The sequence below is a fragment of the Melozone crissalis genome, unplaced genomic scaffold, assembly GCF_028551555.1.
Source record: "Melozone crissalis strain CALT ecotype California unplaced genomic scaffold, PUWL_Pcris_2 ptg000023l_1, whole genome shotgun sequence".
Classification (NCBI taxonomy): domain Eukaryota; kingdom Metazoa; phylum Chordata; class Aves; order Passeriformes; family Passerellidae; genus Melozone; species Melozone crissalis.
In genome coordinates this window covers 32,416,017-32,557,387 of record NW_026535801.1, presented here as the reverse complement: position 1 = coordinate 32,557,387, position 141,371 = coordinate 32,416,017, and the positions used below count along the sequence as shown (strand labels likewise).

General features: G+C 45.0%; 6 protein-coding genes across 8 annotated transcripts; 4 read left to right on the top strand and 2 right to left on the bottom strand.

Moving 5' to 3' along the window:
- Positions 1 to 35,998: 35,998 nt before the first annotated feature.
- On the top strand, positions 35,999 to 47,533 carry STEAP3 (STEAP3 metalloreductase). Its single transcript, XM_054277861.1, has 4 exons — positions 35,999 to 36,484; positions 36,949 to 37,476; positions 38,996 to 39,160; positions 44,924 to 47,533. The coding sequence occupies exons 1-4, from the start codon at positions 35,999 to 36,001 to the stop codon at positions 45,212 to 45,214; spliced, it is 1,470 nt and encodes a 489-aa protein (XP_054133836.1). The 3' UTR covers positions 45,215 to 47,533.
- An 8,701-nt stretch (positions 47,534 to 56,234) lies between these two features.
- On the bottom strand, positions 56,235 to 69,107 carry CUNH2orf76 (chromosome unknown C2orf76 homolog). 2 transcript variants are annotated; one of them, XM_054278132.1, is made up of 7 exons: positions 69,081 to 69,107; positions 68,688 to 68,824; positions 66,314 to 66,466; positions 63,563 to 63,613; positions 60,012 to 60,049; positions 59,804 to 59,885; positions 56,237 to 56,799 (listed from the first exon to the last, which is right to left on the bottom strand). In XM_054278132.1, exons 3-7 carry the CDS (start codon positions 66,444 to 66,446, stop codon positions 56,723 to 56,725), a joined length of 381 nt encoding a protein of 126 aa, XP_054134107.1. In that variant the 5' UTR covers positions 66,447 to 66,466; positions 68,688 to 68,824; positions 69,081 to 69,107; the 3' UTR covers positions 56,237 to 56,722. The 2 variants fall into 2 exon arrangements, with proteins under 2 accessions (XP_054134108.1, XP_054134107.1); XM_054278133.1 differs by lacking the exon at positions 69,081 to 69,107 and having other exon boundaries at positions 56,235 to 56,799; positions 68,799 to 68,824.
- Positions 69,108 to 69,288: 181 nt separating this feature from the next.
- Positions 69,289 to 72,411, top strand: DBI (diazepam binding inhibitor, acyl-CoA binding protein). Of its 2 annotated transcripts, none has more exons than XM_054278045.1 (4): positions 69,289 to 69,340; positions 69,511 to 69,628; positions 71,334 to 71,396; positions 72,119 to 72,411. In XM_054278045.1, the coding sequence occupies exons 2-4, from the start codon at positions 69,574 to 69,576 to the stop codon at positions 72,190 to 72,192; spliced, it is 192 nt and encodes a 63-aa protein (XP_054134020.1). In that variant the 5' UTR covers positions 69,289 to 69,340; positions 69,511 to 69,573; the 3' UTR covers positions 72,193 to 72,411. The 2 variants fall into 2 exon arrangements, with proteins under 2 accessions (XP_054134020.1, XP_054134019.1); XM_054278044.1 differs by lacking the exon at positions 69,289 to 69,340 and adding an exon at positions 69,374 to 69,418.
- Positions 72,412 to 81,060: 8,649 nt separating this feature from the next.
- TMEM37 (transmembrane protein 37) lies at positions 81,061 to 83,049 on the top strand. Its single transcript, XM_054278285.1, has 2 exons — positions 81,061 to 81,081; positions 81,914 to 83,049. The coding sequence occupies exons 1-2, from the start codon at positions 81,061 to 81,063 to the stop codon at positions 82,484 to 82,486; spliced, it is 594 nt and encodes a 197-aa protein (XP_054134260.1). The 3' UTR covers positions 82,487 to 83,049.
- Positions 83,050 to 89,615: 6,566 nt separating this feature from the next.
- On the bottom strand, positions 89,616 to 109,407 carry SCTR (secretin receptor). The gene is given in 15 exon segments (XM_054277967.1): positions 89,616 to 89,792; positions 90,806 to 90,847; positions 91,025 to 91,163; positions 91,257 to 91,348; positions 94,063 to 94,132; positions 94,670 to 94,730; positions 94,820 to 94,973; positions 95,799 to 95,931; positions 96,911 to 97,008; positions 97,304 to 97,407; positions 101,293 to 101,403; positions 105,567 to 105,693; positions 109,183 to 109,281; positions 109,284 to 109,340; positions 109,342 to 109,407. Coding segments are annotated over 15 exon segments (1,530 nt in total).
- A 5,705-nt stretch (positions 109,408 to 115,112) lies between these two features.
- Positions 115,113 to 132,759, top strand: CFAP221 (cilia and flagella associated protein 221). Its single transcript, XM_054278221.1, has 24 exons — positions 115,113 to 115,248; positions 115,669 to 115,769; positions 116,765 to 116,851; positions 116,957 to 117,052; positions 117,921 to 118,021; positions 118,941 to 119,044; positions 119,921 to 120,080; positions 120,536 to 120,656; positions 120,743 to 120,854; positions 121,074 to 121,182; positions 121,916 to 122,003; positions 122,502 to 122,591; positions 123,451 to 123,546; positions 124,737 to 124,827; positions 126,392 to 126,519; positions 126,973 to 127,053; positions 127,469 to 127,576; positions 127,690 to 127,845; positions 129,293 to 129,451; positions 129,837 to 129,931; positions 130,531 to 130,620; positions 130,823 to 130,942; positions 131,732 to 131,761; positions 132,351 to 132,759. The coding sequence occupies exons 1-24, from the start codon at positions 115,113 to 115,115 to the stop codon at positions 132,472 to 132,474; spliced, it is 2,583 nt and encodes an 860-aa protein (XP_054134196.1). The 3' UTR covers positions 132,475 to 132,759.
- The last annotated feature ends 8,612 nt before the right edge of the window (positions 132,760 to 141,371 follow it).

Below are 141,371 nucleotides of genomic sequence, written 5' to 3'. Positions count from 1 at the left end.
AACAGGTTGGCCCTAGATTTGTCTTGTTCAATTTGTCTCCTTAGATAACTAATGCTTTTCCAGTGTGACTGCTGCAATAACTCTGCACTATCTATACAAATAAGCATCTGCTTTTTTCATTGAGCTAGGGCCTTCCACACAAAATACAAATAATTAAGTCACAGTTAAGCATATATTTTTAACTTGACTTGGGAGGTCTAGTAGAAGAAAGAGATCCTCCCCTTGCCTTCTGAGTACAAGGTGTGCGCTTGGCTAAGATGCTCAGCAAAGTGTGTGTGCATAAAACCAAACCCATGGCAGGTTCTCCAGCTGAAAATCACCCATCTCTGCTCCAAGCTCTCTGAAATTCCCAGCAGGACTCAGATCTCAAGCCTTCATAACTTCCTCCAGAAGAGTTGAGAGGGAGGCTGGAGAGTCAGAGTACTAAATACAGTCCATTTAAACAGACCCTTTGTCTCAAATCAGCAAAATTTCCATACCCAACCATGAGGCTGAATATTTCCATTCCATGAAAGGAAAAATTGCTGCAGGGAATTGATGTGCATGGACAGCTGGTTTCACCAGGATGAAAGACACACATTAAAAATGCTTTTGAAATGCATTTGGGCTTCCCTCGGGGAGTTTGCTAAACCTGCAGTCAGGTACCAGAAAGAATTTGTCCCCTTAAGGCGAAGACAAGATTAAAATTAGTAAGAAATAATAGCCAAAGCCACAGGTGGGACAGATGGCATTGAATGGACATCTGTTGGAATAACATTGAGTTACCATGATAGACTTTTACCCTGCATCCCCCAAAATTAAATGTGCTCCTCTGCTAATCGAGTAGCGTGAAGAGGAAGATGTGTGGGTTGGAAAGCCAAAGCTCAGGATGGCAGGAATTGGCTTTACACCTCCATCAGCTGTAGGAAACACACAGTGAGGGGGGTGTAAAAGCTGGAGAGGGCATATGGAGGAGGTGGGGCAGGTGCTTTGGCTCTGTGATGCTCTGCTCTGGTTTATTGGTGCCCAGGAGAGGAGTCACTGCTGCTCTGAGGAGCTGTGAGGTCTGTGCAGAGAGAAGGTGCTTTGTTGCACTCAGGTGAAGAGGTTTGACTGCCACGTCTGGAGTAAGGGCAATGTGGGGCGTTCCAGAGAGGAGGCAGAGAGCTGCAGACAAAGGTCAAGGAGAAGCAGTCCAGGGGCATGGATCAGCCAGGAAACCTCCTGTACCTCTGAGACACCCAGGGAATTAATAACCAGGCTAACTGTGACAAGTTGGCCAAGCTGAAAGAGTAACTGTGAGAGGAAAACATAAATTTCTATTAAAAAATGAAGCTTTAAATAAGCACCAAACCAAAGTAGGCAAGATGACTTCCTGAGATTAAAAAAGTTTGATTAAAACACAGTGAAATTTTCTCAAAACTATGTAGCCATGTATAATGTCTTCAATATAAACCGAATTAAAAGCACGACAATAGGATTTATTTAGAAACATCCTGACCTTTCTCGTATGACTCTTGTCCTGCCTTCTCGTTACTTGTCATTCTCAGTCACTGTATCTTGTTTAAATGAAAAGTGTAAGCTCTTCAGGGCATAGGGCTGCATCTCTGGGCTTTCTCATCCGCTGTGTACAACAATGCATGCAGCAGTGACATCCTTAAAACTGTTAAACAGAGCACAAATAAAACATTTCATCTCCGATTTTGCAACTTTACTGAATTTCTTCACAAGAAAACAAAAATACCCTCCAGTGTGGACATCAGTAAGAAGCTATTTGCTCACATTAGGAATACTTAGGGTATGTAATGAAAATGGAAAAGCAGTGCTCTCCTTGGTAATGATGTTTATTGAATCACAGAGCAGCTCCTGGGGAAGGGCAGCGGAATCCCATGGCTTGGGATTTTGAGAGCGAGGTTGGGCAAAGCCAGAGACTGCACTGCAGGGCTCGGTGCCCCGCTGGCAGGAAGACGAATGAGGAGCCCTAAGAGTCTTCTCTATTTGTTCTTCTATGATCCTTATAAGAGAGATTGATGCTGACAGCATCCAGGTGGTGTGTCCGTGACTCAGCTGTCACGTCACTGCTTACGGCTGAGAGCCAGTGAGTCAAGGAATGAAAAACAGGTGGGAGGAGGAGGAGAGCCCTCCCCAAGTGCTCACCTCCACCATCTCTTCCCGAGCAAGCAGGGCCAACTGCAGGCCACAGGGACACAGGAGAAGGAGAGGCAGCGACAGAAGGAGCGGCTGGTCACCTCCCAACAAGGGCAGCAGGGTTGCAAACCCTTCTGCACATCTCACATCGTGTGGAATAAAAGCCTGGGGTGAGGTAATGGACTTCTGCAAGCCAGAAGTGCCCACCCTGTGTGGTAGGTCTGAAGCCCACTGACCCTTGTAACTGTGTTCTGTAGACAAAGCTGTAGATGTAGAAAATATTCAATCCATCTGTTTTAGTTCCTGCTAGACGGAAAAGGGAATATCACAGATGTCTGGCCATGTACTGTCATCAATACGAAGTTGACTGTTGTGGATCTGATTCCACGTGACACCCAAAATTCTGCTGTGAGAATGGGTCCTCAATGGTGATGTCAAACAGTGACAGCAGACACTAATTTCTCTGCAAATCTAAGAATTCCTAGAATACTGAAACAAGCCACCTTGGAAGCAGACTCCTAGGTTCAGGAAGCTCCTGAGACACTATTGTCTCTCTGGGTAGGTTCACAAAAGCAACCTGCCACATCTGAGATCTAAACCTGAATTTTTATTTCTTTTTTTTTTTCTTGCATTGCCTTGATTACAAGGTCAGCTTCTTGCAATTCCCGTAGCAGAAGGTCAATGGCATCTCCAGAAGGTGGGTTGGGTACTCCACCACTTTCTCTGCCTTTGGGTATGATCAATGTTTAACACATGGAAATCTCTCCAGGGATAGAAACATCTAAACCTCCTCAAGAAATCTGTTGCAATTCTTCATTATCTCTCCTATACACAAAAAAAAAATTCATAAGGATCTGACCTTAATTTCTCTGCTGCAGTTTAAGCCTTCAATTCCTTGTCTTATCCACCATGGACAGAGAAAGCAGGTGATTCCTTCCCTTTCTATATTTCATACACTTGACATGGTTGCCACCTTGCTTCCCTGGTCAGTCCACACTCCAGATGCTCAGTCTATTCCACATTTCTTCATCACTTTCTATTCCTAGAGTTCTGTCCATTCCCACTTCTCCCCCTGGACTTTTTCTGATGGTTCACATCTTTTCTGATCTGAAAGACATTCTGGTCTACTCATGCCATTCATGATTTGCCACTATTTGGACTTCTCAGCCTCTCCTCCATCCTGCCAGCTGTCACCATGTGCTTGTAAGTTTAATAAGTGTTCCCTATCCCATCATCAGTGCCTTTACTAGTGGTCTAAGTAGTACCAGACCCAAATGCATGTGCTGGCTGTCACTTGCCCCTGTATCACATGAGTGTTGCATGGTTTGGTAGCTGCCAGGAAGCTTGTGATGCATGGGCACCCTTTTGTGCAGAGTGCTGGGCAAAATCAGAAATGAAAGATGGATCCTGTCCCAAGAAATTAACAATTTAATTTTTTTTTTTTATCCCAAAAGAATATGCCAACTCCTTCCTTATCACACTTTCCTTCAGAGGAAATGAGACCATTCAAAATGAGATGACCACTTCTTTCTAGAAGTCCCAAAAAGGTAGTTATTACCAGCATTATCAAGAGCCACATCTAAGGCTTGGTTTTAACTGCATTAAGCCTTGCTTAAGTCTAAAAGACTTTGTCTGCATCCCTCTTGCTGTCTGCTCACTCACTGCCTGCTCCAGCTCGGATGCGAGTCAGGCAGCTCGTGGGCTTTCAAACCTGACTGCTCCCAGTCTGAGTGACACATCTTATGGTGACACAACTGCTGCAGGGTCTGCAGGAACTGTCTGAAAACCAGGAGCTCTGGCCAAAGGAAGGGAAAATGGCAAGGACATAGTTATGTGAAATGAATGAGTAAAATGCATCAACTCCAAGGCTGCAAGGCAAAGTAACTGAGAACGTGGCATTTTGCACCGCTCTGGTTGTGCAGAGTAAAACAACTTTCAGAAGTGCTAAATCATGGCACTGGTTGTGGCAAGCAATGAAACTTCATCTTATTTGATGGAGTTTTGATCTGCACAAGCCATTACCAAGGTAAAGCATTCCAGCCAGAAAATCTGAATTTGCAAAGCACCTGTGACAGCAAAATGGGGGCTCTGCTGTTGCTTGTGGAGCTAAAGAGTTAGTAAGAACTCCTGTTGTTTGTACGTGCAAAACATTTGGAATTAAGCACAGATCTGTGCTCTATTTAAGTGTACTTTTAATTGCTTTTGATTAGGATAAAGAGGATAATTTTCTTTTACAAATTCTCAGGATATTCAGGACGTCTAGAAATTAAAGAAATTCTTTGCATCCCAGGTTATTAGTGTCAACTTCAACAGAGAAAAGAGAAGAAGGAGAAGGAGAAGAAGGAGAAGGAGAAGAAGGAGAAGAAGGAGAATAAGAGGGGAGGGGAGGGGAGGGGAGGGGAGGGGAGGGGAGAGGAGAGGAGAGGAGAGAAAAGAGAAGAGAAGAGAAGAGAAGAGAAGAGAAGAGAAGAGAAGAGAAGAGAAGAGAAGAGAAGAGAAGAGAAGAGAAGAGAAGAGAAGAGAAGAGAAGAGAAGAGAGAATGGGCTTATCCTCTTTATCATGGGATCACAGCAAGGATCTCATCTTTTATCATGGGAGAGCCTCACTACAGCCAGGGATGTAGCTCCATACAGGATCTCTCCTCACCACGCTGCCCAAGAAGATCCATGCTGATGGAATTGGGAAGCAGGCATGGATGCTAGTGATTTACTGGGAGTACAGGAGGCTGCTTGTTTTAATATATGGCACATATGGTATGAATGTGTTAATGGAATTTATACTGTAAAAAAATTATGTCCACACAAAGTATGGAATTACTTGGGTAGGATTTATGCAACAGGCATAAAATCCAATGGAAACAGTCTAACCTTTCTGAGGCTTATTAAGTTTCCTTATTTATGGAAATGTCTTAATATATGCAAGGTGAATGCCAGAAAAAAAAATACTATAGATTTAGTCAAAACCCAGCTCTTGTTATTTATAAACTTTCACAGCTCTATTCTACTCTTGTTTACATCAGGAGTAAAATTATTTCAAGTCACTGGACCCAATCCCAAATCATCTGCATGACCCTGTTGAATGGGCACCAGCTCTGTGGTGGTGTCAGCTGACCCCAAAATGAAGCTAAAAATGTAATTAAGGGCATTAAAAAATTTGCAATTTTCCTGCTTACCCTTGTTGTATATGTTACATTAAATATACATCAAAGTAACACTCTTTGCAGGCCTCCCTGAGGCCTCCCTGAGCCCCCAGGACAAGGATGGTTTTGGTTTTAACTCCTTGGTGGTGAGGAGGATATTTATCCAGGTTACTAAAAAATAAATGACACTTGAGTAACCACACTTTCCATCAGTGGGTAAGGCCCATGGCACAGCTTGAACCAAACTGTGACAATGCCTTTCAAAAATTACCTTCCTACAAGCGTATGAAAATCAGAGAGGCACGAATCAGTGCTCTGGTGAGAGGAGACAGAATGTCCCCTGTCACAGACATTTTTTCATAAAAATTTTTTCTTTAAGATTTTTCTCCTTTCTGAGAAGCTGTGGCCTCAGCAACAAAATGTAAACAATGGTTATCTGCTGCTGTGGAATGCAACAGGTGGATCTGTGATTGGTCTCCTGTGGATGTTTGGATTTACTGACCACTCACAGCAGAGCTGTTCTCGCTTTCTGCTGAGACACAGACCTTTGTAATTCATTCTTTTCTATTCTTAGCTTAGCTAGCCTTCTGAGAACTTTTCTTTCTATTTCTTTTAGTATAGTCATAATGTAATATATGTATCATAAAATAATAAATCAAGGCATCTGAACATGAAGTCAACATTCTCGTCTCTCTCTTCACCCTGAAGACCCTTGCTAGCCCTGTAACAGTCCCCAAGGGTTACACCACCTCTGGCAGGACAGGCCAACCAAGGAGGCCACTTCCAGCCACCAGGAGTGTCACACACAGGGGAGGAGGTGGATGGGGGGAGAAAAGTGTGCAAATCCACCGGAAAACAGGCTTCTGTTCTTCATCAGTCTACACGTCTTACTCGCTGCATCTAAATCCTGCACAAATTTCATCCTGTACTTTTCCACAGCTGTAGCACTGAAGCATCTTAATTTCTTACAGACACTAATGAATGCAACCTCAAAACACCCCCTGAGGTCAGCTGGGGCTATGAACTGGAGGTGACAATAAATGAGCTCCAGCAAACCTTGCTCTGGTGTTTCCAGCACCACCTCAATCTGCTTCAACCTCTCCCCAAAGTCACTGCTGCAAGGCTGGCAGAGAAGAGCTGGGGCTGGCTGAACTGCCCCTGGCATCCCAGCCTGCATCCCAAAACCAGGCAAAACAGCACCAAGCAAGGCTGGCATCTTGGAAAAGAAACTTGTGCATCAGCCCAAATCCCAGTGTGTAATGCTAATGCAGGAGGAAACCAAATGGCACCAGGCAGAAAGTCTCTGGCCTTTGGAGACCTTGCCCCTGGAAATGAGTTTGAAGTGAAGCACTGCGTCTTTTCCTCTGGTTTTTAAAAGCCAAGGGTTTTTAAATCATCCTGATGAGGAACTGTCCTAGTTCCATGGGTCAGGGAGAGTTCAGGATGGGGGCAGGGGAATTGGAGTTCTTGAGCCCAGAATTTGCCACTCTGGATGAGGATGAGATAAAGGCAGTGCATCCTGCTGGGGAACCAGCCCTGGAGGAGCCTGGTTCAGGCTTTGTCAGTGCTTCTGCCTCTCTCTGAGGTCTGTCACCTACACCAATCCAACCCCCATCTCTGATTTAACACCTTAAAATTGTCACCTACACCAATCTAACCCCCATCTGTGATTTAACACCTTAAAATTGTCACCTACACCAATCTAACCCCCATCTCTCATTTAACACCTTAAAATTGTCACCTACACCAATCTAACCCCCATCTCTCATTTATTCTCAAGAATAACTATATTCTCTGAGCTGAAAATTTGCATTGACACCTATAAGCAAATATAAAATCACCATGTTTGTACCAACTCCCAGCTGAAAACTTCCATTAAAAGACCTAATGTTTAGTAAAGTTATAAACCTTAATCTTATAGTGTTTAAACATTTTAACTAGACATCACAGTCTGTATTACTTACAACAGGGTAAAGTTAATTTCTACATCACTCTGTATCACAGAAAAATCTGAAAACAATGTTCAGTTTCATTTATTCTTCACTCCACTGAAACTCCCTTTCAAATCAAATCAATGTTAGCTGAAAATAGTGCTTTGCCACAAAAAAGGCACATTCAGATTTGTTCTGCTTCCACCATTTCAGTTCTACTTTTCACAATTATTTTGAATGACGCCTTGCAAATCCTACCTTGTCCTACAAAACTGCATCAGCATCTCCCGTCTCTCTGAACTCGCCTCTTCTCCCTTTGCCATTATCCCATCAAACTCTGCAACATGGTCCTCTCTGCCTCTTCTGTAATGCACACTGACCCAGAATAAACAGAGGGAAAATATTAGCAAATGTGATTCTTTTAACTGGGATCATACATGTGCTCTCTAAATGGTGTCTGATGCAGTGCATATGCAGATCTGACTTTGAAAGTGTCATTTAGGGAAAATCCCTGGAGGATTCTCATCCTCTCTGTCTGCCAGCACTGGCAGAATCTCACTACAAACACATTTAAACAAATGAGAGGGCAGGATGGCTTTTAAAATTCCCTTTCAGGACTTCTGCAAAAGCTGTGTTTGCCTGCTCAACAGATATAAAAATGGAAAAGAAGAAGGTGGAAAATGCAATAAGTGATTTGTCTGCTTACTAAGCAGTTTTAATTGCTTGTGGATTGCAGCTGGCACGGTGGTACAGCCCCACATGGGGATGGAAGGGGCTTTTTGCTGCAGGTGCAGCATTGCTGAGCCTGCAGAGCCACCACGAAATCCCCCCTCAATTCCTCTCCCCATTAGCAGCAAAATATGTAGAACAAAGGTGCTGAAAGGATATAGTGGGCTTTTCTTGTTGATCTGACAGAGCAGTTGTGTACAACACAGTGTAAAATTGAAGTGCAGCTGTTACAAGGATGTGAGATCAGGTCCTCACATCAAGTCCATCTTGTCCCTGCTGCTCTGCTCCCAGACCCATTTGAATCTTGCTCACTTGCTGACACCCAGGTGGAGTGTGGAGACCTCTTGGGTGGTTTCAGTGCCATCCTTGTTATTCACCACACAGAGTTTGAGACCTAGGCAGTGTTTGGCAGGACACAAAGCCAAGGCAGGGACCTGCCTCAGTTAAGGCAGGGACTGTGACACTGTGACAGTGTTCACAGGGGTTTTCAGGTGAGGGAAGAGACGAGAATGTTGACTCCATGTTCAGAAGGCATGATTTATTATTTTATGATATATATTACATTAAAACTATACTAAAAAGAATAGAAGGCAAAGTTTCATCTCAGAAGGTTAGCTAAGCTAAGAATAGAAAAGAATGAAAACAAAGGTCTGTGGCTCGGACAGAGAGAGAGCCAGCTCTGCCTTGACTGGTCATTAATTCCAAACATCCACACAAGACTAATCAGGATCCACCTGTTGCATTCCACAGCAGCAGATAACCATTGTTTACTTTTTGCTTCTGAGGCCTCTCAGCTTCTCAGAAGGAAAAATCCTAAGAAAGGATTTTTCATAAAAAGATGTCTGCGACAGTGACACTTCATTGGCCACTTTAGTTCCATGAGGTCAGGCTCAGCCCCACAGTCAGGCAGACACAAGACAGAGCTGGGACAAAACTGACAGGAGGACCCTCAGGAGGAAAGGTCCAAAAGTTTTATGGTCCAAATTTATGATATTTTTGCCTCCTGGCACACTGGCTGTCAGTGAGGGGACAGAGGGGCAAGGAGCACACAAAACGCTGCCGCAGGTGGGAGGGAGCTGGGCACAGGTAAACACAATCCACCAGCAGCGCTTGCAAGATGCCACAGAAAGACAGAATCCTGCTGTGGAGCCAGCACTGGAGAAGCTCTGCTGGACTTGAACAGGGTTTTAAGCAAGCCACAGCCTGTATGGCTGCTCAGGAGAGCGTGACGTGTCCGAAGGCTGGCAGCAGCACCGGCCGCGCGTCACTCCCAACACGGAGCCGCTCCAGGCTCCCTCTGAGCGACAGCTCTGCACGGAGAGCTGGGCTGCACAGCCCTGCTCAACACGGACACAGAAACAGAAACAAAGTGCTTCACATTTGTCATTGCCTTTTCTTCTTCTCTGCCTTGCACTTTGCTGTAGCACAGCAATATCCTCCGGGGTCTCCTGATAAACCTCCCTGGGAAGCTGTGCCTCCCGTTCCCGCCCATGTCCCCACTGCAGGGATCCTGGCCCCAAATCCTCCTCTCCTTCTCCCTAGTGCCCATAAGAGTTGTCAGCCTTAAATAAATGCTGACTTAAGAACTCCTTAGGGAGTTCCTGCTCCTAGTTTTATTAATTGATGACAATTTGGGACTCTTTGCATATTAGCATCAGCGCTGCCTTACGCAGTGGCCATCGGAGGTTGAACTTGTCACAGATGCATCCCAGTGGCATACCAGTAATCCTTTTCCAAGTTAATTGGCCTGAGTGTGCTGCACACACCATTGCATAAAGCTCTGGTTTTACCTCTCTGGCAGGGTCAGCCAGAAGCTGGCTTTGCTCCCGGGCTGACATCCCCCTCCACAGCACAGAGCCCCCCCAGCCCGTGTCAGACACCCCATCACAGTGCCACCAACCCAGCCAGCACAGCAGGCAGCCTGCAGGGCTGGGTATCAGCATGAGTGCACACAACTAAAAATAGTCCAGAAACAGTGAAACCAGGGCATCCACCTGGATACCAAGGAAGCGACCTTCCTCCCTCCAGGGATCACATGCAACCAGTGTCTCTGCAGAGTGAGAGAGAAAAGGAGGATCATTCAGAGCACCCACAACACTGTGCTCTGGGGGAACAGCTTTCTCAGTCACTTGTAGAGAGACTCAGACACCAAGCCTTTAAATCAGGTGCTTAGCATCACACAGCATGAATATTCTGCATGGTTTTATTTCCTGTGTCCTCTGCTTTGTTATCCAGTAAATAATTTTACTATGTAGCTCATACTAAAGAAAAAAAGTTTTACACAAAAATAGAGCCAGAACACATCTTTACACATCTCAGGCTATACTACATGATAAATTTGGTTGGCTGAGCCTTCACCTCCACCTACAGAGACCCCAAACTTACTGCTGGGTCTCCTGGGGTTTGACCAGAGGAACTGCATCCCAGCTGGGGTGGGCTGACAGGGTTGTTACTCCCCAGTGAGACTCTCCTGGAATTGCACATGGTGAATATTGTCCTTTTACATCACACCTCCAGCATCCCCAAACCCATATAGTGCCAGGCAAGCTGATTTAAGCTTTTAAGTGTCTGACTGAAATGGTTTCTCTTCCCTCCCTGGAGGAGGCAGCTTTGCTCTCCATATAAAGGCACAAAGTGGTATATTTGAAACACACTAAAGCACATCTATAGGTGAACTGCATATCACCCTATAAACTGGGAATTAAAGATTCTTAAATTCTAACCCAATAGCAAAAAGACAGCAAATCCATGAAGAGATGCATCCTCTTTTCTGTTTCTGAATATATTATGGAAATCACCCCAGCTGTGTTTCCAGTGGTATCAGCATGTACAGTGCTCATGCAAACACACAGAGCTGGGCTCCCCAGAGCTCCAGGTGTCTGCAGAAGGACTGACCAACTCCCCTGCCACTTGTCCAAGCAGCAGCATGGCCTGGTGAGTTTGCCACAGCCATGAAGGGAAGGAAAGAGCTGCACAACAGCCCTGGATAGGGCTGCATTGCATCCCTTCCATTCCAAGCCCACGAGACCTCGAGTGAATTCCCTGCTCCCTGTCCGTGCTGTGAGACTCAGTGCAGGTAGCAGAGAGCTGTAAGGGCTGTTTCAGTCACTCCCTGCTCCTGATGCTCAGCCATGGGGATCCTGAGTGGCACAGGTTAATGGGCTGCCCACATTTCCCAATCCTCATGAGCAAACACTGCCAGGAATGATTACTAGCCCCTGACAAAGGTCATGCTCTATCCGGGCTCTACGCTCATTGCATCAGGGTGTGTTTTCTTTATACTTGCATGGAGCTGCTGAAGCTCCATTATTTTCATGCATTTTATTTCTGACACAGCTTTTTTTGTTGGTAATACCCAGTACTGGGTGCTGGAGAGGAGAGGAGAGGAGAGGAGAGGAGAGGAGAGGCACACTAGAAATGAGAATTAGGGTACTGAGTAGTTTCAGTTCACAACAGGCAAGGCTTAATACAATCAGGAGGAAAAACAATCCTTCAAAATGGAAAGCAAAATTGAAGGAATGAGTGCTTTTAAGTTACAGCCTGTAAACCCCAATGCTGAGGTGCCAGCATATCCCAGGGACCAGGACTCATGCACCTCCACCTAACCTGCTGCTGACCTCACCTTTCCTATGATTATTTTTCCAGGAATCTCCATTTTGTCCCTTATCACTTTCCTCTAAGTTTCTTCCCTGTCCTTTTGTGCTATTTTTCCCTCCCCTGGCTGCAGGATGTGATGTTTTCCCTCTGCCTGCTCTCCAGCAGCAGCAGAGCTGTTTGTGTGGAGTGCTGGTGACATATTGTGGCTGGGCTGGTTAATCACACATATTCCCAAGAGCTATCAAAGCTGGTTGAATCGGAGCTCTGAGCTAACACAAAATACTCATACTGCCCCCCAAAATCTACTCAAGCCAGGGGGTTTGTGGTTATCCACGTGCTCTGGGCTCAGCCCTTCTGCCTGCTGTGGTTTGGGGTTGAAATCTGAAGGGTTTTACATCACTGATATGTAATTACATACATGCATGGAGTATTATTTAACACACAATCTTGACTTCAAAAATATTGTGATTTAAGCCTGAACTTGATGATATTTGCATATAAATATAGATCCTGGCTTTGTGTTTAAACTGTGTGTCACTGAACAGAGTGGTGGAGCCAGGCTCTTAGGCACTACAAGTAAGATAATTGTTTAGCTGACATCGTTACACTGATTTAAGGCAAGAGGAATTCCTGTATGCTAAAGCATATGCAAAAATTGCAAGCTACTTATTTATTAATTGTTATAAATTGCTCAAGCCTGCATTTATAAATTTTACAAACCCAGAGCCTAAATATACCTCATGTCAGCAGGTGGAGGGCAGTGACAGCACCTGCAAGTGCTTCCAGCAGATCATATTCAGGTTACAGAATGGTGGTAGCCAGAAAATATTCAAGTCCTTCCTTGTGCCCTCATGCCAAATGACGTTTCAGAACTGAGACATTGAGTAATTTAAATACTGTCAGTTTATGCAGCATCTCAGTTATCCTTTAATAGTATAGTACTCTTTTCTCAGAAGAGAGTGGTGTCTAATCACGTCAGGATTTTCTTAAGTAATTCTGCCTCAGGGGAAAGAATATTTTTTATACAGCAGCAGTGGATCTATATGGCTTTAAGAGGCAGATTCTTCTAACACTCAAGGCCTGGCTTAGAGGAGGCTCCTGAACTGATTCTGTCAAGAAGTGTTTGCATTTTCTTCAGGGCAAGTTAGAAAAGGGAAAAAACCTAAATGCGTTTTGACATTTGTATTTGGAGTGTTATCTGTCAAATATGCCAGGACCAGATCACAGATTTCCTCAAGATTGTCGTGGCTCTCCCACCTATCAATAGCAATCTGGAGCTCACACAGGATGCAGGCAGAAAGGCACCCTGATAGAGTGCAGTGACAGATTTCACATTAGGATGGAGGAGGAACAGGGAGCAGCCAACAGCATCTTAAAAACTGCACATGGGGCTTCTCAGTAAGTGAGGTCTGACAGGGCAGTTTGCAAAAACCAGAGAGGAAACAGAAACCAGAAGGCTGCCCAGGGCCAGGGCTGTGCTACCTGGAGCTGATCAGTGGCTGATCACCACATGAGTCCTCATCCCTTCTCATCCCTTGTGTTTTCTGATGCTCTGAGCAGAATTACTCTGTGGGAAGTCTTGACCTCTCACTTCCTATTTGTATGTTATTTTGGAGCAACTCTTCCAGTCCCCTCTGCTCTGAAAGCAGCTCGGGGCATAGGGGCTATGCAGAGAAAGCCAAGCAATGCCACCAGGGCTGAGGGATGCTGAGGGATGCTGAGGGATGCTGAGGGATGCTGAGGGATGCTGAGGAGCAGAGAGGCCCCAGGATGGGCATCCCCACCTCCTTCAGAGCCAGTCCTGGGCAGGGCTGCAGCACTGGCCTGGGTTTCTACTCCAGCAGGACAAAGAGCACTCATGCAGGACATCCAAGAGCAGCCTTGCATGCACCTGTTCAACATCAGGGGCAGCAGAGGACAGACAGAGGCTGCTTAGATTTTACACTGCTTCACCTGTTTAGTCCTGCAGGTTATATTTGGCAGTGGAGTGCATTTTTCCAGGGTTTGAGATGTTGCAATGCAGCATTGCAGGAGGCACCACTTCCTTCTCTCAAGGTTTCTGGGGAAGGTGCTCTACAAAGCACCAGTTCTTAGAAGCAGTTGATGCTGAGCACCAGCCTTTCCCTTCCCCCCATTTTCATTCCAACCTGGTCCCGGCTGCCCCTGTCCCCACAGCTTCCAACTGCGCACAAACACTAAGTTTTTGTAACTCCTCCCCTCCAATGGGCAAATATATTAATCACTGACACTGTGAACAGGGATCATTGGCCATCTCAAGATTGATGGAGTCCACAGAGGCCAGGTGGGACAGCGGGTGGCACACAGAATGACTCCTAACATAGCTGCCATCTATTTCACAGCTTTTGTAAATTACAATATGCTACATACCTGAATAATTTACTAAATTTAAGGGAGTTTAATACCCATGTTTTAGCTGTAATTCCACTATCCTATCAAAACTTAATGTCTTCTGAATCTAATGAACAGTTCCTGTTTCTCCATTCAAAAGAGGAAAAAGTAATAGCTAATTATATAGCAAATATAATAATAGCCAATAATAACAAATATAAAAGGTAAATTTATTTTTTAGCATGACCGGGATTTCAGAGCCAGGATATAGAAATTGATGCAAGTGCTCTGGCATGGCCCCATCACCTGTGCTTTTGGGGAAGCATCACTGGAGAGCAGAATAGAAACACTTCCTTATTTTATTTATTTTGGAATCAGAGGGGTTTACAGGCACATTAAAGCCCAGGAATAAAATACACATGGCAGTAAGTAAGTAAGTTTAGCAGGAGCAGCTCTGGAGAGGAGCAGGGACACTCACTGAAGCAATAAGCCAGCCTGCCCTGGGCAGGAGCAGCCCAAGCTCTGGAACTCACACAAAGCCACTGAAATAAGCTGAACTGCTCCACAAAGGCTCTCAGCTCAGCCCAGCACAGCCAGAAGCCGCCAGCCAGCCCTGCACCTCCCAGCACTGCCCCAACACCAGCCCAGCACTGGCCCCCCACTCACCCAAACAGACCTGGGAGATGTGTGCTGGCCTCCAGAGATGTGTCAGTGATGGGGAGTGCACTACAGCCTAAAAGAAAAATCAGGGCCAGGGCTGCACATTTTAGGGCTCCTCACTGTCACTGAACCCAAATACCATCTTCTCCCAGCCCCATGCCCAAGATCCCAGGAGCACAACTGATCCTATAACTTCAGGAACTCCTTTCCACAGAGCATCAGCCAGGCTGAAAATGATGCTGACCACCATGAATGCTCCACATGTCCTTCTGTCCACCTGCAAATAAACACAGTGCAAGTTTAAATATGAAATAATGCAAATAAGACAACTCCAAAAAACCTCAGCAAGATCATCCCAGGACATGCCATAACTACATCTGGTGCCTTACTAATGGGTCAGAAAAATATTTAAATCATGTGTTAGCTTTCTCACTAGCTATTTGCAAAGCATCCAGATCAGTGGGAAAGCTGTGGTCTGCAGCCATCAGGGAGATACCAAGAAGCAGAGAGCTTTTTCCTGATAATGAAGAGGAGGAAGAGACACCATAGGGGATGTCACCACTGAGCTGAGCTGGGGGCTCACAGAGGTATGTCAGCATCTGCTTGAAAATACATGAAAGCCCTTCCTCTTGATGGACACATTTGCAGTATAAATAGTTGTGTCCTCTTTATTTCACTCTGAGGTTTAATTAATATATAAATCAAACACTTATAAAACTCACAAATGCTTGGGAAGATGTAAAATTTAATTAGTTTGCCCACACAACTCCATATGTCAACTGTTAGCTCAATTACTCTTTGCCATGAAATACTGACTGTACTTTCCCATATTACTAATTTCCCTCTATCTCAAGTCATGCTTAATCAACACCCTGAACTCAACACGCACACACTTGTGCTAAATTAAATATTCAGCACAAGGAGCAGGAGCCTCTCTAATGAAACCACAGCTGGATTTTGTTCAGAAATGAGATCCTCACACAATATTAGGGCAGAGGATATCTGGGGTAATCCCTGGGGTGTGGGGCAGGTTATCACCTGCTCTGGGATGTGCTACCAGACCAGCCTGCAGGATGTGCACTACCCTGCTCATGTTCTTCCATGGAGCACTGGAGGAATTAAATCCCTGTCAGTGTTTCCTTGGCATGGAGCAGATGCTGTGGGGCAGGACTGGGGGAGGTGAGGGAGGCTGGGAATGAGGCACACGGCAGGGATGGGTGAGGAAGGGCAGGCAGTGGGCGCACTCTGATGGGCTCAGGTGTGTGGTGTCAAAGTGCAGGTGTGCAGCAGCCAAAGATGGGGCCAAGAGACCACTGTACACATTAAATATGCATTAAAAGCACGCTCAGGTCAGCCCCCCAGTCTGGCAGTGACAGTCAGTACAAATGAGCACTGACGCTGCATTTATTCCTACTTCAATATCCTCAAGAGACAACAAAATGTCAAAATTATCATCTGGAAAGAGTCCAACAAATTCTCCATCCTCCTGAATCCCCTCCCTGTCCCCCATCCCCATGCCCACCCCCAGGATGAGGGCTCTGATAACCCCCAGGATGGGCTCTGTGCCAGCCAGTGTGCCCGCAGCTCTGTCCTGGCCAGCCATGCCACAGGGTGACAGGGGAGTGACCTTTGCTGGCTCATCCACAGCGCCCAGCACGCCCAGCTGCTCCCAGCACAGAGCCAGGCAGGAGGCAGGGGCCTCCCATGGGCTCCCAGATGCCCCATCCCACAGAGGACAGACCCTGCCTGCCTGTGGGCACAAGGGGGACACGGCCATAGCGGTGTCACCATGGCCAGTGGCACTGCTCAGCGAGGAGGAGGATGCTGGTGGCTGGAAATGCTGTGGCAGAGGGTGCAGCAGCCAAGTGGAAATTAAAAAAGCTGCAGGGGGATGCACTAAACCATTTTGCTGCTTTGAGGAGAACTCCCTTGGAATGAAGATGCTTATAACTCCACAAAATTACTGTAAATTAAGCTCTTATTTTTCCCATTTGTGCTACTTGCTGGTATATAATTTTCCTGTTTGTGCTGTGAATACAGACTATTTATTTTCCCTAAAACTATTTTCTTGCTGATTTTGCTTCCAGGAGTTGGTGTGGGAGCAGAGCCTGGACATGAGCAGTGAGAATGAGCTGCCAGCACTGCCTGCCCCTGGGCTTCTGCTCAGAGCCACTTGCACCAGGCTTTGACAGTCCTGGAAATGTTCCTCCCACTGCCCTTCCTGAGGAAAGGGTGCACCTGTCACTGGCCCCTGGTTTGCTCCCAGGGTTTGTGTTTTGTTCCCCTCCCTGTAAGGAGGGAGCTGTAAGCCTTGCTACCAGACCTGAGATGATGCTGGCAAGCTCTAAGTCTTGGATCAAAATTTACCATCCATAGCTCAAATCTCCCCTAAGCCCATGAGATCAAGTAAGAGCCCCATTTCCCTGTGACCATCTCAAAAAAAACCCTGTAATTTTGATGGTAAAACCACTTTGAGGGTGGAGTTGGGGATTTTTTTATGAGCTATCCTATATAAGCAGTGCTGAAACCCATTATACTGGAACCCATATTATACAAAATAATTTTAATCCTCCAACTTTTTTCTTCAGGCAATCAGCTTGTTTCTTTAATTCAAATTAGATCTTCATATTCAAGTCTCATTCTAGTTAATCATATTTTTCAATTAAATTCAATTGTCTGTGATCTCCCTAACTTCCAATGCTTCCCTGCATCTCTAATACAGGCAAATTTTGCATTTGTTCCTTTTACTTCCCTTTTTTATTTTTTTTCCCCAAGCTGGTAACATTTTGCTTAACAAAACCAATTTCCAGCCATGGGATCAGAACAGAGCCATGGTTTGGTCAGATCATATTTTCACTGCCCATACACGAGTGATGGCTACTGAAACAACACTGCTGGGAGGGAAAACATGTTTTTTACAGGCCACCTGCCTCTGCTTGATGTCAGGATTTTTCTGCTCCCTATGGTCAGGGAGGAAACTCAGAGTAACAGGGTGGCAAGCCTGGGACAGGCTCCTGCATCAGCAGGTGGAGGTGGAAAACCTTGTGGTTAGAGATCCAGGAACATCCCTCTGCTTTTTTAAGTATCCCTTCAAACACAGCCTTTATGCATTGACCCCTTCCAAAGGGAGAAGTTCCATGGAAAGCACGGTGTTAAACACAGGTTACAAGTACCTGGGAGAGCTCAGAGCAAGCCAGACTGCTGATTTCGTGTCTGATATTCAGGGCATTGCAGCTCAGCACCCCAGACACCCAGCACAGCTCACTGCCCTGATGCTGGAGCCAAACCCACCCCTCCTGCAAGCCATGCAGCAGCTCTGCAGTCCCATGCGGATTCTGCAGTCAGACAGCACATCCTAGACAGGATGGGGAGACCTGGGCAAAACCAGGGCCATTCAACAGACAGGAGAAGGAAGGAGAATTTTTAGGACAGTTTCATGCACATCTGTGAAACACCCAGGGAGCAGGAGAACCACCCTGGTGGTGAAGCTGACACTCATCGAGAAAACTGTTGGCAGTAGGCAGAGTTCTGACAACACTTAGTGAAGAGGTGATAGAAGAGAAAATCACAGAATGGTTTGGGTTGGATGGGACTTTAAAAATGATATTGTTCTAACCCATCTGCCATGGGCAGGGGCACTTTCCACTAGACCAGCTGGCTCAGAGCCCCATCCAGCCTGCCTTGAACACCTCCAGTGTTGGAACATCTACAGCTTCTCCAGGCAATCTGTTCCAGTGCCTCAAAACCCTCACAGAAAAGAATTTCTTCCTAATGTCTAATCCAAACCTATCTCATTTCAGGATAAAGACAGGAAAGCAGCAGCAGCCCAAGGATAAACCTGTGCACATGGAGGTGATGTGTATTATCAGCTACATCTTTACCTGGCCAGTTCTCTGGCACAAGAAGGCAAAAGGCACTCCTGACCTGCCCAGCAGCATGAGACCTGGCATTTGCAGGGAAAATGCTCCTGTGGGATTTACTCAGTTATTGCTTTAGGGGTGTTTTGCTGCTTTCATGCTATAGCAAAGTCTGGCTGTTTCACCATCAGTGTCATCATGATGCTTTCAGTGCTTCTGGAAAGGTTACAGGAACCAGAGGACCAGAGATCAGGTGAGAAATTCCGTTTCCACTGCCTTTTTTAAATATTAATAAAATACTAATAAATGCTGGTTATGGTAAAAAAGCCAGAAACAACACCCAAGTGTATTTTGAAGACAGAAAGACAGCAGGCAAAGAAAAAAAGGCCCCCAGTTTTATTATTTAGTATAATCAGACTATAATTGGAGAGCAGACGCTGTCTGTAACACACTGCCTTTGGGGACTCTGGTTTTCTAATAAGAAATCCATGAGGGAATTAGATGCTGTTTCAGTGGTGTTCTGGCTGATTTAAGGGATGCACCTGGAGCCAGAATTCATGCCTTCAGTTGCTGTACTTCACCAAAAGCAAAAAAAAATGTAGGTGCCACTTGTAAATCCCTGCAAAAACTGGGTCTGCAGTGGCAACAGCGAGAGCCCCTTAATTATAGCAGTGCTTTTGGGAGCCATGATAATTAGGAGTTTCCGGTGTTCTGGAAATCAAAGTGCTTTCTATTCTCTTCTTTAATTAATCCAGGCTTTTATCTGTGGAAGTGGAGATGAATTAAGGTTGTGCTCTAGGCAAAGGTGCTTGATGTGCTCTAGGGCAATGATGCTTGTGCAGTCCTTGGCAGGGTGAACCCCCAGGACCTGGGTGACACTGCAGCATCCCTGGCCTCTGGTTCTTGATATTTTGGGGGATGAAGGGGAAAGACCAGAGGGTGATATCCCTCAAGCAGGACTCACCACATCATGCACATATCAGGAGAGAGCTGCTGCACGGGGGTGTGCAGCTTGTATCCCTGGCAGGGAACACACTGCCTGCCTGCAGGAATTCAGCAGATAACAGACACCAGCATTTATCACCTCCCCACATGGGACAGGGGTCAAAAATCGCAGGATTGGTACAAAATCATGATTTTTTTTTTTCCCTCTACAAAGGAAAATATTATTATAGGTCCCTTTTATTCCACCCTGGGATGGGTTGATTTTAGGAGGTTTTCTAGGGCTGGGAAATCACACTGAAAATCCACGTGACTCTTAGAAGATGACAGCAGCAGAATGGGATTTGTAGTAAAACCATGAATGCCTCCATGAATGTGAACTGTACATGCAGGGATGGCAGAGAGAGGTTTCCAGCTGCAAGTAAAGCCTCCAGCTGATGGGATGACCTCAGTGCTCAAAACAGGAGCATCTGTCACCCACCAGAGCAGAAGGCAGCATAATGCAATTAACCCATACAGCTAATTAATCAAATCCAGCCCCAACAATGTTATCAAGGAGCTGCCTGGAAATTATTCTATATGTCAAAGTCTATTTTTAGATCAAATAAATCCAGACCCATGCTGGACAAGCTGTGCTCCAGTTTGGGGCATTTCCACACTTCATCATTTCCTGGCAGAGAATTCTGGTGCAAGTACCCAAACCACAGGCTCAGCCCTAGAGCCGAGCCCCAGAGCATCTTTGTGTTGGATGAAACAGTTTTCCCAGAGAGAAACTGAATTTCTAAATCCAACTTCCTCGAGTTTCGGTCCGTTTTCTCCTTTTCCTACTAGGTGGCGCCTGCATGACAGGCGGAGACGAGCCCCAGCGGGGAGCATCTCTAACAGGTTTCCTCCGTGAAGGGCCGATAAATGACACTTTTCCCCGAAAAGCCAGGCAGTTGAGAAGGCGAGAACCTGCCGGGAGCTGATTAGTAGCAGGAAGCTGTTTTCTGGTAGCGCCACGTTAACTGTGCTCCCCCAGGGGCGCTGCCAGACCCCAGGAGGGAGGGGGATAACGGGGCCATCCAGGAGCTGCATCCAGCGTAGCCCAGGGGTGCACCAGCCCTGGATGGGCATTCCCAGCCCGGACATCCCGCTGAGCACCGGGGCAGGGAGGATGCTGGGCTGAAGTGTGTGCCACGGCTCTGCAGTCACCCACACTCGGCCACAGCTCATCTCAAAAGCCCAGTCCAAAAAACCCAGGCATTTCATTGACATTTCTGGATATCCAGCAGGAGACATGCAACTGATGGTGTTACTGGTGTGCTACAGACCAGACTCTGCGCCACACAGCCACTACTGCTCCCACACAGCTCTCAGCTGGGAGACTGGGCTGTGGGGGTCCAGCCCATCACTCCTCACCTGGGATAGTCTGGGAGGGACACAGCAGTGCTTTGTCATGCCCCCAGGCTGCTTCCCTCTGCCTGCTCCCTCCTGGCACTTCCATGAGGATTCAGCCAGAGCTGTCAGGTGTCAGCATCACTCCCAGTCCTTCTGGGTAACCCCACAGAAGTCGAGTGACAGCATGAGCTACCACTTCTTCACCCAACAAAGACACTGTGTGCCCAGCTCTGACTTCGCAGAGCCATCACAGCTGCCCACATGCCACCTTTGCAGCCCCCAGATCATTCCCCTACACGAGCTCTCTGTTTCACAACCGTGCCAAACTCACTCTCTGGCAATAATTAACCATGTTATCTCCACACTGCACCTCTGCTGTACATGTACACTGCACGTGTTCCAGCCTCTCAGCTCTCCTTTCTGAGCTTGGCATTTTGGGCACCCCGGGCCATGTGCCAGTCCAGAGCAGACAGAACCCTGTTGTGCCGATAACCCAATTTCCCAACCCAAACGGTACCAGGACAGCAGATTCCAGCCCAAACCACAGCTTTGGGACCGCAGAGGAGGAGCCACGTGTACTGACTGCCCCACCAAATAGGTCTGGTTTTCCAGTGGTAAGTTTGCCTTTTTTGCCCCTGGATTTCAGGGGGAAGCTGAGCCATTCCCTGGCTATGACATTGCGAGTGGCAGGTGAGGCAGTGTCCCCAAACTCTGCTTTTGTCACAGCACCTGCTCAGGTGCAGCCACTGCTGCCCAGCACTGCTGCATCCCTGTGGCCTCTGGGTGCACAGCAGCCCTTGGGCTGGCACATGATGAACCCAAGGGAGCTGGCAGGGGACAGGGGGCACAGGAGGGAGGCTCAGGGACCACTGCCTTTGTGTCCTACTGCAGTAAAGCCTTGGGTCACCCCATTATTGACTGGGTGTGGGCAGGAGCTGAGCTGGCCTGGTGCACCCCTCCACACTGTCCCCCAAAACAGTGTGGGAGGTGGGGACTCCCCATGGATCCCTGGCTGGGCAGCCGGGAGCTGTCGAGGTTCATCTGCTCACCGGTGCCATGCTGTGCCAGCACACGGGCACTGGGGCAGCCTGGCAGCCCCAGCCTTGAGCAGATCCAAGGCAGCTCTCTGTCCCCATGGAGGGGAAGGACAGGGAGGAGGGGGTGCAGGTGGCATCAGGGCTAAGGGGACAGCAGGACACAGGCAGCTGGGCACAGGGACACAGATGGTGCTGCCAGAGAGCTGCAGCTCTGACCAGCAAGTGATGGGCCAGGAAAGAGGACTGCTGGGAGAAGAACAGTCCAGGTGACAGAGAAAAGTCCTTGCTCAGGACCAGCAAGGAAAAAGAGGAAAAAACCCAGAAGTACACCCAGAAACACTGGCCAAGTTCAGCACAATCCTGACACATTAGGTCTCTCTGGGTAGAAGAGAAATTAAGCCAGCTTGCAAGCCCACATCAGATCTCTCATGATACCATGATACCAAGGAAATCTTTTGAGCAACCAACAAAGCCAGTCAGGGTCTGGGAGCTGGGGAGGCCCTAGCTGCCTACTGAGATGGCTGCAGAAAAAATGGGGCTGCAGGACTCAAACTGTCCAGCAAACAGGTGGAGGCTTGAGAAGATGAAAACAGGTATAAAATTGGTATTCGTTCTTCTCTGTGACATAAAGGTGGGAAAGCAGAGGGTGTTACGGTGAAAAGTTTGCTAATTTACAAAAAAGGAAGTGCAATCTAAAAAAAGGAGAAGCAGATTTCAGCACTTCCAGAGGGTTGGTCAGTTGGTCATTACTCAGGGAAATGATCACACTGCCCTGGCAGCAGCCTTGCCCCATGTAGGGACACAGAAACAGGGGGAGACCCACATAGTGCAGAGATCTGAGAGAGCAAAGAGGAATCAGTAAGATGAATTGTAATGACCAAGGCAAACAAGGCAATGACTATGGATTCTGCAAATAAATTTAAAGGCAAAATATGCCCTTTACATAATGTGGGAGAGCAGGTAACAAGATATAGCAGGTGCAGGAGAATTCAATGATTTCTGTCCTTCAGTCTCCACAAAGAGCTGATCGTGGCATATAAATTATCACCATGATGGGCATGAGGAGGCAGGGGCCATACAGGCAGGAAGGGGCTAGGGAGTAATCTCATTCTACCAGATGCATTTTGTCACAGATGGCCTTTGCAGAGGGGTGATGAAGTACAGCTATCCCAATGATCCTCCTTCTCCTAACCATGCCAATAGGTTTTCACACCTCTCCAGTATTGTCCAGCACCCAGGGAACTCACAGCACCTCAAAGTTTGCTGCTTGAGCATCCGAGCCTCTGGAGCTCTGTCTTATCCAGCATCCAGCCACTGGGAGTCACTAACGGGAACTTTCCCCAGCAATCCCAAATCTTTGCTGAAGCCTCCCCATATCTGCAGGTTTCTGTATCTCCCATCCCATGAATGTGAGAGGTGGTGAGTACCCTTGCAAGCTGGGGCAGTCCTGGCTGGCATCTGGACCCATTTGCAGGCAGCACAGAGACTGGAGAGGGGGAACATCTGCACAGGACAGCAGTGAGAATGGGCTGAGATAGTTGAAATCACAGCCTGCCCGGGAGAGGGGAAAAATGGGGCTTGTTTCATCCCAGGAAGAATATCCGAGGTGCAAGGAGGACACAGAGGGGATGGCCGTCGGCAAAGATTAAACCCTCCTGACTGCAAGGGCGGTGAAACACTTCAGGCTGGGTTCAGAGGGGCTGCACATCCTGCTTCAAACACAGACTGCACCCGCCTCCCCACGGCTGGGGTGGATGAGACAACCCCTTCGGGTCCCTTCTCTCCGTGCTGCTCTCCTCTATACTGAGTGAGCAAACCAAAGCTCCACAGTGATTTGTTTTCAAGTCCCCGTGGGTTTACCCCAGTGCTTTTGCCTGCAGACTCTCCATGGGAGCGGGGCCGTGCGGCAGTGTTGGGGTGTTCGCAGCAGGACAGCTTTTTGGGTGCAGAACCTTTCATTATCTGCTCCACGCCCGCCGGCACGGCTTTCCAGAACAAGTGCGCGGCCCCTGATAGCAGGGGCAGAGGCGCAACAAGCCGCACCCGCCCATTAAAATGAGACAGCGGCCGGCTCTGAAATGCGTTTATAAATAGAGAATTCAGGTCTGCCTTCGACTCCTGCCTGTAATGGACACCGCGGGCCGGCTGCCCCGGCAGCGATGCCCTCCTGCCCGCGTGTGTTTAACCGGGGCACGGCAGTGACGGCCGGGCAGCCGTGCGGGGACGGGGCTGGGGGTCCCTCACCCTGAGCGGGCTGAGCCGGGCTGGGCGCTGACCCGGGCTGTGCCGAGCCGAGCCGGGCCGGGCCGTGCCCAGCCGTGCTGGGCCGTGCCGAGCCGAACGGAGCCGAGCGGTGCCCGCGGCCCCGGCGGGCACATGGGCAGAGGGCGGAGCCCGCGGCCTGACATCACGGCTCGGCTCCGCGCTGCCGGACGGCGCCGCTCGCCCTCCCGCCGCCGCGCTGAGGTGAGGAGCGCGGGGGGACGGGCACGGCGGGGCTCGGGCACCGCCAGCGCGGCGAGCAGCCGGAGCGGGGCTCGAACCGCCCGCTCCGGGCGGGCAGGGCGGGGGAGGCTCGGCTCGGCTCGGCTCGGCGCCGCCGGGGTTGCTCTACCCGGGGGGAATGTCCCGGGCCAGCGGGGGCTCCCCCGCCGCGGAGCGCTGGTGCCGGCCCCGTTGCGCCGCACTCCGGCCCGGGATCCCAGCGGCGGGGCTGGGAGCGGGGCTGCCCGCGGCCCGCTCCGCCTCGGGCAGGGTCCCAGGGCGCTCTCGGACCTCTCGGTGCGAGGGCTGGTGTTGGGGCTGGGGCCGGTGCCGGGCAGAGATGTCTGCGGGGGCCGCGGTGTCTCGGTCCGGGCGGTCACCCAGAGCTCGGTGGGGTGCAGGTCCGGCGGGCTGCGGTGCGGGCTGCCCGCGGGAAGCGCTGTCCTTCCCGGGCTGCTGGACACATCCGTGCGGCTGCGGGAAACTCGCTGTCCCTGGCACAAACCGGGCACAGAGCCCCCGGAACGGGTCGGGTTCCCGGTTCTGAGTGGTGCGGTCCTCATGAGCGCAGTGGGGATGGATGGATGGATGGATGGATGGATGGATGGATGGATGGATGGATGGATGGATGGATGGACGGACAGACGGACGTTCACGCAGTTCTCCTCAGAGAGCAGCTCTTGGCACTTAGGTTTCACTTTTCATTCTCAGCTTGCTAAATGCTTTGAGGAGATGAGTGACTCTTTCCAGCCACGGAGAAATCAGCACAGAGATATAAAAAAAAAAACTTGGGGACAATCTTGGCCAGGGCCCAGGATCCTTCAGAGGCGAGCAGGGAGCAGCTGTGGGGTTTCTGAACCACTGTAGGGACTTGTAAAAGCTGCAAAGGTTGGATGCTTTTTGAGGGGGACTTCAGCATTTGATCCATGTAAGAGTAAAGAAGGATGAAAGCTGTGAGGGAATTGTAGAGGTGACTTTGTAGTAGGAACATCCCACAGGTGATGGAAGCTGGGGTGGACTGTCCCTGTCCCGTGGCCCTGTCCAGGGTTGACATCTGCCCATGACAGATGGACACCAGGGAGCTTGGGGCAGTGTTTGTGTTCCTAATGCCTGAGCTGGGCAGAGGGGTACAGAGAACCCCAGATCATTTCAATCAGAGCAGTCTAAATAAAACTAACACAGAGAATTGCCTGCTGTGGCAAGAAACCAAAACTGAGAGACAGCAGGAGAGGAAGGCTGTCGCCTACAGCATCAATACTCCTGTGGGCTGAGGAGATGCAGGACTAATAAGATTTAAACACTGCATCAAGCTTTCGTTTTCTTCTAAAATCACATTTGCTATGAAGCAAATGTACAGTAATATAAGATGCCGCAGTCACTGCACATATTTGATTTCTTCTGTGATTGTAAAGGAGAAAATGTTGATGACTCTACAAACATGTGTTTAACAAAACCACATCAAACCCCAGGAAAACATGCTCTTTGACAGTATAATAATTTTTTGGTTGTTTATTTTGCTTTTTATTTTTGTTTTGGATTATTTTGCTTTTTATTGTTAAGAACTATGCTTTGACTATGACCTTGTAACATCACACCCATAAATAGAAGCAGGTTTAGATTCAGGGGAAACACATTTTTTCCGATGATGGAAGAAGTAGGCCAGCCATACCAGCTCTCTTGAGAGGTGGGAAAGGCAGTGGCAGCTTTGATAAGAAATGTCAAACACCAGGAATTAAAACACACCAATTTGTTATCTGTAAGTTTACCGTCACTGATTAGAGTTAGCTTTTGTCAACATCGTCATGGGAGAAAATGCTATTTTCAAATTTGAATTTACTGCTTAGGTACTGCATAGGTTTCCTATGCAGACCTACAGTGGATTAAGCAGCTTCTCATCTTCATCTAAGTGAACTGTCACTGAACTGAAAGTAAAAAGCTTCTGAAAGTATGTCAGTGACGTGGGAGCTTCTTCCAACACATTTCCAAAGGCCTTTACATACTCTGGGGCCTAAGCATTTTGAAATTTTTCCTGGCATTTAAGGTACTGACACAGAAATTCCTCCTATCCTTTTTCCAGGTTCTCAGATTTTCAGTGAGTCTCTCTAAAGCCTTGGTTGTGGCAACACGTGCATTTCCTTTAGTATTGTAGTCTTTGGGGAAAATGTCCTAAGAGCTCCCCATGGGATGTAGGCTTCAAGAATCATGTCCACCACTGAAGGAGCTTGATACCAACTTCAGATCTTGTGCAAGCACTAATAGCTCATAGAGCTACAGAGTGCTTTGTGTTGGAAGGGACCTCAAAGATCATCTCATTCCAACTCCCACCATGGTCAGGGGCACCTTCCACTAGATCACGTTGCTCTAAACCTGGTCCAACAAGATCCTGAATACTTCCAGGGATGATCATCCACAGGTTTGCTGGGCAATCTGTGCCAGTGCCTCACCACCCTCATAGTGAAGAATTTCCTCCTTATATCTGATATAAACCTGCCCTCTGTCACTGTAAGGACAATTCCTCATTGTCCTACCACTACAGTCCTTGTAAAAAGTCCCTCTCCAGCTCTTTTCATGTACTGGAAGTTGCTCTGAGATCTTCCCAGTGCCTTTTCCAGGCTGAGCAACCCCAACACTCTCAGCCTGGATGGAGCCTCTCTCTTAATAGGAGAGGGGCTCCATCCTTCTGAGCATCTCTGTGACCCTTCTTTGGACTCACTGCAGCATGTCCACATCCTTCTTATGTAGGGGTTAGATAGAGGACAGAACCTGTGCCAGTGCAGCTTGGCACTGTGGTGAAATACATGCTGTTTGTACCTGTCCAGCACAGGTGGGTCTCGCTGAGGACTGGGGTCCTGGGGGGAGGCATATTGTTCACACTACATGTGTTTGTCTCTCTGGGCTCACCTGACCAGGGCAAGACCCCTGCCAATGCAGGGTGAAGGTGAAGCAAGCTGGATCTGCTGTGCAGGATGCTGGACTAAAGGCAAATGGTGTGAGAGGAAGGGGAAGGCAGGGCAGTGAGTTGACTTCCAGCAACGAGCATCTCAGCATCTCTCTCCCACCCGTCTGGATCCCCAAAGATAACAACCTGGTCAGCCAGTTGTTTGCCTCTCCCAGGAGCTGTTGGGAAAATCAGAAGAGGCACTACATGGCCCTGCATTGGCTACCTTTCCTGTTTTCACCACTGTGCTTATTCAGGGCTGGCTCAGAGCTACCTCTGCTCTGTGTGTCATGCCTGTGCTGTGTGGAGGGGAAAAACAGATCAGCAGGAGATGGGCTGGCCCTCTGCCATGGGCTGTGTCTTCCTTCCACCCCACACTGCCTCCCAGGCATCTTCTCCCCGTGTGGTCCTGTGCATCTTCTGAGTGACTGGGTGAAGCAAAGTCAGAAAGGCAGGAGAGTGCTGATCTTGGAGACCCTTCTGACAGGCGCTGTGGCACGGAAACAGCCAGTACAAATATTTCCCTGCATGCTCAGCACAATTCCTCCATGCTTTTCCTGGAAAGAAACAAAGAGATTTTGAAGAGAGAGCTGGAGCCTGCCAGCTCCCTGTGGTGACTGCTGAAGTCAGGTCCTGCCTGATCTTTGTACGCCTGGAGAAGGGTGGAAGCCCCAGGTTATTTTAGGCAGGAGCACCTCCACCCATCGTGTCTGGCTGCAGGGAGTTACTAGATCTACCTGAGAAGCTTTCACCTTTGGGTTGCTTTCTTGCTCTTCTCACATTTGGGGACAGGATGGCTCAGAAATGGGTGAGTCACTGAGTTGCCAACTTGAGAATGAAAACCCCCCAAAAAAGCAAGAGAAGCCGTACAAGACTTAAGTACAGTACCAGAAGTTGTTATAAATCACCCTTTTATGTCACTTAAGAACTGTGAGATGCTAAGCTGAGAAAATAACCTTCTCATTCAGAGTCACATCAGCCAGATAAGCTCCTGCATGCTGTGTCAGCATCAGCACTGCTCTAGCAAACTCTGTCTTGCTTTAGGTCTCTGCCTTCCATGGTCTTACAGTGGAACCTCAGGATTTCCCAGACTTTCACATTCCCATTTCATGATGTTTTATCACAGGGTAGGTCTTTCTCAGGCTTCTCATTACTCTGTCAGCACAGTGGGCACAGACAGCAAGATGTTCTTGCAGAAGAACAGAGGAAGTTCTTCAGACAAGGACTTTGCTGCAGAGAAGTGGCACTGCAAATGGAGGCAAATTTGGGGGAGAGTTTGAAGATCTCTAGGGCAAAGCCTGTTGGTAACTGCTTTATAGTACATCGTTTTGATGAAACCAGGGCAAAGGGGTTTTTTTCCAGTTGTTTATCATAGATAGGCAGTTTTCCTGCTCAGCATTGAAATGAAAGGTTTATCCTTGGAGAGAGAAACTGTTCCTGCCAAGTGATCACAAGCTGGTGTAGTTCTATAGGGGAACTGTAGCCAAAATGTCTGGGCTTGTATGGGAAAAAGAGGTTATTTTGTCCCTGTGGGAAATTCTGGTAGCCATTCTCCTCTACTCTCCCCTGTTCTGAAAGCTATTTTTTAATTTTGGTCCTGGTGAAGAACATCTTGTGGTCAGGGGCATGGACATGCCTTAGGCTTCACTGCTGGCTTCCAAAAACAACATTCTAATTTTTTTTTCAGTGTACAAACCAGAGGGTGTATGGAGTTGGGAGGGTCAGTGCCTGTCAGCCCGTGTTTTCATTAGTGTGTGATGGGGTAGGGAGGCAGATACTGAATTTGTAGGTGACACTGAGCTAGGGGGGACTGGAAACATTTTAGAGAAGAGACTAAGAATTGAAGATTGTGACAAGCTGGAGAGCTGGTTTAAAAAAAACAGGGCTCACATTCTGTCCTGTGTGGTAGGACTGACTGACCTCCTGGACACCAGGTGAGCGACCAGCCAGGCAGTGGTCACAGGAGCCAGAGGACAGGGACACTGTGCCCCATGGGTTCACAGGGACACACAGTTGTGCAAAAGCAAACAGTCCTCTTGGGATGGATAAAGAGAAATGGTGCATTGGGGAAGCAGCATCTCTGCTCCAGGTGGTGCCTTTAGGGGCTCAGTTGGAAAACGTAGTTCTGGGCATCCTCCAGGAAAAATGAGAGCGAGGAACAGAGGCTGAGTTGTTGGACATTCGGTAAATAACAGCTCTGATGAAAGAGTTGGGTTTCACTTGTGCAGGAAAAACCGAAGGAAGATGTGGAACCTGTTCTCCAAATACAGAATGTGTCTGTCTGCAGAGGAGAAGGCAAATCATTTGCCATGTCCTTTGGGGGTAAAAGAGGAAGGGATAAGGTTAACTGGATTGAGAGATAAAGAGGAGAGAAAGTGGGGCTCTGCAGGAGCTTATAGAAGTGGTTTTAGCAGATAAATACCCGATAATGAGGTAATCAGATAAAGCTGCCCTGGGGCAGGAGGAGGGATGAGGACCTGTGAATGCAAAGTGCATCGGGGTGGAGAACAATTGCAGGGGGCTCCTGGAGCCCCACAGCAGGCCTGGGGTCACAGCAGCCCTTGAGTGTCCCACAGCAGGTGTGGGGTCACAGCAGCCCCTGAGCCCACAGCAGGTCTGGGGTTACAACAGGCCCTGAGCCCACAGCAATTGTGGGGTCACAGCAGTCGCTGGGCCCACAGCAGTCCCTGGGTGTCCCACAGCAGCCCCTGAGCTTACAGCAGTCCCTGAGCCCACAGCAGGCCTGGGCTCACAGCAGCCCCTGAGCCCACAGCAGGCCCTGAGCCCACAGCAGTCCCTGGGTGGCCCACAGCAGTCCCTGGAGCCCACAGAAGTCCCTGAGCCCACAGCAGTCCCTGGGTGGCCCACAGCAGTCCCTGAGCCCACAGCAGTCCCTGGGTGGCCCACAGCAGTCCCTGAGCCCACAGCAGTCTCTGAGCCCACAGCAGTCCCTGAGCCCACAGCAGTCCCTGGGTGGCCCACAGCAGGTCTGAGCCCACAGCAGCCCCTGAGCCCACAGCAGGCCTGAGCCCACAGCAGTCTGTCCCCCTGCCCCTCAGTGCCATGCTCAGCACACAGTGATGCCAGCTCGGGGCCGCACCAGCTGCCCTGCCGCATGTCCCTGTCCCTCCTCCCCACCCCAGCAGCAGGGGCACGGGGAGCAGAGCCCCCATCCCTGTCCCGTGTGCCCCTGGGCTGAAGGACAGCAGCGGGGACAGCCCAGCTCCCAGCATTTCCTCATTCTCATGTCCTGGCTGGCAGCCCGGCTGGGTTTGCAGTATGGCTTTTCTGGAAGGGCGATTTACATATTTTGCCAGTTCCTGGTTTGCACCATTTGGGAGATAACTCTGCTTTGGAAGGAGAAAGAAGAAAAGAGACAAGCAAAAAGGCAGCAGGCTTGGTTTCCCTGACTCTTTCTCTTGTGGGCAGAGCTGGGGAAGTCATTTCCAGTCAGCCTGGGCAGGACTGCAAGCTCTCCAGAAATGTGCACCAGAGCTGAGATTAAAGCAGCTTTGGATAAGCTCTTTTATTACTTAAATCTGTTCCAGTTCCGGCAGGTTCAGGTTCATGGCACTTGCTCCTGGGAGGGATGCTGTGTGTGTGGGAAAGAGACTTAAACTTTTGATTTTCCCTGGAAATAAAATGGTGATAGCAATAAAATAAAAAAAAAGAGTATTTCTGCTCAGAGCAAGACCTAAGTGGAACGCTCCAGGTGCCAAATGCTCCTCTCCAGCTGGGGCTTTTGGAGGGTTAACTCAGCAAGAGATGCTCTGCAAACAGAGGCTGGAGGGCTTTGGCTTCATGGTTCAAAGGTCTCTCCATGCAGACTGGAAGTCCCCTGGGGGCAGAGATCACCCCTGTCCCTGGAGTGTGTGTTTGTGGGACCGAGCTGGTGCCAGCATGGCTGGCAGGGCCCAAAGGGACCTTCCCAGTGCAGAAATCGTGACACTCCTCTGCAGAGACCTGACCAAAGGCTCTGCTGCATCCTTTGATTCCTCATGAGCCTTGCTGGTCTTTCAACCCATGTGCTCGTTAAGGAATGTGTGTAATAATCATGTGCTTTATCTCGAGTGGCACCCAAGCAGAAGCTGAAGCACTGAGCAGGCTCTTTGATGACCTGCACGGGTTGAATCCACAGCTTATGGAAACTCTGTTGTGGTCAGTGTAAACAAACACTGACTTTGGGGGAAGACACAAAAGCAGTGGTTTTAGCCAAGGTGGTGCAGGCTGAGTATGTGAGGCTGTGCTCAAAGATGAGTTTCTGTGCAAACAGGAGCCAGTTTGGTTTCACTGGACAGGACATTTGTTGGAGCTCTGTATGAGATTGCTGCCATATTCTTCAGCACAGTTTGATATGTTTAAAATACTGCCTTTTTATTAGAGTTAGGGTAAAACTAACTTGTCTTTTATCTGATAAATCTGAATACCAGGGCATTGAAATGAATCTTGATTTTTTTTTTTTTTGTCCAGAACTAAAGCAAAGCCTTGCCACCACAGGTCCATCCTTCTTCAGGGTGTACAACTCAAACACCTCTGAACTGCTAATTACAGGAACCAGCTAGGCTATCCTCTGCACCAGAGGATGTGAAAGGGGCCCCAAAAGATGGTCTCATTGTTAAAGACATGGTGAAAGATATCTGGGTCAGCCCAGACAAACTTGCTGGAGTCCCATCATTGTTAGTATCTCCTTCCCCACGTCTGTTGAAAGAGGATAACAAGTGTGCCTGCTCCCCAGTGGCTGTGGGGGATGATCTGCTCAGCAGATTGACTCTGCTGTGAGCCGAGGGACACCTGAGTGGGCTCCTGCAGCCCAGCTCCATCCAGGATGGCTGTCCTGCTGCAAAACCTGAGTGAGGCCTCTCAGTGTGGGTAGAGGCGCAGAAAAACCTTGTTTGCCTGGCACTGAGCCTAAGCTAACAGCCTCTGCCAAGCCTCAGGTGCAAAATATGTAGCATTATCCCTGTGTTTCTTCTGTGAGAACCCCTCCCTCTGTCCCTCTGCCTGGGCAACAGAGATTTGACTGCTTTGTTTCATGCAGCTGCTGTCTGTCTGATCCCACTCCTTGGGGCAGAAGTTGCCTTTTGGACAGTTCTTGTAGAGTGCCCAGCAGAGTCAAAATATTACCCCAAAATAAAGAAATACATCTTGCTCACTGTCCATCACTGCCATTGCCCTGCAGTTAACAGCTGCAGTGACAGAGCAGTCACTGAACTGCTCATGGGAGCAAGTGTGCTGCAGTGGACACAGCAGTGATGTAAGGGTGTCATTAGCAGCTGAGCTGAAGGGCAGCTGTACATTGCATTCAGTATTTTAGTTAAGGAACTGCTGCCCAGTTAGAACTGGAGCTTGTTTATCCCCACTGAGCTGTGCTTTAAATCATCTTGTAGCTTCCCTGGTAAGGAACTGATCTCTGAATTGCATGTGCTATAACTCAGCAGGGATGCACTTTGCTTGACAAGGAAGATCAATAAATGGGGTTTATCTAAGTCTGGAGGTGCTAAAGATGTCTAAGCACCATGATATTCACTCATGGCCTCCTCTGCAGCATCCTGGCCATGGTGCTGTGCACCCACTCTGGATGGGTTGGCCTTGCTGTGGTGAATTAGCTTTGGGAGAGAGAGTTTCAAGCAGGTGACCTGTCCATAGGTGCAGAAAAAGCAGCGTGGGCACAGTAAGTCAGGGTGGTGGCAGGAGGGGGGGTCTGTGTGCTCCCCAGAGATACAGAAGTGAAGAAAAGCTGTTGCCTAATCAGACAGTCCATTGCCAGGCATCTGCTAGGCAGAGACCACAGTGTTTGTCTCAGTGAAATGTGTTCATGGTGAAAGAGGGATGTTCCCCTCCTTCCTCAGGAGGATTTCAGTGCATGACAATGACAGCAATGCAACCCACAGGCAGCAGCCAGCACCAGGGACCCTGCCACCATGGGCTGGCAGCAGGGACAAGTCCTGCTCCAAAGCCCCACCAGCCAGAGCATGACTGAAATAATCACACCAAAATTCACAGAAAACGTTTTGAGTCTTCTTACTTTGTAACTCTCCTGCTGACTTCAAAGGCTGTTTAATGCTGTCATCCCTTTTAATCAGAATAACTGGAGACAGCAAAGATGTTTATCTCCAAACATTGCCAACATCTCTCTAAATGTTCAGTGGCAGCTGTAGGACAGAGGAAACACAGTATAAGAAAAATTGCTTGCAGCAACATTTACATCCCAGTGGGACCACAGAGAGAACTTCTGAGGTGCCTTCAATTGATTATGAAATGAGTCTGTGGGTAACAATCACTTTGTCACCCTGACTGCTGATTTCTCCCCCCATGGCTGTGAGCCAGAGATGTGTTTCTTTATTTTGGGGTAATATTTTGTGTGCACAGGTGGTGGAAAAGGGGAGGGGGGTTATGGGTGAGCAAGATAATTATTCTGAACAATAGCGTTGGCCCTAGAACAAATAGTTCTGGACATGAGTACATTTAGGTGAAGCAAGGTTTCTAAAAAGTAAAGCAGTGAGTGTGTGATAAAGCTTCAGATAAGGGACCAGGAAAAAAAAAACAGTATCTTTGCAGACAGAGATCTGAAAGTCATCCTGTGGCCCCTTTCTATGGTTATTCCCTCCCTCCCCTTTTTATTTTTTCCAATGGACTAAGCAGAACTGCAGTGGGCTGTTTGATCTCTGTATTTGTACAGTGGACGTGTTTTGAAGGGGAAGAAGTCACCATGCACTTCTTTGGAACTTGTTTTCCCCTGCTAGTACTTCTTCCATGAGCACCTTTGGGTCTCTGGGATAAGGTGGTGCTTGGTGAGGGGCAAGGAGAGCAGACAGGCCTCTGACATAGAAACAGCATTGTCACTGAAACCATGATGGTTTATACCTAGGAGAGTGAATTTGAGTTTCAAAGTCCATTTGCTGAAGGTGTTTTGCAGGTTTTCATTGAGGAGCAGGATTGAGATCCTGGCTGCTGTGTGAGAGATCTCCTCCAGTAACTTGTCTGTGCTTGATGTTTGTCTGCCAGGGACCACCAAGTTGGTGTTTTCATAGTAATGTGACCCTTTGATAATTTTTCTGAACAGTTTAACAAATTAACAACTCTTTAAAGTATATATATGGTTAGGGGAGTTTATGCCCACAGGCAGCTCTTGCCATGTCTCTCTAGCTTCTGTAGTGAATTTTGGTGCTCAGACACTTTGAATGGGGAGATCCTTTTGCAGATTCTTCACAAGAAAGATTGAGTGTCCTAAATGATTTTGAGTAGATATTAGGAAGAAAATATTTAGTATAAGGGTGGTGAAGCATGGGAACAGGTTGCAAAGAGATCTGGTGGATGCCCCATCCCGCGAGGTGTTCAGGACCAGGCTGGATGGGGCTTTGAGCAGCCTGCTCGAGTAGAAGGTGTCCCTGCCCCTGGCAAGGGATTGGAAGTAGATGATGTTTAAGTCCCTTCCAGCCTGAACTATTCTGTGATTCTATGATCACTATGCACGAGTTCTATCTTGTCAATATTCACTCCCTCTCCCAGATCACTTATGAGCACGTTGAACAGCATAAATCCTCAGGGAAATCCCTTGGCAACCTATTCCCATTATGAAAATAATTTATTTCTTCTCACTCTTTGTTTCCCATTGGTAACTATTCATGCAGAAGTGCCCTTCCTCTTTGCACCACTGCTGTGCCAATCCCAGAAGTGCCTTGGGTGAAGGACATTTCCAAAAGCCTATCAAAAACACATCTGTGCCAGGGTCTAGGTCACCCCATCCAAATGGTCACCTTCACCTTGAGAGAACTTGACCAGGTACAAGGCAAGCTGCACTCCACCAAAACAAATTTTCTCCATCCCCAGTATATCACAAGTCTGTAAATTACAGTCTTTATTATACTCTCTAGCAGTGTGCCAGTACCGAAGCCAGATGTCATCATATGGAAGTTCCATGGGCTGCCCTCTGAGCCCTCTTAAAATCTCACCCTGAGGAATTTGCCGTTCCTTTAGGGTAAATTTGCCGCTCCTTAAGTTGGGAGGCACATTTGAGCCACTGACACAGCCCATGAGCAGTCTGGCAGTTCTCTGCCCAAGTTTTTTCTGACCTCCAGGTTCAGCTTCTGTGCTGCCTGTGAATTCATTGATCTGCTTAAAACCCCTCCATGCCCTCAATATCTAATCTGTTACAGGGCAAAATTCATTAATGTTTGTAAAGCTCATCAAGATCTTTCATGAGCAAATCCCATCATGTTTTAATATATTTTTTAAATGTCACGAGTAAGTTCTCATTACTCATTAAAGAGCTGAAGCAAACAGTGCTTGCCAGACCCAAATATTGGGACAGACAAGGACTGAAACTCTCTTCATTTACCACTTTTAGGACACTTTCATTTCAGTTTGACTTTCTGCCTTGATTCTGCTCTGGCAAATCAGAAGCACCCCTCCAGCTTCTCCAGATGTAGTCTCAGGGATCTTCATGGACCCCTACTTTAGGAGGTATCTGGTAGCTCCATGGGAATCTCAGAGTTTCTGATCCTGATTACTGTCAGTGCTGGCCTGGCTTTGCAGTGTGAGATGCCAGCATGGAGGACAGCAGAGGATGGATGAGTGCATCCAGCAGGTGTTGGGTCACTCAACCCTGGGAAACCTCCATAAAAGCCTTCACCTTCCAACCCAGCCTGATGTTTTGTGCCCCTCCAGTGGTGCCTGTACATTACTGCACATTTCCTGATGGGTTTGGCAAATAGATCCTGGGACCAAAACCGTGTTCGAGCGGCCTAAGTGACATTTTTCCCCGTGGTCTGGGTCTCTGCGAGAGCTCCACGTTGAATTTGCGTTTCTCCTTGTTTTTCCCGCCAGGATGTCCAGAGGAGACATGGCCAAGCCTCTGCTGGGCCAGGGGGGCGCGGCGGGCGAGCGCAGCCCCCCGGCGGCGCCGGCCGGGCGCACGGTGGGCGTGCTGGGCAGCGGGGACTTCGCGCGCTCCTTGGCCGTGCGCCTGGTGCGCTCCGGATTCAGGGTGGTGGTGGGCAGCCGCAACCCCAAGCGCAAAGCCAGCCTGTTCCCTGCTGCAGCAGAGGTCACCTTCCAGGCCGAGGCCGCGAAGAAGGCCGACGTCATCTTCGTGGCCATTTTCAGGGAGCATTACTCCACGCTCTGTGACCTGGCTGATGTGCTGGTGGGCAAGATCCTGGTGGATGTCAGCAACAACACGGAGATCAACCATCACAAGGAATCCAACGCCGAGTACTTGGCCTCCCTGTTCCCAGCCTGCACCGTGGTAAAGGCCTTTAATGTGGTTTCTGCGTGGACGCTGCAGTCGGGTGCCAGGGATGGAAATAAGCAGGTATTGTTTTCTTCCAGCAAGGGATAAATCCCAGCTGTTTCAGCAGCTCAGGTCTAGCAGCCTCAGCAAATGGCCTTAGGCTCCAGGAGAAGGAGTCTTGAGTGCTGGCTGGGCATCCAGAGATCACCCCTTAGCTTCTGCATTTCTTTGTTCAGAAATTAAATACCTTCACTCAGTTCACACTGTGTAGTCCTTGGAGCATCTGCCTGAGTGAAAAGTATTATTCAGTTTTCTGTTTATCTAAACAGAGCCAGTGAGACAAACTGGCTGTACATGCATGAAAGGAAACCTGTCCAGGAGAGAGGTCTTTGGCAGCCATGGTAAATCCCTGTCGAAAAGCCTGCCAGGAATTATGATGCTCAGTGGAATAACATAGGCTCCCTGTGACACAGACTCCCTCTGGAGGCACTCAATCCCAGCAGCCTGATTTCTTTGCCCTATGTGTGTATTTCTGTTCCTTGCAGGTTCTGATCTGCTCAAATAACCAAGAAGCCAAGCGCACCATAGCGGAAATTGCTCAGGTCATGGGATTCACCCCCGTGGACATGGGCTGCATGTCATCAGCCTGTGAGATCGAGAACATTCCCCTGCGCCTCCTGCCAGCCTGGAAAATCCCCATCTTTTTGGCTCTGGGGCTTTTTCTTTGCTTCTTCACCTACAACCTGATCCGGCAGGTCATCCACCCTTACATCAGGGAGCAGAAGAACAAGCTGTACAAGATCCCCATCGAGGTGGTCAACACCACGCTGCCGTGCGTCTCCTACGTCATGCTGTCCCTGGTCTACCTGCCCGGGGTGCTGGCAGCCTGCTCCCAGCTCTACTACGGCACCAAGTACAGGCGTTTCCCAGATTGGCTGGACCAGTGGCTGCAGCACAGGAAGCAGATTGGTCTCCTCAGCTTCTTCTGTGCAGCCCTGCACGCCGTGTACAGCCTGTGCCTGCCCATGCGCCGCTCCCACCGCTACCTGTTAATCGAGACGGCCGTCAAGCAGGTAACGGGGGTGCTCCTCAGGTAGCACCTGCAGGGATCTGCTGAACTCATGCACATCTTGGGTGGTGGGCCGAATATCTTGCATTTTTTATTCATTTTCCAGAGGTGTGGGGCAGTGGGAAAAAGCTCTCTGGGAGTGCTTGCCCCGCAGGTGAGCCGCATGGCACAGACTGAGCACTCGCCTGTCTGTGCTGAGGAGCTGCCATCTCCCTGGATACACAGCTCCCTCTGCATTGTTAGCCAGGGTAGGGTCAGCACCCCATGCCACTGCTCCCCAGAAACATTGACAAGCCTTGGAAACCAGCCTTGCCTGGCACTGGTGTATCTGAGGCAGGAAAAATGCTAGGCAAGGGGAAATCCAATGGTAGGAGGAGTAGAGTTCCCTTCAGCTCCCAAAATATTGGGAGATCCCTGTTTGTTCACAATTGTGCCTGCTGGAGTAACCAAGTCATATCCCACAGAGGGTTGTGTGTCCTCATCACCCTGTGCCTGCAGGAGTTTAACAAAATGGTGGTGACGAGCCAGTTGTATAAGAACAAGGAAATGGAAAAGGACTTTATTGCTTTATGGACACTCTCAGCAGTGTTTATCCAGTGTGAGATTGCTGCCTTCAGGCAGTTCAGCCAGCTCTGTAGTACCATGGGAGGATGGGATTTGCTTTTTCCTGCCCCAGGCTTGTCTCTGCTCCTCACTGCTCCCTCCTGGGATGGCACAGGCTTTGTGCAGCTGAGGGGGGAATGCAATCAAGGGATTACCCCACAACCCCTCTGCTTTCTGTGCTGGGGTATTTGGCTGAGTGATTCCAAATATTTGTCCCAAAAAGGAGGGAAGGAGCTGTGGGGGCAGAGGGGAGCAGGATGGCTGGTTTGGGCAGCAGTGGCTGTTCAGAGCATCCATCAAACACCATTCCCAGCCTCTCAGCTCCAGCCTTGAGCAGGTTCTTCTCAAGTGCCACAGTTGCACATTAATCTCAGGCAAGCATCCTGTGTTCATTTCCCCTCTACCTCCTGTTTTCTAGCAACATCTTTGTTTAGTAAATTAAACCCATTTAATGGGCTAAAGAGGACGGTTCTAAATGTTCCTCTTTGCCATGCAGTATAAAACCCATCTTCCCTTCCATTAGCATGAACAATTTCCCCCCTAAATGCACTTAAAACAAAGGTTATTAGGAGACTACTGCATATTCAAGCATCTGTATTTGTTTTCATGGCTTGAAACTGAGTTCTCATTGTAATTATCTTTCCAAATGTGACTTTGGGGCTTGCTGCTGTGGTTACAGGCATGGGAGCTGAGAGCATTCAGCTGTTCTTCCCAGCAGGCTTCAAATCAGGTCTAGCTTTGGCCAAATGGCTTTGGGATAAGAGAGCATTTCCACATCTCCCAAACAGGCAAATGGTGCTGGAGGTGTGAGCAGGACCCAGTGCTCATCCAGGAAACCTGCTTCCAAAACCAGAACAGATAAAACTCAGTTCCTCTGTCCTTAAGAGCCCCATTTTAACAAACCTTCATTGTCATGCCAGGCTATGGAGAAGAAGATGACAGTCTGGGTAGAGGAGGAAGTCTGGAGGATGGAGATTTATATCTCTGTTGGAATAATTGCCCTGGGCTTGCTGTCGTTACTTGCCATCACTTCACTTCCATCCATCGCAAACTCTCTCAACTGGAGGGAATTCAGTTTCATTCAGGTAAAGTTGATATTTGCTGATGCCAGAGGGTGATTCTGCAGAATCAGAGTCAGGCCCTCACACAGACAGGGCAGGGTTTGACCTGCTTTCCTTGCACATCCTGCTCTGGCAGGGCAGCTGTGCATTGGTGTCAGCAGCAAAGCCTCCCCCTGCACCTCAGAGCCACAGATCCCTCATCCAGGGGATGAGACCCAGAGCAGGAGAGGGGCAGAGGGCTGTGGGGTGTCCTGGGGCTGTGCTGCTCTCACACAGGGCTTGTTCTGTCTAGGGAAGGTGCTTTTCTCAGGACAGGGGAGAATACAAGGGAGAATACAGCACCAGGCTGTGGAGGGCAGGCAGGAACTCACTGTGGGCACAGCACACAGATCTGCCCTTGCTGTTCAGGGTGACTGAGCTGCTGAAAAGGAGAGAGCCTGGGAGGACAGTGCAGGGGAAAGACAGAGCTTGCATGCACCCAGGTGTTCGATATACAAGTTCAAAAAGGCTTAGAGTGGTCTGTCACCTGCCAGAGCTCACACAGCTCAGAGAACTGGGTATGATTTCGATGAAAAGGCCATGGCTGATTCTAAAACCTGCAGAAAACTTTAGTTTTTCCCCAGTGGTTTAGGAACCTTCCTCCACTTGCAGTGACGGCCAAGCTCCCAAGGGCCAAATTCCCTTGGTGACCTGAGTCTACCCCCTGGGATTTTCACAGACACAGTATTCAGTGGCTGCAGCTTTTTCAGGGATGCATTTGGAGCCAGGCTTAGGGCTCATTAACGGAGACAGCAGAGAATGAACCTTTCAAGTATCCCCTGCACATTAAAGCTGATTTTGAGGCCAGATTCCACTCACTGTGTTACAGTCATACCCCACAGCCCTAAAACTCCTTTTCACTTGTGCCTCCTGCAGCAGGGCTGCTTAGCATGCAGCAGGCTTTGTAACCCCTGTGGCACCCAAGGTGTGTGAGCATCCCCAGGACCCCCTTCCCCTGCATCTCCCCTGTGGAGCTTCCCTTTGCACCACCTAACCCTTCCAAAGGGGAGGGCAGGGCTCAGGGATGCAGAGGTGAATATCTATCATCCAGCCTCTGTTAAGCTCTGCTGAAGCTCTTCAGGGGTATATAAATAATTCAATGTTCATTAGAGCAGGAGTTTGAAGTCTGCTCCCCTGCTTCTCCCACAAGTGCCCCGATCACCACATGAGCAATCCAGTTTGTCTTCTTTCCCCTCTTGCTGTGGGCTAGCCAGTAATTATTTACACTGAGTAGAGGAGCTGCATCAGGGGAGCTTGACCCCAAGAGATCATCCCTCAAGGAGAAGGGAGACTGGCTCTAAACCTCTGTTTCAGAGTGGACAATGGGAGCATATTAATTCTCACCACCCTGTCTCAGGGGAGGGCTGCAGCTGCTGGGACATGGATAAATCATTCCTGACTTGCACATCTCACACCAGGAATCCCAAACGAAGGAAAGTATCTCCTTGCAGCCTGGAAGGAGGCTCTGAACCCCCCTGCATTTCCCTTTGGCTCCCCAGGCAGCCTGGCAGCTGTCCTGGAGGGTGCTGGCCTTGTGTCATGTAACACAAACACTGTCGCGGCAGGTCGTGCGTGTAACACCACTGTCCCATCTGCCCTTTGGGACCCCTTCCCAGCCTTTCCAAGGCTATGTCAGCACTGGGACCAGACAAATTTGTGATGGTCAGTTCCAAAATAGCTCTTGGCTGCCCCACATGGGAACTGGCTGGCTTGGTTCATGGAAAGATACTCACACCTATTTCTGTCTGCATGGAATGAAGCGTGACAGTGTGACACGAGCTCCCAGCTGATCACAGGCAGGAGAGACACGGCTGGTACTGTGCCTCTTTGTGGAAATACCATGTAAAAAGAGCAGGCTACAGATCTCCTGGCATGTTAGCTTCCATATTACTTTTTTTTTTTTTTTTTAATTAGGATCTTTTAAATTATTTATTCCTCAATAAGTTGGTGGTGCCTTTCTTGAGGAAATTAAAGGAGCAGCTACAGCTACTGCTTCCAGGCTCCTGAGGTTGCATTCACATAGCTCAGAGTGAGCCTCCCTGAATTAATGCACAGTGGCACTGTGCAAATACAAGGGGTGAAGCATGAGGCTGCTTTCTCAAATATTTGGGATTTCTAGCACTTCTGCAGCATAAAAGAGGTGAAATGCAGATGCCCCAGCCAGATGCCTTCCAGAAAATGCAGCAATTTGTTCCCATCTCAGTTGAACTGGATGGTGTTTGAGAGATGCTGTACCAAAAGCCACATGTGAGGCAAATTCAGGAGTCACTTTAGTCCCCTCCTTACCCAGAACTTCCCAAGTCTGACATTTTCCAGCAGCCAGTGTGTACACCTGTATTAGTGGCATATACTGCCATAGTATTAGAATACACATCTGTTGCCTGGCAGGTCGAAAATCCCATTTGTATTGTTGCCAGAGTTATAGGAAAAAAGGTTAATTTTCACAGTAGCTCCTGCACATACTCAAATTTCAATTAAATATAGTTAAATTGGATACACAGTTCCCCTGTGTGTCCAGTTTTAACAGAAAATGTACAGGATTGAAACACTGGCTAACAGGAATGATTTGTATGTAATTCAGCTTATAGGAGACATTTTTAACATTCCCCAGTGATTTACAAATCAACTCTAATTGCCTGAGAAGTAAAAATGTGTATGATTGCCTTTACCTTCCTATCCTGAGGAGCCCTCCTGGAATTTGAAGGTTGAATTGACCTCGTTTCTTTCATAGTTCATGTAGCATAAGATGTAAAGAATCTGAAATCAGACCTTTTCTAACCCTCCTGTCGAGGCAGTGTGAGGGGCCAGAGCTGCTCCATTGAGCTGATAATTCCATAGTACTGATGGCTGCACAAGGGTGAAGCTTATCTGGGTCAGGAAGGGGCTCTTTGCTTTCAGTGCTGCCCAGGCATTTCTAAATGAGCCACAGGTGACTGGATCACCTTTGCTGAGGTGTTACAGGGAGCCTGCAGGCACCAAGGCAGTGGCAGAGGTGGAAGAGTTAATGCAGAGTAGAAAATACATGCAAAACCTGCATCAGGAAGATACTGCCTTCATACAGGACCTTTCAGAGAGCTTTAACACCCTACAGGGCTGCTGGCCCCACACTCCCCATGTTGTGACAGTACAAAAAAAGCCTCTGCCACTGTTGAAAACAAAACCCAGAAAGATTTCATAGCCAGGAACTGCATAGAGAGGATCAATGAGAGCTCAAGAGTGGTATCAGGGCTGAGCACTTTGGCAAATCAGCCCCCTGGGCTGCTCAGCAGGCTCTGCATTGTGCTACACCGAGTGTATATTGAGCTGTAAACACTGAGCCAGGCTGCAATCAGCAAAGCTTTTGGGTTCTGTGCACTTACAGACCTGCTGTATCCAGCTGTCTGGGGGGTGCAGCCGTGGCTTCAGCCAGCATCAGCACTTGGAGCCCCTCTGCTCACCCCAGTCAGCTCCTCATCTGTGCTAAATGTGGATTAACCCATTGCTGCTGCCAGAGGAGCTGCCAGCCCTGCTGCAGCCACAGCACCTTAGCCATTTGTTTGTTGCCACGTGTTTGTAGCCAATTCGCCTTTTTGTTTCCTCCCCACCATCCACACACCAAGGTGGGTCAGTCACAGTGCCTGTGATGGTTTTTCACCTTTTGTCCTATCAATTTCCTCTCCTGCTCTCCCCCAGTACCTGCAGCTGTTTAAAGAGAAACTGTAGAGGCACAGGGCAGTTATCTCCGGCTCTGACATCTCTGCCATGCACACAGCCCTGCTTGGGCTGACTGGATGCACCCCCTGCCCAGGGCAGAAAGCTTCTGCTCTTGGGTTCTCTCTGTCCCCTTTTCCCTGCCCTGCTTTGCCAGATGAGTCCTGATCTGGTACTTCAAACCTTTTGCCACCCTGGGGTTTTTTGCCCGTTGGAGAGAATCTTGAACTATAAATGATGGATGATCTGTGGGTCAGGTCCTGCTGTTAGGTTCAACTAGGACCACAGCATATTTCAGCAAACTCCTCCTTAATTTTCCAAATGCAGCTAGTCTTGACCCTGTTGGGTTTGCTGCTTGTTACCACTTTGGTTTAGGACATGGACACAGCTTCTGGTAAGAAGGACATGAAAGAAAGGATAAGTGTGGGCTTGCACACAGGACTAAGGCTCAGATGCCAGCTCTGTTCCCTCTTCCTGGCATGACCTTGAGAAATGCTCAGCTGTAACACAGAGAGGAGTCCTACCCTGCCTTGGCAGGACTCAGTGACACCCACATGACTGCCAGATAGATACTGTAAAAGTGAAGTACCTAGATCTGGTAGCACATTTTAGAGCTCTCCTTCCCTCCCTTGCCCAGTCCCCTCAGCTGTTTAAAAGATTAGCTCTGAAGTTTAGAGGAGTCTTGGTCTGGTTTTTTGGTAATAACATGGTACATTTTTAAAAGTTGTCTGGGTTTTTAAATTGTTTCACAGCAATCAAAAATAGAAGGGGAATCTATGATTTGAGTAGTTCTTTGGATGAAACTGTTTTTTCAAAAGATGATGAATCCTTTCTCCCATCTTGCCCTGGTTCCTTATTTCCCTGCCATGTCCTCTTTCCTGGACATATCTTCAGGAAGACTGGGTTTCTTGCTGATCTCTGCACCAAGACAGATATTTTGGCTTTGAAAGGCTTTCTTCCCTAAGTTAGGGAATAACTAAAATTAGCAAAATTTTCCCTGTCTAGGCATCTTGAAATGTGGTTGTTATTTCATGCTTAGACCAAGCATTCGAAGTAGGGCAGCAGAGCAAGAAGCTTCACCTGCACTTCTCTGTGAAAATACAGCAGCAAAGGCCTGCACAGAGGAGAACACAGCGAGTGCCCAGGGCTGCTGAGTGCCAGCAGGCAGTGGGAGCTGGCAGGCTCAGGAGCCACCACCTCTGATGCTGGCAGGAAGCCCTCAGTGAGGGAAAGAGTTTAAAACCTGTCTTTGAGAGCAACCCTGAGAGGGAGCTGGAATTACTCAGGAGGAGGAGTTGTCGCTGTGGGTGCTTGGGAGCATGATCTCAGCTGAAAATGGGGGAAGTTCTTGCCTGCAGAACAGGAGCTGTGTTCTTGCTGCCCCCCTGAGTGGATAAAGGGCTCTTCACAGCCTTTGAACCAACACAGATCTCTAAGACAGAGGAGGAAACCCTTGAGGGCTGGTGCTGACCTCAGAGCAGAGCATTTCTGCCTGCACAATCTCATTTTCCTGTAGGTGACACCAGTCACCTGAAGATGTTTGCTCTGCATGGAGCTGTGGCATCACCCACTTCCAGCAGTGCCAGCTGTGGCCCAGAGCCACATCACTGATGCTTCATCCTGCTGGTCAGAAGGGACTGGCTCAGCCAGCCAGGGACTGGCAGGGCAGAGCTGGCAGGGCAGGGCAGAGCTGGCAGGGCAGAGCTGGCAGCTGCGGCTCAGGAGGAGCCCTTGGGAGCTGCCTGTGCCCCCCTGCCCAGCTGGGGCTGGGAGCTGCTGCTTCACAGGGTGCAGGAGCCCTCTTCTCTGCTGAGCTGGCAGCACCTTCTGGGAAATTCCTGCTGAGCTTCCAGTGTCACACCTAACCTCTGATTAGACAAAGAAAAGCCCAGTCTGGCACACTCCCCAGGAAAGGGTTCCAGCCATGTTTTATTGAAACACAGGAATACCCATTGCTCCCTCTCTGTCATGTACACTTAGAAAATGATGTCAGAAATACAGGGAGACAGCCAGGCACAAGGCACTCTGCTAACTGGTGTGTGTTTCTTTTCCTTTCAGTCCTCCCTTGGATTTCTTGCCTTGGTGATCAGCACCCTGCACACGCTCACGTACGGCTGGTCGAGGGCCTTCGATGAGAACCAGTACAAATTCTACCTGCCCCCAACCTACACCCTCACCCTGCTGGTCCCATGCACTGTGATCATAGCCAGAGTCATTTTCAGTTTGCCCTGCATCCAGCACAGACTTCTGAGGATCAGGAGGGGCTGGGAGAAGGGCAGATACGTCAAATTTGTGCTGCCCAGTGCAACAGGGGAATTCTCAAGTGGGGAGACCTCCAGTAATGTCTAACAGCCCCAGCTTTGAGGATTTTGAAGCACTATCAACATTTCTAGGTTCAAAGGTGTTTCTTTTTCTTAAATATATGTATGTTTTGGTATAATGGCATTGTTGATAAAATAATAAAATTTGGTGACTTTAGAAAATGGATGGCCATCAAACTTAGGTTAGACAGTTGCAGTTAAATTATATTGCTGATTTGCTAGGACAATTATTGCCTTAAAAGTGACTGTGAGAGCCAAGCTAGCAGCACTTATATACATGGGAAACTGATGGACTCTATTAGTCAGATCAGTCACTGGAGGCGCTGCCTGGCAGCTCCCCAAACCAGTATTTCTCAGTTGCTTTCCAGCTGCTCTCATAAATTTCAATGCCTTTATTTTTTAATACAAGGTTGCACAGATTTTTGGAGTTTATGACAGCAAAGATACCCTGCCTATTGAGTGTATGGATCAATCAAGGCAGTGAGGTTTAGAAAGATCAATTGCCTCTAGTTTTGTTCTCCTCAATGAACTCTGTGGACAAGTCAGTACAGCTGTATTCCTGTTACTGTGACAGCAGATTTTACTAAAATCATCACATCTGACAGCAAGCCCAGTATCCCTGTTCTCTCAGATACAGACAGCACTTCTGCTTCTGGAAGCAGTGCCTGATGCATGTTTATAAGCTGAGGAAATAAAGCACCTTTTCCAGGAGTATAAAAGCATTTGAGAGAAAGACATCCCCAATTCCAGACGTCTGGTCTGCAGTGCTGGCTCTGAGAGGACAGCTACTGCTGCATGCTCTCTGTTACACTGAGCCAAAGTTTCAAGCAGTATTTGATTGAAATAGAGCAAGGATAATTATTGGAAAGGCCTGCTGTTTCACAAAATTACATGGAGAAAACCAAGGCCTTCCAGCTGGCCTTACATCAAATAATAGGGTGAAGCTTTTAGAAATGGCTGTCACCTGAACATTCCCATTTAAGCAAACAAAACAGCAGCTCTAAACCCACTGGTTTCACTAGCAATAATAAGATCTTTGAACAGTCCTGCAAAGGGATCATCAAGTCTTGACCACAAGATGAAAACATGTTGTACATTTTGGGCACAGTCCTTCATTGCCTTACACCTTAAAAAGTCCCTTGCTAGATCACAAAGCAGGTATGAAATGCTCTTCTGACTTCACACCCACTGTGGACAGGGCACGGGGCAAAGATTTCTGTCCTAATTTCATGTTTCACCTGTTGCTTTCTATGACGTTCTTACTCTTTATCAGAATAATTCTTTAGGTTTTGGACATCCAAATCACCAAGCAGTGAGTGGACAGCCATGCACTAAAGCTCATTTAGAAGCAAGCAATTGGGATGACACAAGAAGACTACCTCAGTAAGGTCAGGTACAAGGACATGCCTGGAATGGCCTCATTTTCCTACAGTTAAGGAAAAGACAGTGTTCAGTGTTGCTTTGAGAAACAAGAGCTGTCAGCACCAAAATGAGGTACAGCTTGTGGGACAAGGAAGTATTGTTCCCCCCAAAAGGGCAGGGGGAATTATCTGCTTTGGGGCACATAAACCCTTCTGCAAGCCAACATTGCTCCCATAACCTGGAAGAGTTCTACACAGACAGAGACTCATAAGAATTCCCTGTTTAGCCTCAAGTAACTTCAGTGAGTAATATTCTCCAAGTATTGCTCATGTGGCCAGTGATGATATTGACTGTTAGTTCTTGCCTAACACTTACAGTAAAATCTCCAAGTGCTGCTTCTGAGGGGAAAGCTCAGATTTCATAATAAGGTGACTTTTTTGTTGTTGTTTTCATGGGGTTTGGACAACGTGGTGAAAGTACCATTCTTTACCACTGTCCCCCTCAGCAAGCTGAGTTTGTTAGGTTTCCCCATCCACCTCCAGAACTTAGCCCAGATTGGCACCTGACCAAATCACTCTCCAAGCAGACTGGTGACCCAACACTATTTATTTCTGGTTAGGTGATAGGTTTCCACATGGAATTGAGACAGTTTCACCTGAATATAATTCAACCCACTCTAATTTAACTCATCCTTGAGGGAAGACTGGATTGAGCAAGCCTGGTTTTTTAGTCATCTTTTCCATTTCATCATCAGGCAAAGACAACATAAAAGCACCAGTTTACACAGTTTATGGTGTATTTCAATGCCTTTTTTTCCCGTCTAGGTTTCTTTCCACATCTTTAGGTCAGGCAAGACTATTGTCTGGTAGCCAGAAAAGATCAGAAGGCAGAAAAAGAGCATTACACAGGCTGGCAGGCATTGTTTTCAAGGGGAAAAGAATGGTTTATTTTGAGTCACTGCAAGGTTAAAGACTCACCTTTCTGCCCAGCAACCTCGCTTTGTTTACAGGACTTCCATGCCTACAAACCCTTTCCCATGGCAAAGGGACAGTTCCCACGAGCAGAGGGGCAGTCAGTGAGTCAGCATGGTGCTTTTCAGATGGACACAAGCCCAAAGGGACAGACAAGCCAGCTCAAAATCCCCACAGCTACTGCAGCTCTACAGCATCTAAAGAACAAAGCTGGTCAAGTGTCTCCAGGTGATGCCTGTGCCAACAGACCGGCCAGCCAGCCACCATCCCTTTTGAAAACCAAAACCAATCCTTATAAATGCAGAACAGTATTGCACATGATGCCCTCTGTATGCATCTGGTCCTGAAAACATGGGACACAACAGTTTGAGTCGTTTCTTCTGATTCTGGAATGCTGAAAATGAAAGAAAAGGATTTTTCAGTTATCTTTTCCCTAAGCATTCTTGATGTGCATAGGACATTCAGTGAGATTAGCCTAAAATTCACCATTTAACTGGTTTTGTACTTGAAGTTTTTCTCTCTGTATATAGGTACACACACACATAAATATATGTATCTTATTGCAGAATATATACCTTGAATGTAAAAATCTTTGTATTTTTATTTTCTGTACTGCCTACTGTGTGCCTCTGGAATATGTAAGAACCAAATGAAGAGCTGTAAGAGTAAGGCCAGTTTTAATCTCTGGCCTCTGTAGTTATATAAAGATATTCTGAACAGATCTACATAATTATATCAGAGCTCGTGTGAGTCTTTTTTCCTGCCTCTCCCCAAACAAAACCATTACTTTAATGGCAGTAGTAGAGTAGTGTGATTATCTAGAATTTAACCACTAAGAAATAAAACCCACTACAGCCAGCAGCTTGTAGAATCTCATTATCAAGGTAATAAAATGATCATTGCTGTGACCCATGGTGCCAGGGCTCAATTACAGAGTTCCTGTGAGTGTGAGAGGGCACAAGTGTGTGCAGACATAGATTTCATTACAGGGGGCTACTGATATTATACAGCACTTGTAGCACAGGATCAAACAAGCTTAATTCACTAAATAGAAAGTGCTGTTGATACAGAGTCTGAGGAAGAAGGAGTTCCAAAGAAAGATGGATTTTTAATACTGTAAATTTGTTCTCTGCTTCTTAAGTCACTTTGTCATACAAGTGGCATGCCAGATCAACCAACTTCTGGATCTGCAGCATTGCATTTTAATGAGCTAATTTGTAAGTTGATTTTAATGAGTTCATTTAAATTCCTGAGCTGAAGATTAACCTCTGCAGGTACAGTTCTCTCACTCCTTCAGTTTTATAATACAAAGCTTTAAACAGTGCAATTGGTTTCTTGCTCTTAAGGGATTTACTCACAAAGTGATATATCAAACTATAGTTGAATCTTCAGGGGGATGCACGTGCTTCAGTACCTCTGTGCAATATATTTCCTGTATTTCAGTCTCTCCAACATGACCAGCACAGCTACAATCAGCAACAAAACCTGGTGTTATTCTTGAGCTCTAAATTTCCCACACTGAGCTAGCAGGATTTGCCAACTGTGCCTTGGGTTTGAGGAATGAGATTTGTTACACTAGGACAGGGTTTTTTTATCTATTTCTTGTGCCTCAATAAGCAGCATCAGTTTTGCAGAATTTCTGCACAAGTTTTTTTTTGTGTTTGTGAGATCCACACACGTTTTAAAGCTGAGCACAGAATACACAGATACCACCTATGATCAGGGACAGCTCTTGTTAGCAGAGCATGTACAGGACCTTCATAATCAAAGACTAAAAATAAGCATTGTCTGGAGCCAGTCAGGAGGATCACATACCACAAGCCATAGTGTTACTGAAACCTTTCAAAAACTTAAAGTGGCACGAGTGCATCCTCCGAGAAAGATAATCTGCTTTAGATTTAGAAATCTCAGCACCAGAGGATGCACTACAGCTGCTGTTCAGCTGGTTAGTTACTCTTGTTACCTGTTTCCATATCTGATCTGCAATTAGCTACCTTCAGCCTGCTGCCTTAAAGAGCTGTCTGCAGCCAGATATCTGCTTTCAAGTAGCTGTCTTGTTCAGCACTCTAGAAAACAAAGTTGCTGTGCAAGATTCAAGTCAAGTGTTCTGCAAAACCAGTTATATTTGATTTGGGAGGCCTGGGGCAGGGGAATAGTTGTGAAGAAATGGCCATGATGGTAGCTGCTGGGATATAAAGCTATCATGGCTAGATTTCTCTTTGACTCTAACGCCAGCTGATGCCCTCTAACTGGATGGGCATAATCACAGAAGCACAGAAAAACACCTTTAACATCAGTGAGTCCAACTGTTATCCCAGCAGTGCCAAGCCCATCCCTCATGTCCCCAAGTGCCACACCTACAAGTCCTGTAAATCCCTCCAGAGCTGGTGACTCCATTTCCCGGGACAGCCTGTTCTAACGCTTCACAACCCTTTTGGTGAATAAATCTTTCCAAATATCCAGTCTAAACCTCCTCTGGCACAACCTGAGGACATTTCCTCTTATCCTGTCACCGGTAACTTGAAGGAAGACACCAACACCCAAACACAAGCAAAGAGACAAAGATGTGACTTCAAAGTAGTGTTGAAATCAGAACAACACCATGCCTTCCATTCTAAAAATCCTGGTTCACTGAAGAAAAGGGGCCTCCCAAACTGTTCTTAAAGAATGTGTTCCATTGGCTTTAGGTTAGAAAGCAGAATTAAACCTTTTCAAGTGTGGAATGAGAGCAGAGAGCAGCAGTTCTTACAGTTCTCACTGACATTCCTGGTACACAACACTGTAAGTCACCTGCCAGAGAGCAGAAATGGACAGACAAAGGTAAATTCTTACATTAATCTGCCACACTGAGCCCTTTAATGTATTCACTACCAGCTGGAAGTCCCACTCTACTGGCTAGCTGCTCCTGTCCCACTACAAAGTAATGAATCTAGTGGTATCCGAGGGAGAGGATGATGACAAACAGAAGCTACAATCCATATCTGATCAAAAATACCACATCTACAGGGACATAAAACACCTAAACACCCAGCTCTCCTCTCATCCATCTGCCACGTGTGCCAAGCTTCCAGACCAGGTCCTGGTCCCCAGGAAAGCAGAACTCAGTGCTGTGCAGAAGGGACAGAGGCATGAATAACACCTCCCAGACAAGCTGCACACCACAGGCTTCCCCTGCACACAGCCCCAGACTGCACAGCTGCAATTTCTCTTGCTCCAGAATGTGAGCAGTGTTTGAGGGTCCTAGTGGTAGTTTGGAATTGAGAAGCAGCTGTGGCAAACCCCTAACACGATACCAGTGTGTGAGGCTAGAAGAAAGGAACTAAACAAGCAGCCCAAAACAGGAGGAAGGAATTTTTACACCACCCAGGCTCTAGCTGCCACTTTAACTCCCCTCTCTTTGACACCTCCCTGGCACCTGCAAGCTGCTGCAAGAAGAGTGATGGGAATCTGAGCAGAAAGCTGTGTCACACCTTGTCCCTCTGCAAAAATTCAAATCTAGCCTTTTAACCAGGCAGCATCTATCATGCTCTAATCACTGACACATAAAGCTGTGCACAGAGCTGGGATTTGGGCTCCAAAACTCACATCCCACCTCAGCTCACGGCAGCTCAGGAGGCACAGCCTGGAGAATGCAGTACCAGCTTCTCCCCAGCCCTTGCACTACGAGGAGGAAATAGTGGGAGCTTAGGGCCAGAAGCATGGAGGATACATTTGTTGTGTGTTTAAGCTGTGTTGCCGAAGATGTTTTGCTCTGCTTTGCATATGTGCCTGTTCCAGATGGTTTTCCTTGTGTTTAAAAAAAATAGGCATACTTAAAATCTACTTTACAAAACCTCGGCAAATTAACACTGATCTTTTCCAGACAATTCTTCAAATGAATGTTCTGCAAATGCCTCTTCACAGCATGCAAAGATTTAGATACGCTGAGAACCGGCTCTGCAAAGGATGCTCTCTAACAAGAGGAATTTAAGCACTGAGACCAGTTCAATTTGCCGCTTTTTGATTTTAATATGAAAAGAAATACTTTCTGCAAGGAAAGACTCAGCTTTCATCACCAGAACCCTAGCACAGACTTCACAGGCTAAACCAGTTCACAGATAAGCACTTTTCATAAACATGACACTTGTCTTGGCTTGCAGAGGTTTTAGAGAAGCAAAGAACAGGCTGTGCTGACATCTGGTGGCTTTCTCTGCAGGCAGAGTTCGTGGCAATAGGTCTTGGCTTTTCACTGCCCTTTTCTTTTCTTTTCTTTTCTTTTCTTTTCTTTTCTTTTCTTTTCTTTTCTTTTCTTTTCTTTTTTCTTTCCTGATGTAACTCCTTCATTTCCTTACAAGATTCAAACCATTATGATAAAAACATTTTTGTTTCCACTGACTGGGGGACAGTGCTGTCCTGCAGTGCAAGCCTTGCTGCAAAGCAAGAAAAGAGCCTTCGTTGTGCACTATTAGCTACAGTGTAGAAAAAGTCTCCATATCAAAGCATATTTTTTCATGAACAAATTTTAAAAAGTGTACCTTCGCTGCCACAGGAAACGCTGCTATTGCATATCAGATGAGGTGCAAACTTCACCATTAAGGCACTGCAAACCACAAGTGGCAGCAAGAAGCAAAGGGAAGTGGCTGGGGAAACGTTTGAAGCGGTGTCTGCGTCTGACTCAATAGGAAATGGGGAGTAAAGTCAATATCCTGAAAAAATGAAAAGCAACAAAAGTTGTCTACTGGGCGTTCCTGGACTCATTAATCACTTGCAAATCTGTGCCAAGCAGTTCTATGGAAGGGAAGCCAGGGAAGGGGGATCAGTTGCCAGCCAGGAAGCCTGAGCTCAGTCCAAGCTGTTCAATAAACAAAAATGTGCATTTGCCTCAGGCTTTTGTGATGCCTCCAGTCATCTGCCCACTCTGTATCTGGGATCCCATCAGTCACAGGAGACCGAGAATGAGCATCCTATGCTCTGGTTTTATCTTCTTGATCTTTGGACACTCTGGATTTCTGTGGCTGTTATTTTCCAAGGACAGGCCATGGATGTCCCATCGTGGCTGTGGGAACTCTTGGACTGCTACTTGCAGGCTCATTTTTAAATAAGTGATCTGTCAGGGGATGTTAAATACTGCCAGGGAGAGAAGGAGAAACACCACAGCTTACAATGTATTTCTGGATCACCTTTAAGCCGCAATGTTTACATCAGATAAATCAGTTAACTGTAAAAGTGGTGCTTATCTGATCTTTGAGTTCTCCTTTATGCCATTGGTCAACTCAGCTGTCCATGTCAGCAGATTTTTCTTAACCCTTGCTTCTTCAAAAGGCAACAGAACTACCTCTGGGCAGAAAAAATCATTAAAACTGTTGGATGCAGAAAGTTTAATGTGACAAAGCCAGAAAAAACAAGATGCCTATTGGAGCAGTTCATTAAGTCAGTTCCAAAATTATGAAAAAGCACCATTTTTATACCTGTAGCTCTACAGAAAGCAGCACTGCTCTGGTATCTCTGCACCAAGAGTGTTGCACATACAAATTTTGCTGTTTATTTACTTACACTGTTATGTCTTCTTCCTATTCATGATAATTTCTTTCAAAATTTTCTCTGTTCTTCTTCAGCTTTCACACCTCCTAATCAAAACTCCAGTCTCTCTGAAGTGATTCTTTTCTCCAAGAAACAGCCAAGCCTGACACAGCACCCCAGGGTTCCAGTTTGACTGCCTTTCCCTACTGCAGTGTAAATACCCAGGATAAATTTTATCTAACTTCAGACCCCTCTCTGGACATTGCTCTTTTGTTTAACAAAAAATGGTGAATGGTTCCAAGAACATCCCACTGTAACAGGAATCCTCATTAACCCCACGATGCCTAAGACCACTGGCAAAGCAGTATGACTTACCCCACTGCAGCTCTGATTAAAAGCAGCTGAAAACCAATGCAGCTCATGATTTCTGCCAGGATAACAAACCACAGTACTGGCTCTGTGATTTCCTTCTACAGAAAGAGGATTTCAAAACAACATGGGCAAAGACATCTCAGTTTTTACTGATTTATTAGCCAGCGTTGTTCAGAGATTTCATTCAGTACTCAATCCTGGAACCAAACATACTTTGATACAAGGCTGTAGCCTACCCCACCAAAAAAACAAAAAAAAAAAAGCTGGAACAGCATCTTTCCTAACAAGTTTTCAGTTATTATCTGTGGTTTTGTGGGATTTACTAGAAAGAAGCATTACTGAAAGTCACCAAAAAAAATCTAAAATAAATAAATAAATAAACACAGTAGAAAAACACTTCAGGAAGAAACCAGTTTACAAGTATGGCCATTGAGACCATTACAAAAGGCTCCACTGTGCTGCTGGAGAAAGAAGCCAATGAAGTGCCATTGCCAGAGTGAACTGAGCTCACAAAGCAGTAGTTTAACTCTTCCCTTGGAGAGAGAAGTTAATCTGGAGTGCCAGTCACATCCATTCTTGACTATTTGCAGTAGAACATTTACAGTTTTCCTCCCTGATGCTGTGGAATTGCTCTTCCACTGTACCACACTTGATGTGACACTGCAGGTTTGGAACTGTGCAAGCCCAGAAAGGACAATTGTTAAAATGTGGTGACTCTTTCAAACACAAATGCTTTAAAGAAAAGAGATCACAAAACTAATCCAAATCTGTCTGGAAGGGCTGGAGACCAAACTCAGTCATGCTCAGTGTGAGAGCCTGCATGTGCTGACAGACACCATTTAGATGCCTTGGCAAGCCAGCCTGACACACTGATGTCTCTGGTACACTATCTGTTCTTACAAAATTCCCTTCCTTACTGTAAATTTGGCTGAACAAAGATGAGATAGTCTGGAGTGCAATGCATCAGCCTGAACTGTCTGAGAAGATGAGCAAAACTTGTATCAACCACATAAATCTGCAAACATGACAGACTGTAAGAGCGCTGAACGTGGGCCCATGTTTGGGGAGCAGGCACCACAAACAGAGAGGCTGCCTGGACAGAAAAAGAAGGCAAGAGGTAAATTCTCCTCACAAATTCATCAGGGCATGCATAATGCAAAATTTTCTTTTTTTCTCCTCCAATAGCAATTCCTTTGATGGTATCTCCATTCCAGAGTGTTTGTAAGTCCTTCTTTTCTGTTTTGGTCTTCAGTGGGGATCAATTTTGGCAAACTTTGGTGCATGTGCCTGCACTTGATGGCATATGGCCTGCCTGCATTTCGATGGCTTTGACTTTAGACAAGATTTTTTTTTTCTTTTTTAAGTATCCATGCCATGTCCCTCATATCTTCCCCTCCAAGTTGTGTCTTCCTCCTTGACTTTTTCCCCTGCTTTTGCAACATCTGTGAGATTATAGTTTTGGCCTCTTTTGGTCCTTTGCACCGCAGCTCATTTCCTCACAGACCATTTTGTGAAGACACTAAATCTCCCGATTTTCTGGGTTTTTTTGGGGTTTTTTTCAATTGCATTTCATTTGATCCTATCTCCTTTCCAGAGTGTTTGTAAGCCTTTCTTTTCGGGTTCGCAAGATTCCTTTTCCCTTCCCGAAAGGAAATTAAACGAAATCTTGCGATTTCAATGGGGACCAATAGGGGAATCTTTGGTGCATGTCCCTGCATTTGACGGCATATGGCCTGCCTTTTGATGGCTTTGACTTTGGGCAAGATTTTTTTCTTTTTTTTTTTTTAAGTATCCATGCCATGTCCCTCATATCTTCTCCTCCAAGTTGTGTCTTCCTCCTTGACTTTATCCCCTGCTTTTGCAACATCTGTAGGCTTAATTTTGGCCTGTTTTGGTCCTTTGCACTGCACCTGATATAATCCCAGGCCATTTTCTTGTAGTCACTAAATTTCCCAATTTTCTTACAGCCTAAACCAGGGAGTTGTCAGTAAGGATGAAGAAAATGAGGTGGGAACAATACACAGAGGGCTCTTTGGCCCTACATCTAAAACAAAGGGAAATTCTACTTAGATACTTTGGAAGCCACACATGTCAATAAAAACAATAATCAAAGCTCTAGGAAATGGCAGGGTTACTCCTCCAGGAAGTTCTCACGGCTATAGCATTGTCAGCCCTCACCCAGAGCTCAGCAGAGATGTGTGGGTCTAAAGCAATTGCATGTGAGGTCTCATTCAATTCAGCAGAGCCCAAAAATCCTGCTAAGGCAGAGAGCCAGCATCACTCCTCTTTCAGTGAGGGGAGGCTTAAAGGCACAGTGTCCCATGTAGGTACCCCCTAAAAGCATTTCATAAGTGATGTCTACCTTATGGGACGCATGATTGTTTTCTATTATTCTTAATTTGGTCCATGTAGTAGGAAAGGCCAGCATCACCAAGAACAAACACATAGCAACAGAGTATTTGGCTCATGGAAAGCACAAAGGAATCAATTCCAGTCTTGAAGACATGTGGCTCACAGGCTGGGCCTCTCCTTGCAAAAAATGCAATCATTCAGGTTTTATTCTTAAAACTGAACCCATGAGCTTTCACTCCACTTGGAAAAATGCCCAATCCCTACTTAGGCACAGTGATGGCCTGGCAGAACTGGAGCTGCTACCCCCGTGTGGAGGTGGCTCCATGAAGTGAAGCTAGAAACAGGCGAGCTGGTCTGTGCACACAAAAGCCTCCCAGCAGACATTTGTCCCTTTCAGCATGCTAAAGAGGGCTGGAAGATAGGATAATGGAGAGCATTCACCACTGAAAAGCATGAAACACCCGCCAGTCTGCACTATTTAAACAAAAGAGACCAAACATAAAATGAGAGAAGTAAAGCTGTGACTGGAAACAGAGAGATTCTCTTCTCGAGTTCTTTAAAATACCCAGCGATTTGGTCATAAAACATTTCATTTCATTTGCAGGAGGTTTCACTTCATTTTCATTAGAAGTTAGTACTGTGATGGGATCATCCTGTGCATTCTATAATCTCCACATGCAGTTACTGTGTGCTGTGGGATCACACCAAGAACCTGTGTCACATTCAGGGATGGCACTGCCTGAGGCTCAAGAGCCAAGCACAGCAAACAAAAGAGGGAGGAAGAAAAAAGTCATTCACGTCCCCCAGTTTTTCCTCTCTCAGCCTTACCATATTGACAGAAATTAATTTCTATAGGAAGGGAATTGCACTGTTTGCAAAGAAATCCTCTAGGATTTATTGATCTTTAAGAAAAATCTCATTAAGCAGAATAAGGAAAATTTACAACAGGTATGGGAAAACAAAACAATCTCTTGGGATCTTCACCAGGCCGAAACAGGATTAGCTCTGTAGTTTCTGTAATCTTCCTCACAGAAGAATGCTAATTCCGTCTCATTTTCTAGAAGAAATAAAAAATTAAATATTTAGCACACCAGTAAATGAACCACCAACAGCCAGCTATTTAGAATTTTAGGGGACAATTAGCAACTTTATGGTCAAAGACAATTATAAATCACCACCCACTTTTTTTTCTTCCTCATAATATTTTTGAAAAATGTTGCTAGTATTAAAGAGATTGTTAAATCTCATTAAAAAACACCCCAAACAAACAAAACCACCAAGAACATGAATGTATAGAGGGAAATATGTACACAAGACCCCTCCAGATTTGTTTAACACAGTCTGCTGAATTGTAAAAACATTCAGCAAATTAAGTGATGGCATTTCTAACACCCTCAAATGCTAGGAAAGTAATGAAGCGTGATACATTCTTTTTTGTGCATTTTTCTGTTAGGAAAGGGAGAAAGAAACTTCTTTTTCTCATTAAATTAGCCTGTAGGTATAATAATTTAATACTTAGAGGATCAGTAGAATATTTTACAGATCACTTTACATTCTCCCTCATGACCCATCAAAATATGTGTCTGAAGAAGTTAATTTTTTGCCCTGCTGATGATTAATTCATGAGGCTTCGACAATATGCAAAGTGAAAGACACAAATTGGCTTCTCCAGCAATACCTTCAAATACCTCTAATTATTCACAGGGGATATGGCAGAGCTAAAGGACCCACAAAGGTTCAGAACAGTCACAATTCTTTCAACCCAGTAGGTCAAGGACTTCCTCTTCTAAAACAGTAAGTCAGCAACATTACTAATTCAGAACAGAGACAAATCTGATGGAATGCCTTCACAATTATTAAACATGAAATTCTTTAAGGCGCTGAGCCAATAAATTCCACATTCGTTTTTTAAATTAAACCTCAAGTTAATGAAGTCTGCCTGTCTTGTAAAAAGAAAAAAAAGAAACAAAAAAGAGTAGAAGGGATTTTAGAATCTCAACTAGAAAACAGATGAGACTATTTGTAATGAATACTGAACACTTTATTAACATACACCCTGCTTTAAAAAAAAACTGCAAGCATTAACTTTGCTGACTGGATAATAACTGTAATAATAATCACTACTACAGAGGCTTTCCTGAGGATACTTATCTAATGTCCTCATCATTTAGAACTCTCTAGCCCAACCCTGTAAAGTGCCAAGGGCAATCAACTGCAGCTTAGGAAAACTGTTCTGCATGTATCAGAATTTCCCAGAATTTCTAAGGGTGATTCTGATTGTTTTATTCTAGTAAGTCTTGTCCAGACTAGATGTTGAAAAGAAATAATATCTCAATAGGAGATTTCAAATCTTCTTACTGGTTTAAAGAAAATGTACAAAATTTATTGTTTTGTACAAAATGAGAACCAGTGGTACATGATTCATGATATCACTTCCTTGGCTTACTCTTTTCTACTTATTGTTGAAGGAGAAAAGTAAAATCTTCAAGATTTTACTACAAAAACCTCACTCCTAACTTAGCTAATTTTCATGTCAAGATACACTGGAACATATCCAAATTCAAAATGGCATAATGGCACATTGCATTTTCCAAAGAATGGGTTTTCCTCTTCTATCACAAATATCCTCTATATTCTAATGACTAACTGCTGTTATTCAGAAAAAAATAAACAAAAAAAAAGCTTTAAATTATTTTCTGCCCTAAATGAACCACCCCTCCCTTTGTACAGAGACACAGAACAGGCTGCTGCATTCCTATTTCCTTTCAGTGTAACATTTAGTCTGATGTTTTGACACCTTTTTGAGATCCAACTGTTTCACTGCTGTAGCTACAAACCCAGTTCAAAGGCAGATAATATATACAAATACTCATCCATACCTTTTTGAAAGAAGACAGCTTTGTTATTTCTAATTCAACATTTGGCACTGTCATCAGTCCCTCTCCTGAACTGCACTGTCTCTTATGCCTTACACAGATAAAGATCATGATTAAATTAATCTTTTGCTAACTAAATTACAAATCTGCAAGGCTTGGGTGCCAGTAATCCTCTTTTTTCTTTTTTTTTTTTCCCCTTCCTGCAGACAAGAAGACCTGGTGTGTAGTAAAAACTATGATTCATATTACAGGAACACTCAAAGACCTTTAGGAAAGGTATATTGGAACCAGAGAAAAACACTGAAGAGACATCCCAAGTCACTTAAAACCAGAAAATAAATCACAGGAAACAGGAGAGCCAAGCAACCTAGAGAAAGAAATCCCATTGAGCAGCTGGGGAGCAATCAGTGAGCAGCAGGAGCAGGAGGGAGCCTCCTCTGTGAAGCCCCTGCACTCAGAGCTCAGGCAGTTCAAGCTTCCCAGGCAGGCAGATCAGATTCAAATGAGCAAATGTCCATATCAAGGTGGAATGCAACCACATCCCCCAAGCACCCTGCTGCCACAAAGTCACTCAGCCACTTTTATGAGAAGCCCAAAGGACATCCAGGGACCATCAGTTTTATCATGACAGACATTTCTTTACATTATTACCAAAAGACATGCCCTATATGTAGTCTCTTGTCAAAATGTGAGAAATCAGGTCAAGTTTCAACTCTTTGCTATGTTCAGCACATTCTCTAAGTGATAATGCTCCAGCTTTCCTGAGCAATCTGGCTATCAGACACTGTATGCTGCACATTAAACAAATCTAATCTTATTTCATTATTCCATGCTGGTTCCACTACTTACATTTCTAACCAAAACATCAGTTTAAATGTTACTGATAAGACCAAGCAGGCACAGTACTAATAACCTATCTGTCAATCATTTAAAATTACTCTCAGCAGAATTATAAGCATACCCTCTAAAAATCACAATTTGCATTCTGATCATTTGGAGTGCAGATACCTGCTGCCCTCAGACCAATGATTTGAATAATGCTTCCCTGAATAATTATCAAGTCGTGTAAAGAGCATCAGAAATAGCATTTACTTTTCAGCAGCCTGTCCAAACACAATCAGCCAGCTATCAGTTTAATGCTACCACAAGGAACAGCATCTTCAGTCAATACAAATGCACTCCTACCTACTCCAGCTGCTTTCAGCGTGCTGTCTTCCTTCAAAATCAGTTTGTCATCATCTTCCAAACTCACTACAAGCTCACCAGTCTATAAATCAGAGAACCAGAATACAAAAATAAGAAGAATTTCTTCTGCTCCAGTCTTGTTTGACAGTGCAGAGATCTGCCTGCATCAAAGCATGCAAAAGGGGAAGAACACAGCTAATAATCTTACCTTAGATTTGTGTGCTTGGTGAATAATCTTCATGGTATCTGAAAGAAAAAACAGTGTTTTCCTAAAACAAGGCTTAATAAGCACACAACACTGAAAGTTGTACTCGGGAAAGACAAACAAACAAAGGGGGAAGCTTCAAAATCTTTTGTTATTTACAATTTTGTGTATTCTACCTGAAAGGGGAGAAAACATCTTAATCCCACAGTTCTGTGGCCACAGCCTTGAAGCAGTCAATGCAACATTAAGGTACCACAACCGACTGGGCTTCTGCCTGCTGGCTGAATTACAATAACCAACTAATGACCATCTCAATTGCCAGTCAAAACACATCAATTTAAATGCCACTTAGGGTGTTTTAACTTAATAGGTTTTACACATGCAATTGGGGCAGGACCAACAGCATTTATGCACTGTCAACTGCTACAGCTAAGTTGATAGGCAGCAAGTAATTAAGACGCGGTAACCTGATCACTTCAGATCATCCCTTGAAATTTTCCTTCTCATGTATACAACACCCACCATCCACAGCAGAAATTTCATTAAGCAAGTTCATTTTGCATGAACATCTACAGCCTCTTCTCTGTAGTGCTACACCCTCTTCAATAATTTTTATTTTACGTTTGTGTAGTGCTTTTAGAAATTAAAAAAAAAGGTACCACTTTCTCCTGGCAACAAGGGCAGGGCTTTGTTAACAGAAGGGAAACACAGGGGAAAATAACACAGTCACCAAAGCAACTGGATGAGTGCAAAGATCCAGAGGGAACAGCTTAAAGCCATGCAACACTAATAAAAAAAAATAATTGAAGACTCTGTGTTTGAACAAATCTGGAATAACACATCAATACCTTCCCAGCAAAGAAGAAAAACCAGTTCTGCTTGTCTGCTCATTTTCTGCTCGAATTTAGTTTTGTGCATTGAGTGAACACTACATGTTGCAATAGTCTGGTAAGAGAAGGATGCAGCAAAATGAACTATTGGCTCAACCAACTTTCAAATCACCAGGAGCAAGTATTCAGATGTTCAGAATAACAGAGATCACATTCCCACTCAGAAGTTTGCTTCCATTCCATTCTGGCCCACTTTGAACACTATCTAAAACATTACAAAAGGTAAGAAGCACTCTGTATTCTCACTGCAGAGAAGGCAGCCCTGGCATGTTGTAATAACTGTGGTATTAGAAGCAAGACAGACATTAAATTGCAATTACCAGGAGCCATCTTGCATAGAAACATTACAAAAAAGCCAAGCAATCACAGAAAAAATATTTTGCAATCATGAAACCTTTCTACTACAGCAAATAAACCCAGCCTGTGCTTTAGTTTTAAGCTCCTCTGTCCACTTTGATATTTCCCCTTTTCTGTAGTCCTTGTCCAGTCATATCCTGAAGCATTGTCTCAGTTCTACTGGCTCAGAGCTCCACCACTGGCACCCAGCAGTTTACCATGGGCTCATCTGAGCTATTAAACGGCTTCTTTAACTCTGTTACAGAGATTAAACTATAATCCCTTCCCACAAGCTAAATCCTCTGACTGGCCTTTGCTATTTCATCCCCACTCAATCAGTGGCAGGGACTTGAAAACTGCCAAGTTTTTATCTTGCCTTTTCTGATGATAGGTCTATCATGGCAATTGATAAGATACCACTTTCTAAGTGATTTTATGAACTACCAGGCATACTGCTCCACATTCATGGATGAAAGAAATAAAACTGAGAAGCAGCTTATGGAACAAGCTGGCACCCAGACTGCCAGCATCACTGAAAAGGTACTGTGGTGTGAAAAGGTGACAAGGTGCTAAGATAAGACTAACTCAGAAAAAGTTCTAGACCAAGAACCAGAATAATCCATACAAAGAAATGAAGAGAAAATGGAAGTCAGAAGCTTTGAGATGTGAGTTGGAGCACTGATCCAAGAGCAAAAATGTGATGGCATTATGTATGATGTTAAAACAAAGTGGTGCTGAATTCTGCAGGGAAGGAAGCTGAAACAGGCACAGCGAGAGACAACCAGATCCAACTGAGATTTCTGGCACTGCCAAACAAAACAGGAGAAAAACTCTGGCTTTTGCTGCTGAAGTCTCACTGCCCTTCCCTCACAAAAACACAGGAAAGACAGCAGAGCACTGTAGAGATAGCAGAAATGCCAAAAACAGGAACCTGGATGATTCACAGCCTGAGGGGAAGGTGAGGAACCTGTCTTTGATTTTCCTGTGTGAAAATTTTCCTGCAGTTAGCACCAGCACAGTAAGAGCAGGCTCCCAGTAACTGGTGCAACAGGTTTTAAAGTTATGCTCAGTCCTACAGGGCACAACCAGGCCCTCAGCCACCAGATATGTCTTGGGAAAAGCTAAACTGATCTCCAAGTGATGAAAGAAGCAGCTGGGATAGGCAGCACCAGGGATACAACTGAGAGCAGCAGTTCTAGACAGGAACCCCTCAAACAGCCAAAGCCACAAATGGGGTGAAGGGCACCTCCAAATTCAAACTTACACTTCCAGATGTTATGACCTTAAGTAACACATTAAAAATTATAAAAACATTCAAGTCCCTGCCACTGATGTATCATCAGTCTTAATCCCTAACTCTTTTTCTAGTTTCCATTTGCACTCTGTGTTTCACCATCAGCAAGAGCACAAAATGAAATCTTTGTTTGTTTGTTTGTTTTAATAGGCAAATAGAGTTTATTACCCTTCACATATATTAAGTAGATTTTTCACTCAGTTCTTTGAATGACCATAGAGGAAGGAGTTTGTCAACTCCAAGAACATGGGACACAGAGGATCACTTGTAGAAAAACTCCATGGGAACTTTGAGAATTGCCAAGTTTAGGAGAAGATATGTGACTGACACCCAAATTTACAAACTCCAAGAAAGGAAGTAACGCAGTCTGTCTAAAAAGTTTTCTCTATCCCAAGCAGATAAATTGTACATGTTCACAACAATCTGCACAAAAAGGAAATATAAATATAGCTTTGATAAAGTCAGCTTAAATTTCACATCATGCTATTTCATACCACCAGCTTGTATTTAAGAGCTTTCATAACTATTTGGAGCAAAGTTCCCCTGTTTCTCTGATATTGTGTAAGCTATTTAAGTATATAAGACTTGAGCATTTTCTACTTTTTTGCCTTCAGCTTCTGCCTCACCATCAGTAAATAGATACTGAAGTACATGAGCAGACAGAGAACTACAATTTCAAAGTGTTTTGTGACCACAAGCTGGTCATTAGGGTAAAGACAGAGTTAAAAGGCACTTTAAAAAAGTAATAAAAAATTAAAATCAAAACCCATCAGTTACCAATAGCAAATAATGTAAACCATGCAGCCTAATTCAAAGATTAAAACAGATTTTCACAATAATGGTCAAGTTCTGCAGACAAGATCCTAGTGGCATAACTCCAGCTACAAGAGCTGACAGAGTTGCAAATGTAGGCAGGCACTGGCACCAACATTAGTATTGTACAGCAATTATCTTTTATGTTGTAGAAATGCTGGTGTAAAATATCATGTGGTCATTTGATGGCAATTACAACAAGAAAAATAAAAACCACCTACCATACTTGTAATTTTTAAAAGGAGGAGGAAGTCCTGATCTTGAAGAAACATCTATTAAAATAAAAGCACAAAGTTAAGACAAAGTTCCTTTCTTAATTATTTCCAATCCTTCATTTTCTATTATTGTGCAATGTATGCATCCCCTGGGCAGCCTTTCAGTCAAAATAAATCTGCAACATAGGAGACTTGTTTGAGCATCAAATGCTAAAAGACAGCCTTTGGCCCAGATTCTATAGTGACTCCATATGTGAACAAGTTCATTTGAGCATGAAGCCTCTCTGAGCAAAACACCCCACGAGGACAGTGAGTCAGTGCAATTAGGGTGTGACCACAGGAGTCTGATCCTTCAGAAACCTGCCAGCAACATCCTTTCAATGGTTTGCCCAGCATCTCTCTTTGCCTTATACAAACAGCTGCCAACTGTCACCCAGAACTGAATCCTCAGGTAACCGCACCACAAAAGGAAGCCAAGCTGTAGAAAATTAACTCTTCAGCTGCTTGCAGGACACAGCCCATAGGTAACTGCAGGGACATTGACACCTGCCCTGGTGCCAGTGCTCCCTGTGACTTAACCAGGAGACTCAGAAGGCCCAGCCACCAGCGGGGTGCCCAGCAGCAAGGTGGCTGAAGCCTTGATTTCTTCAGTAGTTTAACCATTTATCTTAAACTGCCTCTTCAAAACTGTAAAGGAAGGAACAAAGCTTTTGCACCCCTGTGGAACAGGGTACTAAGTCTTGCTTAAAGCATTGGCTTTGTCTCAAATAACAGTGAGTTGCAATATTGCACACATCAAAAGCAAGTTTCCTAGCATTGTTTTTTATTTTCTTGTCCATAACAGCAGCTGTGCCATATGTTCTGAAAGTGCTTGCAGTGTTCCAACAGCATCCCAAGACCTTGCCATGCCTATCACTGTCTAGAAGTATGGAAATTGCCAAACACAAGACACCCACGAGTCCCAGGGCAATGTCCTAGGAGTTGCTCAAATATTACCTAATATAACAGTTCAAGACTTGTTTAAGCTGACTTCATGAAGAAAAAAAAAAAAAAAACAAACCACCAAAATAAAACAAACAAATTATGTTATTTTGTACCCTTTGAATGTCTCCATTGAGGTGTGTGGAAATACACCTGCAGGATTAAGGGTAACACCCTAATGATCAAGTCACTGTGTGGGCTGGTCTACAGTACTTAACTTTTAGATTCACTGTCACTTTCAACCAGGCTTATAAAAGAGAAAGCCCACAGATGAGTAAATCTGCACCACAAAGCTCAGGATGGAGACAGAAACTCGGAAACAAACATGTACTGTGAGACCACACAGTGTCAAAAACAAATTTTCAAGATTCTTTTTTCTCACAAATAGCAAACAGACTTGCATTCCCACATTCCACATATTTGCATAGTTAGGCTCAAAGACTTTCTAAATTCTATTAATTTATTCCTATTAATTGATGAATATTTGCCTGACAGCACCCCTCAAGGAGCCTGAGGCACTGAGCCAAATGCAGTAATGCCTTTGTTTCTTTTAGACTCAATGTGGGTGTTGGGGAAGATGAAACAGGAAAGCCTTATAAATATGATTGCCTGGCAAAAGATTTTGAGAATATAGAAACTGTAAGTGAGATTGAAATGAAAACAAGCTTTGAGATCCCTTAGTTACTGAACAAGTGGAAAACAATGGTGTGGCCAGCTGAAGGTAATCCCCTTTTGATCAAACAATTCCTTCTGCTTGCAGGCAGGTCCAAAGGTCAGAGCAGACCCTACTAGATTGGCAGATGGGGTCCAAAGATTAGTTTTTAGGGTTTAAAATGTAACGCATTATGGTAATGTAGTGATTCTTATAGGCTGTATGCAGATGCTATAGGATTTGTATCTTGTACTAGATTGGTTAGTGAGAATCAGAATATTCAACACAGAAGAAGATTTATTGTATTGTAACAGGAACCTCACTCTCTTACCCTTTTACTCTCTCATCCTCTCTACCCCTCTCTTCTCTGTCACAGACATCTTTTATGAAAAATCCTTTCCTTACGATTTTTCCTCCTGAGAAGCTGAGAGGCCTCAGGAACACAATGTAAACATTGATTATCTGCTGCTATGGAATGCAACAGGTGGATCTTTCATTGGCCCATGTTGGTTGTTTCTAAATAATGACCAATCACAGTGAGCTGGCTCAGACAGAGAGTCTGAGCGACAAGCCTTTGTTATCATTCTTTCCTTTTCTATTCTTAGCTAGTCTTCTGGTGAAATCCTTTCTTCTATTCTTTTAGTACACTTTTAATATAATATGTATCATAAAATAATAAATCAAGCCTTGTGAAACATGGAGCCAGATCCTCATCCCTTCCCTCATCCTCAGACCCCTGTGAACACGGTCACACTTCTCTCGGGCCTGCTCCAGCTGTGGCTGGCAGCTCCCAGCAGGGCCCTGCTCCCAGGCCCTTTGCAATAAACCCCAAGTTCCACCACCTGGCTGCAGAGATCTCTCATCTCTGTCTGTCCCACCCCCTGAGGCTCCTACAGTGGGGATTTGGCATGGGGGAGCAGTCCAGCCAAACCCAAGCGTGGCACACTGACCATGGAAGCTCTCCTTAACTCCAGACCTTTCATCTAAGGAAGGAAAGCACACGGGGGATGCAAACACGATTTTGGCACCTCCACCAGAGCCATCCCCACGCATTTGCTCCACAAGGAGGTGGAGGGACAGCAGCACTCGGGGCTGGAGCAGGCAGAGGAGCAGGCAGGGCTCACCCTGGCGCACGAAGGCCATGAACTCCCGCACCGTCTGCTCCAAGGGGACGCCGTGGAACACCAGGGGCCGGAAATTGCGGTGCTGGAAGGAGCGCACCAGGCGAACCGTGATGGTGCAGCCTTCTGCTGACATCAGAACCAGCTCTGAGCGACCTGGGAAACACCAAAGGGAGGAATTACCGTGTGGGAACCCAGGACATTCCTCTGGCTGCCCTGGAGGGCTCGAGCCCCTGCCCAGGGGGCTCAGAGACCCTGGCACTGAGCCCAAGACCCCTGTGCCTGTGATTTAGCCCTTGGAAAAAACAATTACCAACCTCATATGACGAATTACAAGCCACAAAAGTTTAAGCAGAATGATAGTGAATTTATCACAGGATGAAAAATAGATTTTTGGGGATTTTAGAATGGGGGTTCAGGGGGAAAGATGGAGGAATCTGGGCATGTCCAGCCTTTCTCCTTCTTCTGCTTGGCCTCCATCTTCTGCTGAGATGTTGGCACTTTTAGATTGGTTTAGAGTAGAAGCTCACTGTCTAACATAGGTGATAGGTGTTGGAAAGTAATTGTGAACATTGTACACATAGTTTTTACTATAAAAAGATAACACAGCCCTGGGGGCAGGCAGAGTGCCTCTGTCTGTCTTGCTGAGCAGACCTCAGCAGGACAGGAGAAAGAATTTTATAGATAAGATACAATAAACAACCTTGAGACTGAGAAATTAAGAGCTCTGAGTCCTTCTTTGACTGCCAGGCTGGGAAAAGAGACTTTCTAACATATCTTGGGGTCACTGTGAGCAGCAGAGATTCTGACATTACCGCCTTTCCTCTGTCTATGAGCACAGCTGGAAAAGGAGGTGCAGGCAGGCCTTGTGTACAGAATAAAACATGAGATAAATCCAACAGCATTGGGCCCGTCAGGATTTCACTGCTGTGATTCCCACAGGGAACAAACAGATCCTGCACACCACACACTCCAGTACCTGTGCTGTGCAATGCCACACCAGACTCACCATTGAACATGCAAAAGTGCCATGGATAAATGCAGCCACATTTCCCTCCACAGAGAAAAGCAAGGCACAATTCTTCCTGAGAATATTTATTGGGTTTCACATTCTCTGAACCTCAGAGAAAGGAAAAGCAATTCTTATCATTCGCTGTACCTGTGTTTGTGCAAAAGTAGAATGCAATATGGAGACTGTTTACCCAAAGTGATGGTGTTGTTTCCTTGGCCTATCAAGCCCAAGTGTGTGTGTGTGTGTGTGTGTGTGTGTTTGTGTCAGGACTGCCAGCTGACAGTCACAAAATTCTCTGCAGTTGTGTGCAGTTGAAAGCTTGGCAGATTCAGTTTAGATGTAATGGAACATAGTGTAATATAATATTGAATAATATAGTATAATAAAGTAATTAATTAGCTTTCTGATAAGATGGAGTCCTCCTCATCATTCCTCCCTGCCACGGGGCTCGTCCTGTTTCGATAGATAAATGCAAGAGTGTTGTGTGGGTTTTGAGTGACTGAAGACTTCACCTGCTTGGCTCTAGGACAATGTCCTAATACAAACAAACCCAAAGACTTTTTTAACATACTTGTGTTGGAGAGAGGGTAATACTCTGAAAAATGCCTAAGCTGTTGCATAATGCTCATTTTCACCTCCCCAGGGAAAGTGAAAAATCACTACATACACAAGCAAATCATTTTCCTGGTATACTACAGCATAATTAAGGGATTTAATTTATAATAGTCAGTCTCTAGAATGGCTCTGTGGGCTTATACTAGAGAGCAGAGCCTAAAACAGAGCAGCCTTGGCAACCCAAAACCCTCTTCAAACAAGCCCATGTATTGTTCCATTGGGTTTTTTTCTCTCCACAGGAAGATAAGCTCTTTTCTACCTTGACAAGCTTCTCTATTTTTGGTGCTGGGCATCCCTCAGCTTCCTGGCCACGTGCAGCAGTGCCAGAGCAGGGACTGCAGCCCGTGTGCTCCAACATCAGCACGACCTTTGCACCTCCCATCCCGAGCAGGATCTCAGAGTCCACCTCCAGCCCTGACAGGGAACCTTTCACCCATTCATCCCCAAATGATGTTTTTTGTGCATCTTTTTGGTTTTTTCCCCTTTTTTTTTGCTGTGGGGCTATTTAAGTGCCCCACCATCCTGCAGGTGCATCCCAATCTTGGCTATTATGTCCCAGCCATAGCCTGGCAAAGCCAACTACCAATATTTTCATCAATCACTATCTGCACAACGGGGACAAAGACCTTCCACCACACAAGGCAACTTGCTTTTGCATCACCTTGGCTAATAACCCCGAGTTCCAATTCCATTTTAAATGAGTGTGTGTCACACACCACACAAATAATCAATAAACAATCAATTTTGCACCTGGAAATAACTCGATTTATACTAAACAGCAAAGATGGAGGTTTTCTTGGTGCTATTCCACATGGGCTGGTGATTTGCGGGGTGCAGTAAAGGGCACAGCATTCAACTCACTTGCTCCTAAGCAGCATGGAGGAACCCTGTGGGAACACAGAATGGGGAGTTCAATCACAAATCGCCAATTTTCACGTTTCTACTCAAACCGATCGCACGTAGGGTTGGGACCGTGCACTACCCCGCGCCTCAGGGGACAAGCAGGCAGGTGGGAGGCGCTGGTGGCGCATTCCTCTGGGACAGAGGGACCTCCCGGACCCGCAGCAACCCCGGCACCGCCGCCCGCCCCAGCGCGGCCCGGTCCGGCCGCACCGGCACCGCCCGCCCCACCGGGCCCGTTACCGCTCTCCGCCGCCACTTCCGGGTCCCGCCCCGCCCACCCGCTCCGCCAATCGCGTCCTTTCGGCGGCAGCCCTGAGACGCGCGATTGGCTGAGAGGGCTCTGCCCCGCCCCTCGCGCCGCCTTTGTCTTCTTACGCGCTGCTGAACGGGAGACACCCGTGCCGCCTCCGCATTGGCTCCTTGCCCGTCCCTGGCCCGCGCTGATTGGTGCCCGCGGGGCCCGCGGCGCTGCGATTGGCCAGCGGCCGGTCTGGCGAGGGGTGAGGCGGGCGCGCGGCGGGGGTGGCGGGGCAGACGCGGCGGGACCGGGGCCGGGCGGGTTGGGCGCGATGAGCGAGGTGCGGGGGGCGCCGGGGCCGGGGGGAACCGGGGGCGGCCGGGGGGCTCCGCGACCCTTCCCCTCACTCACCCCCTGCCGCCTTCCCCCCAGGCCGCGTTCCAGAAGGCTGCCGAGGAGGTGAAGCAGCTGAAGTCGCAGCCCACGGACCAGGAGATGCTGGACATCTACAGCCACTACAAACAGGCCACGGTGGGCGACGTGAACACAGGTAGGCACCGGCCGGGAGGCAAAACATCTCCCTCCCTGCGCTTCCCTCAGCCCCGCGGCGCAGCGAAAGTGCCTGGGAGCCGCCTTGGCAGGGATTGTGTGCGGAGGGCACGGGCTGACCCGATAAGGCTTTGTGCAATTCGGGGCTTTTAGATTAACCCTGCTGTCGCCGTCTGCTCCGTGCAGTGAGGCACTGAGGATGCTTTGTGCAAATATTGGCATTGGGTTTTTTGGAGAGCTCTGTTTCAGTGTGTAGCTGCTCAGGCCGAGGGTGCTGCTTTAATGCAAGCCCTTCTCGGTTATACAGATTTAAACAGCAAGACGAGAGATACAAGGGTGGAATTGCAATACAAGGGTGGAATTGCAATACTGGAGGGGATGACACATTTGAGTTTATTTAGACGGGATTGGCTGCTAAAAATAGTACTGGAAAGCAAAACCAGAAGAATAGGAGAAAACTTTTGTATAAGCTGCAATTAAATATACTTCAGAAAGATTGTACCAAAATTTTGTCTTTAGGTACACAGTGCAGAATGTTTCTGCCTACTTCTCTTGCTACAATGCTGTCCATGGCAGCTCAGCTTTTGGAATTAAATTTAAAGTGGAGCGTGTCTCTATCGACCTTGTGTAAGGCTGGAGTAGCTAGAATTAGAAAGGGAAAAGGTCATTTCTTTGGAGTGCTGGCCTCCTAACCCAGTAGCTGGCAAAGTTTATTGAGTGTCCATTGATTTAAAAGCTGGCAGCGAAGTGTACAGGAAATGGTAAGTAATTTAATCTCCTTTTCCCAAAGCTGGCAGCATGAGGGAGAAAATAATTTACTTTGGGTTTAAGATGTGGTCATTTCGGCGTGGCTGGACACCAGCACTATTGCCAGGGTGAAGCAGTGCTGGGGACGTGCCCCTGTTCCTGCGAGTGTCTGCACGCCTGTGGAGCAGCAGCCAGCGTGAGCTGGCCCGAGCAGGAGCCTGTGGGAGGGGGGCTGCTGGGGTTTGTGCTGCAGACAAGGGGAGCTGCCAACTGGAGCCACAGGTCACTGTGCCATGGGAGCTGCACAAGGCTCTTTGTGAGCGCTGCCCAGTGCCATTTGTGAGCTCTAAGAATTATCTTTAAGGGGGGAGAGAGAGAGAGGAAGTAAAGCCACAAAGAGGACTTTACACCAAGATTAACCATATACACGTCATTCACTTTCTGCTTGGCCACACCACAGCCTGCAATGAAGCGAGTTAAATTTCCAAGGTTTTCAATTGCACAACTGTAGGTTAGAAATACACCACTAACCTGACGATAATGAGTTCCAAGCTGGTGTTACTACAAACAGCTGCCTGTTTCTGTCTCTGCCTATAATGGACCTCAGGGTGTTTCTGCTTTACTTTAGAGCTGGTGTTCTTTAATTGGACAGCTCTTATGTGACAGCAGGCTCTTCAGAAAGTGCAACTAAACCAAATGACAGCAGTTGGTGCTCTTCTGCTCAAATGCTGCTGTCTCAAGGGACTTTGAAAGAGCCTATTTCTGTCGTCACCAACGATGTTGTAACATATTCCCCTGAGGTGATCTCCTGGCTACGGGTTAGCAAGGATAGCAAGGAGCAGCTGCCGAGAGGAGCCATTGTATTTAGTCACAGCTAAGAGCCAGCTAAGCCTTCAAGTGGGTATTACCCACAGCCAGATCACACAAACTAATGCTGCTGCTCCTCCTGCCTTTCTCAGAGCGCCCTGGTATGCTGGACTTCAAAGGCAAAGCAAAGTGGGATGCCTGGAGTGCATTGAAAGGTAAGTGTCTGATTAAAGGAATTAATGAAATTACACCTGGCAAATTAGTCAGAAAGACACATGTAGTTCAGCAGGAAACACAATTGTGTTGCCTTTTAATGCAAGAGTTCTAGAATTTCAGAATGCCATGATAATAAATTTTAATTACCTCTGCAAGGCAGAAGTAATCCTGAAAAATATGGCCTGTGTGAAAGGGAATTAGGGTGCAAAATGCCCAGCTGGCCTAAGATGTTAAATAAAGAAGAACAATAACAGCAGCAGAAATCTAAAGTTGTTTTCCTGGTCCCAGCCTGGTACCCCAGAGACTGAGCTCTCCCTCCAGCTGTTATGCATCTTCTAGTTAGGAAAGCTTTGCAAGACACAACTGAGCTCCCAGCTCTAACTGAGGAGCCAAACAAGTGGTCTGATCTGTGACAATGGGGCTTTTTCTGGTGTATTAAGGAATAGCTTTCCTGTAATAATTGTCAATGGCATTAATAGAACTAATACACTGGTTAGTTGCTGTCTGTGCAAAAACAACTTTCCTTGGAAGCACTGTGTTTCATGACTGATAAAACACATTTGTTTAAATCTTTAGCAGTGGATTCACAGCCAAGTGACCTTCCTGGCTCCTTTGCTCTCCAGTGGCACAAACTAGAGCAAGGAATTGTAACTTGTAAATTCTTGAGGTAATTCGTAATCTGTGGAAGGTATCTGACTGCTTCCTGTGTTCTGTCCTTCAGGAACATCCAAAGAAGATGCAATGAAAGCTTACATAGCAAAAGTGGAAGAACTAAAGGGCAAATATGGCATCTGAGGACTGGATAAGTCAGCTGCATGCATGCCTGAAACCTGCCTTATTTCTAATGTGGGAAACTGGTTTCTAAGAGTAACCTTAGATACCTAGTATGTCATAGTCGGTTCTCCTCATGCCTGTAGTTCAGGAGAAATCATGTACCTGGCTAATGTACTGACACGGTATAAATTCCTTCTGGGAACAGAATCTGGAACTCATTAAAGTGCATTTGGTACTTTAGCTGTTGTTCTGGTGGTCCCTCGGCGCTCCCGGTGAGCTCAGCCCCGAGTGCCGCCGGGCAGAGCCGCGTCCCCGGCCGTGTGCCGCTAGAGGGGGACGGTCCCCTGCGCTCGGCACCGCCGGCTCCCGGCCAAACCCAACCCCTCCTCTCGGCCCTGAGTGACAGCCACGGCAGCTGGAGCATCCCAGAGCTTATCTGGAAAAGGTTATCTCTAGTGCTGTGTGTGCTAGGAGCAAGGTGCTTGGTACTTATTGCCTGGAGCCTTCGGAGACTTCGTCAACAACTGCCAAATCATCTTTCATAAAACGCTTCTGGGACGTGTTATTTCCCAACAACAGCGTTGGGCTTCTAGAGTAAAGGCAAATGCTGAGCACAAAGCCTTCCCTGGGCAAGGAGAGATCCCAGAGGCAGTGGAGTTGATCCTCTTGGTGCTGTAAAAGCAAGAGAATCAATTTGATGTTGTCACACAGTTGGCTGCAGTGAGGGGTGAGTCCCTATAGACTTTGGCAAGACTGCTCAAAGAGAAAGACTTAGTGATCATCAGCAGAAGTTCAGTTACAAAACACACAGTTGTGACTGTCTCTAGCAGGCTCATTTGTTTTGGTCTGCCTACTGTAGTCTCTTGGAGCTGCTGATGATGGAAAGGGAAGATTTTGCTTTAAAAATGGGACATTGAAGTATTCCAGCATAGAGCATTTGAGAATGAAATCACAACCTTATGCAGGAATAAGGAATTATAATTCCTGCTGTACTGGTTAGCATCTGAATAGGTGAAAACTTCAAGCACTCTTCAGATAAGCAATTGGTTTGTGGAACTACATAGGGATGAAAACTATCATGTATCTGTCTAGGTAAATAGTTTTGTAGCTAGTTATACATGGTGAGTAGTAGATTTAGTGATTACTTCACGTGTTTTCAAAAATTTTAACTTTCCCCTTTACTACTTTTAATGGGAAATGCTCTTAGAGCTTCTTTTTGTCCTTTAAAATGTGTTAGGATAACAAGCAAAAAAAAAAAAAGCTTATTTTTGTTCCTCCTTGTTCTTCTGGGTAAGTAAAATAAGCATTTGGAGGTTTTTTACCTGCTCTTGTATCCTCTGTTACTTGAGATTGTCTTAATTAAATTCACTTTGCAAGAGAGGGGTAAGAGCAGATGTTCACCATGAGAAATGCTTCTCTAGCCCAAAATTCCATATCTTCTACAGCTCCATCTTGGCAGCTGTATTTTGTGGAGCTGGTTACCTTTGAAGGATTCTGCCAGCCGTTACCAGGACAGAGCTCACACAGCAAATGCTCCCACATTGCTCTTGTTTGCTGGGAGCACTGTGGGCACACTGTGCTTTGCCAGCATGTTTTCTGTCAAAACAGGTGTACTCAGAGTTTTTGACTGCTAAAGAAGTGGAGCTGGGTCTAAAGGATGGGCTGGGGGTAGCAAACTCTATATCCCAGTCCTCATTTGGATTCGTTTCCCTTGTGACAATTAATTGTTACAGTGCTGCTCTCCTTTCTTATACCTCTAGCATTAGGAAAACATCACTTTGTACACAGTGCTGATCCCAGAGAGGGTTTGCTCTTAGCCAGGCTTACAAATAATGCTATTTGCCAAGGAATACGACTGACAGAATTTTGTCTTTATTTGGACACTTAATTTTTTTCCTGTAGTGTCACCTTTCTGCTTGCAGCTTCACCATCCTTGAGAAAGTAACATCAGTGGTCTTACTATTTAGCTTGCCCTTTGGCAATCAACTGTGTCTTTCAGGAGCAAGCTAAAAACTTCAAGATGTGGCAATAGCTCTGCAATAAGTGGCTACAAAAGGCACAAGGGCAGAAGCAAAGGTACCTGGTGGTGGCTGTGCATGGTGTTTGTGACAAGAAGCAGCAACACAAAATTTGGCTGGACAGGTAGTAATTGTTGAAATAGACTGAGCTGAGCTAAGGGGCTCGTTGTGGTTGTCTAGCAGCAGGATGAGTGTCTGTAAATGTGTAAGAGTACTGGGCTGCCTGAAAATGTTGCTGACCTAGTGACCACCTAGTGCTTGCTGGTAAGGTTTGTGAGACACCTGGGCTGCATAAATAACACCAGGGCAGTGGTGGTTTGAGGGCACCTACAAACAGATTTGTAGGTAGAGGTGATTGCTTTTATTAAACTAATAAGGTGGTAAAAATAGACAACCATTATCATATACAGCCTTGAGATCAGAAACAGAAGCAGCAAGCCTCAAACCAAAATATAATCCAGAGCCATTGCTCAAGGTACTTGTGGAGGATCAGATGCTTTTGATGGCTGGGCAGTGCTGCAAAACAGGGGATTGTTCTGACACCCTCTCAGGGATTTGCTGCTATTTCCTCTTGGTTAGATCAAAGAAAGGGCAGCTACATCCTGATGCTTGCAGGGCTGGGGAAGGAGGAGGGAAGGAGACGTGCACTGAAGCCAGCCCAGCAGGCAGGAGGTCAGAGGCCAGCTGGCACACACACACTCAGCCCTGCTCTGCTGAGTCTGCAGAGTGCAGGACAGAACCTGGACTTTGGATGTGGCAATAATAAATGTTAACTCTGTGTGTGATAAGGCAGTGTTCCTTCTATCACGCTTCCATGATTAGCTCTTGCACAGAGCTGATTGGCACCCACTGCAGGTAGAGATAAAAAAGGGGATGATGTTTTCCTTGGAAATCTCTTTCTGATGGGTTTTGCTTGCTTTTAACAAACATGTGGAGGTGTAACACTCATAGCACAGATTTAATAAGTCAGTATTGGTGTGTTGCTTAAGGCCCATGACAGATTTTTCAACCCTGTGAAGTAAATTTTTCACTTTGGTTAAAAGGCCCTCCAAGGCTGACTGCAGACTGCAACTGACTCAAAATTCTTGAGTACTCGTCTGGAATGATCCTGTTTAATTATGGAAGCATTTTAACCTTTGAACTTATATGACCCTGCTGATACTGCTAAAAATAAATGACAATTGCGTTTGCTGCTGTTCAAAATATTTGCTCTTCCCCCAAGTGTTCAGAGAAAACAGTATTGGGCAATACTACTTTGGGGTGACTGACCATCATCTAAGCCATTTTGTGAGATTGATTATAAATTAGGGAAACAGAAAGTGTATTTTGGTTGGGACAGTTTTCTAAATACCACAGCTGTCACCCTAGAAGTAGGTTACACAGTCTTCCAAGTTGTCAAAGCTGTGTAGAAGTAAGACAAGTTGATACTACATTGATAGAAGACATTTGAGTGCATTCACAGTAATAAACTCAAAAGGGTAAAAGTTAATGGAACAAAAATAGAATCTAATTTTTTTCTCCTCCCTACAAGTCTCTGAAGTACCTTCCAATCTATGAATTAGCCAATCAGCTGCTCACTTAAAGTGCAAATACCATCAGTCCATTTTAGATGGGTCTTCATCATTTATAGAATGAGCTTGTATTTCTTCTAGAATCAGGGTATCTGTGAAAGTTAAACACAGCTTAGTTGTGTTATCTTTAGAATACAGAATTCACAGGGAGCTTTTCTGCAGTGATCTTTTCACTTTCATCCCAGCTATTCCCAGTACACATACATTTATGCACTGCATCAAAAGAAGCATCACCACTTTCTTTCTACACCCTGGAAAGAGAAACAATTCCATTACTGGGCCAGTGCAGCCAGGCAGACACCTTGTTTGTCCCCACCAAATGTGCAAGGCACCAACTTGTGTTCCCTAAAAGGCTGAGGCAATGGTCCTCTCCTCCTAATAAACACTGCTCCTTTGAGTAAGTTCTGAACTTGGGAGACAGACTAACCAATGTACTTGCTACTTTTAAATCTCCTGATATGACTTTTTTCTGATAGAAAAAATAAGTTCGTCACAGCTGAGAAACTAAATTATTTCCCCCAGCTTATGTAGTATTGAAGTATGGACCCAAATTTTTCTAGTAGCACTAAAGACTTAAAATTGGGTTGGGTTTTTTTCAATTTTGGAATTTTTTGGGGTTTTTTTTGTTTGGTTTTTTTTTTTTTGGTGGGGTTTTTTTGGTTTTTTGGCTTTTGTTTTGTTTTCTTTTTTTTGTTTGTTTAGTGGGTTTAGTTTTGGTAATTTTTGGTTTTGGTTTTTTTTTTTCTGTATTTATTGTATATTTCAAAGGAGATTTGTCAGAATAGTCAGATGCAAATATTTTGAGGTATTTCCTAAGCCAGTGTAACATTAACAGACATCCCTGAAAAAGGCTGATTCTGAAGCAGAATGAGTGAGCACCCAGTGCTGGATCTCAGCAATGTGATCTGAGGTAGGTCCAAAAACTGATCGGAGGTGAAAACACATCTATTCCTTCAAGCCTGTCCCACTTAAAGTCTCTCTTCTTCTTAGACTGAACTGAGGTGGGGGATAAAATCACTGTAATGGAGTCCCATATTATCAGCATGTTTCTAACCCAGCTCTGAGTCCCCCAGCAAGCACTGCTTGGTGTGGGTGGGCAGCAGGACCTCGGGCTGGCTGCTGGGCGTAACTGGGTGTGATCACCATGGGCAGCAGGACCTAGGGCTGGGCATAACTGGGTATTTCACTATGGGCAGTAGGACCTGGGGCTGGGTATAACTGGGTATTTCACCATGGGCAGTAGGACCTGGGGCTGGGTATAACTGGGTATTTCACCATGGGCAGTAGGACCTGGGGCTGGGTATAACTGGGTATTTCACCATGGGCAGTAGGACCTGGGGCTGGGTATAACTGGGTATTTCACCATGGGCAGTAGGACCTGGGGCTGGGTATAACTGGGTATTTCACCATGGGCAGCATCCCAGGGCTCTCATGCACAGCCAGCAGTGAGTGGGGCTGCAGGGACACCTGGTAGCCCCTGTCTGGTGCCCAGTCTGCCTTCCTGTGGCACAGCAGAGGTGTCCAGGCAGGAGGCAAAGTGAAACCATCTGGCCCAGGAGCTTTCTCTTCTTTAGTGCTTTTACATGCCAGGATGAGTTTGCCCGCTTGGCTGCAATAACTTGCAGGGATGGGAGGGAAATCCTGAGGTAAAGTAGTTGTGATAAGGGGCTGGTCTGAGCTGTGTGGGCCTTGGCACAACCCAAACCCCCTTTTGGTAGATATGCTGCTGCCTGAGGTAAAATTCACCTAGGATGACTGCCTGAGTTCCCAGAGGCTGCTGGGCTTCAGCAGCTTGCCAGCAACTCACTGACTTTTTGCCCTGTTCCAGAAGCTCTGTTCATCCAGCTAGGCTGAACCCAGCCTGAGCTGAATGCAGCTTCTTCAACTTGGATTTTCAGTCTACCACCAGCCAGGCAAGAGAACAGTGACAGGAGACAATTAACCTCTTCCTTCCTTCTCATAACACTTTCTACATGCTCACTGCTTTGGGAAGACACAAAAAAATAAGTAACATTTTCCCCCATACAGACCTTGGACACCTCCCAAAGTCTCAGTCTGCAAGATACTCAAGATCTATTTGTTACAAAGATCAGGTCCACATCTCTCTGCAGAGATACCTTGAACTAGGAATCTGACAAAAATGAGGGTTTAAATACATCATCAGGTGAGTTGCTATGCCAAGAATTAAAGATGTGATCAGAAAGAGTTTTATTAAATAGTAAAATGCATTTACAGAAGTCACTGGCTTCAAGGTCAGATGAAGCTGGACTGGTCACTTGTGTTCTGCTTCACTTTTAAGTGATTTCACTTAATTGGGCAATTGTTCCCTAGGCCCCTGTTGACACTCAGATTTCGGTCCTGAACCTTCTGCAGGAGAAAAGGTGGAACAGATTCTTCAGTGTTAAACTTTGCATAGTTTTAAATGAGCCAGATGAACCTATTTCTGCGTGGTACAACACTCTGGTAATTTCCATTATTTATGAACACATTTCCCCGAAAACTTTCTCTCCAGGGATAGGATGTGAAATGCCTATTTAAACAATAGAGAAAAGGGACTTTCTAAACAAAATAATGAAACTGGCAAGATACCAAGAACTCTACATTAACACAACCAAAAATACTTCTAAAGTGCTTTAAAGGTCATTTTTTCCGTTGTTATTACACAGGTGATGTATTTTTCAGACAAAAAAATGTGTTTTTCTTTTACAGCACTGAGCTCTTTTTATTGCAAAATATCATTTTCACATATGATTTTCAAAAATAGCATAGAGATATTTTCCCACTTTTTTTTTTTTTTTTTTTTTGTCTTTTGAAGTGACATAGTATGTTTGGCTTGTTTTGTAATGAGAAATGAAGATAAACTCATTAGATTTGAAAAAGGGGCAGAGTTCTCATGGGCTTTCTAAACCCAGACAGCTTCAACAGAAGGTATCTCCAGCCAGGCAAGAGCAGAAATGAAGCACTCACTGTTACAACCATCCTCCCTGGGTGACTTCAGGAAAGTGACTCTGAAAGTGCCTATTCAATGCTCATTAAAATTCCAGATCCAGTTTCATTCTCATTTATATTTGGGGAAATTAAATTAAATACAAAACATTAAAGCAATTTCTCCTTTGTAGAAAGGGTTCCATCCCCTACCACCCTTTTTCCTCGAAGAACAGGCTTGCCACATAACTCTATATTTACTGAAGAGTCCAAATATGACAGGGGAGCAATTTTGGTTCCAAAAGTAACCACTTTAATTTCCTCATTCATCAAAGATTTTTATGCACGTATTTACTCGTGTGAGCCTTACCATGGGCTTTTACAGGGGGAAAAAAGATCTTGCCCAGCAGAATACCCCTCGCTGTTAAAAGTTAAGATTTTTAACTGCTGAAGTCATTAGGATGACTCAGATGTTTTACATGCAGATCTATGCTTAATGATTTTGCTAATTGTGGGCCAAATTGCGTAAGTCTTTGCAGCATCGAGCCAATGTTACAGAAAGCATAAGTTAGTGAGGTTTTTGCCAGATAAGAGGTGGTATATTTTGTCATGATTACATGCAAGCAGCATTTATTCAGCTCATGCAACAAATGAGACAACAAGACCTGTTTGTGCTTTTTGTGCCAAAAATACATATATATTGTTGAATTTTGAACTTTGAAGTGGAAGGGTATAACAGCAAATGCATGTAATCAGTCTGCACATGCAATGCAGAAATGCTGTTTAACATGTGGAATAAAGAGCTCAGGATGTTCATCAAGATCTTCTATCAACTCGTGAACCTAAGATGAAAGGGATGTGGCAAGCATCAAGTTTTCTAGCTTGGATAACACATTCAGAAAACAAAATATGTTGTTGACCACAAACCCACAAAATAAGTTTTGACAACAGACCTTGCAAAGATTTGCCATGAGTTGCAAAAGGAGAAAATCTCAATTCTGTGCCTAATAGAAATATAATCTAACATTGTATACAAGTTTGTAGAGAAACGTTTAAACAAAAGATTCTGCAGGAGAAGAGAAATAAAAAGGTCAGCATTTATCTTTAAAATTAAAAACTAAATAAAAAACTAAAGTAAATGTTGTTCAGAACTCTCACTCTTGCTAGAAAGTGTTACAGAAAACACCACAGCAGACATAAATGGTGTTTTAAAGGAAGCACAGCAAGCCCTTATGAAATTGCATAGACATTAAAATAACGAGACAATCTATATAGACAGATGATTAGTTCAGAAATTGAAGTGCAAGAAGGGTAAAGTAACAATAACTTCTACCACTCCATATTGGAGAAGGAGATCCTTCCAACGCCTTTTGGCTAGAAAGGGAATGGCCAAATTCTGACCCCTGTGAATATGAGGGAGAACAACGACCCGTGGGGCTGTCCACTGGACCTCAGACTCTCTGCTGGAGTCAGAATCAGATTTTGGCAGTAAAACACGAATTTCTGATGACACAGCAACACCCAGCTTTCTTGGGCTTTTTAAAAGCTGTTTCAGAAAAAAAAAACCAAAAAAACAAAAAAACACCACCCAGAAAAAAAAGTAGAGTAGTCAGTAATTCATTAGAGGATGGCACAACATGAGTGGAAAAAAGAGCTAAGGCGTGAAACTTTATGAGCAGCGAGGTTTTTGCTGACAGTACAGGTAGAGATAGGTAAGGCAGAGCAGGCTGGTAGCGATAAGAGCCGCGCACAGCCCAAGGTGCGAGGCCATCGCCGAGCGGCTCCGGGAACAAGCCCCGGCAGCGAGGGCAGCACGGGCTGCTCCCGCACCCACAGGGACTCCGGGGCCGGGTGTCACCGCAGCCCATCACTGCAGAGCCGCTGCCGGGGGCTCCGGGCCGGGCCGGGGCAGCCTCCCCGTGCCCCGGCGCTCGGCACCGGCAGCGCAGCCCAGGCTGCTCCTGGCGGCAGGGCACACACACCGCGAGCCGCCAGTGACACGGGGGGACACGGGCCGGGGCGAGGCTGCAACGCGGCACCGGCACCGCCCGGTGCACCTCCCGCCCGCCCGGAGCCGCGCTCTGCAGCGGGCTGGGGCAGCTCCGTGCCCGGCCAGAGCAGCGCTGTCCCCGCCGTGCCGGCTGTGGGGAGCACCCTCACTCCACTCCGCTCCGCTGCGCTTCACTCGGCTCGGTTCGGCCCGGCCCGGCTCCGCCCGTCGGGGCCGCGCTGCTGACTCAGCCGCGGGGGGGCCCCCCCGAGGGCGCCCCGGCCCCGCGGGCGTGGCGGCCGGGGGGGGCTGCCCTCCCTCCGCCCTCCGGGAGATAAAGAGCGGCGGCCGCAGCCCGCCCGCGCCTCTCGGCGCCGCCGGCAGCATGACGGCCATCGGGGCGCAGGTATGTCCGCCGCTCTCCGCCGCGGGGCCGCTGCCCCAGCCCCAGCCCGGCCCTACACGCTGGGGTCGCTCCCTCCCTGCCCGGAGCAGCGGGGCGCAGCCGGCCCCGTTCCCTTTCCCGCCTTCTCCGGCCGGCGGCAGCTCCGCGGGGCCGCGGCTCCCCCTCCCCGCCGCACGTGGCTCTCCGAGGGGACTGGGGGCTCTTGGCTCCACTTTCCATCGCATTTCGGGTCACTCGGAGGGTTTCGGTGAGAAGGAGAAGTGCGCTGCCCAGGCGGCTCCGCGGGGGCTGCAGCCGATGATTCCCCCCCGCTCTCCCCTCCCACCCCCCCGGGGTAGCTGAGCCGTGAGACCCCGGGTGAGGAACGAGGTCCGGGCCGCTGCTGCTGCTGCCGGCCGGAGGAGGAGAGACCGGCTGGCTGCAGCTCAGGAGGGCAATGCTGGGAACTAGGAGCCTCCCCAGCCCGCTGCTGCCGCCTCCCCCGTCCCAGCCACCGGGCTCCATCCTCCCAGGGGCCGGTGGCTTCCTCCAGCCCTGCCACAGCAGGAGGCTGTGCCGCAAGACCTGGGGCAGGGACCTGGTTCAGCCAAGAGCTTTTATGATCCCGGTCCCAAGCCTTGACGTGGGAGCATTGTTTGTGCAGCCAGGGAACTGGGAGAGCTTCACCCACCCTTCCTTTCTCCTGTGCACAGCCTTCCCCTGCGAGGAGTTTGATGTGCACAAGTAAATATTTTCAAATACTGAATCCCACAGCTTTGTCCCGCTGGCTTCATTTCATCCCGAAGTAGCACTGTTAACTCTGTTACATTTTTTCCTCATGCTCTCCTTTCAGGTGCAGCAGCTGCTGGCACACCGGAGACCACAGAAATCCTTCTTCGAGACGCTCATCAGGAGCCTGATCATCCTGTGCGTGGCCATAGCCGTGGTCTTGTCGTCCATCTCCATCTGCGATGGCCGCTGGCTCTTTGCGAGGGGGCAGCTCTTCGGACTGTGGCACTTCTGCACCCTCGGCAACGACAGCGTCCTGAGGTGTGTCACGGACCTCAGGCTGGCCCAGGTGGAGGGGCTGAGCGTGGGGGTGATTCCCATCAGGAGCATGGTGTCCTTCGCTGTCGTGGTTGCCATATTTGGGTTGGAGCTGCTGATGGTGTCCCAAGTCTGCGATGATGCCAACGCAAGGCGGAAATGGGCAATGGGTTCTGTTCTCATCCTCGTCTCTTTTTTGCTGTCAGCCACCGGTGTTCTGAGCTTCTCCATCCTGGTGAAGGATCACCTCACCTTCACAGGCTTCACGCTGACATACTGGTGTGAGTTCATTGCTGCCTTCCTCTTCTTCCTTAACGGAATCAGCGGACTTCACATCAACAGCCTCACGCACCTCAGGAGTGGGGTAGGCAAAATCTAGGCACAAAGGATCTACCTCTGCCTTTGTGTAATCAGCTTTGCCAATTAGACTGGAAGAAAGAGAGTCTAATGAAGTTTGAAACGGATGCCCTGTCTTAATTTGTGTGCAAGGAGGGGAAGCGTGAGTCAGTCTTGGTGCCTGTAGAAGTTGTACCCACCCACTGGTCAGCGTGGAGAGCTGAGCAGCACCAGCCAAGCAGAGACTGGGACTGGCTGCTCCTGCAGTATGGTTTTCTGGAGAAGTGGATCAAAGCAGAGGGTGTCCTCCTAAACATGCAGAGATCTGGAAGACTGCAATCTATCCCACATGTTGACCTGAGGCTTGCACAACACTGGCACTGCTGTGGATTTGGTGTTGCTGTGCTTTTCCTCGTATTCTGGAGCCTGTGAAGAGTGTGATACAGCTTTGGTGTGTCTCATGGGTTTGTTTTGCCTCAGGGACAGATGATTTCTGCCTGGCCATGCTCACTGGTGTTGAGCACTGAAACTCTTCACTGGATCCTGCTTCTTCATTTTTCTTTCAAAAGAGAAGGCACACAGAACTTGATCTGGTCACAGGTTTTGTTTCCTTCAGGCACGTTCCCTTTATCTGCAGGCAGAGTTGCTGACCTGGGGCCGGGGTAGGTGCTGGGTGATGCAGGTGTAGAGGGAAGGGATGTGCTGCTCTTCTCAGGCAGCAGTGCATGTCCCTGTGTTTGTGGCCTCTCCCCAGTGTCACGACTCTCCTGCCACCCCTGAAGGACGTGTCAACTGGTCAACCAAACTGGCTGTCTCACAACCCTTGCACAGTTTATGGTAACAGGGCATTGCTGTTGGGTTTTTGGGGCAAGAGGGACAAGCTCTGCAGAGGTTTCATGTGCTGTTGTGGCTGGGCACACCATGCAGAGACCACCACAGCTACTGGGATGTGTTTTGGTTATCACGGTTTGCAGTGCTTATCCTGTAGCTGTCTCCTGTAGCATTTCTCGTGGGAGGAGAAAGCCCTAGATCCTCCTGGCCAGATCAGGTCCTTTTCTTCCTCTAACAGTGAGCCTGGGAGGAGAAGCAGCCGTGATTGCCTAAGGAGGGGCTGATGGGTGCAGCTCTAATCTGTCATCACTGGTAGAAACGTTGAGAGACCTGGCCAAAATTATTATACTAAGGCTGGCCTTCCTTCTGCCAATGTCTGAGTCAAGATCCCTAAAATTGCTACAGCTTTGAAGTTCTCCATGGTGTCTTATGTAAAAAGAGACCTCATTTGTAGAGAAGATTGCCCTACATGTGTTCTCCCTGTCCAACACACAGCACTCAGTTGCTCACAGTTAAAAATGTCTTCAGAGTATTTCAGGGTTTCTGGTTTACTGTTTGCTTTGTATCCACTGGTAAAGCTGCTCATATCCTTGTTTTAGAACAAATGTTTCTACATGTTTCATCCCTGTACCTTGTCTGTTGAGCAAGGCTTTACTTTCCTGTGCAACAAGTTTGACACAGTTTTTCACCTGAAACAAATGCATCACATCACAGAGGTCAAAAAGCCTGTGTACGTGAGCCGTGAGTAAACAGCTTTGTCTTTGAGAGCTAAGACTCTCAAGCTGTGCCTGAGCTGGAATGTATCACACTGATAAATGTGCTCCTGTGCTTGCTTTCAGGACAGTCTCCACTCCTCCTTGGACTTCTGTAACTTCTTAAGACAACATTCCTGAGCCCATTTTGCAATGCAGGTTCAGACTTGGCCTGCTCTGGCCAGTGCCAGTTGCACTTTTGCACATCAATCTGCCCATCTTTCTGTCAGCGTGATGCAGAGCTGTGCTACCCAGACAGCTCCGAAGCTCTTGTGATGTTTGGGGCTTTGATGGGGTTCCTTGGCCCATTCTCAAGGACAAGGACTTGTGCCTGTGTCTCTGGAAAACCTCACTGTGACTGTGTCTGTGCGTGAAGGCGCCTTTGATTTGCTGCATGGCACTGTTGAAGACATTCTGCTGGGCTGATCTTGCACCTGCCTGTGTGATCTGGTGCTGTTGGCTTCAGCAGAGCCGTTTAGGCCAAAGAGACCCTGCAAGTTCTGGTCCCAAGCTGTTGCACTTTGGTGTTCCCAGGTGTACCACAAGTACCTTAACTAATCAATGATTCAGCTGTGGTGCCCGGGGGTGCCCGTGTCAGGCAGGGCAGTTCCCCTGCATGTAAGGGTGTTTTTGGCTTGTCTAGAAACACGAGTGTAACTTCAGAGTGACGCTGTGGTGACATCCAGACTTGGAAATCACTTCTGAGTGTGCATTCCCTCATGCCAGCAGGAGGCTGTGCCTCCATCCCTTTCCTTGGAAGGCAGCCACAGCCAGACTGGGTTCCAGGCTGGTGCCTCCTGCTCGGGTTAGAGGGACACCGGACAATTGGCCATTGAGTTCACCCTAGACGTGGTGCAATTGTGAAGGATTTTTAGGATGCCCTCTGCCAGCTGAAGAAGAGGCCTTTTGTTGGGGGTAGGGAATCCTCTGGGGAAAACGGAGTAACTTTTTTTCCAACTTTTTTTTGTATAGTACTGCTCAATTATGCTGGGAAAAGATGCATTTTCACAGCTGAATATTATAAAACAGAGTTGATTGTATTGGAGATTCTTATATAGAGCAACCTGTGCAGCAGTGGGTCACTGTTCATTTTCTGAAACGTTTAGAAGTGTCAAGCAATATTCCTAAAGTTTGCTAAATAAATTGATTTGAAATAAGAGCTGTAATTCACTCTTTTTATCTTTCAGTATTGGGGTGCAGATTTAAGGGGATGAGGGAGGTTTAACATAATCTCCCAGGCACCATTCCGTGTGTTTACCCAGCTAAACTGATGAAGAAATGACTGCTTGGTGCTCTGCCAAGCTCTGACCGAGGGAACTGAGGCCACTGCACACTCCCCTCTCCTTTTCCCTCCAGTGTCTGCACCAGCCCCAGAAGCCAGCACTGCTTTCTTGTCTTGCAAAACAAGAAGGGCAGTCAGCTGTGTTTCTTCGTGGGAATTTGAGATAACCTTGTAGGCGCTTTAATGACTTCCTGCTGTTGCATGTGCTCTGTTTACCAGCTAAAGAGCTCTTTCCTGTGTCCTTCACCTTCCTGTTCCCACACTGCACCCCGTGTCTGAAGCATCCTTGCTCTTTTCCTCAGCTCTGATTGTTTGGCCTGCAAGGAGTGGTATCTGAGTACAAATGTATTTGTTTTTCTCAGAGCTCACCGCATTAGCAGGTTTGGTTCAGTGTCAGGAAAAGATCTTCCCAGTACACCACTGAATTAGTTTATGTAATCTCAAGTTAATTAGCACCTGGTGTTCAGGAGAGGTCGTTGGCCTGTCTCAGTTTAGCATCTCTTAAAAGCAGGGTAATGAACATCACTTCTTGTTAATGAGCCGTTTAGACTTAGCTACTAACTTTAATTGGACACTTGTACACAAGCCATTGCCTGTGGACAGGAATAAGGAAATGTTGATACAGGGCATGCCAGCTAGGGAAATTTCCTGCCTGGACTGTGTTTTTCCAGAATCGCAGAATGGTTGAGGTTGGAAGGGTGCACTGGAGGTCACCTAGTCCAGCCTCCCTGCTCCAGCAGGGTCCCCTAGAGCATGTTATTTTGATTTTAAGTCTCCAATACGTTCATCATCGGTGCTTGTAGGGACACCAGGAATGGGGTTGAGTCTTGCTTGTTTTGCAAGCCACAGGAAGGGGATTACAAAAATATATTACGTGACTGTCCCCACCTGCTTTCTCTTTCCCTCTGCTGGGGCCTATGGTAAGCTGATAATAGCCCTTCTTCTCAACCTTTTAGCACAGCTGGCACATGCAAGAAGGGCCTCATTTCTGGGTAAAACAAGGTCTGCCCCAGGCAGTGTCCTGGAAGGGGTGTTGCCCGAATTCCTGAGGCCTCTCACCTTCCCTGGACCCAACCCCACTGAATCGGTACCAACCCTTCTGAAACAGCCCATTTCAGCTCCCCTGGCATTGCACAATGTAATTATTCACTGAACAACTATTGGTTTTTGCTTCTGACAGTTTCGCTAGGAACTTCCGTGTTGTCAGTGATGGAAAGAAAATCCATTAATGACTTCCTCTTAAATTTATCAGCACTTGGGCTGCTGATGCTCCTGCTAGCTGGCAGAAGGACAACTGGCTCCTCGGGGCATCTGGGCTGAATAGCCAGAGGCTGTCACCAGTGTCCCTGAACAATGACAACTGCCTGTGTGAAAGGTGGTGCTCAGGCCCTGTTTACTGATAAAGCCACCCTATTACATTGAATGCCCAGGAGCAAGTGCAATGAAAGGAAAGTGGGTGGGCTCTGTGAATACGCAGTTTGTGTTCACCCTCTGTGCCTTCATCTGCTTTTGCATTGCTCCCTGGGATCTGCTTCCTGCTCCTCTTCATCTGCTTAGAAACATGTCAGTGTCCCCAGAGGGAAGCAGCTCTTCCCTCCAGCATCCCTCAGCACAGCTAAACAAGCAAGATCCCCAGCAGGGCAGGGAGCCTTTGTGGTGCCTGCCCAGGGGATGGGGGAGGAAGGAACCCATTCCCCTGGGGTGCTGGTTGGCAGCAGCTTTTCTTCCAGGACAGAAGTTTTCTTCCCAGCAGAAACCAGGACAAGGTCACAGCATCTCAACTCCAGGGGCTGCCTGCTCCTGGTATCTTCCAGAGCTGACGTGCTCTTCCCCAGGAGTTGAGGACTCCAAATTCCAGCTGACATCCAGGAGTTTTTATGGAGTTTTTTAGCTCTATATGCAAACAAAGCTTGTGCTTGATGCCTGAAGTGAACACGTTATACAGAATCTGGGAATAATTCATTTTTCTTGGTAATTTCAGGCAAGATTAATAAAACCAAAATGGCCATGTAAAACCAAAATGGCCATGTAAAACAATAATTTATGCTAGAACTGGGGGGTTTTAAATATAAAAACCAGCAGTATTTTTTTCTGGGGCATTCAGCATGCCCCTGTACAAATAGGTGTCATGCTCAGCCTGGCCTCCTCCCAATCTTGTGCTGGTCCTAACTATGCACTGCAGGGCTGAGCTCCTACACTGGCTCGTGTGAGAGCCAATAATTGCATCAGATCTAATTAATTACATGTTATTGTAACTCTGAATCTGCATTTCTTCATTTATGCTGGATGGAGGCACTTGCATTTAAAGCAAACAGCTGCTTTGGCTTGAAGGATGAATGTTTAATTCTCAGAGAGGGAACATACAAGTTGTTTCACCCTCCTTGGTCTCATTCTTTGGCCAGAGAGAAAATTTAAGGTTACATTTTTTCGGAAGTATCTGACTTGCTAAATGCACTGGGACAGAGTGAACCCCTGACAAGTTTGGAGGCTCTGCTTGGCTTGGTGAGTCAGCAAAAAGTGAGATCTTCAAATCCAACCTTCAGGGAGGGGCTTTCACTTCTCCTTTGGTCATGGGACTGATCCTGCTCCTGTTCTTCCTTCCACTTTGTTCTGGCTGATTTTTAAAGGACAAAGCCAACTTGAAACCTTGCTATTTCCAAAAATGTAAGTTTAAAGTAATTCCTTGCCAGCTTACAGCTTTACATCTCGTTGTTTTTTTTCCTGGTTGTAAAGAGGCTCAGCTCTGCTGCTGCTGGGCGACCTGCATGAGCCAAGAAAGCCAAGCAGGCAGGAGCGCCCAGCAAGCTCTCCCTGCTGCTGAGTGCCCTTCCTCCCCTGGCTGCCCACCTGCTGCACCACGGAGGCTGTGGGATAACTGTCAGCGCTGACAGTGAAAAAAGCACTTTTTCCCTGAATCTCAGAGTTTCAAAGAGAGCTAACATCACTCCAAAACCTGCTTCAGTGCAGATAATTTAAGCTTGAATGTATCCTTTGAACTTCTCTGCATGTTTGTCTTCTGATAAAATGGCAGAAGCCTGCCATGTAGGCATTTGGTGTGATTAAAAGCTCGTTGGAGCAGTTTTGGCAGAGGGGGTTGGGGAATGCTGCTCAGGCAGCATTTGACATGCCATGCATGTTTTGCCAATGTCTTGGAGGTGATCGGGAGGAGGGAGAAGTGATAAACACCATGTGCTTTCAGTTCAAGCATCTTTGCCCTTGAAGAAACCCAGCCAAAAATCACCCCAGCTAGGGAAATGTGGATACAGAATCAAGTAGGAGATTTGATTTCATTTGTCAGATGAATTATTTTATCCCTTTCCCACTCAAAACAAGGAAATCTGCTTAATTATGTCCTTAAGAGCATAAAGCTGTGATAGCTTAGATACTTTTTGACAGCTTATTACAGTGCACAGCCTTGCAGATTTCAGTGCACAGAGGGACTGTAGACTCTAAAGAGATTTTTGGTAGCCACTATGGTATGTTTTTTCACCAGATAGTTTCTACTGTCCAGTTCAATTGACCTTTAGATGTCTCAAGAGTTTTCATTTCTTCCCTTCCTATACAAGCTGGTCAAGTCTCAGAGGTACAGAAAGAGTAGGGATGAGCTATTTTACTGAAGTTTTTTGGTCACCCTTGGAATGTGTTGTAATAGCTTTGTTACCATTTCAAAATACAAATATCCAAACTGGACCACTGTTGTTCCCAAGGTCTCCACTGCTAAAAGAGGTAAAGGCACAAACCTGTTTGAGCCTACCACTGTCACTGGAGCAATGGATATGCAGTCAGAGAGGAAACTGGAGCTCAGCTGTGCCTTGTGTTCTCAGTGTCCATCATCCATTCATCCATCACCACAACAGAGAGGCTTTGAACCTTGATAAATGCTAGGGATTAATTAATTGTGCATTTCAAACCCATGGAAGCTGGCATGTAACCTTCATCATATAAAACTCAATGTCCTCCCAGCTTCTGCAGCAATAAAAATAAAGAACATCAAAAAAACACCAGCCTGACTTAGCCTGGAACATGCTGGAGAGCCACATGGAAAAATGGAAGGTCACATTTAAGGTAGAACTAGCAGCAGGTGTGGAAAGAAACACAAATTACTGTGGGCAGAAACTCAAGGAAGAGCATAATATTCTGGCCCATTTTGCTTTGCAGAATAACCACGGTGCTGCACAGGATATACACAGAGAGATGTGCTCCAAGAACCGCTGATCCACAGCCAAGTCCCGCTTTGGACATGGACACAGGGCTCCCAGCTCAGCCCATGTGTATCTGAGCGTGGGGGCACCCTCAGGTGCACAGAGTTACAGCACACTTGACCTTTGGAGGGTTCCTCTCCTGTGCTCTGCGGGGCTGGACCTCACCATCTGCATCTCCTGGGTCAAGCCGCTGCCTCCGTTACTCGCCGAGGTGCTGAGGTGCTGTCGCCAGTGCTTGCTTAAATGCCACTGCCTCCACTTCCTCTGAACTTCCAGCTGAACCTAGGTAGGAAGGCCACAAAATACTTAGCTCAGCTAGTTTATGTTGGAGCCCTGCAGTGCAGAGAGCAGCGTAACAGGAAAATGAGAGTGGGTTACCTTTGGCAAGGTTTGGGCTTAGTTATTTAAACCCCAGGGTTAAGGTAGGGCTGTTTCTTCAACTTCTAGTGATACTGTTGTTGCAGCCATACAACTTTCTATTTAATTGCAGGTGAAACTGTTCACAGAATCTAGCTGGCCTTAGGAAGGGTTTGGTTTAGATTTTTCCAGAATTTTAATTTTAGATATAAAATCAGGACATTTTGGCACTCTAAAGTAAAAAAAAAATCACGTAGATTTCTTTTCAAAACCACTTTTTTCTGAACCCTGTTGACAGATCAGTCAGAGTATTTCAAAACCCTCCTTTATTTCAAAGTGACTTTTTCTTAGGCACTGGCTTGCTTTTTTTTTTTTCCCTTCCAATTAGCTCTACATCTTCCAGGTTTGTATGTTTGTATGTTTCCCCCCACCTCTACCAGCAGCAGCATTTCAGAGTGCAAGTTCTAGCCCAGAAGCCTGGGAGTTGTCATGCAACTGCAATGGAAACAATCCCTCTACCAAAAGCTTTACCTTATAAAAATCCTAATAAACTTGGGCTGGGCATAGCTTTTGATAAATTCCCTCCTAAGGACTGAGTAAATAAAGCAGCCATGGATGGGGTGGCAGATAATGGTGTCATACGTCAGAACCATAGGCTGTCAGTGTGACTGTGTGAGGGATGGGGCTCCCACCCTCAGTTCCCAGACACTAATAATGTTATCTGATTTATGAAAGGGTTGCAGTAGTTGAGGGGTGAAGTTTGCATCTGGCATACAATTACCGAGGCTTGCCTGGTCTAGGAGGAATTTCAAGAGTGATGTTAGGTAGCTGGGAAGAAAACCCTCAGACAAAACGTGTAATTCATTGGGGGATGTATCCCATTGATTAACGAGGCGTGCTTCAGCAATAAAAAAGAATGTTATACACATGAAACTCACCTCACCATTAAGAAAACAATAAAGTACAGCCACAACAAAGCCCTAAAAGATAAAAGAACCGTGGTCACAGATTGCAGTTTCAGCTTTTGAATGGGGATGAGGCATCTCAAGGGAAATCAGACAGCTTGGCTTTGCCATTGGAAACCCAAGTCTGCTGCACAGTTATATGTTCTACCTCTTTTTCTTATTTTAAAGAAATAATAACTTGTCAAATATTACCTGGAATGATCCAAGAGCCAATTCAAAAAACAGCTGAATTTCCATTGTGCCGCTGCTTGCATCCTCAGGGAAAAAAGCAAAGATGATATAGTGAACCCCAAAGAGGGGGATGAGGAGGAGTGTTGACTTTGCAAGTCTCCTGAGAATGAAAACAGAGGGAAAAGCTGGTGTAGAAGGAGCAAGAAATGCTCAGGTGGCCTTGAATGTCTTATAAGGGATGTAAGGCACATACTTGTATTGGTTGAAATCACTGCTCCGTTTTTCAGGGGAGCTGAGCTTCCTCATCAGGATTCTTAAAATGTTGACAAAGATGATGAAATTAATCTGAAAAAAAGGAAAAAAAACCAAAAAAACCCAAAACCAAAGTAAGAATACAAAAGCAACCCATCAAACAACAAACCCATTATCCACTTAAACTGGCAGGTATCAGCAGAGCCACTTTGGGGAGCTTAGATCGAGCAGAAAGAATAGAGGGGTTGGGTCTGGCCTGCCTCAGTCCATTTTCCCATCCCAGCCTCTGTTCCTGCTTCTCCAGCCTGCTTGGCCACCCTGGGCTTGGATGCTGGCTGCTTTCCCTGCTGGTTTGCTGCAGCTTTAGTTATGGAGATGGTCAGGGCTTGTTATCCAGGCAAATCACCAAAGGGCAGTGAAACCAGGAGCATGGGTTTGGTCCCCTCTGGCTGTGGTGTTCTGACAGCCTCTGCACAGTCTGGCCCCACTTGGATGCCAGCAAAGGGGCAGCACTGGAGCTGTCACTATCACTTGCTAACTGGGACTACGAGTGCTCTTTGTTCCCTGCTAAAAACACTCCCTGTGGTTTGGGATCACGAGACAGAGTAGTTCAAAGTGGGGAGAGGAGAGAGTCGACACTGGAGCTCTTCCTTTTGCATTTTCCCCCTCTCGAAGGGTGGATATCAGATAAAAATGCTGATCTGCTCAGTTTGGGTGCAGATGAGGCAATAGCTGTTGCTGCTCGTTGGACCCTCAGGCAAAGAGTGGGAGTTGCAGGGGAGGTAGAGCCGCCTGAGCGTGTCTGTCTGTCTGTCTGTCCCATAGGGAGGGACCTGGGGTTGATCTGATCTGCCCTTGGCTTGCACAGCCTGCAGAGCTGTAGCCCTTCTGCAGCACCCTGTAGAGCTGTAGCCCTTCTGCAGCACCCTGTAGAGCTGTAGCCCTTCTGGAGCACCCTGCTCTGTGGCTGGCCCTTAACCCTTCCCTGGGCCGGGGGACATCATTGCAGAGGTGCATCCTCCTCATGGTGGGTGCAGCGTGCTGGGGGCATGGCAGAAGCGCTCGGGGGCGTGGGTCTCCCTAAAAAACCGGGTCTGCTGGAGATGGGACAGATACAGAAAGTCCCTGAGCTCTTTAAAGTTACCGGATGGAAAGGGAGCAGCTGTGGCCGCTGAGGGAGTCTGGAGAGGGATGGAAGTTTGGGGAAGCTGGGGAGGGAGGAGGAAAGCAGAGCTGGGGGGAGCTAGAGGTGGGGAGCATGAAGGAAGGAAATACTTCAGCGGTGGTGGGGAGCAAAGGAGGTTCAGGTCAGGGTATGCTGGGATTTTTAATGCATTAGGCCAGGGAAGAGCTGTTGGTTGAGCAGGGCTGTTCACTGATAAAACCACAGGGGAAGGGGGAGCGTTGGGATTCCTGCCGGGAGGAATTGCCCGCGGGCAGCGCAGGAATGAGCGAGAGCCTGGGAGCACAAAGGTGTTTATCGGTGCTGGTTTTCTGCCCTTTCAACTGCTGAAGGCTGTGAGGAATACAGAGATTAGATCTGGGTTTTTGAGATCTGGCTGTTTGTTTGGTTATGGGCTTGAGTAAAGCCTCCTTTGAGGAAAACCTGCAGAGTCATGCAGGCAGCTTCTGCCCTCGGTAGCTAAACAAGGCAGGATCAGCATCCTGAGGACACTTGGGAGGCGATAGCGGGTGGGGGCTGCCAAAAGATAAACTAAGATTGTGCTTTTTGTCTTGCCTGGGTCTCCTTGGCTTTTATACATAACTCAGTGGCTCCTAGCATGGGGGTTGTTTCATAAAGAAAAATAAATGCCATGACCCCAAATCACTTGTGCGGTCTGCTGCTTGTCTTGTGGGGATGCAGGGCTGCTCACTGGTCAATAGGAGCAGAACTTTAACCCACCATCTCTGCTGCCTGGGTTTCTGAGAAGTGTGCAAGTGTTGCAGTTTGTGTTTTGCAAACAAAATGCTTCTTACTGGAAACATGAAAACCTCAACCAGCCCTTGGGGTTTTGCTTGGGTGTCAGTAGGTTACTTGAGAAAACCCAATTTCTGGGGTAGGGTTTCAGACAGGCCATTGCAGCATGGTCTGACCCAGAGCATCTTCATCGGGCAGAACTATCCCAAGCAGCAGCTCCAGCCCCCTGGTACCTAAGGCTCTGAAGGAGAGTACCAGCAAATCCTCAAAACACAGGTGCTGAGTATTATACACGCCAAACTGCTCTTGTCATCACTGCTGCCTTGCACTGGGCAGGCTCACTCTGAGTTCCAATGCCTGTGCCTTAATTCACTGAGCAGTGCCTCAGTGCTGTCCACTAATACGTGATGCGTGCAGCCTGTGAACTGTTTTCATTCCTGAAAACAAAAGCCAATGGTCATGTAAAGCAAGTTGGTTTTGGCTTTGCTGAGAGAGGCATTGACCAGAAGACACAAAAGTAATTGTACTGAAATGTACAGCCACTCATTTCTCCTCCGGAGCTTTCCTTGAAACAGTCCAAAACAAGCTTCCACAAAACAGCCAAGTTCATGTGAAATCAACAGGATGTGGAAACCTGATCTTCTTCAGGCACTTGCTTCTTGGGAGGACACTCTAGCTTTTTTTGTGAATTTAGCTTTGGGGCATTAGTTACTGACTAAGTCCTGCTGAGCAGAAGTTGCTTAAGCAGTAACTCATGGGTCACACCAGTTCAGACACATGCCTAAGATCAGTTCATTAACACACTTCTAAAGCATGTTGAGTAGATGAGCTGTGACTTCACAGTATTTGAAAACACAGTTTGAATCTGCTTGTCTCAGAAAAGACTTACAAATATAGACACAACTATGGGGCCTCTAATGATCCACCAGGTATTGGCATCAGTGTTAATGTCCCAACACCTGTAAAAATAGAAGGTGTAGTCAGTTATCAATATATTGGTATCCTTTCAAACAGGTTTAGTCTGTTTTGCACCTTAGATAGGCCCCTATTCTCTTTTCTACAAAACTAATTTCTTGTTCTCACTGAGTGGTACAACATGTCTGACAGAAAACTGCCCACATGTACGGGACAGAAACAAGTCCTTCCCTTAAAGCACAAACACTGTTCAAAATTTTGAAAGGGAGAACAGAAAGAAACAAAGTTTAACTGTTCAGAAAGTTAAATACAGATTCTGAAAGCATGTGGTCTGAATTCATACCTGAAGGCTACCTCCTAGCCTTGAAAATGCTCAAATGGAATTGGAAGGTTTTCCTCGTGTTGCTCAGCTGTACCTCTCTACTCACACCCACACTAGGATGCAGGCTCCCACCACAGCAGGGTGTTGATTGATTTACTTGCTCCCAGCAATCAGAAATGAGCAGGACCCCATGGAACAGCCTGCACAGGGCCTGCATGTTCCCCTGGCATGCCAGCTTCCCCCACTCCACACCACTTACCCAATATTTTCATGGAGCTGCCGAGCAGCCGCCCATGCAGCCACAAACACCGCTGGGGCACCTGCAATTGCAAAAAGCAGTTACTGCTTCACAAGTCCATGCCAAAGGCAGAAAAAAACCCAGTTGTCCTCACTGAGGGAGAACCAGTACCCCATCCAAGGGCGATGAACCACAAGAGGAACTTCCTTTCCGAGAAGAAGGAGATCACCAGGAGAGTGTGGAGGTACAGTCCTTCCACCAGGAGCCAGCTGTAGTTAGACATGATGCAATACTGAAAGAAGACCATGGTGAGCTTGCAGCCAGCCTGAGGAAAGAGAGCATAATTAGCTCCTGCCTGGGTTTGTTCCTACCTTCTAGCAGAGACAGAGAGCTGTAAATTAATCTTGGCAAATAGAGATTTTATAGCAATTAGGGGACTAAATGGGTGTCCTTGAGACAGGGGTTCACATGACAAGAAAGCAGAGCTGGCACTCCTAAATGCATTAATCAACTGCCTCACTAGAAGAACTGAATGTGTCATGGACATTTGGATTCAGGTTACTGTCTCAGGGGAATTTCACTATTACTATCTTCCTAGTACCAGCAACACAAACATCACCTCAGAGAAGGGTATGAATGTATTGTCAATCCTTTTTTTACCCCTAAGAAAAGCAGTTGATAAAGACAAATTAAAATGTTCTCAAAATGTAATTTTTCTGCAACAAATATCCAAAAAAAACAGTGGGATAAAACAAAACAAAACAAGCCTATTTTTGTTCCTCTCCCTAATTCTTATCTTTTAGTTTAAACCACTGACCATCATCTTCAGTGTTGCTCACCCCTCCTCACTCCCAAATTTTCGAAATAGTTTGCTGCCAATAAAAAGAAAAAGGCAAAAACATTTCAAAATTTGGGCAGTCACAGACTGTCTGAGTGCAAGCCATATCTTACTATCAGGCCTCACACTGCAGTGTAAGTCAGCAATATTTAATGTGTTCTCAGAGAAGGGGCAGAGCACACCTCTCTTCCCCCATAACCCCTCATGATGAACATAAAGCTGGGATGGAGATTTCCTTCCCTGTACACAAAACCCTGCTAGGATCCTGCTGGGAAATTGAAGGGTGGGGCAAGCTGGTGAGCAGAGGGTTACCGTGTATGCCCCACAGTAATTTGTGTCCTCAGAGGAAAACAAGACTGCATCCTTGATGAAGTTGGATGAGGCTCTCAGAATGAACGAGGTGAAGAGATGCATGTGGATGTAGTTCCTTGTGCAGCGAAGCCTTCTGCAAAAACAAGAGAGAGAGATCCAGTGAAGTGACATTCCTCACCAATGTAAGGAACCTGTGGCTGTAAACAACAGGTTTCAATCCTTAGCAGTGATAAACTGACAAATGAAGAACAGTGTTGTTCTGTCTGCGAAAGGAAGACTAATGCATTTCCCAAGAGGGATATCCTAGAGAAGACCTTAAAAAGCTACAGTCATATCTGCTCCACTCAGGTACTAAAACAAGCTGAATGTTGCCAGGAAAATTGGGATTTCATGCCAATATGCTTGTTCTAGCATCCCTCCCTCCCTCCTTTCTGTAGCAACATGAACCCAAGGTGTTTATTCACACCTGGATGAATTTATTTATTCTGCCAGCACAGTGCACTTGTGCCTGCAGTGTTTTCTCTGTTAAATCTTCACATAGTCTGTGTCCAGAGGCTGTGCAGCCTGAATATAAATCTGCAAAGTAGTTTGGTTTCCTTTGCCCAGAGGTGCCGCCCTGACATTTACTGTAAGGGAAATTATTTCACTGAATAAGCAGCACAGTACAAATTCCAGGTTACAGGGATGAGTGAAGATAAGCTGCATGTCAGATTGCTAATAGAAACCTGAAACACTTTACCACAAGTCCGTGCAGTGGCACTTAGAACAAAGTTTTAGCCACAGCCTCAAGTGGGGAAAAGAGCAGCAGGGAGAAAGAAACTCTGCCCAAAGGACACTGAAATCATGGGAAGACCTCATGAGAGAGTCGGTGCAAATGCCATTTGCAACATGCATCCAGCTATGATTGGAAAGAAAAGGAGAGCACGATGTAATAAGCAGCCCTGACATTTTCTGGGAGACCAGGTTCAGAGATAAATTTTGTCACTGATTTCTGTGAAGGTTTTCAGACATACTTCAATTTTTAGCTTGTCCAGAAAGTCAATAGAAGGATTTTGTCAGCTGTGATGATCAGAAGCCCCAACCAAACACAAACCAGAGATGGTTCTCCTCACCTAAAGGAGGCCAGGACCCCCAAGGCTATCATCAATGTCACAAGGGAGGTGCAGTATCCGATGGTGTACATGGTCTTCAGGGTCATGAAATAGGAACGCTGCAGGGGAACATGTAATCACAGCTTTACCTTGCCTGCCTGCTAGAGATCAGCCCATACCAAATGAAGGATCCCTCCTCCTATTTAATGAATACATTTTCTTGTAAAATCAGCTACTGAAACTTCACTCTGAGCAACCACTTCCAATCATTTGCAGGAAGTATTCATGCTGAAAATCACCAATAAGCAATAGTCCCACCTGGGTTAAATGACAACATCAATCAGTCTCTCCTAAAAGTGTTTCTCCCCAGGGCCCCAGAGCAGCATATCTGTGCTCATGGGCTCTCAGACTCACTCTGGCCTCGTTGGTGGTGTCGTTGACATTGTAGCCACAAGCAATGTCAGGTCTGGGGTATGGCTCTGACCAGCCCTCACTTGTGCAGTTTCGGTACACAAAACCTGTGGGGTAACAATAAAAAACACAGAATGGGTTATGACCATTTCCAGTTTTATCTTTGCTGTCCTCAGGGTTCAGTCACCTTGTAGGGTTGCTCCAAGGGCCAGGAGAGTGTGTTGCCCCAGGCAGTGCTCTCTGCATAGCTGGAGGCAAAATGCAGCTGAGCTGATTCTGTTGATACTTGCCCAGTGTGCTTGTGTGGGTCACAATATTGTTTGCCCACTCAGGGATGACTGTGATGGATGTGTTTTTATTAATTGCAACATAAATAATACTGCTCAGTACATCTGGTGTTTCTTGGCCACTATTCCAAGATCAGCAAACACATGACTTGTTCAGCCACAGAGTCAAGCTCCATGCAAACCTGATACTCTGCTGGATGCTCCCACCTCCTTACTGTGGTTTGTCATGCTCCAAATAGAACACAAAACTGTAGATGGTCACAGATTTTCAGTAAGATTTAAATGAATACTAAAAGTCTTTTCCCAATACTGGGCATTATTTTACACAGTTGATTTCCTTGCTTACTTGCAAATTAAAGGTTAGGAAGAAATTCCCCTCTTAAGCTCAACTTCTGGAAAGCTGAGTACTCAAGTCCAACTGCGTCCCTTGGGGCTGTGTTCAGAGAAAAATAGACATTTGCAGAATTCAACTCATTTTTCATACTGGTATCCACAAAGGGCAGTTTGTCTGACCCTTTTCTGCTGGGATGTCTGACTTTTAGACTCCTAATGCTGAGTGAGATGAATGCCCAGCAAGCTGCACATGGCTGAACAGGATAGTTTTGAACTTATCCACATTAATGTTTGGCTCTAAAGTGGAAGTGGGAAGTCCTGCCCAACACCACTTACAATGTCACTGGAAGAAAGCGGCCCTAGCAGGCATGTTTGTTATGTGCTGAAGAGAAACTTTCACAAAGTAAAACAACTTCCCACTGTCCTAATCACATTGATCTGCCTGGTAAGAATCATACTTCAGAAACATGGAAGGAAATCTTGGCTTTGTTGGAGTGATGGCAATGCTAGCAGGTATTTAAAGGGGACGTGAAGCCAGCAGTCCTTCTTAGTACAAGCCTTGCCAGAGGGCACCATAAAAGTCCATTTTTTTCCCACACATTTAGCCATGAGGACTTTAGGGTGCCTGGCTCTAGCAAAACACCCCTGCAGTGCTGAGGAAACTGAGGGAGATGTGTATCCAGCAGTGTCTGGCAATGGTTTATCCTCTTTGGAGTCCTGCTGGAATTGTCAGGACAGAGTCAGGGCTCCTGCTCCCTCTGGGCTAATGCTGGTGACCTGGCAGCATGTCTGCACTTGATTTGAACTCACCTCTGTAAACCTGCAAGGCACAGCAAACAGGCTTAGAACCCTGAGTGGAAAGAGCTCTGGGTGTGTCCTTATCAGACTATTATTCTGATGCTGTTTTGAACATCTTGTTCCAACTCTGCATCTTTGAAAGGGCCAGGCTTGCTTTATAAGCCAGGTTTTCTATGTTTTGCTGCACTGCAGCAACAACAGGAAAAGAAGCAGCTCTCCCAAAAGGTTCTCCCCAGCCTGTCTTGGCACCCAGCAAGGGGGTGGTGTGGTGGGAGATTCTCTACTCCAGCATCAGCTATTAAGACACACTTACTTAACTTGGAGCAAAGCACTGTGCTTGTAAACATGCCTGTGACTGTTTGGTGCTCGAGGCTGTCAGAGCAGATCAGACAAGAGCAGGTGAAGTTCTGTGTGGGTGTGCACATGCTATTGCACAAGAGATTGTGCCAGGCACATCATATGGATGGGCACAAGGAAAATTTTTACAATGCTCCTGAGTTATAGGTTATTATACACACACACTGGGGAAACTGCAGCGTGCCCCACTCAGAGCAGACTGGGTGTCTGCAGTCTGTCTAAGGATTTGGCTTGGTGTTTGCTGGTACTTTGGAATTGCCTAGGCAAGAAGGAACTCTGGCTAAAGGGATGGCTGTGGAACTGGGGCTATCTGATGTGGCCTTTGCCTCTGAATCCTCACAATTGTCGCACCTTCCTTCATTCCTTGCCTAAGACACCATGCTCAGTTCTGTTACTCGATTCCAGACAATTTTGTTTCTTGGTCTGCTATGTAGAAAGGGACCAGACACTCTGGGCTGCAAATCCAAGTCTAGAAGTGAGCACAGAGACCAGGGTTTGGGCAGAGCTCAGAGCCATCCACATGGCTTAACATATGGGCCTTTGGCATTTGTGGCTGCCCATCTGCTTTGTGAGTGGTGAGGAGAGAAAACCTTTGCTTTTCTTTTGAAGCAAGCAGATCTTTGTTTTTCTTTTTCAAAATTGTTCCAAACAGGGCAATGACTGTAGCAGTAAATAAACTCTGGAGTCACAAGTCCACCACAGTATAAAACCTAAGAAGATAAAACCAAAGAAGAAGATGGCCATGAGAATGAGGTTAAACTATTGCTGACTTTGACCCAAAATGCCAGATGCAGAGACTGAAATAAGATGCTAATGATGATGGACCAGGTCTTGGGTCTCTGTTTTGAACACTGTCACTCTGATTACTGTTTCTCAGCTTCTTGATAAAGAGGGCAACTAAAGTTTAAGCTGACTATCTCCAAGATAAGGGAGCGAACATCTGAGATGTAATTATGACCTTTGGATGTACAAATTCCTGCTCTCTTCCCCGGTGAGCAGCCAGAGGCAGGGAGCAGTTCCCTCTAGTGGCTGGACCAGCGGGGATTTCAGTTCCTGCATTTCAGGGCCGGGATCACTGTGCTGAAGGGGATGCCAGACGGATGGTTTCCTCAGCGATCTAAGCCTTTGTGCAGTTTATCCTTTGGCTTTAAACCAGCTTAAAGGGCTCAAAGGGCAGATAATGTTCGTGTGTACAAAAAGTAGGAGGGTTTTTATTTTAATCTGAGTGGCTCATGTCTGATTTCATTTAAAGAGCACTAAGTGCTTCTCCTTTGAGTTATATAATCTTTATTAGACAATCTAATACTTTGTCTCCTGTTCCTCCCTCCATAAAATGAATCTGTCTGCTTTTCTGTGAGTACTGGACATCATTAATCTGTGCCCTATAACTGAAGAATGCAAAACCTTCTTCCCATTTGAATCATTAACTCCCGAAAGAGAAACATAAACACATTTCTGAGGCATTACTGAAAAGCAGAAATGAACAGAAAGCAGGATTACTTAATAGCTCATGATTACTGCAGTCTGTTGGGAGTAAATTTCACTTCATTTCTAGCTTAGATATACCAGAAAAAAAGGACAAAAAAAACATTGCTTGAGCTCACTTCTGTTTGAGTGAATTGTTTGGTGAGCCATGAAACCTGAATTTCCACGAGATTATGTGACTTGTATGGGTCCTGTCACAGGCAAGAGAGAAATCCCCAGAGCAGATTTCCTCTTAATGAAAGCAAAAAAAAGGGATCTTTTCTGCCTGCCTAGCTGGATGTTTTGCCAAAACTCATGTGAACCTAATGCTGTGTGAAGTTTTGTCCCCATCAAGCTCCTCTGGGACCAGCCACTGGCTCTAGGAGTTATTAAAAGGGAAGGACAGAAATAAACACAGAGCCTGAGTGGAGAAAACCCTTTTCCTTGAGAAACCATGCTGAAAACCTGATTTTCAGGATATCATTTAATTCCTGCACTTTTTTTCCATCTGGCTAGAAAACACAAACACTTAAAAGATCTTGTTACTTTAATTCAGGCTTTTTCATGTCCACCTTAGAGGGGGAAACAAACCTGCTAAGTAACTATTGTTCTTTAAAAGAAGGAGAGAAAAATATTCATTTCAAGTTCAGACCTGAGCGTGGCATCTTTGTAAAGAAATAAAAAATAAAGTGTTTAATAAATAAGTGTTTAGTAAAAGACATCTGGGTGAGAAAAGCATCATTTTAGCATTACCTTTTTTCCCAGTCAGCATCTGAAAGAATTCAGGGCAGTGAGCATTGACAGTCTGTCCCACAGAGGATGAAGGCCAGCAGCTCATGTTGTCCCACATTCCAGCACATCTGCCTGTGGGGGACAACAAGGGAATACCATAGAGCATCTCCCAGGGACACAACACCATGAAACTTCTTCCAGCAATGAGACACTGGGACACATCTCCAAGCATCTCCCACGGACCAAGGCAGCTGCAGGAACAAAGATGCTCAGTGCTCTGAAAAGAAAGCTGGATGAGACAGAGCAAGTCCTGCCGAGACCTGGATAGGACAGAGCAGGTCCTGATTGCTTCAAACCAGCCCCAGCAAGTTCCCAGACTTGTCCCAGTCTTGTCATTGATCCCACTGGTCTCTACTAGACACACAAAGTGTAATTAGAGCAATTCTGAACTTCACATCAGGCCTTTTGCTACCTAACTGTTTGCCGGTAACTACTGAATGGCCCTGGAAAGATGAAAGAAATCAGATGGGAATTTTTAAACTTATTTTCACTCTTTCTAAAGCTTTCACTTTGAGTCATTCTAATGTTTTGCTTACATAATATTTTTTTTAAATATGAAAAAATGCAACTAGATGACCCTGCTTGAGCAGGGAGGTTTGGCCAGATGATCCACTGGTGCCTTCCAGCCAGTGATTCTGTGACTAAAAAGCTCCAGGTTGATACTTAAACCACAGATCACTTAAATCACAGACTATTCTGAGTTGCAAGGGACCCACAAAGAGAGTACAACTCTTAAGTGAATGGCCCATTTGGGGATCACACCCATGCAGACGTTTTAGGACTATGCTCTAACCAGCTCAGCTAATCTCATCATACTGGGGAAAGGATAGAGAGGAACAGCATCATTTTCTTCCTTTCATCACCATAAACACTCCTCTCTTTCACTGTGCTCAGGCTGCAGTGAAGTGAACAATGCCATCAGACCACTCACTGAGCTTGGCTGCCCAGACTCACCCCATTTCAGTTAGGTGCTTATTTTAAGGATAGGCTTGTCATGGTCCCCTCTCACAGTCAGGGAGAGAGGGAGACTTTTCCAGCTGCACCCTCAGCTTGACTGCATTGCCTTCTGGCAGGGCTGGTAGAGATGCATCAGGGAGCTCATCTGGGGGCCAATGGAGCAGAGTATGATGGTGATCTCTACTTAGACATCTTGCTTAGGTGCTGGATGCTGGCATGGATTAATTTTGGCCTGAGGTGCAGAGTGTTAGTGCAGAAGATCTACATTTGATCTCTTTGTAACAAAGGGAAACTGCAATCCTACAATTTCTTATTTTGCTCGTCTCCAGGTACAGGCTGAACTCACCCAGATTCATTCCCTTTTGCCTGCACTCCCTGTCAATGGTTTTATCACAGCCTTCTTTGAGGTTTCTGCAACAAAGGGGGGAAAAGGCCACTGGGGCATGCCAGGACTGTGCTGTGCCTGCTGTATCCGGGCATGTGCCGTCTGCCCTGCATGCTCCCTGGAAGCCAAGGGGAGGAAGTGCTGACCAAGCACTCTCCTCAAACACTTCACGCTTTATAAGGCCAGCCTCCATTAGCCTGACAAAAATATTTATATTTCTAGAAATGTATTGATTTCCTTCTGTGCGACAGCCCTAGTGCCTGAAAATACAGAGCTGTTCACAGCCAGGGCAGCTCCTCAGCCCTGGTGTCCTCCCTTTGCCAATGTTTATAAGTCTTGGAAAGGATTTACTTCAAAGCAAAAGCTTAAAGGCAAGCAAAGCTTCACCTTGGGTGATATATACGACTTAACGTGCTGCATTGTTTGGTTTATCGAACCTTCATGCCAACACTACAGGCACAAAACCCCAAAATCAGACCAAATTTACAGAAAAACCTGGAAAAATTATGGTGCTGGGTGGTTTCCATTCAGGAAGAGAAAACAAAAACCAGCCAAGCTATTTCTTCTGCAGGCAGGCTTCTTGCCACTCCTCATAGCTAAACGCTGGAGTCTCCCACCCTCGGCTAGATAAAGAGCCTCAGGGTGGAGACAAAGCACAGCAACATCTCCCTCACAGAGCCCTGTGCTCTTTGGGATGTGCCTCAAGCAGCACTCAGAGCATTCTCCCAGCAGCAATACACAGTGTCACCATGATCAGGGGTGCCAGCAGCTTCCCTACCCTGCTCCTTGCTCCCAAGAGAACTTCCTTGTCCTCACTCATGCACTAAAAGGAGCATAACTGTGACTTGGGTTATGTTAATATTACACTGCTCCATTTCCCAAGCTAATGTTATCATAAGGGCAGAGTCCCTTTTCCCTTTTACTGCTGGAGGATAAGAAACACCCATTCTCAGGCACTTGGTGCCTGATTCCCCAGCAATGAATTCCTATGTTTGTGCCATCTTCACAGAGATGTGAGCACTGCAGCAGAGATGGCATGGTGGGAGCTTGTCCCCTGCTTTGTCCATTTTCCTGCCTGTGCCAGTCAAAGCTTCTGGGGCAGCTGCAGGAAGGACAAGGTATGGAAGGTGCCCCACACCCTGCAAAGCCACCTTTATTCCTCTCTGCATGACCCACCAAGGGTATGCACTGAATTCCTCAGCTTTGTTCCTCTCTTCTTCAAACTGAAATCCTTGTATGGGGTTTTTTCCACATGGACTTCAGGCCTGCAAATTCCTTAAAGGCTGGAAGTATTTTCAGGTGTGTTTTTTCCCAGAATAGAAGCATTACTCCCTAATTCACCAAGGTAACAAAGCTCTCTTAGAGTTTGATAGAATTTTAGGTAGAATTACCTCATTTAAAAATTCCAATAATGAAAGGCCTTGGGTGAATTTTAAGGTGTGGATCCAGTTTAAAGTTGGATTAAGTCTCTGCTGAGAAGCTACTATTTGACTGAGATAAAACAAGACCATCTGTAAAATGGTACTGCCTGCTAATGCTAGTGCAGGTCCACACTGGCACGGTCCTGTGGAGTTTTACTTGTCTGCATCTGCTGTGGAGCTCTGGTGCCAAGGAAACACAGAGCTGAACATTAGAGCCATATCACAGGATCAAAGCAGAAAAATAAATAGGCTGACAAACCAACCTGCTCTTCACTGAAGGAAACAAACTATACTGAGTTATTAATATCATCAAACTTCTTACATGCAATGAGGCAGATCTGCCTTGTGGAGTACCTGGAAGTCTGCCATAAGGTATCCTGTCACTGCCACATGGCTCTACTGCCCTGAAGCTGTGCTCACACCCATCAGTCTGCAAGGTACAGGCATAAAACAGTAACAGAGAAAAATGCAAGACATTCTAAGAAACCAGGCAATAGACCTTCCCTCTGAGTTCTGTCCTTGGGCCAGGTCATAGTGAGACTGTTCTGTGTCTCCAACATTCTCTGTTAGAGAGGAAGGCTTTGAAGCTAAGAAAACACCTTTACTAACTCTAGCTCCACATGGTAGCCTATCTGTGGGCAGGACAGCCTGCGCACAGCACATCTATGGGAGCTCCTTCCCTTCTCACGCTGGTAAGAACCTTGCCCATGTTACAGTGCACAAGTCACCCAGAATCAGTTCAGTGTGTGGGATTCTGTGAGTGACACACCCCCATCCTCAGTGGTGATGGCTGCTCAACACTAAAAATAGTCACATGTGTTGTCTACACCCAGTGTTCTCTCTGAAATGCTGACCCAGCAGCTGCCTGGGGGAAATAACACGCAGTTCACAGGCAAGGCTTAATAATCCCTTGCACATGACCCCAGTTGCTCAGCTGTGAAAGCAAAGCTGTCTACATGATGAGGACTCAGTACCGCAACTTTCCCAGGCCAAAAAGCTCCTTTGTACGATGATAAATCCTCGCTGAAATTCAAGAACTCTGTTAGGTGACAGTAACTTGGAACAAGGAGGAAGCAATGAGGACCTTCAAGCCATGTGATTGAAATGTTGGCTGCTGGTCATCATTGATTTTTAAGGTAAACATAGTTAAGTAAATTTGCAGTTGCCAGGGTGACTTTTTAAATTATCCTTTTCCAAGAAGACACAATTGCAATTTGCAAGATTTTGTTGCTGGTGTGTTCCCTAGTTGTGAGGATTGCAGTCAAGCAACTGGGTTAGAAAGTTCCCACAATTGTTCCTGTCACAGTAAGGTCAAAATCCCACTCTCAAAGCCTTTTAACAGATCTTACCTGTTTTTCTGCTCTTAAAGGAGAGATGTATTACCTATGGGAAGGGTTGCCAGGGTATCTGAGTTTGAGGCACCCAGTTCATGTGATAGCAGGTTTTATCATGTGCATTTGTTCAGCCTTTACCTGAGCTTAGGAGCAGATCATTCTCAGTCGTTCTGTTCCTTGCCTCCAGAGAAAGAGTCTCCACACACTTTTCTTCCTCCCTTTTCAGGACGCTCAGAAGGTCACAGACAGGTGGAATAGCTTTGATCTACAAATTTTAAAAGCAGTGGAATCACTTTTCCTCTTAAAACTTATAAAATCTCAACAGAATCTATCCTTTTTATGCTCATATTCCCCATGCAAATTTATCACTTGATTGTGAGCAATATTTCCTTGAAATACAGACAATTTTCCCAGTTAAGTCTGCATTTAGGTAGTAGCAGCAGGCGAACACAGACTGAGTTTATGTCTTCTCCCTTTTGCTGACATTACTGACATTGAGAAAAATGTGTTATTCTGCTAAATTAAGTACATGAACAGGATGCTCTTCCAAAAGACTGCAGAAACATCCAGGACACTGCTGGAGTCTCCTAGAGTAACAGAGAATTAATCACTCACCCATGGCTGTGTTAAACCATACACCTGGCAGGTCATTTTCCTGGGCACAAGTGATCCAAATATGCCCACTGGTGGCAGACCACCCCAGCCTGTTTCCCTGCTACCATCTGGTAGCTGCAGGAGCCCACCTGAAAGCAGAATCTCACCCAGATTTTCGTGAGAACCTAGATGGCAATTTGTCCTAAGGTCATTTTCATATCTTCCCAGCCTCCTTTCTCATAAAACCATGTGGGAATGTTAATATTCACTTAATCTGATTATAGCAATTTATGTGTGTTTATGTTTTATGCAGCTGGACCAAAATCAGTGAAAAAAACAAACAGCTACAGACCATTAAAATGACAAATATTGAAAATCATTACAAAATTATTTGCAGGACAACGTCTTAACAGTTATGTTGTTCAGAAAAAAAGTATTTTTACCCTTTTCAGGGTAAAAGTTATTTTTACCAGTGTCTATTCTTTTTGACACAAGAAACATGAATGTAAGTGGATGCCCATTACCATGAATTAGATAAATTCTCTCTAATGGATAAACCCAAAATACCTAGAAATTCTCACTATGGAACTTTTATGTACATATACATAAATGCATATGTATGTACATGCATCATGAAGAGATTAGAAGCCAGTAATCAGGCTCTATTAGCTGAAAATTATCAGATAGACTTTGTTTATGTTCTTTGTTCAAGAAAGTCAACCCTGCAGCATCACTTTACTGCTCAATCTAATAAATCTTGTAGTATTGCTGATCACTTTCAGATTAGATTTCAGAGAAAGAACAATCCCTGAAAACCTTGTAATGAGAACTATTACTTTTGTACAATTAAATTTTAGCTACCAGACATTAGAGACAATATTCCCACTATATTGGCTGGAAATTTTTTGAGTATTGTATTTCTGAACTAAGTTTGATATTTTCAGCAGTGTTATCATACCTCACCTAATTGGTCTGGTGTATAAACTTGTGTTTAACTTCAGTATCCTCCTTCCTTGTCTTTGTGTGTCATGAAATAAACGAACTAGAAATCACCTGGTTTTGTACAATGTAATAAATTTTCTGGAATCACACATGCAAAGACTTTATATGAAACAAACTCTTTTCTGATGCCAGGATTTGAATGCTGAGCATTTGAAGTGGCCAACACAACCAGTCTGGGTTGTTAAGATGATACTGAACATATGTAAAACTAAATGCTAGGAATCATATTAACAATGATCTCAGAAACAGGGGAACACTCCATCTTAAAAAAGCCTTTACATTGTGTGGGCACTGCTTTCCTTTAAGAAATATGGGTCCTAAGAAAGTTTTTGTTTTACAAAAATTTAAATTCTGTGTTATTTCTTTATGACTTGAGTGAGGCCACACACTTTTAGCACACACAGTTGTGAAGAACACTCTGATGATACAATACAGCATTACTTTCTTACACTAAATGTGTTGTTCAAGCAGGACTACAGCATAGGTAGTGCCTTACAATTACTGTTTTACCCCACAAAGTGATGTCCACCCCATTCTTTAATCAGCTGGACACCCCTTCCTGGGAATAGAAGTGCAACTAACAGGATTTTTACCCAGGGAAAGCAGAGAGCTTCCAGGTGTGGGTTTAGAGACCTTGTTTTCCACCAGGCCTGTCCCTGAGCCAGTCTGTGCCAACGCAGGCATCCGAGGCAGCAGGCGGTGTGCGCGCTCGGATGTTTGCGGAGCGATGCGAACGCCGCTTCCCATGGCGCGGCCGGATAACCCCACTCTGCCAGCAGCTGTGCTCAGTCTCACTCGTGTTTACCCTCCACAAGTGGGAGCAAACAGCCTGCCCCCGCTGCTGGAGAGCGAGGAGGAAAAGGGGCTCCTCTACGTGCTGTTTCTATGTCTCTTCCTAAACAGTTCCCTGAAACAGTTGTGATCTCCTTGACACTTCACCAGCTACTAAATTAACTCTATCCCAACTGAAACCAGGACAGAGAGAAAACCCTCTTCATATTTTGTTAAAAGACAAGATACCAATCCCATTCCAAATAGAGATAACTGTGATTAATAGATCTCTAGAACAGGCAAAATTCTGCAACATTGACAGCAACGGCTAACACAGTTTTTAAAGTGTGAAAGGAGTGAATCTAAACGTTATCCAGAATTCACAGCCATTTCATTTTAAAATAAGTGGATTTAGTATAATAAGAGGATTTAAGTAGCAAAAGATGCCTGGCAAAACCAAACAGGTATTTTCAATCACTAGAAGAACCAATGGAAATAGGTGCTCTTGGGGACACTCCGAGCAATGACATCTATTTACAAAGTCCTTTAGGTAGTACTAAGAACAAGAAACCAAAATTACAAGAAAACAATCACAGTCACAATTTTTATTGCAGAAAATCATCAAAAGGCAAAAGGTTTGAAGATTGCATCCACCCTGCAATTAAAATGTCTAGGCAGAGCTCAGGTTTTCTCACAGTTGGAGCCAAATTCCCTGCTGGGACAAATAAATTGATTTTTCTATTTGTTGCAATGAAACTGTGATTTGATCCTGTCCTAACTTCTCACACCCAAGCTAGACATATTTCACCCCTTGTTTTATATGCATTCAAAATCTGAATAACCTGAGCAGCACCTGGAGATCACAGCCCAGGTTCCACTCTCCTTTCTGTCTGCTCCAAGCGCCTGGAGTTCAGCAGTGACAATCTGCCACATAAATCTCAGTAAAGTGATAAAGCTAAAAAAAAGAAGACAAACTTTGTGTTTTAAACATTGCTTCACATTCCTTCAATCTGAGTCCAGGGAGGCACTGCTAGATGTGGGCAGTGCCCCTTAAGGAGTTGATTGCTGGTGTAAATCAGTAAAGCTTCTCTGAATGGAGTTAAATCTTATCTCCTTCAACACAGTACCTGCTGTGTTTGTCAAAGTGTGCTAGTAACACTTCTGTCTTTATAAAGGTGTGGAAACTGAGGCATCCAGCATCTAGTCATCTGGCCACTGTCAGTTAGTGCAGGAAGCAGCAGAAGCAAGAAGAAAATTTAAAAATCCCAGATTCTACACAGATCTTTTTGAACAGAGACACCACAACTTCATGGAATAGAGGTGCTCAACATTACTCAGCTAACATGTGATTCCATGCAAATGGGAATAAATAGATATGAGCACCTACCGGGACAGTTGAAATCCAGAAGATCACCCAGATGGTCCACATAGTCAATTACAGCCTCTTTTCTTCATGCCTCATGCATCAGAGGTCAGCAGGCTGTTTGTATGCTCTCCAGTGTGGCTCCTAGCTCTTTTCACTTCATCCTTTTCCCTCCTTGCCTTTTTCCCTTCCCAGTTTTGACCATCCTTAGCCAATGTTTCTCTCCAGCTGCTGAGCTCTAGAGAGCATCAGCAGTGACAGGACCCCCCCTCCTCCTCTGCAACTCTCCTCCTCCTTTGCAGAAGCGTCCCAAGAATTGCAGCACTTCTCTTGAGCACATGTTCCTACTGCTGTCTGCCTCCCTTCCTGGCTATTATTCACTGTTATCGATGGGTGTCGCTGGGCAATGATCGTTCCTCATGCTCCCACGATAAGGGACCAAGCAGGACTCCCCTGTAGGATGTCAGCCCCACAACGGCAGGGGCAAACAGACAAGGGGAAGTACAGCCCTGGAATAAGTGCTCTGCTGAGAAACCGAGTTGGAGGAATGTGCTTCAGGCTGCCTGCACTGCTTTCTGCTCCCGATAGCTCTGCACATGCTTCCCACGGGGAGCACACGTCCCTGAGAGGCAGAAAGCAGGAAGCCGGCAGAGCCTGCTGCAGGTGAGCCAGCTGCCTGCATGTCCCACCAAGCCCAGTTGAACACATCTGCCAGAGCCAAAGACAACTTCTTGTCTGGGATAAACAGGGAATCTGCTCTTCCCTTCCAGAGAGGACTCCAAATATTCCCTAGATTTCATCTTCTTATCCAGCATCTGAAGAAACAGCCAGTCTGCATTTCATCCAAATGCTATAGGCTGCAAGGTGTCATTGCATTTGGATCCCACTGGTACCTTGTTTCTGGCATGTAGATTTCAGACATCCTGGCTTTCCCAAAGATAGTTCCTTGGCAAGTCCTCTCACCTGTCAGCAGAGCACTCTGTTGTTCCTGGTTTTGTTTCTGTGGCAAAACTATTGTAAAGGGGCTATGTGCTTAGCTGGGTGTGAGCTCCCAGCTGCCGAGGCAGACACTCCAAACCCTTGCTGGTCACATTCACTTCTAGCACAATACTGAATACAGCTTCAAAAAAGAGCCAAAGTTTGCACTGTGTATACCAGGGCTCTTTCTCCAAGCACAGCAGTCCTCAGCTTGTCTCAAAACATCATTTACCACCTATTCCAATTTGCCATCACCAGACAGGTTAAATTTAATGAAGTGCTGTCGAGAACACAGATGTGCTCCAAGTTTATGAGTAAAGTCAATGACTAGGAAAAATATATGGCTAATTGCCTGTGCACTGAAAATCCTGCCATTGGATTAAACAAGTTGTCTGCTGAGCAGCACAATGAAGGAATTTGGGCTGCCTAGCAAGTGCTGCCCTTTCCATGCCTATCCCGACTCCAGTTCATCTCTATATGTGCTCATGAAGATCACTGAGTTGCAATGCTCCCTCTTTCCCTGCACACCAGCCTCATCTCTCCCCACAGTCCCAGCAAGCAGCAGCATTTGCTGAACCCCACACTGGCTCTGTCCTGCTCATCCAGCACACTCACACAGCATCCTTTCTCTCACAAATGCTTCAGTCTTCCTTCCCCCAGTCCACACTTAACTTGCAGTGATTTTCATTTCTCGAAGACATCTGCTTCCCCACAGAGTTTGGTTGAAAATATCAAAGGGTTGAGCAAACAGTTGAGAGGGGGTCTGAGAGGCAGACAGACAATGGTTGCTGTATAGTCTGAAGAAACCACATTGACAACACTGCATCATCTCACTGGGGCGCCAAGTCCTTCTCTCTCTTCCTTTGGCTGAAGGAATATTTTATTATTCCATTCATATTGCAGCATCTTCCCCTGAAAGCCAGCACTCTTTCTTGCACTTATGTAATTGAGAGAGCTTTGCTTCTGAATGTACTTTGTAGTGTGGCACTTTTTCCAAAATAGGCCCAGGAGTCTGGATTTGAATACTAACAGTGTGAATTAATATTTTGTGATCGCCCCCCACTTTATTCATATGCAGGGTGAGTGTTTGAAAGAAGATGGATGCAAAATAAAACCTGGGGGATTCTCACCTGTTCAAACCATTGCTTGACTCACAGCAAATGTCAGCCCAGTGGGACAGACAGGGAGAGCTGGGAAACCTAACAGCAGCAGCAGACTACAAAGAATTATTACCAAGATTTCACAGAGCCCCAAATGAGATGATTGTTTAATGAAGCAATAGCTGTGTGCATTTGCTTTTATACCTACTATGTATACCCCTCATAAATTTGTCACAGCTGGAATTTCTTTCAAGTCTGCTATCTGAACCAGGAAAGAAACATCTGAATTTGCTCACACCATTTCAAAAGACTTTTCACTTTAACTTTAGGAGTAAATAAAAGAAATTGCTTTGTACTATTCTGATTGTAGGATTGTTTACTTATCAAACACTAACCAACTTTGATTGTAAATATTTATTTATTAATACTTAAAAATTCCATTAGTGCTTGAAACAACTAAATTTTCTCCTCCCTTTGCTAAATAATTAAATTGTTTGCAATGACTTTACTACAGCTTGACAATCAGGCCAAACATTTTTCATCTGACATTTGGAATAGAGAGACGAAACTGAGGCGAGAATCACCTATTTAAACCCTGCTTAACATTCTTTATTTATATCAGCCTTCCCAAGGAAATCTGAAGGTTTGTTGGCTGACAACCCACTCTTTTCACCTACCTTTCCCACTTATTTTGCTGTTCCAGGAAACTTTACAGAGTGCTTCTCCAGACGTGCATCATGTTCAGACCCTCTGATGTGGAAGCAGACATGGTTTTTGGTTTGCACTCAGCTATCACTGTCCAAACAGACTGATGAACATGTGAACTGTGAGGAGAAATATGCTCTATTTTACCCCTATGTTAGAAAAACTGAAAGTGAACAATTTTATTCTTAGAATATGAAAGAAAAAACCTCATTGTGGAAACAATTCTGGCTTTCTATATTAAGCCTATATTTAAGACATCATGTCAAGGGTATAGGAATAGTTTTTTCTAACCATAAGCAATTACATCTTACTAAGTATGGGAACTATGTTCTGGGATTTGAACTTTATGATCTGAAGCTTTTCTTGCTTACATTTTTATCCAAAATGAATGCACCACTTTTGGACACATTTTACCCCTGTGTTAGAAAAACTGAAAATAAATTATTTCATTCTTAATCCAGATCACCTCTCTGAAGGGGAAAGGAAAAAAAAAAGGAAGAAAACTTTGTTTTCTTTGCTTTCCCTTCTCCCTTGTACCCATTTAGGGGAAAACCCTCATAATTTATGGGTGGTATGAAAAATACACTGAACAAAGGTTTCCAGGAGTACTTTCCAAGGGATGGTCCTTTAATGCTCAAAGCAAGAACACAAAAGTGAGGAAGAAAAAGGAGACGGGAGGGAAAGCGAAAAAGAGGGTTTTTAAAAAAAACAATATTGTAGTAAAACTTTCAAAATCTGTTTTGAACCAAGTAAGAACAATTTAGGTGTTAATAGATGAGAGTTTTTAAAGGGAAAGAAGTGCCTCTGCTCTGTCTGTAGCCACACTGGGAATACTGAAAAAGACGCTTATTGGGGAGAAGTAAAAAAAAAAAAAAAAAAAAAAAAATTAAAAAAAAAGGGGGGGAGGGGTGTCTTTTACTCTTTTTTTGGATACTTTTAGCCGTCAGAGGAGCCGGAGTGCCGCTGTTGGGATCCTGCCCAGCCCAGCCGCGAGTGGTGCGGCCCAGCGCGGCTGCCCCGTTGCCGAGCGACCGCCGCGGGGCTGCCGTGAGGGCAGGGCCGGGCAGGGCCGGGCCGGGCCGGGCCGGGCCGCGGGGCTCCGGGTGGGCAGACAGGGAAAACCGGGCTATGCCGGGGCTCCGGGTGGGCTGACAGTGAAAACCGGCCTGTGCCGGGGCTCGGGGAGCGCTGACAGTGAAAACCGGGCTGTGCTGGGGCTCCGGGTGGGCTGGCAGGGAAAACCGGGTTGTGCCGGGGCTCCGGGTGGGCAGACAGGGAAAACCGGGCTGTGCCGGGGCTCGGGGAACGCTGACAGTGAAAACCGGGCTGTGCCGGGGCTCCGGGAGGGCTGACAGTGAAAACCGGGCTGTGCCGGGGCTCCGGGAGGGCTGACAGGGAAAACCGGGCTGTGCCGGGGCTCTCTCGGGCTGGGGGCTGCGGCAGCGGCAGGTACGGGCTGTGCACAGCGATGCCTTTTCCAGCCTCTCGCAGCTGTAATGGCTTTGCACCGCGTCCTTCGGTGTGGTGAAGTGTGCGAGGAGCTCCGAGACGCTATAAGGCATTAGAAGGCCCGAGCGCTGGCAAGGAGAAGGGCGATAACCTGGTCTGAGGGCGTTGGGGTGAGTTTCCCCAGGGTTTCACACTTCTACTCACACACACACACAGACACACACACAGAAAGGCTTGAAAGACACAGGTGGAAAATTTAAGAACATCAGGTATTCCGTCATTCCAGAACCTTAAGGATTTGTCCTGTATTAGCCCTTTGAGCAACACGCAGTGTGTTATTGAAGTTGGTGAGCCATGATGGCACCGTGACTGTAAATTACTGGAAGGGTTCTACCAGGAATCCTTTGAGGAGACTTATGTCTGCCTACACCTTTTCCAACCTTGCGTTCCTGAGGCGGAATGCTGACCAGGAGAAGGAGGGTGGCAGTGGTGTAAATTAAAGTTGGAGAACACAAGTGGAAAAAATGTAAGCTTTATCCTTATGTTTAGAAATTTTTTTGCAGTGTTTTTTGTCTGAGTTTGGTCTTGCTACATCAGAATGAATTTACTGTTGTGCACAATAATGCAGCCCCTCTTGCAGGTTTTCTGTTGTGAGTGGAAAATTTGTGTTTGGTGTTATTGAGTGGAAAATATTATGAAGGCCAGGGTCCTAGCAGCACATTATTTTAAGCTTCTTGCTTATTTATTATTTAATACTGTACAAAACCATAAATCAAACCAGCACTTTATGAGCTTGAAGCACCTCTCAAGTTGTGCTTGAAAGATCTAAAGCAGACTGGAAAATCAAACAAATACCAGAGATGAGACCATAAAATGTAATGGGGGAGGTGGAGTAATGATTCCACTTTGAAACTGTTGAGTGCTGCCTGCTTGAGGGCTGAAAATCCCAGCATGGCTTTTGAATTCAGTATTTGTTCCAAAACTATTGTGTCTTTGTCTCCATGCAGTTCTTCAGTTCATACAAGAGCCAAGGGCTCTGTGTGCTCTGTTTATGAAGATAGTTTCTGGTGGATGGTTCATGCCTGGTGTCTTTATTATGTAAAATTTGCACTTGTCATTAGAGAAATTTATGTTCTGATAACTCTGCATACTTAACACAGGATCTGTAATGTCCATGGCTTTCTGTGTTTACAGTTATCTTCCCTGAACAAATGACCCAGATGATGCTATCCAAACGAAATACTCAAATGCCAGATTTCTTATCCCTCATATTAATATTTAAAATTAAATATTAATCTGCAAGTTAACAACTCAAACACCCAGGAGAGATTGAAAGAACACATCTGCAGAAATCAGTTGAGATAGTGGAATTAACAGAACCTGTTCCCTTCCTCTCTGATGGGAGACATGAAGGAAGACAGAGATATTATACACGGACCTGAAAGGCAAATGTCCCCAGCAAGCCTTAGAACAGATGTCCCCCAAAAGGCCTTGCAGTGGGAGCAAGGTTTCCTGGAATCCTTCTCTCCTTGTGCTTAGCACACACAGAGTCATCTACTTCAGCAGGGAAAAAAGTAGCTCCCTCTCCTAAATGTTTTTAGGCAGTTTAATGCAACAGGTAGTACCAGTGTGAAAGAAGATATATTGATCATTATATTGTTTTCATTTGACCACAGGCACTGAGGAATTTTAGTGCCATTGAGAGCCTATTTCTGTCCTAACATGGACCTGGTTCAGTCAGCCTCCCCAGACATCACAGTCACTCGGGGGTCCTTGAAGAAAGTTCCCAGTGTCCTGAGCAGCCTCGTGGAGGAACCTAAAAAAAGACCTGCTGTCCCACATCACCTGCTGGAATCAAGTAAGTTCCTGCTCTCTGACTGTTCCCAACCTTGTGGCAATTCTAGGACACACTTGGTTATTTTTTTTTTGCAACTCCCATCCTGTTGCTTAAATTGCAGCTTCCTGAGAGTCTAAATCATGGAAGGGGTAGTCAGGAAAGAAACAGTGGCTGTGCTGATCCTGGCTGACCCTAAAGTTTTGGGTGGCTTGTTGAAACCATGATGCCAGGAGATGAACTGGTGGCAGAATCATGGATCTGCTGGGGTAGTGGATGGTGCCATAACTTTCCATTTATAAATTTATGCCTGCTTAAAAGAAGAAAGAATCTCTTTTTTTTTTTTCCTTGATAATCAATCAGTATAGCATAATTAGACTGCTTCAATGCAAGTACCACTCGTGTGTTTCTGCTCTTTTTTTCTCCCTGTTTTGTGATCTGTAGAGATTTATTCAGAGAGTCAGAGGAGCAGGGTTGTGCAGCCTGAGCCTGCCGTGTTACACTATGGAGGGTATGAAATTGGAAAACATCATCAACAGATGCTGGTAAGTTCTGGAGCAGGGGTCCCCTTGGGGCTCATAAAAGGACAGCAGAATCTGAATTGACTCCTTGTGGTCATGAGGCCTTTGCCCTGTGGAGTGCTCTTAAAAGCAGCACTTAAATTCAGTGGTCCTGTGGTAACAAAGAGATGAGTGAGCTGTGAGCATCACCCTCCTTTATACTCCCTGTTTCCCATGTCTGCATCAGTGTTTGTGATATGTGACTTGCACATCATGAATGGAGGATTTGGGCTTTAACTCCACAAGAGACTTGCTTTCAAAATGTCCTTGGACTGTCACTGTGTCTGCAAACATGTCTACTGGTGGGAAAGTTTTGAAAGCACCTCTGGTCTTTTGCCAAGAACAATTTATTCTGAGAAAGGAAATTCAGTGCATAGATTTGATTGCCTTTCCTTGCGAATGGTTTGGGTATTTCCTTTTCTACTGTCTGCTTTCCCTTTGTGTGCCTTTGTTATTCATGTTTTAAGTGTATTGAGACAGAGGTTGGTAGTTATATTGGACTAGGTTCTCTGAATGCAATGAAAGTAAACAAGTGCAGGAGGCTTTGCAGGCTGAACTGTCACTGTCCAAAAGTCAGTTGGTTATACACCAAAACAGAACCATGAAATATTATGTAATTCTTTTTGGTTCAGATGTCCCTAAAAGTGATCAATAAGTTGTTTGTTGCAAATAAAATATTTGTTCCTTTTGCATGTAAGCAAAACAGCATCTGAATTTGATTCAATAGTAGCATCTTTCTAGCAAAACTAACTGTTACTCCTTGGTTAAAAATTGGGACTTGTTTCCAAAGAATAAAAATGCAGGATGTAAGTTTTGCATAGTTTTATTTTAAATTCAGAGCATATTTAGAATTGTTTCTGCTAAAGTAAAAATTATTACTTCTTGCTATGGAGGGTTTTACAAAAAGTATAGTTGGTGTTCTTAACTGACCTCTTATATTGTAAAGTGTCTTGTGGTTTTTGTTTTCTTTTGTTCTGCAGAAGCTGATAAATATTTCTACCAATGCAGTAAACCTTCACATAATACCACCCCAGACGATGTATTTTCAGATCAAATACAACAAAGCAGTAAGTGCCAGAAAGTCCTCACTCTGCCCTTTGTATGCAGCACAGGGTTTGTGCCATATAAGCAGCTTTTACATGGCTTCTCTCTTGTTTTGGGTCATTTTCTAGCACCGCCTTGTCCCTGGTTTGTCCCTTGTGGTCACTGTTGATTTTTGCCCTGATGAGTGGAGGTATTACTATGACTGCATCCGAATTCACTGTGAGGTGAGCATTCATTGCAAAACACACTTAGAGTTGTAATGGAATAAAACAAATATTAGAGCATAATGAGAAAGGTATAGTAAATCCTCTAGAGACACAGATTTATTCCTAGTGAGTCTTGATTAGAGTATTTAACTTCAAGCATTAAAAATTTTTCTCTGCAAACATCCCAGAGCAGTAGGCAAGATTGTATGAGTTACTCTGCTATTCTTTGCCAGTAGATCAGTCTTTGTGCCACATTGAGGTAATGACTTAGCTAAGCAGCTCAGAGGAGCTCTAGAAAGCTGCATAAAATATGGAAAGACAGAAAGATACTGAAAGCAGGTGGAATATTAATGTTCTGAGGCACAACACAATGATAATTTTGAAGATGTTTTATGCCCACTTACTGGCCAACTACTAGAGAAACTTTTTATTTCCATAACAGGCTGAGAAAGTTGGGGCTGTTCAGCCTGGGGAAGAGAAGGTTACATGAAGACCTCATAGCAGCCTTCCAATATCTGAAAGGGACTACAAGGAAGCTGGAGAGGGACTTCTTCATCAGGAACTGTAGTGATAGAACAAGGAACAATGGGTACAAACTGAAAGACAGGAAATTTAGGTTAGATATTGGGAAGAAATTCTTTATTATGAGGGTGATGAGTTGCCCAGGAGGGCTGTGGATGCCCCAAGCCTGGCAGTGTTCAAGGCCGGGTTGGATAAGCCTTGGTCAGCCCAATCTAGTGTGAGGTGTCCCTGCCAATGGCAGGGGTGTTGGGACTGGATGATCCTTAAGGTTCCTTCCAATCCATAACATTATATGATTCTATGATTTACTAATTGTAAGATATAAATATTTGCACTTGTTTGTTTTTTGTTTGTTTGTTTGCAGGGAGATGATACCTTACTTATTCCCATGCATGCTTACCCTACAGTGAATGTTGTAGAATTTCCATCATTTATAAATCTCTCTGATGTATCAATTGGTGAGAGGTGAGTTAAGGACAGACATTTGTCTACATTTTGCAAGACATGCCCAAACCCATTTTCCTCTATTCATACAACATAATGTTGAAAGTCTTAAGAAACTCAGCTACCACCTGGACTGCAAAATAATTCTGTATATGAACAGTTTCAGGTGCACATTCACCATAACATAAATGCTGTGCAAGCTAAAGATACATGAAGATGGGGCTGGTTATTTTTGCTTCTATAAGCAAATACTGTATTTAAAAGTATTTAATGAGCTAGACTTCATTTTACTTTGTCTATTGCATGGATACAGCACTGACTGTTCTCATGAACTAATCTGTAAGAGTTGTTAATAGGAACTGAGAAGGGAAAAAGGAAAAGGCAGATTATGTTTATTAGGGCCTAGTTGTGCAGTATATTTGCTATATTATTATAATTATGGTGATTTCTGAAAATTAGGCCCCAGCACCATTATTTCTACAGTGGTTAAAGTTCAGTTTTGAACACTTTCTTTTCTCATTGTCTTTCACACAGAGGGCCATGGGAAAAGGCTGATTTCTGGTTCTGTACTCATTGTTGCTCCAGTTGCATTGTTTGTACTTGCTAGGTATTACAGTGTGTAAGAATTTGAGAATGGGCATAAATAACCTCCAAAAAGTAATTTTTTAAAATTTGTCTATAATCAAATTATGTATGGGTCGGAGAAAGTAATGTCCGACATTCAAATCAAGATTTAACTCTTATTTCCTGGGGGGATGAAAGATCTAAAATATTTTGCTATTTTGGCACAATGAGAAATTATGAATTTTACATTAATAAGTAACACACCCCTCTGAATGCAGGTAAATTAGTGCATGGTGTGTATAATACAATTTCCCAGCTTGTAATTGATGAACAACTGTACTTTGATTAACATGATTTTTCCTTTCTCTCTTTTCAGTAAGGAGTATGTTATCCCACTGCAGTGCAGCTGTCCCATAGATTTTGAATTCCACATTGATATTATTCAGCCTCACAGAGCCTTCACTGTCCAGCCAACATTTGGTAGACTGACTTCTTTAAAATTCTAAATGTTAAATCTGTATTTATTAAGTGTAGTTACTTTGACAGTGTATTCAGTGCTGTACAGAAAAAACCTTTTCCTCAGGCAAAGCTTTTGCAGGTAAATGCTGCCAGTCATTTTCAGCCTCATGGCAAATAGCCATCTTGGCTGTAAGTTTCTTTAGGCAATGCCCAGCTTTGACAAAATCCAAAATGTTCCAAATGGTCCATGCAGCTTTTATTTTCCCAGAGGAATATCCCTGAAATAGGGTCATCCCAGTAAAACTTAAGTCAGAAATTTTGGTAGCCTGAAACTAAAGCTGAAGGCCATCTGAAAAGCACTAAAAAGTTTCAGCTCTTGCTCAAAGCCATTGTGCTGAGAGTAATCATAGTATGATAGAATCACTTAGGTTGGGAAAGGCCCTGAATGTTTAGGGATCTGAATGGTGATTCAAGTGTTTGAAAAAATAATGGAATAAGTAGTAAGGAAATAAGGTCAAGCAGAGACAGGTAATGCATCAAATCCAGATGAGTCCCCTAGCTTGGAAAAGCTCAGAGGAATATGTTTATAAATGCTTTGCCCATGAAAGCAGAAAGTGCTAAAGACTTAAGACTAGCAGATGCAAGTGCAGAATTTCTACATATAAACAGGCAGTCATTTTCACAGCAGTATGAAATATTATAGCCCTACTGTCAAAGCTCTCTGCTATTGCAAAATATCTTCTATTATCTGGTAGCAAGACCAGAAAGATTTTCCATGCCTACTGCCATCCATTCAAACAATTAAGTTGTTTTTAAAAAGTAGCCCAGAATGAGTTCCAGTACACTTAGGTGGGCTCATGTTATATGGACTCTTACTGTTTTTTCCTCTAATCACAGGAATCATTCCAGCCAATGGAAAAGTCAAAGTAACTGTGAAGTATTCCCCACTGGAGTATGGAACAGCACAAATGGCAATGCAGTTACAGATTTCAGAGTTTCACTCAAAACCCTATGTGTGTGTATTCACAGGAACATCAATACCACATGTGGCTCTGATGTATGTGTGGCTGACTGGTCTTGGAGTGGTTTTGCCCAGTTCTAAAAGATATTAATGTTATAGGATTTAATACAATTTTACTAAGATCTTTTTAAGCAAAGTCTTAAAAAGCAAACCAAAATCTTTTTGGTTTCTTTGGAGACTTACAATGCACTGAAGTAATTCTACTGTTGATACATGTACCTGCTTTTTTACACTGTTTGATTAGAACATCCTTAATCTACATTAAATAAAAAAAAACAAAATAAATATAATGAGAAGTTACATATCCTTAAAGAAATGTGAACATCCTCAGCTTCTATCATTCCCACTTGTTATTTTTATTGTTGAGGCCTTGCAAGATACAGGGGGCTTTGAGCCTTTTGGACTGTACTTAATTTTTTGGTGAAAAAATTAGACTTATATGTCGTTTAGAGAATGCTTATGAAAGGAATATGTGTCCTTCTGACATCTAGAAAAGAATATATTGATGAACAACAAAGTCATCCAGAGAAAAAAGCTGTGTCTGGAAAACCTGTGTTGTGGAGAAGAGACCGGTTCAGCCAACTACAGTCGAAGCCTGTTCAAAAACTAAAGGTGTGAAAAGATAATAATTACAAGTACTTTTCTGGGCTGGAAATCTTCCATGTTTCTGTTTCTTCCTATTAATTTATATCTCATAGGAAATTGAATACCAGAACCTCAGATTCCCCACAGACTTGTCAAATCCGTATGCTGTAGCTACTGTTTTGATTCAGGAACCAGGCAAATTGAAGTTAAAGGACGTAAAAGAAGGTAAAGTAATTAAGCAGCAGAAACTTGGTTTTAGCATTATTTGTAGCTCTGATGAGGAGCTTGGCTTCAGAACTGCTGATGTGATGTGACTGTTGTTTCTGTGAGAACTCTCTCCTTAGCTTTATGTATTAATGGGTACAGTTATCTCAATGGATGTTTTTCACAATTAAAAATCCAGTCTAGACTGAGGTGTGATATGGCTTTGTGATGTTCCTGCAGCCCTGTCCCAAGGCAAAGAAGGAAAAAAAACAAGGCAGGTGAAGGATGCTATATTTCAACTAAAAGTCAAACAAAATGTTCAGGAAGAGGAAGCAAATCATCTAAAGCGGTAAGTGCTAGTAAACCATGTTAATTACCCATGTTAGCAAGATTGAGATTTGCTTAACCAAGGCCTTTATGAATGATATATGCAATGTCCACTAGTGCAGAATGCTGCCATTTTGTGTCTTAATACATTTGGTTTAAGCCTTAATTACTGATGTTTTATTTATTTTTTTTTCTCTCCTGCTTAAGAGCAGACTCAGTAGCATCCATAGTAGTACCCAATGAGGACTTTGATTGCCTTATTGTTCCATTCAAAAAGAAAGCTGCTGAAAACCTGGTTTGCCTAACCTTGTTCTCAGGCATCTCATCTTGTGCCCTTAAGGCCAAAGGAAGATTTTGTCATGGCTGTCAATAAATTGAGGCTAAAATGAATAATGGAGTAAGAGCAGAATTACACTTGGAAGTGTTCAAAAAACATGTAGATGTAGTGCTGATAGATGTGGATATAGTTTAGTGAAGTGTTAGGCAGTGTTAGGTTTATGCCTGGACTCAAAGATTTTAGAGGATTTTTCCAGCCTTAATGATTTTATTATTCTGTTGTACATCAACTGGTGCAAAGCAGATCACAGTTGGATCTTTAAGCACATGATGGTTTCATTTGAAATCCATGGATCATCTCATATGAATGTCATGGACACCTAGGCACCTCAGGAAGAGGGGACTAAGTCTGCTTGCCTTTGAATAAAGCAAACTGTGCATTAAGTGAAGCATTTTTCTTGTCTCCACTGTAAATGCAGGCAAGTTCACAAGGGAAGTGATCCAATCTCTGCAGAGCTTAAAAAAGAGATTATTGAAAGCCGACAAAGGGAAGAAGAGCAATACAGGGTTAGTCTTTGATGGTTTTTTCTGTTAATTTAAAAATCACACTTATACTTTCATATTATGCAGTGCACTGTGAATGTATCAAGCTCTCTACATGTTCAGTTTTTCTTCATTAATTAATGCAAACCTGGGCTAGTTGTGCTTGTAACTGCAGTCATATCTTTATTGTGCCTGTGCTTCACTGTTTCAGGGGTGTTTTTATTTTGAAGATAGACAGAGAGAAGGTAAGGTATTATCAGAAATGTAACAATATTTGCCAAAGTGAGCACGTTTGCACCCATGTTTCATTAGGACAGAGATTTGATTGAAACTCAGACCTGAAAAGACATTATTTTACTTTGTTTGACTTGCTTAAGGGTTGCAATGATCACACCCTAAAAGGGAATGAAGTCTGTGTTTCGTTAAACCCCTCCAGAATGTTGCCTTGTGAGTTTCCCTAATTGTAATGGAGGAAATAATTCACTGGATGCTTTGTGCTAATGTGATTTTTCTTTAAATTAGCTCCAAAGAGGAGATCCTATCATAGAACAGGAGTTTCAGAGGGGTGAAGTGGAAGTTTCCTCCAGACGTGTTACCCGGCATGTTGACCAGGTTTGTTCATATATTTCTAGAGCCTGCTATATGCATGCTAAATTATCACCTCCCAAGTTAACAAATAGCCATAGATGTTTGACACTGAATACTTTTCCTCCTGATATTGCTGTTTCTGTGTCAGTGCCTTATTTCCCATTTTACTTTTAGGTAGGCAAGCACCATGCCATGTGCACAGCTCATCTTCTAATCTGATCTGAGAGTCAAGTGGAAATCTGCAGGCCTAATCTAAGATTTATATTGCTTGTTTCTGAAAGATCTCTCAGGAGCTTTCTCATGCCTCATTGTAAGGTTAAGCATATCACAAGATTTCCAACTTTTACCTGCAGGTCAGATTGACAGGAACCTCTCTGGTACTTAGATTTTTTGCCCTTCTCTTTGGCATCTTTCACTCTTCTTTGGGTATGTGCCATTATTGGAGAAAGGATACTGGTTTTGCTGGATGCCTGATTTTTGAGTCCTTACAGCTGTTTCAAGTTCATGTCTGTACAAGATAAGTTGTGTTTTTGTTAGAGCCCCTGTCCATTGTCTTTGCTGTCCAGCTGCCCATGGAGTGCACTGCAGTCCTGGTCTGTGTTGGTCATTTGTGTGGATGCAGACCATGCCACACTATCTCTGCATTCTCTGTACTACATCTGCAAATACTTGGTGATTACCTCCCACTAAGCCCTGCTGTGAAGGTTTCTGGTTAAATGCCAATGCTGCAAATATTTTCACTGGACCAATTTCAATATTTAGAAGTAACATACGTATTCAGGTCAAAGTGTGACTTGGGATGGAGAAAAGTTCTACCTATCTAGTTGTAAAAAGGATTGTCCTTTCTCTTTTCTGTTTCCTTTTTTAAAAATACACTGTGCAGCAACCAAGTGTCCATCCCACATTCGACTTGCTCCGTAATGACCCTTGGGACAGCAGAAAGAGGATGTTCAGGAAATTCCAGCAAGCAGCATACAAGGTAAAGTGAACAACAACAGTGCAGTATGAGGGCATGACACCTGTGTGTGAGACAGCACAAAAGAACATGCAACCAGCGTGGGAGGACTGTTCACAGCTAGCTAGGTATTTGGTAATTTGATAAATATGCCCCTACCACCCCAGGAAATAAGGTTCTGGAGTAAGTTTTCTATTCAATTCATCTTTCATATTGCAATTGATACTAAACAAATGCAGATTAATTCAGATTATTTTTTAAGTAAAAAATACTTCTGTACAAAAAAGATTTGAAAATGCACATAGAATACTGCACCCTGTTTTGGGCCCCTCATACAATAAAGAATTTAACAAGCTGGAGTGAGTTCCATGTAGAGCCACCAAGATATTCAGGGCTTAGAGCAATTTCTCTGTAAGGAGACAATCTGGAGAGGGAAAGTAGAGGAAGAGAACAGCACCTTCCAGCTCCTCTGAGGTTACTGATGATGGAGGATCTGTGCAATAGTGCATGACGGGAACATGGGAAACAACAGGTAGAAATTCAAATAAGGGAGGTGAAGACCTGGAAACTAAAGGCTAATCAGTAAAATCACTTATTTAATTTGGTTTAAATATTGTCTTGCATCAGCACTGCTCTTTCCTCAGTAAATCTTAATGGAACAAGCAAGATGGAAATGTTCTGCTCTTCTAGCATCCAGTTTGGATATTCTTCAATCTGCTCATAATACTGAGGTCTTGAAATTAAATGCTCTTTTTTATTGTACAAATAAAGAGGTGACCAAATGGCCCCATCTGGTATTAAAACTGAGGATTCTTCATTTTTACCCTCTAGGGTATGGGCAAAAACACAGTGCAGGTTGCTGTTTACTCTCCTCATTTTCAGAGCCACAAGTATTCATATGGCCCTGGTTAACTGACTGTATATGCCAGTAAACACCTAGCAAAAGACCTAGCAAAAAAAAAAATAAAAATTGATCAACCTGTAAGACTAAATAAAAAAATGTAACTGTATTTATTGTGTAATGTCATTATAGAGATGAGATCCATTCTACATCTTTGCATCCCACTTTCTCTGAACAGAAAACTATATTAAAAATTCTCAAATAGAGATGTCTAAGTGAGCTCTGGAGAATAAATACAGGTGTAACATATACAGTATTTCTATGGCTGCAAATCTTAGGGTGTTTGACTTCAATTTAAAAATCATTCTCTCAGATTCTGGTTCAGATTCGTCTAAAACGTTTGTTGCTTCTGTTACGTGGACTGCCCAGGGAGACCAGAGGTCTGGAGGAAGGCTCTGGGTCTGGTAAGGATTAAAAGAATAAGTTGATATTTTGGCCATGGGCTATGATAATTCAGGTTGTGCTGCAGTGTGTCAGGTGCATTACATATAAACATAAAGACAGAGTCCTTATAAAGGAGTCTTCCAGAAAGAAGTAAAGTGTGGCAAGGTAGAGGCATAGAGTGGATTGGATGGCCTTTAAAGGCCATCCAGTCCAACCTCCCTGCAAGAAGCAGGGACATCTTCAATGAGAGCAGGTTACTCAGAGCCCTGTCCAGCCCAACCTTAAATGTTTTCAGGGATGGGACATCCACCACCTCTTTGGGCAACTTGTTCCAGTGTTTTACCATCCTTGTTGCAAAAAATTTCTTCCCTATATCTAATCTGAAACTGCCTTATTTTAGTTCAAAACCGTTACGTCTTGTCCAATGGCAACAGACCCTGCTAAAATGTGGAAGTGGATGTAGTCAAGATACATCTATTTTCCATACACATTATTTACCATGTTTAAGAAATGTGATTAACTATTCTTAGGAACCTTGCAGTTTATCTACTTAATAACAGGGCAGAAGCTGTGGATACTCCATCATTGGAACTGTTCAAGGCCAGGCTGGGTGGGGCTTTGGGCAACCTGATGTGGTGATAGATGTCCCTGCCCCTGGCAGAAGGGTTGGACAAGGTGGCCTTTAAAGGTCCCTTCTAACCCAAACCATTCTGTGGTTCTGTGTGTAGGCCTGAGGAGCAATGAAAGGACAGATGGGACTGTGTGAGAGACAGGGAGATGAACAGATCAGGTGGAGCCCAAGAGGTGAGAGTCACAGGATGAGAGGAGCTTACTGCAGGTGGGATGGAAGGGGGAAGGACACCTGAATGTGATGAAGGCAAGAGGTCTGAACTCAGTGAAATGAGACAGTAGGAACCATGACACACATTGCCAGGTAGCCAGTACTGGGTTGAGTTTTTGTCCTCATTGTTCTCTCACAGAAGTGTTTTTAATCAGTTGGAGTTTTTTACATGGGAATGAAAGTGCTGGTCTGGAAAGGTGACTTGTTATTTAACATCATAGAAGAAAACAGGTTTTGGATGGGAGTCACTGTTGGGTAAATGGGAGACAGAGAAGATTTTGAGTCTCCTATTTCCCACTCCCCTGTAGACACACACAATTTGACAGCTCCTGAGACACACTGTTCCATATTAGGCCTTTTCCTGCTTCTGCAATAGGGACTTTTAATTCCCAGGATGCAGGAGATGCAGAAATGCTGCAAATAGAAGGTGTAATGACATTTAGTGTAAGAGAGGCCTCTGACTTGTCTCAGCCTTGCTGTGAGCCATGCTGGAAGGAGTGGGCTGTGATGTCTTTTTAGGAAAGGGGAAATTAAATCTGTCTGCTATTCAAGGTATTGTGCTCATATTTTATAGATGTGACATTTAAAGTCTTTAGGAAGTATTACTTTACTTTTTATATTTAAATTTCTAGACATCCTGGTTTAGGAAAATGTTAAATACATTTTGTGGCTTGATTCTATTTCTGAAACAGTGTATTAAGATACATTACAAAATTTTAATATTTGGTTTCCACTCATGACAGAAAGCAGGAGTTTCAGCAAAGCAGAGAAGAGTGAAGAACATAAGGACTTTTCTTCCAGAATATCTGAAGATGATATATTGCCTTTTGAATTCCCCTTTTACAGGTCCCATGAACTACACAATTATTTGGTAGGTGCAGTGACTCAGATATTAGTCAGCACTCTAGAATTTTTAGAATAGAATTTTGTTGAAGACATTGACCCCAGGGCTGATAGTACTTTTATTAAAATTTCACAGTGTAACTGGTGTTCTGGGGTTCTGGCAAATTAATTCAGGACCTCAGATTTACTAAGGGTTCTGCTGAAAACAGTAAAAATTTTTTTTCATTCTCTTAATTGTATCCTAGAATTGTGAGCAATACATTAATGCTCAGAGTTAGTTAACATCCATTTTTCAGAAGCAAAGAAAAATATAACTGAAATGCTGGAGTCCAAGAAAGAACAACAGAAATATCAAACTGTAACAAGTAAATATTTGCATAATTATTTCCATATGTTTTCAATTAGCTGTGTTCATGGATTGCTGCCAATACAAAACAAAATGCCCACCATATTACTTGTTTTAAATATTGTTCTGTTTCAGGCACCTGATGCTCTTGGCCCCGTTCCTATTGAATCTGTAGACGTGAAAGTTGAAAACATTCTTCCATTTTATGACTTGAAGGTGAGTCAGTACAGCTCCCTCATGTTTCTCTTTCCTGTGCAGTTAAATGGCCTCTGCACAGCCCAGTAAAAATGTTGCCTTAATAAGGCTGTATGATTTTTAGCATGCTTTTATTAAAACCAAATCTCACCAGTTTCCATGAGTAACTAATTTACAGCCAGCAATATCCCCCTCTCTCCAGACAGAGATGAATCACCTTAGCTGAAATTATTGTATCTCAAAGATCAAATTCCTGGTGAAGTATGGCTTCTCAAAGTTTTGGTTGTGTACCATGTCCTGGGAGAGTGCTCCAAGTGTCTTTTACCATGGAGATGTGATGCGTCCATGATAAAGCCAAATGTTCCACTCCATTTATGAGTTAACTGAGAGTGATTATTGTCACTTTCTTCAGCACATCTTTTTTCTTTGCACTTAGGTTCCTCAGCATTGCAAGATTATGAAGTATCAGCCATTTTCTACACACTATGCAGCCACAAGTTACAAACCTGTAAAACTTTCCCGACCACTGAGGCAGGGAGCCCAGGTAACCAAGTCACTCCCAACCCCACATTTCCACATTTGATTATTTTTGCACCAACATTTTTTACTGAAATATTTACTACACACTAAAAATCTTTGATGTCTGTGTTTTTCAAGGATGAATTGAATGAAGTAACCCCTTCTCCTGAGGGGCAGCTCTCCCAGAGGAGAGATTTTGACAAAGAAGCAGCAGAAGGAGATATCAGCCTGTTAAGCCTGGTTCCTCCCCAAACTTTAGTCCACCCAAGGGAGAGCAACCCTCTTCGCATTTTTGTGAGTAGGAGTTGGCTTCCATAAAGAACCTAAGAGAAGAGAAGAAGTGTGCTTATTTCATCAGAAGCCTGATGTGGAATTTGTGGGCAGTTTTCTTACTCAGAGTGGTTTTAAAGCTATCCAGAGTGAGAGTAATCCTTCATGGTGCAAGCTCTGATATAGGGGAATCACAGAGCTCTGATAGATAGGAGTCACAGAGTTCATCCCACTGAGAGGGACACCATTTCAGTTTAGAGTGGGTTTTGATCAGTTCAGGGGAGGGATGATAAGACAAAATTGCAGTGAAAGAAGAGAACTGGAAACTCCTCTAGTCTGACACTCCACAAATGATCAATGATCACAGGATTTCTGGGAACCCCTCCCTTCTTCTCCATTTGTTTCCCCATTTGGATGTTAGAAGAAAGGCCATGATCTTGGCATCTCAGTCCATCTGTAACCTCACATTTTTGCCCAGGTAGGTAGGATAGGTGCAGTCTTTTCCTGCTGTTCAGCTAGGTGACTACAGATCTGCCTAATCTTTGGGTAAACAGAAAAGTGAAGTCAAACTCGGCTCACATTGCATCCTGCTTACAGTTTCTAAGAGTTCTCACAGCATCCCAAACCACATTCCCAAGCTGTTAGGCACAGAGATTCAAAAAATCACTGCCTCTTGAATGGGAGGGTTTTCTGTTACAGTTGTCATGTAGATTGTGCTACAGCTGCAGGAGGTATTTCCCCCAGTGCAGCACAGCCTGGAGCTCTGGAGGTGCCTCTGAGCAGGCAGAGAGAGCTGTAGGGCTCAGTGCAGGGCTGTGCATGGGCACAGGCAGATCTCCCACCCAGCATGGCACTGTGCCTGCTGGGGGTGGCTCTGGCTCCCAGCCCTGCCCACTGTGCTGGCCTGGTGACCTTGGCATAACATCTCTGATGCAGATTTGTCCCCCTCACACACAGCCAGGACTCCAGTGGACGTGCTGATGAGTTTCTCTGTGCATCTCTTTCATCCCTCTATCATAGCAGTGTGAGAGCCAGGCACAGCTTGATCCCACACTACCCAGCACTGGACTTTGTCCAGAGACAGATGCTAATGCAGGGAAATGGATGGCAAAATGTGAAGCCATGTGTGCTGTGGCTTCCACCATAGCAAGTCCATTTTCCCTTCTTGGATTCTGAGCTATTCAGAGAATCAGCAATGGATTTCAGGATAATTAGGCAATAGTTTTTTCTTCCAGACTGGGAGACAACAGCTAAATTGCTGTATTTTAGACAGTTGGGAGCATGAATAAATCAGACAACACTGTAGGATGAGGGGAAGATACAGAAAGTGAAGGATCATACCAAACAGAGCAGTCAGACAAAGCTGTGAACCTGGGGAGACCACATTAGTTATAAGAACTGAAAGTTCATTAATTAGATTTGTTATGGTACTCAGAGCAATTTATTAAAATAATCTCTTCATTGTTTTTAGAACCCCATTCCAGGATTAGTTCCATTTTTACTTCCTTTGGCCTATTGTGAATCAGATATTGAATATCATCTTTGTCCTCATCCAAAATATGCTGTTACCAAGGAATGCCCCAGAGGATCCAGTATTCCAGTCACACAGAAGAAATTTCTGGATCACACGGTATGTTCTTTTGGGTTTATTGTATGAGTACCTGTCTTGGGTATGTTCTTCCTGAGAACTTGCTCTAAAGAATAAAAATGAAAGGTGGAGTCATTCTAGATAGAAAATATTTTCAAATATAAATTATGTATGCACCTAAATAGTCAGTACATGGGCCAGAATAACTAATTCTGCTTAGGCTTTACCCATGTCTCTTACTTATGCCTTTGTGTTTCTTTGCTCTTTCCATGTGTTCACTGTTGTATTTTCATGTCCTTACAGTGATGGAAGGATCTTTGAAATATATTCAGCTCCCCAGATTCAATTCTCAGCCAAGATGCTCTGTCCTGCAAGCCTCTCTGCATTATGTATTAGAGGTCTGATTGTGTATCACTTGTCATTTCAGGAAGTGATTTGTGGAGTAATGGAATGGCGAAAATTCTCACCAGTGGAGTATTCCACTTTTTCTAACATTCCCATATTGTCAAATACAGTACTTAGGTAAGAAAGAATTTGAACACACAAATCCTCTGTTGAAAGAGGATTTGAAAGAATTTGAAAGAATTTGAAAACACAAATCTGTTTGAAAGAATTTGAAAACACAAATCCTAGTTTCTGCTGCCCAAAGCTATATTGATCAGTCACTAGTCCCACAAGTGAAAGTGGGCCTACAAGTGGAATTAATTGCTGCTCAGAAATCCAAAACCAACAGGAAATAAACTCCTACTGAACTCCTAGAAGGGTGGATTAAGAGCAATATCATTAAAAGAAATGCCTATCCCAGGAAGGAGAATTCCAGTCTGGGCTTTCTATAACATCTCTCCTGAAAGCTTGTTAACTCAGTCCTAGAAGACCTCAGGAGGCACAAACTCTGTCTGTCTGACTGTAAAACCTTTAACTTATGGACACTTGCACCCAGTGCTAGCCAACATCTCTCAGGCTCACATTCTCTCATATCACAGCATTTTCTGGTGCAGCCAGATTTTCCACAAATATTTAAAAGTACATCATCTTCATTGTAACTGCAACTGCTGTGAAGCTTCAAAGTATGAAAATACCATTAGTATTAATACATTAAACTAATACAATTTCCATCACAGGGATCCTTACAGTTCAGATTTGCTTCCAGCAGATCTACCACCAGTGCTGAATGACTTACCTGAGAGAGACAAGGAGAACATAATTGACCAGTAAGTTTCTCCTCTATTCTGTACATGCTGTTATTGACTGTGTCTAAACCACTTGTATGGATGTGTCAAAACCTGTCCCAGGAGATCCTCAAAGGCAAAGGCACAAAGTCTCTTTTGCAGAAAACATACTTTTGTTCTTGTTGGCTAAAAAAACACTTTCAAAAGGACAAAGGCAAATTGTTCATCCTCTTATTCATTTTAGTGAGACAGATGGAGCTGCGTTCAACATGATTCTTACTCCAGAGATGGTGAAAGCTGAATTTCCACAGGTTGAGGGGGCACTCTCAGAAGAATATGAAGGACAATCAATAAAAATAGAAAGGTAGGTATATTTTGAAATAACAAGAGAGAAAGGCAATCTAAAGTCAAGCATCAGAAGTTTTCTCAGAATTGCATAGAGAGTCATACTGAGATGCTCTAGGGGCTCCATCACAAGTGCAATGCAGACCTAGTACTTTGAGCAAATTTGCACTGCAGATTCAGTCTCTGGATTTTGCTTCAGAAAGCATTGGCCTGGATCTCTGACTATGGTTATATCAGCATGATCTAACACTTGAGGCAGTTTGCTTGCTTTCTCAGAGATGTTCAACATTCTTGGACCTTGGACCGGTGACTTTTGCTTTTCATTGACCCTTTTGGTTAGATATTTATGCATGCTGGCAGAGAAAAGGGCCCTTAGAATTTCCCCTTGGCATGGTGCTTTTTTCTCTGGCTTTTCTTAGGAGTGTTTCATGTTTGCTCTGCTCAAACTTCACACTCCCCCAGCTCACACCACAGCAGGCAGTGTGGGTGACAAGTGATGCAGAGCAACACAGGTAAAAGTGCTGAGTTCTAACCTTGGAGCAAGTGAATTCATTTCTGTCCAACAGTTATCCCCTCTTTAAAGTTGCCATGATGTGGCATAGATACCAGGATGTTCAAGATAACCTCAGACTTTCAGAGCTATCAAGAGATTTGAATGTCTGCTTTACTTTTGCATGGGAAGAATTTGCTGTAAAAATATAGATGTGTTGCACTCAGTGCTGGTTTTTACATTTTATGACACTAGTTGTCAGAACATGGGGATTTGGGATAGCTTGAGTAACTAAAGTGCGATCTTTTTCTCCCACAGTGATATAGGGCTGGATAGTGCTTTCCCTGGGTAAGTCATTTTATAACCTTCTTTCTTTCTTAAATCTTAGATGTTTTCAGGAAAAAAAAATTAAAATAATTTTCAATATTAGACAGCTCTGGGTGTTGATATTTACTTGTTGAAATCTTCCCTATTATTTTGGGTTTGTAAAGAGGGAAGCAAAAATTTCTTAGCAAACAATGAAGTCCCAATCTTTTATGTTGTCCCTGAAAGGTTCTTTGTTGTTATTGAGGGGTTGGTGTTTCACTGGGTGACAGAGAACATATTGCTTCTCTACAGCAGTTTTGTCCTTAAGGAAAACCAGGTTTTCATATGGCTGCCCTTGTTCTGGCAATCACAGCATGTGTCCCTACATGGATAAAATGTAATAATCAGTTTCTGTTACCTGTCAGATAGTAAACTTTTCTGACTAGCCAAACCAAGAGTTAAGTGTTTTCCACAGTTTCAGTACCTTTTCAGTTTTGTATCAGTGGTAGAATACCCTGTGTTCATTATGAGAAAAGAAATCACTAGTGCCTCTTTCATTGGATTTTGAAGATATTCCTAAGTATTTTCCCTGATTATTATAAATACAAATGATGCTTTAAATTTCTTGCAGAGACCAACAAAATGGTCCAGATGGACATTTTCAACTCCAGAACAGTGAGATGGGAGAGAAAATTCAAAAACATCTGGAGACATTGAAGCTGAAAGCACTTAATAAAACCCTTATTCTGGGATAAAAATAATTTTACAAAGTTCATGGCCTGACCCTGCTTATCCTGTTAATGTATGAGGCCTCTCCTGTCCCAGCTACATTTACTTTTGTTCAGTGAGGTCAGCAACTTCATATGCAAAGAGAAGAGAACCACCAGTAATGCCACCTCTGTCAAGGACTCTCACTGTGCTCACTACCCCAAACACAAGAATTACTCCAGTGAGAAACCTCATCCTTGGACCTGCTTATTTTGTTGTGGTGTGAAGGACCAGAAAACCTTAGTACTACCATGTAAATAGTTTGGTAATTAGTTTACCTCCCACAGTTTTCAAATAAAATGTGAAAAGACCTCATGACCAAAATCTTCTGATTTTGTTTTTTTAGTTCTGACCTGTCCTTGAATTTTTGCAGGTAAGTTGCTAAATCTCAGACTTGACAGTAAGCCATATATTTGATATTTTTAAGGAAAAGGAAGCCTTGAACACCATTACTGTCTGCAAAGACAATGTCCAACCAAGTCTCATTACTGTTCAGGGATTTAATTCAGTGCACAGGTCTTGGCAAAAGCTTGCATGGATTGAGTGAATGAACGGCAGAGCCTCATGAGAAACCCGTAATGCTCTGGGTGTATTTCCTAGGAAAGGAGATTTCTCAGCATATCATCTTGCAGATGAGATGTCTCCTACTTTCTTGTCAGCAAGCTGGACTTGAGACAAAATTGTTTTTATCCATAGTGAATTGATTGCTCATTTTACAGAGTGGTCCGGGCTGTTTGTGCTGAAAAGCACAAATCTTCTGTGCTAAAAGGCATGGAAATTGCAGCAATACCCACTGCATTCCTAGGAGCCATGCTTCTTTCCAGGCATACTTAAAGCACCTAGGAAAAGAAGTTTATTTCAGAGAGTGATCAGTGTGGACAAGCTGTAAAAAGCCCAGGCAGGTAGAAAATGGGAAAGCCGGGTGAAAAAGCTGTAGATTAGCCTGTATTATACTAGCTACAAACTACCTCTGCTCACTGCAAAGAAATAAAAAGCTGTTAAGTTTCTGCTAACTGTCTAATTGACAAGGGATTGTTCAGAATGCAGGTCTGGATATCTGCAGATTTCTCTTAACTACAAACAACTGCCTGAACTTGTACACATTGCTTTTTTTCTTCTAGGAGTTCTGAGGGAAGCAGTTGATCTTTTAAGAGATGAGCTAAAAGCTGAGTATGTCTTTTAACATGACCATGACAAAAGCATTATCAGAGTTTACAGTGAAAGCATTCACAGTTCATAATTCACTGCTTAGGTAAATCAAACAGATAATTCTTTGGAACTGTTATCTATCAGCTAAATATCTAGTCTAGTAAAAAGTGTCCCGGAACAACAGTGATTAAACAAAGTTCATCTCTGTTCTTACAGCAGTATCACACTGCCTCGCTTCTCCAGAACAGTTTCCTGGTCATCCCAATGGAAATTAATCATGCTTCTCCATTGTGCAGCGAAAGACACCGACCTTTCAAAGAAATCAACTCCCTTTCTGAGAAGTCATCCTCCTTTCTATGTTTTAAGGTTTTTAGGGGCCAGATTTCAGTGTTCAGAGAAGGTAAGAAAATCCATTATCTTGCACTAAAATCTTCCTAAAATTCAAAGGGACTGATGGCAATGTGCAGATGTCTGTGCTTTGTATCCCTCCAGGATATGGAGGTGAGAAACCATCAGAGCCAGTCCAGCTATGTCTAAGAACATGAAATTTGGCTAAATTATCTGAAGTCTTAAGTTTTCATGAGACCACTTAAATCAACCCCTGGTTGACTACTGAACACTTCCAGAAATGGGACATAAACCTTAAGAATTATAACCTGCAGTTGGTGGCTTTTCACAGTTCTGTGTTCAGTGTTTGATGTAAAGGACTGAGATGTTACAGAAAATTAATTGGAAGAAAAAGGAGTGATATAATGGAAAATGTGCCTTATTTGGGGAATCTAAGGGCTGCATTTTTACTGATGCAAGTGGGAAAGTCAAAATGTGTAAATTGATGTGCAGAATGTGCAGACGAGTTTACTTCCATTCACTACAAGTAAAATTGCTACTGCTTCCCTTGTTTGGAAAGGATTAATTGGCTAAATGACAATGCAGCCGTTTTACTAATTAAGATATATCCATTTTGCCTGAAAAAGCCTGTCCTATTAGCAAGGTTAATAAACACTGACTCACTCTTCAGCTTTTCTCCCTCTTATTACATAAATTAGCACTAACCTCTAAATCAAATAAAAGGTACATTTAAAAAATTAAGAAAATGTTACTGTGGAAATGATCCATGAGCTTAAGTGCTCAGTAACAGGATTATTAATCTCACTTACTGTTCCATGATGAGAAAACCCATCAAGGTCTTTAAAATGTAAATTAATTACGTTTTATTAGAAGGCTGTGAGGAAAACAGCAATGTATCTGATGTAAAGAAATGAGTGAAATTGTATTCTCAGCTCATAAGAATATTTCATAAACTAAAGAAACCTCATTACCTTTGAATTTGTAATGCAAGGTTCAGTTATTCCAAGGTCCAGTTGAAGGTTTTTTTATCATCTGGTCTTTTTTCTGCACAGGTTTTCTTCTGTCTATGCTCACACTGCATCCTTTGCCTTATTGAAACACCTCAAATGCTTCTCTCCAGCTGTTTAACCATGGAGAATTTTAGCTCTTGCTGACCCCTCTCCTGCTCTTTCTGTTTAGTTGAAAACAGCAGGCAGGTTCATAATTTATTGGGGAATATGCAAATGGTGTCATTTCCTTAGGAGGCTGGATGAAGGTAGAGAATAAGGACTTCTCTGTGTGCAAGTGTGGATAAATTTCTTTGCAAATGTTATTGTAAAGTGCTGCTCTGTAATCTGTGAGTGCATAAATTCTTATGGTTCCTTTAGAGACATCAAACAGCCCACATGAGGGATTCTCTGATCTTTGAAAATCACAGCTCTCACTGATGTACCTAGGTTTTGTACAGAAGTCACTTTAAGGCAGAATTGGTTTAAAAGTTGGAGTTTTTCCTCTCTGTTTTCTTCTCCTGTTGTCAGTCTGTGTGCACTGGGAACCAGCACTGGTTGCTTGGAATAAGTCCTTTTCTTCAAGCAAATGCAGCTTGATAAGACAGCTTTCTCCAAATATTTTTGTTGTTTTGGGATTTTTTTCCTGAAGTATAAAAAGCCTTCAGAGAGGAATGTAAGCTGTGACCAGTGCCTGCAACTGTTTGGTCTGGTATGGAATCAGCTGTTCCAGCCTGAGCACCTCCTTGGCATCCTGCAGCTCTGCCTGCTGCCAAAGTGTGGTCAGTGGTAGCAGCTTTGGTGTGGGGCCTGGAGAGCCATCAGGAGTACAGAGCCACACAATCCTTCTCTGGGCCTTGTGGTTTGGGATATTGTCAGTAGCAGGGTCTCTTGGGTTGCTGAGAAGGACCTCCTGTCATTCCCAGGAATGCAGTTCCATTCATATCACTCCCACAGACTGAAGGACTTGGTCAGAATTGTCTTCTGAGTCTTCATTTTTACGGACCTCTCAAATAATGTATTATTTCTCCAAAGCTGGAATTGGTCAGAAGTCTCCCATAAATATTGCTGTACTGAGCCATTCATTGGCTGTGTTCCTCTGTGTCCTCCAAGAAAGCTGAATTTGGCCAAAAAAGAAGCCAGGCACATCTGACAGGGCTATCTTTACCACTTAACACCTGCAGAAGGTAATTGGTCGTGAGGGACTTACCAGATGATATCTGTGTGACCACAGCAGGGACTTGAAAATTAAATAAAGCAGCTCCTGAAAAACTCCAGGTGATTTCAGAGCACCTGCAGGAAGTATTTTTCCAAAGCACTGGTACATCAGAAAACATCCTCTGGTGAGTTTCTCACTTGTGCCAGGCATGGTTTAATTCCAGCATGTTCATGTTTTACAATCCAAAGGTTACAATGTGTTTAAGTGAGTGAGAACTCTCCAAGGTGAAGAACAAAAACTTGTCCTTCTGCCTTTAAAGGATTAAAATTTCCAGTTCAGAATCCAAACCTATTTTTAGCTGAGCACATTTTTAAATGGTTACAGTTTTTCCTTATGTTTCTAAATACTTCAGTCAGTTTCTCTGAGTTTTTAATTGCACAAGAGACCAAGTTAACAGTGCATTATTTTTCATCAGTTCATCTTATTTGGCTTCAGAATTCTGAACCAAATTATCACCAGTACCAGCTAATTACTGGTTTATAATAATTTCACAGTGTGGAGTCTCCAGTAATCCAATATGCATTGCCTAGAAAAAAACAAAGCACTGTGTCACCTCAGGGAATTTGGCTGTATGTGTTACTGGCTGAATTTCAGAGCACCAGATGAAGAAACCAAGGCTTATTTCCCTTGAGTTTGGATTTGCATGATTACTTCTCTGTATGTTATCCTGAAAATGGACATCAAGTATCAAGAGAGAATTGCTTTCAAACAATTCTCTTTTTGCTTCCCTGCCTCTGAAGTACCTTTCCCTGCAGGCAGCATCACATTTCAACCTCCCTCCTACTTCTGGTGACACAGCAGGAACAGATGTCCCTGTGCAGGTACTGTCAGCAGTCACAGAGAGTTGTTTTCCATACTGGTAAAGGAAAGTCAGGATGCTGCAAAGTGTTGCTGAACTCTGTCCACCACCAGAGCTACTGACTGAAAATCTTCTGATTCCTTGTGTAGGATACAGACCTGAGAATCTCAGATTTCTGAAGTTTGGTTCTTCCTGCTAATAACCCCTCTGTGTCAATGTGAGGAGTATTGCCATCCTCTGCTGGTACACAGCATAATTTGCAGTAGCTGCTTAGTAGCACTGCAGAGCAGCTGAAAGGGAACAAAGCTGCTGTGTCTGCTATGACAGCAAAATCCACCTTGGTCACTCATTTATCCCTTCTGCAAGCACCTGTCCAGTTGCCTGGATAAACCCTTCCTCTGTGGACCCTTCTTCCTGGAAAATGCTGAAAATCCTACTGATGAGTTGTCTTTCAAATCTGCCTCATAGTGCTGAGGTCCTCACCCAGCAAGGTTTTCCTGTCTGCAGCCTTTCCTTTTAATCTGTGCCACTGGAAATAGTGATTTATGGAACCAGTGCTGTTCCCAGTGCATCATCCATCATTTTACTGTCACTCAAAGTAGTATAGTCACATTCTTGCCTTGCTAAAAGCAGGTGATACAGAGGCTGTGAGCTTCTATTCATGGCACTGATATTCACACACTTGCTGAGAGGAGTGGTCCAAGCTACCTGAACAGTTCCAGTCCTGGTAGTAACAAAGGCTTCAGTGCTGACTGGTCATGAGCATCCATGTCCAAGAAGGCTCATGGTGCTCACATTGAAATCAACCTTGGTTGAAACTAGCATGGGCAGCTTTTAGTGCTGCAGTCAGACCTCCCACATTAGAAGAGACAAATCTGAAGACTCATATTGGAGTGCAACTCTGGTTCTTCAGAATTAAAAGTTAACAGTGACTAATAACATACATAATGAGTGATCCTGATTACTCGATTAACCAGCAGGAAAAAAGAGAGGAGATCTGAAAGAGCACCCCTGGATATCACCATGAAGCTTCAGCTGATGTAAACTGATCCAGCCCTCTGGAGAACACACAGATTTTGTGTGTGTTGGTGTAGTTCACACTTAGGCAAAACTGCTGCCCAGATCTTAGCCAATGTGCTCAGTAATGCCAAACAGACCTTTAAAGCCCAAGACAGATATCCAAAATGCTGGAATTATATTTAACCAATCTGTACTTCTTTCTCTTTTACTTTTGGTTTCTGAGCTGCAGGTTCTGCTCCAAGTATGTTTTACAGCCTTTTCTGAAGTTGTGAAAACTAAAACCTTGATGTAATTTATATTAAAAGATGTATTGCTTAATCATCTGCAAACCAATTATTTATAACAACACCGGACACTGTTACTGCTGATGTCCTAAAACTGGTATTTCTCCTCTAGTATCAATAAAGATGAAGCTTCAGCTGAGGACTGGTTTAGGATCAGATCCCATTTTTATGGAAATAAATGAGCCTCTGAAGAGCAACCATGTTTACATATATAGATTCTTTCTGTCTGTCAGTGTTGTTTGGGAATACTGGCTGTCATCCTCAGTGTTTCCTGGTCCATAGAAGGTGCAGTAAGGGAGTAGCAGCCCTGAAGGAAACTTCAGCAGAACACCTCTCTAAGAAATAAACTGTAGACAGCAGGAGCTCTATTAACGTTAAAACTGCTTTTCTGCCATTTCCTGTGGAGACTCTAACACTGTTGGTCACAAGTTCCTGGTCACATCTTGATCATTGTGGCTATTTCTAGTCATTATTGGATACATTATCCTGATGTATTATTTAGAATATTGTTTATACCAATAGACAGATAAAAGGAAAGTTAGCTTTGCAAAAGCCACATGCTGAAGTGTCTTCAGAAGTTCTGAGTTTCTGTTCTGATGTGCCTTGGCTGAAAACAAAGAGCATTGTGTTACTGGCATCAATGCCATTTGCATTAGCCCTTTCACATTTGGATGTTTCTCACTGCATTAAACATTTGCCATGGACACAGTCCTGTATTTAAGGTGATAGATTGGAACTTGGTTCCTGAGGGATCAGTTCATCCTGCTAGGCTGGAGTTACACAGAAGGGGCATGACAATAGCCTCCTTCCCTTGGAAAGCCTTTACTTTGTTCTGCTGTTAAATGCTGCTAAATGTTCTCTGCTAAATCTTGTGTGCTTAAGACAGCATCATATGCTGAGGGAGCAGATGGCAAAGAATTCAAGTCCTGTCTCCCTCTGATGCCCCTGGCAATGAAGCATCCAAATATCTTCATAGATCTGAGAGTAAGAGCTGTGCCAGAATGCAAACAAAGGAATCTTTAATCTCAGACATTGCAGCACTTGCTGATTGTGGACAGTCCTTCTTTCAGCGTCTCAGACCCCACAGGTTGTTTGTGCTTATTGCTCTGGAATGTTCTAGACTCCCAAAGGGACAGTGGGACATTACTAATTTATACTAATCACTCTAAAAATAACCAACAAGCTGGGGAAAATTATCAGGGAGGAGACAGTGGGAAAGCACAATGATCCTATTTGCTCCACTGTAAATATAGCACATCACAGGGAAAATCTCCTTTTTAGCAAAACTTGGTGACAGAATTTTGTAAGTACCCTGAAGGACATCAAAATTCCCTACTCTGTGTACTGCTGACATCTCACATGGGAGAAGTAAAACTATTCTTGTACTCTGAGTAAAGAAGTAACAAATTACTGCTGTGCTTATGATCATTATTTAAGTGAATGTCTGTTGCAGGAATTGGAGATTGATGTACAATTGAATGGCATTGCTGAGGTGGAGTTTATGTACTAGATTAAAACAAATATTCAAGGTAGGGGGGATAGATAGTGGAAGAAAGTGCTTCCCAAAAGGATGAAGTGAAAATAAAGACCACAGGAGTGGCCTACATGAAAAATATCTTCCCAAAGGGTCTCTTCATCAAATCAGAATAATCCAAGTCTGATAAAATGCTCATAAAGAAAACCAAAAGGGAGCATCTGTGATGGAAAAAGGTGCCTGTGTTTGATCATTGGATTTTTTGGCTTTATGCAGAAGTTACTGGATGAGACTGTACACATTGACCGTGCAAGAGGTTGTGACAGTCTCTTATCATTTAGACAAGGGAATATATACAAGTCTGTCCCTGTTAAACTATGCAAATGTGAGGTGATGTTTGCAATCTAATTTCAGGCCTCTGAAAATAAAGAAATCCAGACACAATGACACAGAGACAAAAGTAGTATTTACAAGGGCTGTTATTTGAACTCAGATCAACCTAAAGTCATTTATACATAGCTTAGCACTGGAAAGTCTTGCATATGTCCAGACTCTTGTTTGGTTTTGTAATTTCAACATTTGCCTACCTCTTATCTTGTTCCCTTTGAGTATTTGTTGCACTTGCAATGTGTAACAGAAACAGTGTCATGAATACAAAGATTCCTTGACTTGGAACACTCTTGGAAGGCCTACTTACAGGTAGTATACCTGAGGTAAATCCTTACACTGCCAACAGCAGGACAATCTTGGAATTTCATAGAGAAGACCCTAATAATGTTTTATTTTTTACCACTCAATGTAGTAGTGGAATTACCAGTCCTTTGATTTTACCCGTGGTAGTCAGATCTCAGACAGCTTCTTGGACTGTCCTTCAGCTACACTCTTTGTCACTTGTAACACTTGCACCTCTGAATGCTTTAAGGAGTGTTACCTTTTACAAATATTCCCCAGAAGAGTCTTTTTCAAATACCTCCTTCCTGTGACTGACATGTAACATGCCGGTTTTGCATTTTCTTGCGTTATCCTAAACACTGTCAGGGAGATATTTCGTATTTTTATAAAGTCTGTCTCTTTTATCTTTGTTTAAAAATATGATTATACTTCTGGGTTTCTTCTGTGTGGAAAGCCTAACTGTCTCTCAGACCTATGCCTTCAAGATAACATACTTTCAGCTGTTTATTTGGGGATTTAACTGTTTGTTTGAGGAATCCTTTAGTGTGTTTTATTTCATGAAATTAGATGCAGCAGCTCAGCTGTAAACACATCCGTAGTTATTCCTAATGAAAGCACCAATATCATCACCTTATTCACATCTCCAGGCAAGACTTCAATTCTCATTACAGGAAACAGATTCTAATACGTGCAAGAACTGCAGCTGTTGACTTGAACAGATGTCTCACTGGCTTTTAGCAACCTCAGATTGGAGTTGTTCTGATTTATGTCCTGTTTCTGATTAACACAGACTCTAAATATTTTGTGTGACCACTATTAAATACTATGAGATATCTATGAACTTAGAGACTCCATGGGTTGTAAAGTGTCTCCAGCCAGACCCTGAGAATTTCTAGTTGATTTTAATATTTGGCTTGATTGATTTCATTAAAG

What these genes read in the sequence shown, in the direction of transcription:
- STEAP3 (XM_054277861.1), top strand. Translation starts at nt 35,999, where the DNA reads ATGTCCAGAGGAGACATGGCCAAGCCTCTGCTGGGCCAGGGGGGCGCG. An exon ending in CCAGGGATGGAAATAAGCAG is followed by an intron (nt 36,485 to 36,948) that starts GTATTGTTTTCT and finishes TGTTCCTTGCAG; the next exon opens with GTTCTGATCTGCTCAAATAA. An exon ending in TCGAGACGGCCGTCAAGCAG is followed by an intron (nt 37,477 to 38,995) that starts GTAACGGGGGTG and finishes TTGTCATGCCAG; the next exon opens with GCTATGGAGAAGAAGATGAC.
- CUNH2orf76 (XM_054278132.1), bottom strand. Translation starts at nt 66,446, where the DNA reads ATGTCAGCAGAAGGCTGCACCATCACGGTTCGCCTGGTGCGCTCCTTC. An exon ending in ACCAAGCACACAAATCTAAG is followed by an intron (nt 59,886 to 60,011) that starts GTAAGATTATTA and finishes TCTGATTTATAG; the next exon opens with ACTGGTGAGCTTGTAGTGAG. An exon ending in GCTGAAAGCAGCTGGAGTAG is followed by an intron (nt 56,800 to 59,803) that starts GTAGGAGTGCAT and finishes TATTTCTTCTAG; the next exon opens with AAAATGAGACGGAATTAGCA.
- DBI (XM_054278044.1), top strand. An exon ending in GGTGGGCGACGTGAACACAG is followed by an intron (nt 69,629 to 71,333) that starts GTAGGCACCGGC and finishes TGCCTTTCTCAG; the next exon opens with AGCGCCCTGGTATGCTGGAC. An exon ending in TGCCTGGAGTGCATTGAAAG is followed by an intron (nt 71,397 to 72,118) that starts GTAAGTGTCTGA and finishes TCTGTCCTTCAG; the next exon opens with GAACATCCAAAGAAGATGCA.
- TMEM37 (XM_054278285.1), top strand. Translation starts at nt 81,061, where the DNA reads ATGACGGCCATCGGGGCGCAG. An exon ending in TGACGGCCATCGGGGCGCAG is followed by an intron (nt 81,082 to 81,913) that starts GTATGTCCGCCG and finishes CTCTCCTTTCAG; the next exon opens with GTGCAGCAGCTGCTGGCACA.
- CFAP221 (XM_054278221.1), top strand. Translation starts at nt 115,113, where the DNA reads ATGGACCTGGTTCAGTCAGCCTCCCCAGACATCACAGTCACTCGGGGG. An exon ending in AGAAATTTCTGGATCACACG is followed by an intron (nt 129,452 to 129,836) that starts GTATGTTCTTTT and finishes TTGTCATTTCAG; the next exon opens with GAAGTGATTTGTGGAGTAAT. An exon ending in CAATCAATAAAAATAGAAAG is followed by an intron (nt 130,943 to 131,731) that starts GTAGGTATATTT and finishes TTTCTCCCACAG; the next exon opens with TGATATAGGGCTGGATAGTG.